This window comes from Colletotrichum graminicola (genome assembly GCF_000149035.1).
Source record: "Colletotrichum graminicola M1.001 genomic scaffold supercont1.32, whole genome shotgun sequence".
Lineage (NCBI taxonomy): Eukaryota > Fungi > Ascomycota > Sordariomycetes > Glomerellales > Glomerellaceae > Colletotrichum > Colletotrichum graminicola.
The window spans coordinates 180,229-304,110 of NW_007361036.1; the positions used below are offsets into that span (position 1 = coordinate 180,229).

At 51.3% G+C, this 123,882-nt stretch overlaps 33 protein-coding genes and 2 non-coding genes across 35 annotated transcripts in view; 21 read left to right on the plus strand and 14 right to left on the minus strand.

The window, feature by feature from the left end:
* Nucleotides 1–203: 203 nt before the first annotated feature.
* Nucleotides 204–4,415, minus strand: GLRG_07716 (carboxylesterase; the record flags this gene model as incomplete). Its single annotated transcript, XM_008098275.1, has 11 exons — nucleotides 204–782; nucleotides 838–1,179; nucleotides 1,234–1,418; nucleotides 1,521–1,568; nucleotides 1,624–1,799; nucleotides 1,874–2,113; nucleotides 2,591–3,180; nucleotides 3,243–3,598; nucleotides 3,664–3,839; nucleotides 3,900–4,181; nucleotides 4,243–4,415. 11 exons carry the CDS (start codon nucleotides 4,413–4,415, stop codon nucleotides 204–206), a joined length of 3,147 nt encoding a protein of 1,048 aa, XP_008096466.1.
* Nucleotides 4,416–7,464: 3,049 nt separating this feature from the next.
* Nucleotides 7,465–9,003, plus strand: GLRG_07717 (homogentisate 1,2-dioxygenase; the record flags this gene model as incomplete). The annotated part of the gene is made up of 2 exons (XM_008098276.1): nucleotides 7,465–7,776; nucleotides 7,858–9,003. The coding sequence occupies 2 exons, from the start codon at nucleotides 7,465–7,467 to the stop codon at nucleotides 9,001–9,003; spliced, it is 1,458 nt and encodes a 485-aa protein (XP_008096467.1).
* A 773-nt stretch (nucleotides 9,004–9,776) lies between these two features.
* GLRG_07718 (uncharacterized protein) lies at nucleotides 9,777–10,219 on the minus strand (the record flags this gene model as incomplete). The annotated part of the gene is made up of 2 exons (XM_008098277.1): nucleotides 9,777–9,938; nucleotides 10,046–10,219. 2 exons carry the CDS (start codon nucleotides 10,217–10,219, stop codon nucleotides 9,777–9,779), a joined length of 336 nt encoding a protein of 111 aa, XP_008096468.1.
* A 1,203-nt stretch (nucleotides 10,220–11,422) lies between these two features.
* Nucleotides 11,423–11,932, minus strand: GLRG_07719 (uncharacterized protein; the record flags this gene model as incomplete). Its single annotated transcript, XM_008098278.1, has 1 exon — nucleotides 11,423–11,932. The coding sequence occupies one exon, from the start codon at nucleotides 11,930–11,932 to the stop codon at nucleotides 11,423–11,425; it is 510 nt and encodes a 169-aa protein (XP_008096469.1).
* Nucleotides 11,933–13,794: 1,862 nt separating this feature from the next.
* Nucleotides 13,795–15,078, minus strand: GLRG_07720 (uncharacterized protein; the record flags this gene model as incomplete). The annotated part of the gene is made up of 1 exon (XM_008098279.1): nucleotides 13,795–15,078. One exon carries the CDS (start codon nucleotides 15,076–15,078, stop codon nucleotides 13,795–13,797), a length of 1,284 nt encoding a protein of 427 aa, XP_008096470.1.
* Nucleotides 15,079–16,945: 1,867 nt separating this feature from the next.
* Nucleotides 16,946–18,477, plus strand: GLRG_07721 (annexin; the record flags this gene model as incomplete). Its single annotated transcript, XM_008098280.1, has 3 exons — nucleotides 16,946–16,979; nucleotides 17,047–18,131; nucleotides 18,190–18,477. The coding sequence occupies 3 exons, from the start codon at nucleotides 16,946–16,948 to the stop codon at nucleotides 18,475–18,477; spliced, it is 1,407 nt and encodes a 468-aa protein (XP_008096471.1).
* A 2,060-nt stretch (nucleotides 18,478–20,537) lies between these two features.
* Nucleotides 20,538–22,669, plus strand: GLRG_07722 (uncharacterized protein; the record flags this gene model as incomplete). Its single annotated transcript, XM_008098281.1, has 3 exons — nucleotides 20,538–20,930; nucleotides 21,035–21,520; nucleotides 21,569–22,669. 3 exons carry the CDS (start codon nucleotides 20,538–20,540, stop codon nucleotides 22,667–22,669), a joined length of 1,980 nt encoding a protein of 659 aa, XP_008096472.1.
* A 4,432-nt stretch (nucleotides 22,670–27,101) lies between these two features.
* On the plus strand, nucleotides 27,102–28,058 carry GLRG_07723 (uncharacterized protein; the record flags this gene model as incomplete). The annotated part of the gene is made up of 1 exon (XM_008098282.1): nucleotides 27,102–28,058. The coding sequence occupies one exon, from the start codon at nucleotides 27,102–27,104 to the stop codon at nucleotides 28,056–28,058; it is 957 nt and encodes a 318-aa protein (XP_008096473.1).
* Nucleotides 28,059–28,564: 506 nt separating this feature from the next.
* GLRG_07724 (uncharacterized protein) lies at nucleotides 28,565–31,113 on the plus strand (the record flags this gene model as incomplete). The annotated part of the gene is made up of 3 exons (XM_008098283.1): nucleotides 28,565–28,585; nucleotides 28,705–29,012; nucleotides 29,193–31,113. The coding sequence occupies 3 exons, from the start codon at nucleotides 28,565–28,567 to the stop codon at nucleotides 31,111–31,113; spliced, it is 2,250 nt and encodes a 749-aa protein (XP_008096474.1).
* A 2,323-nt stretch (nucleotides 31,114–33,436) lies between these two features.
* GLRG_07725 (uncharacterized protein) lies at nucleotides 33,437–34,093 on the minus strand (the record flags this gene model as incomplete). The annotated part of the gene is made up of 2 exons (XM_008098284.1): nucleotides 33,437–33,802; nucleotides 33,983–34,093. 2 exons carry the CDS (start codon nucleotides 34,091–34,093, stop codon nucleotides 33,437–33,439), a joined length of 477 nt encoding a protein of 158 aa, XP_008096475.1.
* Nucleotides 34,094–34,131: 38 nt separating this feature from the next.
* Nucleotides 34,132–34,782, minus strand: GLRG_07726 (uncharacterized protein; the record flags this gene model as incomplete). The annotated part of the gene is made up of 3 exons (XM_008098285.1): nucleotides 34,132–34,207; nucleotides 34,272–34,566; nucleotides 34,671–34,782. The coding sequence occupies 3 exons, from the start codon at nucleotides 34,780–34,782 to the stop codon at nucleotides 34,132–34,134; spliced, it is 483 nt and encodes a 160-aa protein (XP_008096476.1).
* A 263-nt stretch (nucleotides 34,783–35,045) lies between these two features.
* Nucleotides 35,046–35,567, minus strand: GLRG_07727 (tat pathway signal sequence; the record flags this gene model as incomplete). The annotated part of the gene is made up of 2 exons (XM_008098286.1): nucleotides 35,046–35,264; nucleotides 35,343–35,567. 2 exons carry the CDS (start codon nucleotides 35,565–35,567, stop codon nucleotides 35,046–35,048), a joined length of 444 nt encoding a protein of 147 aa, XP_008096477.1.
* Nucleotides 35,568–37,741: 2,174 nt separating this feature from the next.
* On the minus strand, nucleotides 37,742–37,828 carry GLRG_13195. Its single transcript has one exon. It is a non-coding gene; the product is annotated as a tRNA-Glu (tRNA).
* Nucleotides 37,829–38,234: 406 nt separating this feature from the next.
* On the minus strand, nucleotides 38,235–38,606 carry GLRG_07728 (uncharacterized protein; the record flags this gene model as incomplete). Its single annotated transcript, XM_008098287.1, has 2 exons — nucleotides 38,235–38,335; nucleotides 38,408–38,606. The coding sequence occupies 2 exons, from the start codon at nucleotides 38,604–38,606 to the stop codon at nucleotides 38,235–38,237; spliced, it is 300 nt and encodes a 99-aa protein (XP_008096478.1).
* Nucleotides 38,607–39,909: 1,303 nt separating this feature from the next.
* Nucleotides 39,910–41,592, minus strand: GLRG_07729 (uncharacterized protein; the record flags this gene model as incomplete). Its single annotated transcript, XM_008098288.1, has 4 exons — nucleotides 39,910–40,618; nucleotides 40,675–40,799; nucleotides 40,886–41,169; nucleotides 41,271–41,592. The coding sequence occupies 4 exons, from the start codon at nucleotides 41,590–41,592 to the stop codon at nucleotides 39,910–39,912; spliced, it is 1,440 nt and encodes a 479-aa protein (XP_008096479.1).
* Nucleotides 41,593–42,198: 606 nt separating this feature from the next.
* GLRG_07730 (cytochrome P450) lies at nucleotides 42,199–43,977 on the plus strand (the record flags this gene model as incomplete). The annotated part of the gene is made up of 4 exons (XM_008098289.1): nucleotides 42,199–42,364; nucleotides 42,415–42,565; nucleotides 42,625–43,876; nucleotides 43,942–43,977. The coding sequence occupies 4 exons, from the start codon at nucleotides 42,199–42,201 to the stop codon at nucleotides 43,975–43,977; spliced, it is 1,605 nt and encodes a 534-aa protein (XP_008096480.1).
* Nucleotides 43,978–45,241: 1,264 nt separating this feature from the next.
* GLRG_13196 lies at nucleotides 45,242–45,336 on the plus strand. Its single transcript has one exon. It is a non-coding gene; the product is annotated as a tRNA-Ile (tRNA).
* Nucleotides 45,337–47,620: 2,284 nt separating this feature from the next.
* On the plus strand, nucleotides 47,621–48,862 carry GLRG_07731 (zinc-binding dehydrogenase; the record flags this gene model as incomplete). Its single annotated transcript, XM_008098290.1, has 3 exons — nucleotides 47,621–47,807; nucleotides 47,909–48,557; nucleotides 48,610–48,862. 3 exons carry the CDS (start codon nucleotides 47,621–47,623, stop codon nucleotides 48,860–48,862), a joined length of 1,089 nt encoding a protein of 362 aa, XP_008096481.1.
* Nucleotides 48,863–49,245: 383 nt separating this feature from the next.
* Nucleotides 49,246–50,671, minus strand: GLRG_07732 (oxidase; the record flags this gene model as incomplete). The annotated part of the gene is made up of 3 exons (XM_008098291.1): nucleotides 49,246–49,576; nucleotides 49,634–49,808; nucleotides 49,861–50,671. The coding sequence occupies 3 exons, from the start codon at nucleotides 50,669–50,671 to the stop codon at nucleotides 49,246–49,248; spliced, it is 1,317 nt and encodes a 438-aa protein (XP_008096482.1).
* Nucleotides 50,672–52,614: 1,943 nt separating this feature from the next.
* Nucleotides 52,615–54,288, plus strand: GLRG_07733 (CFEM domain-containing protein; the record flags this gene model as incomplete). The annotated part of the gene is made up of 8 exons (XM_008098292.1): nucleotides 52,615–52,656; nucleotides 52,711–52,849; nucleotides 52,916–53,100; nucleotides 53,159–53,195; nucleotides 53,261–53,328; nucleotides 53,383–53,765; nucleotides 53,825–53,892; nucleotides 53,942–54,288. The coding sequence occupies 8 exons, from the start codon at nucleotides 52,615–52,617 to the stop codon at nucleotides 54,286–54,288; spliced, it is 1,269 nt and encodes a 422-aa protein (XP_008096483.1).
* Nucleotides 54,289–63,639: 9,351 nt separating this feature from the next.
* On the plus strand, nucleotides 63,640–66,316 carry GLRG_07734 (glycosyl hydrolase family 3 N terminal domain-containing protein; the record flags this gene model as incomplete). The annotated part of the gene is made up of 5 exons (XM_008098293.1): nucleotides 63,640–63,808; nucleotides 63,864–64,182; nucleotides 64,240–64,668; nucleotides 64,728–64,780; nucleotides 64,839–66,316. 5 exons carry the CDS (start codon nucleotides 63,640–63,642, stop codon nucleotides 66,314–66,316), a joined length of 2,448 nt encoding a protein of 815 aa, XP_008096484.1.
* A 943-nt stretch (nucleotides 66,317–67,259) lies between these two features.
* Nucleotides 67,260–68,153, plus strand: GLRG_07735 (UbiA prenyltransferase; the record flags this gene model as incomplete). Its single annotated transcript, XM_008098294.1, has 1 exon — nucleotides 67,260–68,153. One exon carries the CDS (start codon nucleotides 67,260–67,262, stop codon nucleotides 68,151–68,153), a length of 894 nt encoding a protein of 297 aa, XP_008096485.1.
* Nucleotides 68,154–70,806: 2,653 nt separating this feature from the next.
* GLRG_07736 (uncharacterized protein) lies at nucleotides 70,807–71,115 on the plus strand (the record flags this gene model as incomplete). Its single annotated transcript, XM_008098295.1, has 1 exon — nucleotides 70,807–71,115. The coding sequence occupies one exon, from the start codon at nucleotides 70,807–70,809 to the stop codon at nucleotides 71,113–71,115; it is 309 nt and encodes a 102-aa protein (XP_008096486.1).
* Nucleotides 71,116–74,111: 2,996 nt separating this feature from the next.
* GLRG_07737 (serine carboxypeptidase) lies at nucleotides 74,112–76,353 on the plus strand (the record flags this gene model as incomplete). The annotated part of the gene is made up of 6 exons (XM_008098296.1): nucleotides 74,112–74,243; nucleotides 74,304–74,416; nucleotides 74,468–75,140; nucleotides 75,213–75,597; nucleotides 75,666–75,737; nucleotides 75,827–76,353. 6 exons carry the CDS (start codon nucleotides 74,112–74,114, stop codon nucleotides 76,351–76,353), a joined length of 1,902 nt encoding a protein of 633 aa, XP_008096487.1.
* Nucleotides 76,354–77,506: 1,153 nt separating this feature from the next.
* GLRG_07738 (oxysterol-binding protein) lies at nucleotides 77,507–78,808 on the plus strand (the record flags this gene model as incomplete). Its single annotated transcript, XM_008098297.1, has 2 exons — nucleotides 77,507–77,551; nucleotides 77,669–78,808. The coding sequence occupies 2 exons, from the start codon at nucleotides 77,507–77,509 to the stop codon at nucleotides 78,806–78,808; spliced, it is 1,185 nt and encodes a 394-aa protein (XP_008096488.1).
* Nucleotides 78,809–79,039: 231 nt separating this feature from the next.
* On the minus strand, nucleotides 79,040–80,081 carry GLRG_07739 (alcohol dehydrogenase GroES-like domain-containing protein; the record flags this gene model as incomplete). Its single annotated transcript, XM_008098298.1, has 5 exons — nucleotides 79,040–79,106; nucleotides 79,161–79,335; nucleotides 79,384–79,518; nucleotides 79,575–79,764; nucleotides 79,836–80,081. 5 exons carry the CDS (start codon nucleotides 80,079–80,081, stop codon nucleotides 79,040–79,042), a joined length of 813 nt encoding a protein of 270 aa, XP_008096489.1.
* Nucleotides 80,082–82,251: 2,170 nt separating this feature from the next.
* GLRG_07740 (succinate-semialdehyde dehydrogenase) lies at nucleotides 82,252–83,267 on the plus strand (the record flags this gene model as incomplete). The annotated part of the gene is made up of 4 exons (XM_008098299.1): nucleotides 82,252–82,263; nucleotides 82,333–82,658; nucleotides 82,854–83,055; nucleotides 83,097–83,267. The coding sequence occupies 4 exons, from the start codon at nucleotides 82,252–82,254 to the stop codon at nucleotides 83,265–83,267; spliced, it is 711 nt and encodes a 236-aa protein (XP_008096490.1).
* A 12,917-nt stretch (nucleotides 83,268–96,184) lies between these two features.
* GLRG_07741 (uncharacterized protein) lies at nucleotides 96,185–97,460 on the minus strand (the record flags this gene model as incomplete). Its single annotated transcript, XM_008098300.1, has 2 exons — nucleotides 96,185–96,627; nucleotides 96,689–97,460. 2 exons carry the CDS (start codon nucleotides 97,458–97,460, stop codon nucleotides 96,185–96,187), a joined length of 1,215 nt encoding a protein of 404 aa, XP_008096491.1.
* Nucleotides 97,461–101,988: 4,528 nt separating this feature from the next.
* GLRG_07742 (glycosyl hydrolase family 3 N terminal domain-containing protein) lies at nucleotides 101,989–104,409 on the plus strand (the record flags this gene model as incomplete). The annotated part of the gene is made up of 2 exons (XM_008098301.1): nucleotides 101,989–102,200; nucleotides 102,318–104,409. 2 exons carry the CDS (start codon nucleotides 101,989–101,991, stop codon nucleotides 104,407–104,409), a joined length of 2,304 nt encoding a protein of 767 aa, XP_008096492.1.
* Nucleotides 104,410–105,745: 1,336 nt separating this feature from the next.
* On the plus strand, nucleotides 105,746–107,957 carry GLRG_07743 (ATPase; the record flags this gene model as incomplete). The annotated part of the gene is made up of 2 exons (XM_008098302.1): nucleotides 105,746–107,057; nucleotides 107,122–107,957. 2 exons carry the CDS (start codon nucleotides 105,746–105,748, stop codon nucleotides 107,955–107,957), a joined length of 2,148 nt encoding a protein of 715 aa, XP_008096493.1.
* A 648-nt stretch (nucleotides 107,958–108,605) lies between these two features.
* GLRG_07744 (protein tyrosine phosphatase-like protein) lies at nucleotides 108,606–109,537 on the minus strand (the record flags this gene model as incomplete). Its single annotated transcript, XM_008098303.1, has 4 exons — nucleotides 108,606–108,679; nucleotides 108,737–108,876; nucleotides 108,968–109,181; nucleotides 109,315–109,537. The coding sequence occupies 4 exons, from the start codon at nucleotides 109,535–109,537 to the stop codon at nucleotides 108,606–108,608; spliced, it is 651 nt and encodes a 216-aa protein (XP_008096494.1).
* A 1,638-nt stretch (nucleotides 109,538–111,175) lies between these two features.
* On the plus strand, nucleotides 111,176–112,648 carry GLRG_07745 (2-oxoacid dehydrogenase acyltransferase; the record flags this gene model as incomplete). The annotated part of the gene is made up of 2 exons (XM_008098304.1): nucleotides 111,176–112,258; nucleotides 112,349–112,648. 2 exons carry the CDS (start codon nucleotides 111,176–111,178, stop codon nucleotides 112,646–112,648), a joined length of 1,383 nt encoding a protein of 460 aa, XP_008096495.1.
* A 2,301-nt stretch (nucleotides 112,649–114,949) lies between these two features.
* On the plus strand, nucleotides 114,950–117,433 carry GLRG_07746 (flavin containing amine oxidoreductase; the record flags this gene model as incomplete). The annotated part of the gene is made up of 5 exons (XM_008098305.1): nucleotides 114,950–115,398; nucleotides 115,453–115,692; nucleotides 115,764–115,976; nucleotides 116,035–116,112; nucleotides 116,167–117,433. The coding sequence occupies 5 exons, from the start codon at nucleotides 114,950–114,952 to the stop codon at nucleotides 117,431–117,433; spliced, it is 2,247 nt and encodes a 748-aa protein (XP_008096496.1).
* A 521-nt stretch (nucleotides 117,434–117,954) lies between these two features.
* Nucleotides 117,955–119,968, plus strand: GLRG_07747 (uncharacterized protein; the record flags this gene model as incomplete). The annotated part of the gene is made up of 5 exons (XM_008098306.1): nucleotides 117,955–118,440; nucleotides 118,529–118,751; nucleotides 118,833–119,166; nucleotides 119,294–119,814; nucleotides 119,871–119,968. 5 exons carry the CDS (start codon nucleotides 117,955–117,957, stop codon nucleotides 119,966–119,968), a joined length of 1,662 nt encoding a protein of 553 aa, XP_008096497.1.
* Nucleotides 119,969–122,657: 2,689 nt separating this feature from the next.
* GLRG_07748 (uncharacterized protein) overlaps nucleotides 122,658–123,882 on the plus strand; it is a gene marked incomplete at both ends in the record, with an annotated part of 1,964 nt that continues 739 nt past the window's right edge. The window contains one exon of the mRNA XM_008098307.1: nucleotides 122,658–123,734. Coding sequence (XP_008096498.1) covers nucleotides 122,658–123,734 — 1,077 coding nt within the window. The remainder of the gene's footprint in view (nucleotides 123,735–123,882) is intronic.

Below are 123,882 nucleotides of genomic sequence, written 5' to 3' on the forward strand. Positions count from 1 at the left end.
CCACAGATTGTCTACCTAACAGTCGACAACTATGCAATATACAGAAATCGAACGGTATGCGGATAACCTGACACAACCGCTAGCGGGACGAAACGTATGCCGTTACCGCCATTGATGATGGACACAGAAGATGAGCTACACAACCATGGCTAGACACCATGGCGTTCTTTCGCATTAGTAAACATGTATTTTTGCTAGTCGGATCAGTTTGACAAGCTGATTCGGCCGGCAGCGAGAGCAAAGAATACCTTATCCAGGACTGGTGACGGGACACTTCGCAGGAACTCTGCCGCCTCCATTCGCCTTCGGCACCCAACGCCAGCACTATCGAGCTCCTGAAACGATCCGTATGGCCCAAATCCTGCATAACAACTAGGGTTCCACGGTTCTTGGGAGTGAATAAACGCGATGAACGCTTCACGCATGTGTTCTCCAGTCTTTTTTGCAGAGGGAAAACAGGATAGGTCGAACCCCCCAAAGAGGAAAAGCAAGTCAACAGCATGATGAGCGCCATTTGACGGCTGCCAAGGATTCGATTCATCGACCAGGTAACGATAGGCCGGTTTGCCTGCAGCCTTGAACAGCCGAGCAACGTTCTCGGCTGGAAGGAGAAATTTATAGTCGTTGATGAAATCCAAAGCTCCAATCTTGGAAGAGGAGGGTCTGTCAGGATAAATGTTGTACACCCTTTTCAATGCATCCCGGTCTTCGCCAGCTAAATTAAACGCATCGACAACGGCGGCGTTATCTGTTGCCCACACACCCTCTCGCCAGATTACGGCCTTCAGACTAAAGTCAATGTGTCATTCAGCTCGGAAGGAGAGGGAGGACACAGACCTCGTTTTGGACATCGCCTATCATCAACCTTTCAGCTACTCCTATTTTGGTCTGCCAGTCTGCAAGCGCGGAATCCGTCTGCAAGAACCAAGACTGTATCCCAGACGACTCTAGGGCCTCCACCAATTTATCCACGGGAGCGGTGTCAATCTCAAAATCGCCCGCACCTTGAAGGTGTTTTCGTAAAGTTTGACGCAAAATGAAGGCCTTCTCTTCTGACTGGGGTGGAGATAGGTACAGAGAGCCGGAGCAGAGAATGACGCCTCTGATGGGGGCGCCAGCTACCAGGTGTGCATGGCAATACACCGCTCCGGCGCTTTCCCCTGCAAGAAAAATGTTATCCTATGAAGAAACGTCAGTGAAGTCTTTTGACAGGAGTGATCCATGACGCAGTACCGGATTGCCTCCGAAACCAGCTATATGTTTTTGAACCCAATTCAAAGCCAAGGCTTGATCTTTCAGGGCCAAATTCTTCGAACTAGTCTCGTCCCCAAACGCAAAGATGTTCAGCCTATACTGAACTGTCACAACGATGATCGGTTTCCCTTGACTGATGGAATCCTCCACAACTTGTGTCCCATCTAAGGGAATCTCTAGTCAATCAACGTGCCAATGTGCGCATCATTTCTCCCACGTAGAGTCGAGGAACAAAGCGGAGAGGGGAGTAAGAGTTAAAGTCGTACCACACACGCCAGAAGCGGCGCTTCCAAAGGTCACTGCTTGCGAACCGCCTGAGATGTGTCAGTGTTGATACAAGCGGCACCCTTCGTGGTCAGGTGTACACACCATGAATCCAGACAAGAACCGGCAGCTGTTCGCGCTTTGACGATAAACATGATCTGGGTGTCGTCACGTCCAAGTTGAGACATTTGAACTCATCCTCAGGCTCGGGCGGCAGCTTGTATTGGCTGGGGATTCTCAAGAGATGGCCAACATCAATGGCGACTTGCGGGCACCGAGGTCTACAATATCATAAAAGCAAGTCAGTCACTGACAATGTGACACGGCACACGAAATTAATAACCAAAACTCGTACCCAAAGCTAGTACAATTCACCTCCCGTGGCAAAGCGCTTTTCGGCCGGGGTTCTGCGAACCGTGATGGGATCTCGCCGTATGGAATCCCTCGAAACTGGACAACGCGCTCAAGCCCAACGCCAAGCAGCGTCGAGCTCAGCGACTCACTAGCAAGTACAGGGTCCGCCTTCATCCTGATCTTCTGCAGGCACCGATAAGCTTCCGAATTATGTTCGCGATGGCCGCTCAAGCCTTGAAGTCTGAAAAAGCGTCACACACCGGACAAAAGGCGCAGTTGCAAAGTGGAGAATCCAAATGAGTAATGCATCCTTTGCGCTGGGTTCTGCCATTGACCCCGCACACGTACACTTATTTCCCAGTCAGGCTTATCTCCCATGTTCTCCAAATAGCGAAAATAGATTCAACAACCGTGTAGTATTGAGGAATCGCCTTATTGGGCAAATTCACTCCTGGGTTAGCTTGATGAAATAGGAATGCCACCGTATTCGAGGTTCAACAATTCACTTGACCGTGTGTATTAGGGCGGTCTCAGTGATCAATGCTGAACAAGCAAAGGAGCCAAACAGACAGCCAATGTAGCCCCATTCGTGTGGGTTTCTATTCCATCTAATAAGCTCAAAACCAATCTTCCTCGCCTCACTGGCCTGCACTTGTGACATTGGATCGGTGCTTTGAGACCCATATGTCCGGCTTCAGCACCGAAAGCAACGTCTTACTGAGAGAATAGGAACGTCTCCCAAGCTTTTAGTAGATAATCCAGACCAACTTCTTCGCCCAGGGTAAGAACACAGTCATATTTCCCGGAGCCGGCCACGTCTTCCTTGTAAGTTCTCGTCCCATGTTCATAGATCATGCGCCCGGCGGCATCTCGGAGTCGCCCCCAAGGAGCCTCACCATGAACAAAGTCTATCACATCAGCGGCAAATGCTTCGGCAGTTTGTCTTTGCTTTTCGCTGAGATGCTCATTGTAGTTTTGAAAGAGGAATGCAACATCAAGCACGTGAGTACTGTGACCTTTGAAAGGACCATCCCAAGGGTTGCGCTCTGCAAATTCCAACAAGTAGGAGTTGCCATGGAAGCTTTTCGCATACAACTCTGCCGAGGCGCGAAAAACAAGATCTGAAGCAAATTGCAGGACACGGATGAGAGATTCGTCGTCGCCCGCAGCCTCGCTAATCTCGTAGGCTTGCAGAATCCGCGTGGTCGCATCGGGGTGTTGCGATAGCGACGAGCTGATGGACTGGATGAACTTGGTGGCAATGCCTTCTTTCTTGTGCAGGAGGCCCACGAAGCCGAAGATGCTCGCCTATTTTGTCAAACTTTTAGCCAAAACTATAAGCGACTATCAACGAGGGAGGCAGAGCGTACATCTAACGGCGCGTATCCGATCATCATGGCTCGGCAAGACGTCCCGCTGGGAATCACCTTTTTTGCCCTGGACGTTTCGAATGTTGGCGTAAAGGGCACCGTATCTCCGTCCAAGATTGGTAGAAACGGCCTGACCCCTTCAAGCTTCGCAAGGAGGTCCTCTGGGGACACCTCAGACAATGCCTTGATACGTTGACTCGATGACAGGTCTTCGAGTCTGAAAGCTTTGGTCACGTCATGATAGACTTGCTCAGCAACTGCCGCGTCCAGCGGCGCAAGAAGTGGAGGGCAACCCCCCAAGACGATGATTTGGGTCGCCAGTGTCTCATTCGAGTAGAGTAGCCGGGTCGTTGAGCCTAACTTGGTCAGAGGATGTGACTGCGACCAGCTGGCCTTTCGACTTTTCGATGGAAAGACTCACTGCCACCAGCACTTTCACCGGCCACGGTTATCTGCTGAGGATCGCCACCGAAGCCAGCAATATACTCTTTGATCCATTTAAGAGCAATTCTCTGGTCATGGTGGCCTTGATTACTCTTGAACCCTTCCTTTTGAAGCTCCTCGGAGGTAAGGAACCCAGGCGCACCCACGCGATAGCTGTGAAAGACTCAATTAGCCAACTACTGCTCTGGCTATAGGCTGTGATGTCCGTTGTACCTGATAGCAGCGGCAATCATGGGCTTTCCCCGTTCGCTTGCCAGTTGGACTAAACGCTTCATGTCATACTGTGGCCACCAATTCGAGCCAGTAGCGAATCCTCCGCCATGAATGAAGACCAGTACAGGTAAGGGCTGGGAGTCTTTCACCTCGAGAGGCACTGTGAGGTTCAAGTTGAGACATTCGGTGCTTGATAGCCCAGGGAACTCGGCCACTGGGATCGCTTTCTGGATGATCAGGTGTTCCTGGTTGACCCCCGCAGGATCCGAGATGACTTGCGGGCTGGTGATGGCTTTAGCTTGCCATAAGATGGATGGTGCCAAATGAGAGAGGATTGCCTTACCCGTGGCGTGTTGCATTCAAACCATTACCGTTGTACTGAACAAGCTGAGCATTGTCAAACCAGTGGTCTAGATTCGCGTATTTGACGCCCAAAAATTGAGTAACACCGTTCGACACAATTCCCTTGACTGTTCCGATGACAGGGTGCTCTAACTGCCGCGTCGCTGAGGCCATCGTGAGCTCGAGCAACGATGCTCTAAGGGCAGCAAATGTATATCACACAACACTCCTCTTGAAAGCGAAGAATGCTGCAGTTGCTGTATCACTTTTCAGCAAAAGTTTCAGAGATCAAAAAGCCCTTCTGTTGACAACCGAGATAACTTTGTCTTAGCCAAGGTTCCCACATGGAATAAGGGAATGCCGAGGTTAGCCATTGGTTTGTTACCCCGCATCGGCAGGCCGTAAGAGGACGACATACTTAACCCACAATGGCTGTGATGTGCATCTTGATGCAATATCTATGAGGGGTCAAATGGAAGCGGCATTTTTGCGATTGAAGCTCCTCATAATGATATCGGTATATGCCGGCGGCCGGAACCCACGTTGTCGGAATATCAAGACTACGCAGGAATGAACCAATATTATATTTTCTGAAAATACCCTGGAAATAAGGGTTCTCATGACGCCGTGAGGCGAATTCACGGTGCTTCTCTTGTGTCAATAGCTGTGGGTTAATAGACAAAGGCATGGCCTTATCATCGTCACAGACATTAGAGGGAAATAACAAAACCATGACCCTAACAGCCACCGGAGCTTATTCACTTCAGGTTGATTAGTTAGAGATCGAACTTTTATTTACGGACCCCAGAGTGATATGTACGGCTTACTGAACCTGCATCTTTATCCTACAATCATGTAGATGCGCTCATATGAGAACCAAGATGCCCCATACCACATATATGGGCGATCAATATTTGACCATACCTCATGAACTACTATACGTCGCTACTGTCTTTCCTTCCGCTTTGAAGGGCCATGCTGCATGTTCTTGTCGGCCTGGCGGCGACGGACTTGCTCTGATGCAGACATTGTTTTGCGTGATGAACCTCAAGCTCCCCCCCCCGGAAGACTTCAATGTTCTCTGTGCATAAACCGATTGCTTTCAGGTGTCAAGAAACAAAGATTGTGACTAATCAGTGGCAAAGGATGACCTCAAATATTGGCCTGATAAACCACTTGCTGTTCTATCACTTTCTCAAGACGCTACCACATCCCAAGCGGCGAGCATTTACTCTACACCGTCCAAAGGCAGCGAGTTTCTAATCATTATGTACAGCCATAGTAGCATGGAGCGTCGCATATAAGAACAACGCTGTCCATGACTACATTGGCTACATGGGTTACTATAGATGCCGCCTGGCGGTCTTTTCTACGGTTCGACCTGTAGCCAGTCTGTCGAAGCAGATTCGTATAATTAATTATATGCGGGTCTGGTATCGGAATGTCTTAGACACTGACAATGAGATGCTTTAAGATTCAATATAATATTTTCCAAGAGTTGTGTATAGGCAATGGCTTATCCTTGCGTCAAGATTGGATTCGCTGACAAGTTTAGACAGCTAGGCCTCGATATGTTATCACTGAAAATGGGGAAAGAACTTGACCACTGACCAGAAACGTGTCTTTGCTCTACCAAAAGTATGTCGGCAGGATTCATCTTGTAGCTTGATTTATTATTATCAAAACTTAACGACACTCTAATAGTTCGACTAGTTGGAGGTAAAAACTCCAGAAGCGACATGGCTGTCGACGGACGATGCAATGCTCCTGTACAATGCGATGACCGACTGACCAAAGACCACAATGCTTAAAGACATTCTCATGGTTGCTTAATATCTCACCCTTGGATAAATCGTAACGAGGCACAGAAAAGACGAACCAGGTCGTTGGGACGCCTCACCCTATCGTACTGTCATTAAAGACCATATCTGCCGCGGTAAGACAGGCGCACCACCAGTGATCACTAAGTCATTATCAACTGGACTTTTGCTGCAAGTATTGCAGGGATATTTACGGGGCTCGATGCGTGCGTTCCGGCATTGGTGAACCGGGATCAAGATTGAGCGGTACGAAACAGAAGCCAGTGATTATCATTGGCCTTGAACGTGTGTCTGATCCACGCCAACACATACATGCAGCGTCGTCGGTGTAACGACCCGGACAAAAAAGAAAAAAAGACTCAAAAGAACGAATAAAGAACAGCTTAACCCGTCTCAAGGCCTCAAGTACTATGCAGTCACCATGCCCCCCCCCCCCCGTATGCCGACCTGTCGCATTCAGCACTCAGAAGCTGCGCCGCTCGCTTATGTTTGTGCGGGATGAGCCGAGTGGAAAGGCGAAGCAAGCAAGGTACGGAGTTTATCCCTGGGTCACAAACCTATTCGAGTAAGTCGACAAGCGTCTGCGTGTGCCAAAGTGAGTTTCCAAGATGGCTGTATCTTGAAGGACGTAACACGGTCTGGATCCCTCAGTCTCTTCTCTTCACGATGCATTACAGGGCTTCTTGTCCAGCATCAGCAGTCGCCTTCAAACAATCAAAGGAGTGCATGCATCTTAGTCATTCTTTACTCTGACAGGCCCCAGCCCCAACCATACGTCACGGCCAGAAATATACTGGTAAGAGCCGAAGCTTACAGACTGATGCGTCACGGATGGAAGAGGGCGGGGGCGGGAACGAACTATTCGGAAATAACCCCGGTCCTCTCTCCTCTTAACGCACGGAATATAAGATGTCACTGAGCAGTATTACTTGATGGCCTTTGGCTGCCACTCGAGCTCTTCGCATCTCTGCGGCAAGCTACTCTTAGTGGTCTGACAGCCGGTACCACGACATGCACATGGAAAAAGTACCGTGTCACCACCTCAATTGTAACTCGAATCCTTCTCCGCCTTCTTCACTTTGTCAGTCATGACAGAGAAGGCCGGGCCCCCTGTACGCCAAGTGGGAAATAATGCGGTCTGAACTTCCACGCAACTCGCGTCGGAGCCGCCCAGGCTCGCACGCCCCACAGCCTCGAAGCTAGTTTTCTTATTTTTCCAAGACCGTATGGAGCGGCTCTCCAAGCTCCATGTGGAGTGAAGCTTTCCGCGACGGACGGGGCCACCGGTTTCTACAAAAGCTCCAGTGGCCCGTCGTCATCGTCTCTCTCTTCCCTCCTCGTCGATCCCCTCTCCCCTCTTCTCCCTCTCCCTCCTCCAAGTTAAACTCGACGCTCAACTCACCATGGCGGCTCAAGACCTCACTCCAAAGGACTTCCAAAACGCCTTCCACTGGGCGGCGACGCAGAAGGATGGGACGATTCCGTCCTTCGCAACTCGTCTGAACGACCCGTACACGTACCAGCCCGGCTTCAACAACAGTTTTGAGTCCGAAGCCATCGCCGGGACTATCCCGAGAGGCCAGAACAGCCCGAGAAGCATACGATATGGCCTGTACGCAGAGCAGGTAACGGCTTCGTCATTCGTCGCTCCTCGGCACGCCAACAAGAAGGCCTGGCTCTACCGGTCCCGGCCCGCCGTGGCTCATCAAGGATTTGTAGGCGGGACCCCTCCTCTCTCTTCAATTAACATGGGCCGAAGCCCGCCAGACTTGGCCGCTGACCCCTCTCCCGCGCAGACTGAACTCCCCGACAACAAGGACACGGAGTCCACCTTCATGCCCATCAACCCCCGGGTCCACGTCTCGCCGACCCAGTTGGCCTGGAAGCCCTTCCCAATCCCCGACGGGCAGGACGTCGACTTCGTCCAGGGCCTCAAGACCGTGGCCGGCTCCGGGGACCCGACGCTCCGGGAGGGCGTCGCCACCCACGTCTACCTGTGCAACAAGAGCATGACGAAAAAGGCTTTTGCCAACTCTGACGGCGACTGGCTCATCGTGCCCCAGCAGGGCGCCCTCGACATCCAGACCGAGTTCGGCTTCCTCTACGTGCAGCCGGGCGAGATCTGCGCCATCCAGCGCGGCCTCCGCTTCAAGGTCAACGTCGAGGGGCCGACGCGCGGCTACATCCTCGAGGTCTGGGGTTCCAGCTGGGAGCTCCCCGAGCTGGGTCCCCTCGGCGCCAACGGCCTCGCCAACGCCCGCGACTTCCTGCACCCCGTCGCGTCGTACGAGGTCACCAAGGACGACCCCTGGGACATTGTCTACAAGCTGGGCGGCAAGTTCTTCAACAGCACGCAGCGCCACTGCCCCTTCGACGTCGTCGCCTGGCACGGCAACTACGTCCCGTGGAAGTACGACCTCACAAAGTTCGTCAACGTCGGCTCCATCTCCGTCGACCACATCGACCCGTCCATCTTCTGCGTCGTGACGGCCAAGTCCAGGGACCCCAACGCGCCCCTGGCCGACTTCCTCATCTTCTCGCCGAGGTGGGACGTCGCGTCCCACACCTACCGGCCGCCCTACTACCACCGGAACGCCGCCTCGGAGCTGATGGGCCTGATCTACGGCGACTACGGCGGCCGCTCCGACGAGTTCCAGCCGGGGAGCATCTCGTTCGAGTGCGGCTTCGTCCCCCACGGCGTCGCGTACGAGCAGTTCGCCGCGGCGTCCAAGGAGGACCCCCCCGTCATGCAGATCTCTCTCGGGTCCATCGCCTTCATGTTCGAGACGAGCCGGCCCCTCACCATCACCCACTACGCCTGGCACAGCAAGGAGAAGCACGAGCACGACCCCAAGATGTGGGACGACCTCGTCGACAACTTTTCAAAGTTCGAGATCGATCCGGCGCTGATCAAGAACAGCGGGAAAAAGAGCCAGAAGTGAAGATGCGCCGCGACCAATCTGTACAACAGGCGGGGGGTCTGTGATTCTGTTCTGATGAGTTGACGTTAAATGAATGGAAAGCAACCAAACACTTTTGTTTTATTTTTTGCAAACCTTTGTCTGCCTGAAACACCGGCATTGACGGACTTTTTTTGTCTACATTACCCAAGTCATTTCCCAGCGGTTTGTTGAATGGCATGCGGGACTTTTGAGGTACTGTCTCGTCTTGAACCTGTCTTTACGTTTCTGCCCAAAAGGCATGTGACGCGCAACCAGACGGTTTATCTTGACTGGTATCTGGAGTGGCTTTGCCGTCTTTCGATGCGTAAAGCCCACCGGAAATACCAATCAGACAAACCCCCTACCGAACATCCCCAGCACCTGAAAATGATATCCCAAAGATTGAGCATCTAAGGCCAGTAATAACCTCAATGCACAGCTTCGTATTGCTTCATTATGATAATCTATTTTAACTTGAAACCTCTGAGGATAGATATGTACTAAAAAGTTGTTTCAATCCCAGCGGTACCTGGCGACTTAGGCTCTCAGGTTACAGTCTAATAGAAGTATTACCCCTGATGGACGACTGAACATAGGGGATGCTCACTTGAAATCACGCAGTTAATTTCCTGTGACGTCGTACGAGAGAGACGTCTCATATCATCGCTGCATGTCTAAAGGTGGTATCACACGAATCCTGCCGAACAGTCTGGGAGGAAAAGAAAAAAAACACACGCTAGAGCAACCACCCTGCGTCCCTCTCCGTCCCGAACTCACAACGCCTTGTCCAGAGTCCCCTTCTTCACGAAACCCTTGGTCGCAAACTCCCTCTCGCCGCCTGTGGCGACGTTCTTGTTCTTCGCCTGGCCCTGCGGGTCGCCCGCCGCCGTGTCGACGGCCGAGTTGAACTTGCCGCGGAGCACTTCCCCGACGCCCTGTTCACACATTTGTTTCGTCAGCACGGATGGGGGGAAGGGGGGGGGGGCCTATCTCCTCCGGCCTCTTGTTTGTTTGCGGTACGGGTGAAGAAAGGACTACTCACGTGTCCCTGGGCGAAGGCGCCCTTGATCTGCTGTCCGACGCCGCCGCTGTGCGTCGTCGCCGCGTCGCCGCCGCCGACGGTGCTTTCGGCGGCCCTGGATACGGGCTGCGTCGCCGGAGCCTGGTAGGTGTTGCCGTTCTGGGCGTCGAGCGTGGCGGTGTTGCTGGAAGCCATGGTGAGAGTTGATATGACTGATTTAACCGACTACTAGAGGATCCGTTGGCCGTGTTTCAAGATGGAAAGAGGGGGAAAGTATTGCCAGGTTGATACGATAGCTCTTTGCAATAGCATGAGCATGAATCAAATACTTTGCGCGGCTGATGATGCTCTGGAAAACCACAATTATATGCCCGTCGAGGCCGCTGTAATTGGCATCAAACCTGATCCTCTGATGCGCCAAGGGGGTGACGTCACGATAGCGCAAACCTCGCCTTGTGGAGGGACGATCTGTGGGTGCGGGCCGTCACCAAACTGTTATGGCGTTGATGTCAGCCTCAACCGTTGCCGTTATTCCCGATAAAGCTGACTTTTGTGGGGAAGATGGTATTCGGCGACTGTGTTTCCCATCTTGTAGTTCGACGACTTGCCATCCTCGCATCGGTGGAGGTTCACGGGCCAGAGTAAGGAGCTTCCGATATGCAATGAATGGTGTATCTCTCAGTTGGGACGCCCGACTTTTGTGAATACATCATCCAGTTGTCCGGGCTCTTCGAGATGGCCTGGAGTTCTGTCTAGTCTTCAGCATAGCTCTTCCACAACCGACAAGTAGCCATCATGTATCTACGGCGTCCCATCAGTCGCAACGTTAAATACTTCCGGACGGAACACGAGGCAGCGGTGCTCTCGACACAACAGGGCCTGGACCGTGAAACTATAAGGTAGCCTCTGTTTCTCATGTTTCAGTTTGGCTTTAACCACTCATCGGTTACTTATCGTTAATACTTCCGCCATGCAACAAGAGCAAGCAGCGGATGATGATTATACGTACGTAATGATCCATGCGCCATAACCAACATCAAAGCCGACTCTACCAATGTTACATCAACTCCATTGTGAGCAGACCAAAGACCGTTGTAAGAAACCATGTCCATGGCATATTTCTGCTTCCAGAGGTCGCCCCCGTTACGTTTGGAACGGATGTTAATGATAAGAACGTTTGACATGAAGAGTATACGATATGAAACGCCAACTACCCTCGGTAACAACACGAAGCCAAATGCAGCGCCGGCTGCCTCTAAACAATCCGTGAAGATGAGGTTTCTCAAACAGCATAAATGTCAACGAGGCCCACGTCCAAAATGCGCCGCAAAAGAACCGACGATATATGCCTCTACCAACACCCTTCCCCCTTTCCCTTCCGTCCTCATTAGGCGTGTCTCACCAGAGCCTCACGACCACTGCCCCGACGATAGAGACATACACCCACGGCCCGGCGCCCAACCTCGTCCCGGTGCCGCGGTAGCAGCCGTTCCCGTTACAGCTTACACCCCCTCCACCCCACCCGCCGCCGCCGCCACCGCTGCCTCCCCAGCCCCAGGCCGCGCTGCACTCGCCCTCAAAGTCGACGATGTCCGTCTTCCCCAGCGGGCTGCACAACGAGACAGGGTCGGATCCGGTGTCTACGGCGCTGGCGCTCCCGGCGCCCGAGCACGAGAGGACGGCGCTCCACTGCCCGTCCGCGCAGTGCTGGAACCTGTCGGAGAGGCAGTTCCACTGGCCCTCGTGGCCGGCGCACGGCGCGTCCGGGACGAGGTAGAGGTGGCTCAGGTCCTGGAGGGTCGTGTTCGCCGTCGCCTCGTCGAGGGCGGCGGCGAGGGCGACGAGGAAGAAGACGAGGAGGGCGGAGAGGGCGCCCTTGCGGCGACACGTCCTGACTTGAGGGAACATTGTGAGGGGAGAGACAGCACGCCCTTGCGGCGGTAAAGCCAATGAGGCGAGGGATGTCGTTTGTGATTTGGAAAAGAGGCCTGCAGTTCAGGATGAGGTGGGGTTGGTGAGATCGGTGTAAGAGCTTCGTGTGTGTGTGTATGCGAGAGAGAGAGAGAGACAGAGTGGGAGAGAAGGGCAAAGCGTTGTAGGCGTGAGGTTATAGGCTGACCACGGAATTATTCTCACATGCCAAATGCCCCAGTATCTTCTATATTGCTTACCCGTTCATCAACTTCTCAGCCGACGGGCTACGGTGAACCTGGCCAAAGAGTGCCCGATGCCAGGGCATGCCAAGCGCGAAACCCAGCGGAGGGAATGACGAAGGTGATGGGCGACAGCCTCTATGTCGCGAGATGTCCCCCCCCCCAAACTACCGCTCCCTCCTCCGCCCCCATCCCAACCAGCTCGCGGCGGTTCACGCTTGCCCAAGCTCCGTTTGCTCCCGCTCCATTGTCTTGGATGAGAACATGTATCCGTCGCGCCCGAGGGTGTCAGGTGTGGGTGGCCTGGGTCGTTGAGTTGTCCGCTGGTTCGAGCCGGGCCGGTGAACGTGTGGCTTCGCCATTGGGCGGCGACGCTGTAGTGTCTTCACCGAGCGAACTCTCACTTTAGGCCTTATGTCTCACTGCAGTGGTATAGATGTCTGAAAGGAATGGAGAGAGCGGGTTAGGTAACGGATGCCTGCCGGGACGACGGCTGGATGTCGCGCAGCACTACCGTCCATCTCGCAGGTCCCCCGGTGGATTCCACGATCAACATGTGGCACAGACCGAATAGCACACGGTTAGAGAGGCGTTGCGAGCCCTCCACCCCTTACAGCTTCGAAGTGGTTGCGGGCTCATGGGCCCTTGCAGGAACGCCTGACTTGGGAAGCACGCAAGACACACGAGCCACACATGGGGACACACATGATTCCCGTTCGCTTTTGTGACTTCATCGTCTCCCCTTCTCCTTCTTTTTCTGGATGCTAGAGGAAGAGCACATGCTGGGAATCCCACGAAGCCGTTCGTCAACGTCCGACGTGTCACCGCGTTGGCGACATTGCTAGCGTTTCCTAGCGCGGAGCGCTACCCGCAGCTCCCGTCGACCAATGAGTCGGCTTGCGCCGTCGACATCAGGAAGGCTAGGAGGGACGAGTTTGTTAGTTTGAGCAGCTTTGTATTTTTCAACTTCCAGGATAGAAATCGGTCGGAATTGCACGGGGTCGTTTCCCAGCCATATGTACTGTGGTATCCGGCTACGCGCTGGACATGGATGGCCTCATGCCTGGGAGCGGTTGACAGCCCGAGTTTCGGCGCGAGCTCTTGTTTCTTACCCGCTTCATGCGCTGGTTCCGTGGAGTCGCTTTGGGGAAGCACCAAAGTTTGAAACAGTCTATGGCGTCGGCAATAGACTTGAATGATTTTTTGACACCTCGGCCGACTGCTTGTAGCTTGATGTAGCAGCTCGCTCGAGCGTCTGTCACGGGCGATGCAGCGGACGGATGATAAGCGACTACTCGTTGGACTATCCACACTCTATCTGATTACAGACATTAAAGAAAACCGAGGATAACAGCGCGTTCCAGCTCTTGGTTTTGTGCTGCTGTGAGTCCTTTCCACACACAGTCCGAGGTCGGCGTCTTCCTCTTTTAACGATCCATTATTCCCAGGCGTCATTAGTACAAGTCGTCCATGAGAGCGTGCACTGTTCGTTTAACTCATAACCAGGTTACGCTATGCCATGCTGAGGGGACGCCATGTGGCGATAGAATAAGAAAGAACATATAAGCATACACGTTGTGCAAGCCGTCTCGTCAGGAATCTTGTAGATGGCCTGCTTCACCGGCGGCGGTAGCGAGGCGTCGCACTTGCGGTGCCTGTCCACTCGGGATATTTGCTGGGGTTCCAGTGCCCGTCGTCATAGCTTTGGGAAGTCGGGACGGGGGACGGTGCAGTAACACTGAAGACGCTGGTGACGAACGTCGATGGTAGGATGAGGGAGCTGGGCGCCTGCTCCGACGTGGTTTGGGAAGTGGTCTCATAGACCGGGGTAGGGGTCTGATAGATGCTAGACTCCGTGGTGCTGGCGAGTAGAGTAGATGGCGAGATTGTCGACGACGTCAATGACGAAGTAGTGTTTACAGACAAGGTCGAGGACCACTGCTCAGGCGGAGCAGTGTAAGTAGGTGCAACAGGGGTGGCTGTTGGCGGAGGAGGCGCCACGATAGCGGTGGACGGCTCGACTGGTGTCGATGCCGGCTCGCTCGGGGCGGCCCACGTGCCCGTCGATGGGGGAGGTAGGGCGATGGCAGTGGAGGAGACAACGGGGGCCCACGGTGATGAGCTGGGGACCACGTGAGTCTCGGTCGACGGCGGCGGCGGCGGCGGCTCGACCGTGGGTGTCGAGGAACTCGCGGGTGCTGACGGCGATGCGCTCGGAGCAGCCGATGTCTCAGTTGAAGGAGGAGGCACCGCAACAGGAGGACTCGACGAAGATGCCAAACTCTGGGAGAGATCCGGAGAGCTCGACGGAGTGGGAATGCTGGTGGGCGAGGCGGTAGGTTGAGAGGACCCAGGAGCGTCTGATGTAGGCGCCGAAGACGTCTCTGGAACGGCGGAGCTAGGCGGAGGTGGAGCTGGCGGCAGCGTTGTCGAGGTTGTCGTGGGTGGGGGAGGCGTTGACTCAGGCGTGGGCGTCACAGTCGGGTAGACGGTCACGGTAGATGATGCTTCAACCGTAGTGGCGTCAACATTGACGATGATGAGGGATGTGGATGTTGTCTGGACGGCAGACGAGGCGTCTGGGACGGGATCCGTGATCCTTTGCGTCACTGTGACCTGAGCCGGCGACCGGGTGACGGTGACGACGACAGGAGCGGCGGTGGTGGGACTTCCCTCGACATTGACGACCGAATAGGTCTTTGACGGCTTCGCGTCACGGAAATGCAGCAGACGATCAAGGAGGGGGATGGCGTTGGCGGCCGTAGAGACGGACAACAGCAGGGGGAGGGGGACCGAGGGGCGCATCCCGACGATGAGCGAGCTGATGCTTGCGTCTCGAAAGACTCTTTCGAGGATGATGCTGGACAAACGCTTGACTGGCTGATGCTTGTACTGGTGCATGCAGATGTAGGTAGGTAGGTATGTGTGCAGCTTTGGATAACGGACACGGACAGGACGGAATATGGAGGATATCAAATGTCGATCGAGTATACGAGGAGCCAGGGGGAACAGAGGAAAACTGGAGACGTGAGAAATAAAAGCAAACAGACGTACGGCACGCGGGAGAGAGCCATGATGGTTCAACTGCGCTGCACTAGCAAACGCGGATGGCTGGTGATGGAGCCACACGAGGTGGTGGTGGTGGTGGTGGTGGTGATAATGGGAAATGTTGGTGGTTGGGAGGCTTCAGCTGCGGGATCCGAATACAAGGAGAAGCAGCGGATTCAGGGGTCGTGAACATTGCGGGGGTGCAAGGACGATGACAGGGTACGTACTTGTCTCTTTAGCAGGCTTCCATGCACGCGCTGGGCGGAACTAGACATAGTTTTGGCCAATGAGAGGCTTCACTTCCCTGACTCCTCTCTCCCAGCCACCCGATGCTCCTGTTCCTGTTCCTGTTGGAATGCAGCCAAGGGGGGGAGGAGGGGAAGGGGGCTTTGGAAGACGCCATCTAAACTATACAACATTCCACATTGTCAAGTTACAAATGAAGGAAAAACACAGTGGCAGTTGCTACATTGAAACAAGCACAAAAGGCTCGCGGTGAAGGGGTTCTAGGTATCCGTATCCGTACCTGTGAAAGACTCCATATCGCAAGTCCGAAGGTGATTATGTAAGATTCTGTGGCTGATGCGCCGGGTCTTACCGGGTTGGGCTGAGGCAAGTTGTGTGGCGGGCGGCGGTGCTCATATGTGGCTTGAGCAGAAAAACACCTAGATTGTGGCTTAGCCCTCCCTCATCCTCTTTTGGGGCGTGCGTTTCTGGATTGATTCCATCAGATGCACTCCTCAAAACACGAAAGTGCCAAAGACGTGTCGTGCATGGGCAAGGGGAAGCTTTGGCCCTCTCCATCGTGCAGGTCATCGTCCCCGGTAGGGCAACACAACAGGGCCATTGTCGATCTGCTCCCCTTCCCCTCTTGGATAATACTCGGCGCTAATCATGTGTGCAAAAACAAGAGCAGTTCCTGACATTCCCGCATCTTTACGATAAACGCAACGCAACGCAACGCAACGCAACTAGCACCCAAAGCTTTGCCTTGTGCACTCGCATCGGACTGCGACTCTGGTCAAGAGAGGGGGGAAAGAGAGAGAGAGAGAGAGAGGAGACCCGCGCGGCCTCAACCCCGACCCCCCCCCCCCCCTGCCTCGATTACGCATTACTGTGGCGCAACATGAGCTCGACAGGGTTTGCGGCGCAAACAGAAGGCTCTTTTACCTAGGTCGCCTTTCTGCTCTGCCCCTCCTGTGGACCTTGGTTGCACTGCCCAAGTCGCCCAGAGCTTCTCTTCGCCATGACGTTGGGCGCGTGCTCCTACTAAGCCGCTATGCGTGCTAGTCATCTCTCGGCGGCCATCATCAGCCCAATCGTCTTGCCTCTCGCCGCGTGCAGGTCCGTTGGGGTTTGACCGAAGAGCAGCTGACGGATTGCCTCACTGCCACCGCGACACAGGTAATACTGTACATAATGCCATGTATATGACGGGCCATTCGTCTTGGCCCTGGTTAAATAACCCCAACCTGCCCAGCCCATCCTCCCAAGGCCTCCTTCATCCCACTTTCCGACTCTCTGCATCGTCGCCCTGCCCCGCAGTCAATCTCTACCACCACGCACACGACCCCTACTTACACCTACTTACACCATCGATACCAGTACCAGTACCCCACCCATCTCGTCTCTGACGCAGGACACACACCACCGCCTGCCCCCGATCCTCCCGTCGTCGTACACGCGATTGAACTCTGAGCGTCGCATCCGAGACACTTTAATGTCGTATCCAGGCCATTACGGCTACGGCGCCCGTAAGTTGCATTCCTCCTGGTTTTCTCCATCTCCGGCTATGACGCCGACAATCTGACGCCTTTCAAGAGCCGCATGGCCAAGGCTATGGCCAGCAGTACCCTCCGCCTCCCCAGGCTGGCTACGGCGGTTCGCCATATCCTCCCCAGGGTGGCCAATATCCTCCGCCCGCCGGCCCTCCTCCCGGTCAGTACGGTGCACCTCCGCCACAGCAGGGCGGCTATTACCAGCAGCCCCCGCCCAGCCAGTATCCTCCCCAGGGAGGATACTACCCCCCTCCCGCCGGACCTCCCACCGGCCAATATCCTCCACCCTCCGGCCCTCCTCCCGGCCAATACGGCGCACCTCCTCCGATTCCTCCCTCGCCCTACGGGCACTCGCCTGCGCCCGGAGGCTATGGTGCGCCGCCGCCCGGCCCGCCGCCCGGCCAGCAGTATGGCGCTCCTCCTCCGCAGCACTACGGACCTCCGACGCCCCCGTCAGTGGGCTACGGCCCGCCCCAGATGATCCAGTGGGACGGTTCGCCCGACGCCGCGGCTGCGCGGGCCGCGATGAAGGGCTTCGGCACCGACGAGAAGGCGCTGATCCGATGCCTGGCAACCAAGGATCCCCTGCAGATCGACGCCATCAGGACCGCCTACAACCGAAACTTCAAGCGCGATCTCGAGCAGGACGTCAGGAAGGAGACGAGCAGCTGGTTCCAGAAAGGTTTGGTGTCCATCGTGCGCGGTCCCCTTAGGTCGGACGTTTACAACCTATACGAGGCGATGGACGGGGTCGGCACCAAGGAGAGCGTCCTCAACGACATCCTGCTCGGACGATCCAACGCCGACATGCAGGCCATCAAGAGCGCGTACCAGCAGACCTTCAAGCGACGCCTGGAAGACGACGTCAAGGGCGACCTCAGCATGAAAACGGAGAGGCATTTCCTAATCGTCCTCGGCGCCAACAGGGCGGAGGACTCGGCGCCCGTCGTACCACAACAGGTCGACTCGGACGTCATGGAGTTGTACAAGGCCACCGAGGGCAAGCTCGGCACCGACGAGATGCTCGTCTGCAGCATCCTCAGCACCCGCAACGACAACCAAATCCGCGCCATCAACCAGGCGTACGAGCAAAAGTTCCGCAGGAAACTCGAGGATGTCATCAAAAAAGTGAGTCTGACCCCGCCACTTCCCTCCCCTCCCTCAGAATACTGACGTTGAGTGCAAGGAGTTTTCCGGCCACATGGAGGACGCGCTCCTCTTCCAGCTCCGCCACGCCGTCGACAAGTACATGCACGCCGCGCAGCTCCTCGAGGACTCGATGGCGGGTCTCGGCACCAAGGACCACCTCCTCGTGGCGCGCGTTGTGCGGTTCCACTGGGACCAGAACTTCCTGGCCAACGTCAAGGGCGCGTATCAGGCCAGATACCATCGCAGCCTGTCGGGCAGGATCAAGGGCGAGACGAGCGGGGATTACGAGAGGCTGATGCTCGCGTGCATCGGCGAGAACATTTGAGTGGACGGGGGCGGGTAGCTGAGAATCAAAAAAGGAAGAAAAAAAGACTGAAATGATACCCTGGGTTGGGACGGACTTTTGCCATGATGATGCCTTGGGAACCGATAAGGTGGAGGGGAGGAGACCGGGCTCGGCTAGCTGGCCATAGAGGCCATAAGGAATTGGGAGCATGACATTACTAATTGGGGGGGGGCAAAGCCAGTACGACTAAACTTACATAGTTATATGGTAATTATACGGATGTTGAAAGCCTTATTCAAGCCAGGACGGTATCGCAGCTCGTGTAACGTGGCGGTGCATGTCTGTGTATCATGTCAGGCCTTGGGGCAAGTCAAGTGCGTGTATCGTGGATGTATTGCCTAGACTAGTGTGGATCTACGATGTCCCATGTACCTTCCGGTTACGTGTATGCCTCAGAAGGTAGGCAGGTAGGAGGAGGATAGGCTGACCGCTTTCTATACCAAGCTTAGCGCCATGACTATACGCTGGCTGTTTTAGGATATCCGCTAGCTACCTTTGGCTAGCTCCTTTCTTGGCTTTATCCAGATCTCGCGAGTGTGGACGGTATTCCCCCTGTCTTGCTGATGGCTACGTATAGATAGGGACAAGTCAAGGACAGTGCCATAGTATCCTGAGAAGAAAATGGACATGCATGGTTCAGTGGTGTAGATATGGAAAATCTGAAAGGCTAACAACGCCCCAGCCCGTGGAAAAAGTTATATCTGCAGGTAGGGCGTTGTTGGGCTACAGAGTTGGCGAGACCAGAGGCCATACCCAAGCATTTCTGTTTGTAAAAGGCCCCATTCTGGGAGGTGTTACAAGGCGGGCGTTGTAACAGGTAGTGCGCAGTCTAGACTGAGACATAACGGCTCTCACTGGCAAGATTCATGTTGGACATGCTGTTAAATTGTAGGGATTGTAATGGTTAATTGATTGATTGTGTTATGTGTAACTATGGTGAAATCCTGTGAGAACAGGGAAATTCCCATATTCCTTTGGTTGGGAAATCCAGAGCTAATCCTATCCCTTTGATTGGTGGAATCACTTGGAAAATGGGGCAGATTCACTGCCCATTCCCTGACAAATTACCATGGGGTAACCGTGCATTTGCTGGTTAATTCACGTGTAACTTTGCCACATTTGACACATGCACATTCTTGACAAAGCACGGAACAGCGGGGTTTAAGTTCAGAACACTAATCACATCTGATTAACGTGGAGCTTTTGGAGGAAGGACCAATCAGCAGAAGGTGGGTGAGTCCTGCTGCACTGGCCAATATAATTAATGTATCCCATTGGGGGCGATAAGGCCCCATCTCCACAGTGGGCACTAATTATGACCTCGCAAAGGCCGGGGTATGTACAGTACTTCTATTTACGCCTATTCTTGCGTATGCTAGAGGTACTAGTAGTTTCCCTCTCTTTAAAGAGCCACGCTGTAAGCTAGGTAATCATGGATTGTTATCACGTGAGTGTAGTGCGGAGAAATAAGTGGAGATGGGGCCTTATCGCACCTGATGGGATAGCAGCCGCTAACTAATAATTATAGCAAAAAAAGCAAAGTAAAAAAAAACTCTACCCTTTTCTTTGTTAATTATACTGCCCCGCCACATTAACTTTTCCCTCTTTTCCTCTTTTTTTTCTATTTTATTTCTTTACCCATACCTCTCTATATCTCGTCATCTGAGTCATTCAAGACCACACATTCTCCATTCTCACATTGCCCACCACCTCGACCCCTGCCCCTTTCTATACCCAATCGCAGATCAACAGTGACCGATTGACTCGAAGCGAAAGTCGCGACAACCTCCAAAGGTGACGTGTCAAGCCCATTTTAGACGCGTCATTCCGCGCACAGTGAGTCGCCAAGTTGCCCCGTTGCACTTGACGTGCGCTCAGCTGTCACCGCCCGCCCCTTCCAAGTCGCCGTCGGACCTGCCTTTTTGGATTATTCCTTGGTAGTCACGTGGTTGCCAAACCACCAGAGTCGCGCATCGCCAACTTCATCCATCTGGGGTACCTTCAGAGAGAGGTACTGAGCCCGAGACCTTCCTTCCGCAATGGCCTCTCCGGCGCTGCCGCCTGCCCAGGCAAATCCTTATAGATCCGGGCTTATTGGCACGCATCAGCCCTCGCCCGCGCACTCGGAGTTCACGATGCAGCAACAGCAGCAGCGGCAGAGGTACCCATCGGGGCCGGTGCCGGATCCTCGTAACCCGGGTTCCTACGGCAATGACCCTTTTGCTCCGGTAGTTGCTTCCGATCTTGCTCAGCCGTCGAATCGATCATCTCCTCTCGCCAACAATGATGAGCAGAAGGCCCGCCGCTTCGCCGAGGATTACGCCAAGTTCTCCGCCGTCCTGGCGGAATGCGATCCAGAAGCTGTCAGGCGCGCCATCCGGGACAACCACGAGAAGTGTTTATTAGGATCCCACTACCACACGGCCTTCCTTGTACGTATGCCACTCGGGGACAGCAGCCCGTCACCTTCACGCGAGGGCTCGGATTCCCATCTAGTTCCCATGTCTAAATGTTATCGTCGCTGACTGTTGTCCAGATGAACGTCACCATGCATATCGCAGACCAAGGAATTCTTCACAGAGCTGTCCGAGACTTCGGCTCACGCATCGTCCCGGCGGCAAAGCACGACTTGGTTGACTTGATGAGCCAGTCCGACCTGGACGAGGTCGCCGACGCGATCATCTCCAAGGCCAGCAACACCTTTCTCGACAAGGCCTTGGTGGCGCGCCTGCCCACCATCGAGGCCCGCAGACTTGTCAACGCACTCGCGCGGGCTGAGCGGCTCGGCTACGACGCCAACGACATTATCTCGGACGATCACGTCATCCCATTTGTGCCGAGCAACAAATCCAGCGTCATTGTCCAGCCCGGTCCACACCATGACCTGCCAGGGCCTCATGAGCAGAGTGTCGCGCAAATTCTGCCCCTAATGGCCCCTCACCCACTAGAATCGGTCGATCCATCCGTTCCGAAATGCCAGACCTGTCAGCGCGGCTTCCCGACGCCGAACGCTTACGCCCATGTAAGTTGTGCAGTTGTGCAACGAGAGCGTCAAACTAATGCGTCACAGCACGTCAAGCATCGCATCTGCACCAGACCCGCGCCACGTCCAGGCCCTAACGGAGAGAGGTACATCTGCCCTTTTTGCACCCAGACACTTAGTGTTCTTGGTGGTCTAAAGTATCACCTGATAAACAAGGTCTGCGGTGATAACGGCGAGATCGACAAAGACAGCATCGTGCCCACTATGCCTGGTACTAGTCTGAACCCCCCTGCCAAGCCACCAGCATCGGACACCGCCCCGATTTACCTCTCCTCAGTCAGTAACAGCCCGGCGGCGCAGCACGCCTCAACTCCTCCCGTTGCCAAGCAGACACCCCGCGCAGCGCCGCCCAGCACCCAGCCCGATAGCTCGGAAAGCCTGCCACTCGGCACACCTCGAGCCAAGGACATGGCCCACTTGACGGCGAGCCAGGTCCACGCACTGAAGGAGGAGTTGCGGCTGGCCGAGGAGAGCTTCAGGATCAAGATCAACGACACCCAGAGGGCGGGCGGCGACGCGGACGAGATCCAGAAAAGGATCACGAGCCTGCGGAACTCGTACGCCTGCAAGCAGAGCACCATTCGCAAGAAGTACAACATCAGGCTGCGCCAGCGGCGCGGCCGCGAAGAGATGGAGCACGAGCGCGCGAGGATGGGCATTCCCGAACAACTTGTTCACGCGGTCGAGACGCCGACCAGAGACGTCCATGCGGACAAGCGGGCCCGCATCAACGGCAACGGCGACGCGACGATCACGATGGCGACGCAGGACTCGCGACAGGGCACGCCCATCAAGACCGTCGCCGTGGTGGAGATGGGCAACGGGCTCAACGGGTCGAACGCGACGGTCGCGACGGAGGACCCGACCGCGAGCGCGTCGCAGGGCGAGCGAAGCCGGCCGCCGTCATCGTCCTATCAGCAGAACGGCTACCGCGTCGAGGTCCACGTGCCGAGTCCGTCCAAGAAGCCAAACTCGGCGTCGCCAGTCGGCGGCACGCCCCCGCCGGCGACGTCGGATGGCGCCTTGACGGCCGAGAAACTGCTGCAGCAGATGAGCGGTGCCTCAGCACACGGCGTCGACGACGATGATTCTTCTTCGGACGACTCGAGCGCCGACAGCGAGGACTAGAGAGGCCCTGGCGTGCCGTTGGTTCTTGTGCTCGGGAAACGGTCGTTTACATTGTCATTTTGCGAGGGAAGCAATTGATGGCGTTTGGCATGGCATGGCATGGCAGGTTGTTCCCGCTGCCGCGAGGGGTTTTATTTTCATCGTTGCAAGATCTGTCGCTTTGCTCAGATCGCAGCCGTCTAGATGACCCCCGCCCCCGTCTTCCTTTCTTCACGTCAATAGGTTCCAAATTGGGTGGTAGGCGTTGTTATGCATCATGAGGCACGGGAAGAAATCCGACTCGATATCATTTATGAGAGTCGAGGCACTTTCATTTATTTCATCTTTTTCGGCAAAGTGAGAATACTTTCACATGGATGATTAACAACTTGGGCTTCTGCCGCAGCCTTCGTAGACTTTGGGGGGGGGGGGGGGGGGGAGGGGGGGGAGTGTGGTTTCTCCCGAGGGATCCGAGGTATATTTACCGTGCTGGGTGGAAAGGGGATGAGCCCGGGCCACGCACATACACACATGGCAATATTCATATAGGATCATCGAATGATGAGGTACGGATAGCTAGGTAGAACAATCAATACCGAGATACAATAGCAGCAGACGCGAGGCGATCGTCGGCCCTCGTTAAATTCCATTTTTTCTTCTCCCTTTTCTTCTTTTCTACTTTTCTTTTTTTTTTTGCTGCGCCGTGGTTCGCGGTGGTCTGCGGAGGCGTGTATGATCGACAACAGCTCAGTGCCGGCATGAAGAAAGTTACGTGAGGTTTTCCGGCTGCCGGTGCCGGTGCCTGCTGTGCCAAGGCTCTCTCCCACCCCTGGATCCCTGGCCTTCTTCACCACTCGGGGAAGTAACTTCCGCCAACGCGGGGAGAGGGGCTGGAGTCGTGACACCGGATGTAGATGGGACGAGAGGCGGGTTGGATCGGCTGAAACTTGACCCGAGCCTCTCCTTCACCCGGGAGGGCGTGCATGACTCTCGGGGGGGGGATCAAGGATTCTGCCAGAGCGGAAGAATTCGGACCATAAAGATGAGTCTGGAATTCGAAGCTGCTAACGATGTAGGTAGGTAGTAGAAGGGTAGAGAGAAAGTGATACGCCTTTGGTACTGCGCAGTCAATGCCTGGTTTTATGCACCCATTAATAGCGCTGCTCCTTCCCGCAGGTGGGGGGGATGGGCTTTGACATTGCCAAGCGGACGACAAATTAGAGGGCCCGGGTTGCCCATGTATGGCTGTGGGAAGGAAAAGAGGCCATCGTTTTTTGTCACTCGGAAGACGTTCTACCAAGGGGGGCGGAGGGACCGGGGGGACACGGAAGGGTGATGATGATTATGAATCTTGTGAGGCGTGTAGCCGGAACGACGATGCGGGTTGCACGGGGACGGGGGAGAAACGAAACATCCACTGGGATTATATATCTACCGGGGGGGGGGGGATTATATATTTTGGGGGAGTGTTTGGTGTTTCGAGCCATGTGCATTTGTTCGTTACCTGGCATAAGGGGATTAGGGGGTACGGGATGGCATGATGACATGACGATGCCGCTTTTGGGACGAGGACGAGGACGAACCGGGTCGTGGAAGCTAAGGTGTATGTGAACCGGCTGTTGGATGACGCGAGGACCGTCAGCATAAGTGACGAAGGGAGGGGGGGTATGTGGAAGGACGGACTATTGAGTCCAGAGCTCTGAGGGTTGAAGGAGAAGGGGGTGCGTCCGATGGGGGAGAACAGCGGGCTCTCGAGCCATGCGCACTCTCTTTCTCTCTCTCTCTCTCTCTCTCTCTCTCTCTTTCTCTCTCCTACAGGACCCATTCACAAGCAGATTGCTTGTTTGCTTGCTTGCATGCATGTCCCGGGTTTCAATTTCAAGCAACGGGAATGCAGAGCTGACGAGCGTCGGCCGTTGTGAATGGCAAAGGGGGTAGGGGGGCTCGGCGCGGGGGTAGGAGGTTATGCCTTGAAGAGAGAGCGCGCGCGGGTCAATGCGAAACCACGAGGGAGGGAAGCAAGCAGCCTTGTGGTTCCTATCAAGGCCAGCCGAGGCAGCGTTGGGAGGTCCCTGTACGTGGTAGCCCTTTGTCGGTGTTGACGTCGTTGGCACTGCTTGGGGAGGGCGGACGATGGACGACGAGATGTGCGAGGAGCGAAGAGTTGAATAGTCGTGGTATTCTTCAACCAGCGGTCAAGGGATGCATGTGATGCTAGGAAGGGGTGAGAGAAGAGAAATAGAGAGAGGGAGAGAGAGAGATGGAGGGCTGAATGGAGGACTCCTCCTGGCTTGTCTGTTTGTCCGATGAAACGTTGAAACATGTTGTTCTAGTGTGCCATTGAGCGGTTTCGGGCCGTCCATTTCCAATCGATGTTTCCCTCCCCCCCTTGCGCGCGGGAGACCGGGCATGACGAAAGACCCTACCAGAAGGCAGCTGGTATGGATGAACTGACAGCCGAGAACCAAGGTTGGAAGCTCCAACGAACGACAGCTCCGTCGTCATTGTGTGCGTGTGCGTGTAGTGTTCTAGCCCCAAGTCGAGCCGCTAGCAAGCAAACGGAACAAGCGGCTGTGCGGCGCTTCCTCGTCCTAGTCTTGGCCCGGGCCCCCTCCCCCCCCCTTCTGCAGCGCAGAGGACGGGAGCGCATGGGTTTGTCGTACCTCACCAAGTCGCTGCCTGTGGTCCGATGTGGTCAGACTGGGCAGACGGACCCCTACGGAGAGGGAGCTGTGTGCCTCTGCTGTTTCCCCCCTCTCCCCTCTCCCCTTTCCCTCCAAGGTTCTCAGCTGTGCTGGCGTTGCCTCGATCCCGCCGCAGCCGTCCGCAGCCCCCCTCCCGTCTCGTTCTGCCTGTCCGTCTCCGCGGTACCTGCAGGGGTGGGTGGGTGGTCTGCCCGGCAAGGCCCGTTGAGACTTTATCCCGTCGGCTGGCTGAGTTTTCAGGGACAGGTTTGGGTTGGTGGGCTGCCGTGAGGGAGGCGGAAGTGGTTAGTTATGATGTTTTGATGTTTTGACACGTCTGTTCTTTTTGTTTTTGTTTTTCCCCCTGCCCTCTTGGACGCACGCCCGGCTCTTGTCTTGAGCCATATGATGTCTCTCGTTTTCCCCCGTTTGCTTGCTTCTTCCTCCGGCGTTGTTTCCTTTCCTCCAAGTTTGCTGTTTTATCGGGGTTTTCTTCTTGAGCCCTCGCGTCCCCTGGCGGCCATGTCTCTCGACACCTTGTAAGACGCAAGTCTTTGTTGTTGTCCCCCCCCCTTCTTCCTCCGGCCCCGCGAGTCTTGTCATTCCGCGGGTGTGACGCTGGTCGTTATCTTGTTCAGCCGGCCGGCCATTCTGTGCCCCAGACGGACGTCACTGGTCCCATACGTACCGGACGCTGAAAACGTAAACAGAGTACACCGCTTAACCTCTGCTACGGCCCTCTCTCTCTTTTCCAGGCGCTGCAACATCGAGCGAGGACTCGGCGTCATACCGGGCTGAGATATCGGCCGGTTCGACCCCGCTTTCTGGCCATCCTCGCCGGACCCCCGACATCGCTTGCCAGCCGGAGTCGGACGCGGGCGTGGAGAACGGCCGGAGCCTTGGGAGAGAAAAAAAAAAAAAAGAGAGAGACCCCACCTGTCCCCTCTTGCGCCGTCGAAGAAAGCCGGGACAAGGGTTGTATCTCCCCTCGAGCCAGGACACGGCCAGAGCGTCGAAACGTCCAAAGCAACAGCGACCCGGGGATCCATGAGACGCCGGCACGGCATTTTGGGTTTGGGCCGTCTTGTAAGCGAGGTGCGGCTGCAACAGGCGAAACGATAAGCATAATCACCCGAAACGCGTGCCAGAGAGGGAGCGCCCTTCTCCGGTACCTGGATCCGAACCAAGTGCCAGACCGACGATATAGAGAGAGAGAGAGAGAGAGAGAGAGAGAGAGAGAGAGAGAGAGAGAGAGAGAGAGAGAGAGAGAGAGAGAGAAGGTCGACGAAGACGAAAGGACGGGCGCGCGAGAGCTGTTATTGAGCGACGGGTGTGGTTGGGGTTCGGTTGATTCTTGTGCTGGCTCGGAATTCGAGATCCGGTACGAGCCGGTATCGAACATTTGGCGGAAGGCGGTGCAGCGTTACTATTAGGCAGACCGCGGAAAGAGGACGGGGTGGTGGAGCGACGAGCAACCCCTGGAGGGAAATTGCGGACGCGGTAGTGTGGGTGAGTGAGAGATTGCAGGGTAAGTGAGAGTGGGTGAGAGAGCGGGTGAGAGTGAGTGAGAAAGTGTGAGAGTGAGTGAGAGAGAGTGAGAGTGAGTGAGAGAGAGTGAGAGTGAGAGCGAAATGAGTGGGTGGGACGGCTCGATGGAAGCAACAGAAGCGACAGGGAATACAGGGGCGACAGGGGAGATAGGGGTGGGGCCGATCACTGTATCCGTAACTGGCCTGCAATTACTCCAAGGACAGGGTGGATGCCCCACCATGGGGACTGACGCCAGCGCCAACGACGCCATCAACGCCCCGCCGAGTACGAACAGCTGCGGCTGCGGACAGGGAATTATTACTGGCCAACAGCCTCCAGTCGGCCACCGTCAGACAAGCAACTTCAAGACCACGAGTGGCCCTCAAAAGAAATTGACGCCGCCACTGCAGCTACACGAACGCAAGCTGCTCAGGGTCAGTTCCGTTTCTGTCCGGAGGCCAGTCTACTCGTTGTCGAGCGACCAACAACAAGAACAACAGCAACATCAACACCACCCTCACCCCGACGGCCGACTGCTGCGGCGCTCACGTTCGCTCTCTGTCCTCCATCATCACCATCACCATCATCAAGACCCGTCGCTCAACCAAGACTCGCCGTTCCTCGCGCGACACATCCGAGTCTATCTGCAGCCAGAGACTCAAGACCAAGCTTCATCCGAGCAGAAAACCGACCGAGAACAAGGCCAGACACAGCCACCACCACCACCGCAACCACGACCGTCGTCACCGCCGATACAGCTACGACTGCTACAACAATTACAACTGCCACAACAACTACAACTACCACAACAACCCCAGCCGCGAGAACCTCCCCCTCGACCTCCCCCTCCGCCGCGTCTGTATCCGGTGCCCGGCAGGAGAAACGGCGTAGGAATCGCAGTCCCTTCCCTCGGCTCTGCATCCCGCAGCCGAGCCACCATCGCCAACTTCAACCGGAGGTACCGACAGACCCAGGCGCACCTCTCCGTCGTCTCCAAGACCACCGCCCAACACCGGAGCTACTGGCCCGACGACTTCCGCGACCCGCGTCACGGACTCTCCATCAGGCTCAGCTCCTCGCCCGATACCTCGACGCGGCAGATATCCCCCGTGCCCCCAGTCCCGACCATCCCGAAATTCCTTGTGGGCGACCTTCCGAAGCCGCGTCTCGCCGAGATCGGCCCTCTCGAAGAGTAAGTTCCTTTCGTCTTGTCGTATGTGACCGCGCGATGTGTGTGTGTGAGAGAGAGAGAGTGTGTGTGTGGGTTGCGCTGCGTTGCGAGGAGTGACGGAACGAGAGACGAGACCACCAGACCGGAACCGATTCGACGAATACACGACGATACAACGGGATACATGGCGCATAAGAACTCGAGGAAAGGGCATGGCGCCTCGCAACCAGCAAGTGGCCATGGCATAACAAACTCGAACCCGGCAACAGGCTCCGAACTCGAGAACTGCGTCGTTCTTGCTCATCTGGTTCATGCGAGAACCCTACCAGTCCCTCTTTCCTGACACCTTCTCGTCCAAAACCGTATGCTCCCAGACCACGGCGGTCAAGCCCGAACTCAAAAACGTCAACCGCGCATCATTACCTACACCATACCCACCTGACGCCCCATCCAATATTTGAACTCGTCCTCCCCCTACCACCCCACTCGCACGCCGTTGGCCTCCAACGCCGCAACTGTAATATGGCGACCATGCCTTCCTCGACATCTTCCGTCCATCACCGTTCCCGCCATGGTCTCGACAACCTCTCCTTCGCAAAAGCTCGCTCTCCGCCAACCAGGACTCCCCTTGCAGCTTCTTTGACTGATAGCTAGCCTCGCCTCCTGCGCAGAAACCCTTCGCTAACCTCTTCCACCCCCGCAGCAAGCTCAACGAGCTCAAGTCCCCTCGCCTGCCCTGCCACAGCAGCCGCTTCGCGTCTAGGCGCTGGCGCCCTCCCTCCTCCGTCTACTCCAGGAGCGGCGACTTTGTCTCCCCCCTCTCGCCAGAGTTTGCCAAAAAGGCCACCATCGGGGACCATAACGCCGTCTCCCCTCTTTCTCCAGACTTCGCCAACGTGGCTTCCTCCAACATGTACCGCTCCGCCGCGGCGGAAGTCTCCCCCCCGAGCTCTCCTGACATGGCGGCTCAGGTGAAACGGTAAGTCATGGATGGCCTCCAAGAGCAAACACCGGACACAAACACACGCACGCTCGTACAAAACCTCCCTTGCATTTTGAGTCCCTTGCTGTCTCCCGACTCCACGTGGCATGCCGTTTGTGCTTTTTGCCGACACCCGATCCATGCCAGTCCACCGCTGACCATGTGTCTCTCATTCAGGACAACCGCCCCAACGCAGGGCCGCAATGTCTCTCCCATGGACTCTCCCACTACGTCGCAGCTCGACGTCGCAGCCGAGCACGGCTATTCAGACCAGCAGCAGCAGCAACCGAACCCACAGGTTCGGAAAAAGACCAGCATTCCCATGTTGCGCCGCGAGCGCCGCAAGAACCAAGAGGTCGCCGCCAACACTCTCCGCGAGTCAAAGTCCCAGCAGCGTCTGCGGATCCAACGCGAGACCAGGTGGGATGACATGACGGGCGAACCCACGTCGCAGGACAAGGGCCGTGCGGGCCAGGTCCGACCGCAAGAGTTCGCCCAAGAGTTTTCTGCCAACATGGCCCTCGGCATGTCCCCGGCCGCCCTGAAAGCCATGAAGAACGCACCACAGACGCAGACCTTTGGCGACCGCCTGCGAAGGTTGCGGCCCATCGGCGGAAACAAAAAGCAGCAGCAGCAGCAGCAGCAGCAGCAGCAACAACAACAACAACAGCAACAGCAGCAGCAGCAGCGGCAGCCTTCTCCCGAATCAGCCACAGCCGTCGTTGAGCCCATTGACGAGCGCCCGCCCTGGCGCGGCGCAAGCGGACGGACGCCCATGGTTAAGCCCGTCCGCGACACCAAACCTGCGTCGCCTCTCAGCATCCCTCCCCAGAGCACGAGACGTGCGGCCGTTGGGCCTAGGCTACCCATCGCGGGTGTTACCACCTCCCCGTTGTCCCCTGTTAGCCCCCCAAGATCTGAAACGTCACCGCGCTCAAGGACGCCCACCGCCAGAACTGTGCTCAACGCCCCCCGACAGCTGACTGCTTCTCCTTCTCCTTCGCCCTCGGCCACTCGAACCCCCGCGCCCGCTCAGTCCTCATATCCCAGTCCCCCCAACTCGAGCGCTGATGTCCAGTCGCCCATACATGCGACGCCCGACGCCGCTACTGCTGCCGATGCAGCGACTCTGCAGCCTGCAGCCTTGGCGGTACCCCTGCCTGCACCCCTGTCGGGTCAGCAGCAGGGCGCCCCTATTGCCCAATCAGACCGTGACAAGGCTATACGGAGAAAGCCCCATCGTGCGAACCCGCTAGGTCTGCGCGCGCCTCAGCCGTCGTACACTTCGAGCATCTACTCTGAGCAGACCGTCCGGTCACCAACCTTTGACGAGCACGAAAAGCTTCATCAACCTCGTGCTCCCCCGTCGCCGGTCGACCACAAACCCGCTGCCGTGGTCAACGAAGCTGCGGCTCATGCTACCTCGGGTTACAACCCCGCGGCCGTCTCCACCTCAGTCACACCTCGCGAATCTGCAGAGACGGGTTCTGCCCCGGTTCAGTCCCCCCACCAAGCTGAAGGGGTCATGAACCGCAAGCGCCCAGCTGTTATCAAGTCGACGAGCCCTTCGATCAATCCAGATCAACCCATCGTCATCTCCATGTCGTCCCCGTACATGTCGAGCGCCTTTGCCGAGGCACCCTCGCCGCCTCCCGCCCGAGCACAGCTGCCCAGCCAGAGAGAATCGCTGGCGCGGACCAGTCCCGCCAGTCTGTTCAGCAACTCGAGCCGCCCCGAGTCGGTCTGGTCCACCAGCAAAGCCTTGCCGCCGCCCCCGACCGAGACATGCATGTCCAACGACCGCGTCGGCTACCTCAATGCCCGGCTCGATTCGTTATCCAACCGCCGCATCAACATCAACAAGGCCATCAGGCAGATGACGGAGCTCATGCCGACCGACCACATCCTGGCCAGCCAGGCCGTCCTGCTCAAACGGGAAGCCGAGAAGCGCAAGGTGGAAGCCCTGAAGATCGAGCTGGCGGAAATACAACGCGAGGAATACGAAACCGGCCTCAAGCTGCACCGGGCGTACAAGAGAATGGACCGCAACGCCGACTACGAGCCCACAACGCTCTGGGTGAGGAGAGTTACCAACTAGTCCCGGCCTGCCGCGAGCAGCAGGTCCCGCACGAGGGTGGCTTCATTTCCTGGCCTTGTGCGTAGCGGCCGTCAGGACGGCAGGCGTTGTTGGTACGGTGTGGGTTACGGGCAGCGGTTAAGCGTTTCATAGGGGTTTAGTTTACATTGTCGGAAACGGGCATTCGAAGCGAAGCATGGAGCTTAGCGGTCCCTGGTCTCACAGTTTGTCCATCCATGCTGGATGATGATGGTCTTTGGGAGACCAGATTGAGTGAAGGGAGGGATCAACAACCATGGCAGTGTCTTTGTGGGTTTTGTTTTTTCTTTTTCTTATTCTTTTATCTTGTTTTTTTTGATACCTCCTTCTGCGGAAGAATTCTAGAACAGAGTCGTAGAAAACTAATTGATCCCCCTCCCTCAAGCTATCTGGAAGTGGTGTGTGTGGCTGGTGCATGGCGACCCAATGTATTTGAAACCGTGGATGATGAGATGGGTGGCCTCGATGCCATGTTGCCATGGTTCAAAGGCGGGAAGATGGTTTCTGCCTTCCGAGGGCACCGTCCGCGCGCGGGTTCGCATGCGCATACGGCGTAACGTCACCCAGCGTCGAAGAAGAAGCCAAGGGAAGCTCGAGGCGGAAGCGCGACACCCGAACACACGATGCCTAGTCCCCCCCAACAACAACAACTCCAACCGTCCCTGGGTCCGTTCCCGTGAACAGGGGAGGACCATGGCTTTCTTTCTTTTTTTATTCTTTTTTTTTATTCGCTGCTGATCGTCTCTATCTTTAGGCTTTTTCTTGTCTCGTCATGGGGAGGGGTTGGTGGTGTTCAGCCATCGTTTAGGGCGCGAGTCGCGGCTCCCAAATCCGATTCTCGTGTATTACCTCGTGTACATTTTTTATTTAGAGTTTGGAATCGAACGCGAACTCTTTTTTTTCTTTTGCAAATAAAAAATAGCCGCTGCGTTTGATAAGTTTATCAAAGAAGGGGGGCGGAAGAGCCACCTGACGGCGGCGCCGTACTACGGATAGACCTTCCTTCTGTCCGTGTGTGGTGTTTTGTTTTTGTTTTGTTTTTGTCTTGTTGGGTGTGCGTCTTGGTCCCTGAAGCGTTCGGAATGGAAGGGGAAAAGGAAAGTCGGAGCGCGGTTGACGACGGCGTCGATGTTCCCCCCACCCCTGGTCTAGCGCAGGCGCGCGCGCGGACGCACGCGGCTCTGCGCCTGGATGGTTTTCGAGGGTGAAGATTGTTGCTATTTGGGGAATGGGAGGAGGAGGAGGGGATTCGCGCTGGAGAGAGCTGGCAGAGGTCTCGGTCGAGGAGGAGCGCGGAGCGCGAAGAAGAGGGGAGAGAGGCTTCATTTACCGTATACGATGGATGGTAGGGAACCAGTGTCGTCGTCGTCGTCGTCGTCGTCGTCGTCGCTAGGAACAGGACGGAGAGGGTGTGCGTGAAGCGGCTGCGGGTCTTTTTGCGAGGAGAATTGAGACAACCGCATGGCATAGCAAGGGCGGAAGGGCGTTCAGGTGCCGACTCACCACGGCCGTTGGTGTAGGTAGGTACCGCTCGTCTGGCTAGGGAGGCCTTGGTCCAGGTTCTAGTCTGGTTCTGGTCTGGTTCTGGTGTGCTTTCTATAATTATCGGCGCTTGGACTTCGGCTTCTGTTCTTGATAAGAGCCTGCGGCCAGCTGCAGTACAGTGTCTTCGCCGCTTGAACGGCATGTGCTGTGGTGATATGAGGAGGGGGTGTAGGACGGCTGGGGTTCAAGGACATGGCAATATGAGGGCATGACGGCGAGATTAAGTAGATCTATGGCCTGAGTAAAGATCAGTTCGTGGCATCTTGTTGGGTTTATAGTTTCCATTTCAGGCGCCCTTCTATGACATGTTGCAGAATTCCTCGGTTTCTGCGTCAACAGGATTAAACGTTTGAACGTGTGAAGCATAACTAATCAGGTAGTTACTAAACTCTATGCCTACGTGTACCCGAAAACGCATAGTAGTAGTAGTGGTAGTAGATAAAGTGTTTTATAGGGCAAAAGTGGCCCTCTTTACACCTAAACATATATAACAGGGTGTCTGGGCTAGTGGGTATACAATGCTGTTGTTTTACCCTAAAACAAGCTTTTGATATCTGTAGAGCTAGCTGGTGCGTCGTCTGTTGTTTGTCACTTTGTGTTATCCACTGTCACTTGCAATGTCTCTGTCGTAGGTTACTCTCATCCGGTACCGACTTATGGCCCACAATCCGCATCGGGCCGCACTGCACCCTGCCGTTCCACTCACCTTGAACCAAGTACTCGCCGGCTTTTACAGATGTCCTTTGGCAAACACCGGTTGCTATCCGCCTCTACCGTTACGAATCCTGGCCTCCCCGAAGACGGCACGACTTCTCCTCCACGACCGGTACCCGAACTGGAACTGCCACAGCCAGAAGCCGGATCCAACTAACGCCAACCCAACAAAGACCACCGCAACCACTACGATAACCGTGACCGCGAACCACGCGCTCAACTCCGCAGAAGCCCGCCACCCCCCGTCGTCATCCTGCTTGGCGGCCAACACCACCTGCATCGCCGAGAGGATCAGAGACAGCGCGGCGAACACGAAAAGGCGCGGGGCGGCGGACTCCTTGAGGAATTGCCGGATCTGCCAAAACTCATCCTCGTAGACTGAGGCCAGTTGATATGAACAAGACTGTTTCTTCTAATATCAGATTAAAGCTCAAGGCAACCAAGGGAAACCAAACAACAAATTTGTCGATTCAGTTGTTTGTCTAGAAAGAGCTGGCTATGAGTTGTTTATAAGTCACCATCATACAGATACGAAGCAGCTTATGTGACTGCGAAATTCCAGCCCCAAAGCATTGTCCAATGGCCCTAGTACAGCCTCCTTCTTCCCTAGCAGACGGACCTTCATCTTCATGTCATGTCTCGGGCTGGCCACCGTACCGGCCATCTGGAAAGTCAGATCTCTCACGTTGCGGTCGAGGCCCATATAGTCCACGCTCTGCGTTGTGCCGTTCACCACCGTCACTATGGTGAGAGGAGCATGGTCGTGCGGGCGAAGGTGTCCTTGGTGGTGCCGTCGCCGCCGAGGAGGACCTTGAGGCTGTGGTGGTGTTAGTGATCGGATTCAGTTTCACAAAACGGTTCAGAATCCTAGTGTCACCTACTTGGTGACGGCAGCGTCGATGAACTCATCGTTCGGCGTCGCGCCAGGACTGCTCTGGATCCTGTCAAGGACGATGCGGTAGAGGATGCTCTTGGTCTGTCGCCTGGAGGGCAACTCCTTCTCGTCCTGGAAGATGAGCAACCTCTCCGTCATCTCGCCCACAAGAGCACCCATCACATGGTCCTTGAGCGCCCGCTCTGCCGGGCCTTGCGCTTGTTCCATGGGTTCCACGTGTTGATGAATGTCGTGGCGGTGTTGATCGACGCGCGCAGGTCCTCCAGTAGCGGCGACCTGAGCTAGACGTCAAAGACGTCAAAGACAGCCCTGTCCGCCTCCTCTTCCATGCTGAAGGCGGCCCCCATCTCAGCGGCGCGCCCAGCCGCTCCCGGAAGACGAGGACCTGCTCGGCGATCATGCCGGGCTACGTCCGGGTCGGTGATGACGACCTGCGACTTGACAAAGGGCCGCATGTCGACGTGGAAGATGCCGCCGAGGGCGTACCTTTGCGCCATGATGGTATAGATGTGCTGCGGGTGGGTCGCCGCCAGCTCCTCTGGTGTGCTCCCAGATTCACGAGTGTTTGGGCTTATGCGACTGTCCCCCCGACGAACAATGGGTACTAGCACAAATAGAGTAGTACACACATGATAATCAGATAGTGTATTTACTATGTGTAAACATTAAAGATCCGAAACGGATATACGCTACCAAGTAGCATGAAAATAATCTAATATACGCACAAAATCATTGTATGCGCGCGTAAGCAAACCAGCATTTAGTTAGGAGTCTGCTGGTGCGACACAATGCATCCGTTCTCCCAAACGAAGTCATCGCCAGCGTGTCCGGTCCTGTTCACGCCCAGGTCATAGCCAACGTGGCCGTTGTTGTCGCTGAAAGAGGCATCGGTCGGGTAGCTTGAAACCGTCGCCCAACCCTGAACGGTATCCTGAGCCCAGTACTCCTCTCGGCTCATGGTGCCCCTACGCCATGTGCTCTGTGGAGAAGCAATCGTCAGCATTCGGCCGTTTGTGGCCTAGGCTAGGTAGTCTAGGGGGGAGGAGTCGATATATACCGTGAAGTTTGAAGCAAAGAAACCGAACGTCGCTTCGACGTTTTTGTCAAACAGATACGCCTTCTGGAAAGCAAACCAGCGATCGTATGTGGCTACCAGGTCGGGTTCGGGGACGATGGGTTCGCAGGGAGCAGGGGTTGGTGCTAATGGCGCTCCAGACTGCTGAGGCAGAGCCGCAGCGGCAGCCACGAGCAGTGCAAGAGGTTGGAGGAATGAGGTGCGCATCTTTGTGGTTTGAAGGTGTTGGCTGTTTCACGGGTAGTAGAAACGAGAAGAGATGGGATGAACAACACTACTGTTTCTCACGAACCCGAGTAAACGAGGACAGGTTGAAGTAGAAGTACTTAACCTACGGATACTCCGTATGCACTTCTCCATCTTACGAATACACTTACAAAGTTGGCGACAGGGCTGTCCGTTCCAAGGACCCCATTCCCGCTCTGGGGATTTTAGTTAGATAATAGGGGTGGATCGTGATTGGAGCCAAATATACTTAGAATAGAACCCGTGTTCATGCCAAACTTAAAATACGACGTATTAAGCGGTGTATCCGTACTATAGCTATACGACCACGGTTATATCGGAATTAAATTACCCATGTGTCACGTTTTCTGCTTGTGTAGTCGCCCGCCCCCTCGAGGCTATACCAATCAGAAGCCAGGATTCATTACGGAATCTTCGCGAAGGCCCTGCCCGTGTGATTAAGTGTTGCTATTTAAAACGGGTTGGGCAGATGACGCACATCAGGCTTCCGTCATCATATCCATCAAGCCAAGCTAGATGCCCTCTGTTGCATCTGGGGTGCCCTTCTCGCCCTTGATCGGCGGTCTTGCTCTGTATCCCAGAAGCAGTTCTCCCACGACTGTGAATGAGTACTGCGGTGGACGTGACATACTATGGTTTCCGGCCAAAGTCAATTACCCCTGCCTGGTAACTGATGTTCACCCCCTACTACGGGACTTCTCTTTTGTGGAATATTCCCCCTCTATTATGATGTCAGCTATGGGGTAACATCATAGGGGTCGTTGACTTACCCCTACCAACCAGTACGTTAGTCCCATGAAACAGGTCCCGGAAGACATGAGGGCCTGTGGCCTCGAGATGGGGGTTTCTAAAGAAACGATTGGAATGGTAACCATTCAGAACCTAGGACCCCGACCGCAGAGAGCATCAAAGTTCCAACACATTAGGTAGCGAAGAGCAGACGTTTCGAGACTCCTGCGGGAGAAGAGACAACGCAGTTTGACTTTTCCAGTCAGCCATCTGAATCGTAAGACGGGTTGCGGCCGCATGGTGGGACGGCGGGTCCCGAAGGATCGAATCGGATAATCTGATAAGATGATGACAGAGATAAATGGGCCCCAATCGGACGAAACTAGCACGGATGAGGATCCTCGGTCGTCCGGGAGTGAGTAGCACCAACGCCGTGCAGAAGGTTACCGGGAGCCTTCCCGGGAGCCTTCCCGGGAGCCTTATGATGGAAGGGTGGTGCAGCAATGCCGATGAACCCCCCCCGCTCTGCGTCGATCTAGTGTTCCTGGCGAGTCTTAGATCAACCATTGGACGTCCGAGGAATCCTGGCGGCGACTTCACGTTCGGATTCCGTCAGCGGCGCTCATTAATAGACGACTGCTCTCTCCCTCATCACATTATGGGACGCTAACCCAAGAGCTGCCGATAGAGGGGTTCGGTATGGCTCCTTTCCTTGCAAGCCTGCCACCGGTCTTCTCCGAGGTAGCTCATCACGATTGCCATGCGGAGAGGAGCTAGGCGTGATGTGGTTGTGAGTCTGCCGGCGTGTGACGGAGGGAACGTGTGAGTTTAAAAGAATCTGCAAAGACTGGCTGGCGAGGGATCGTCTCGTAAACGCAAATCACCGCCTGCTGCGACAAAAACAAAACCCGCCCGGTACGTTCGGGTTCCCTCGTGCTAGAGCAGAGGCCCTGACGGGAACAGCACAGCGACTGAAACAAGCGTTGGGATCGGCAAAAATGAGTGCGAGAGAGGCGTGTCATGGCTCTCGAATTGGTAGTATAAGCGGACACATGGCGGCGGGCGAAGATGGCTACAGCCGACCGTACGCCGATCCTATCCCGAGCTGTGTTTTTGCGGCTCGAAACCCTGCTCTGCCTAGAGACAAGTTGTCCCTCTCGAACATTGATCAGTGGTGTTTATTGGCCATCATAGCTATATTAGGCGTGGTAGGCCAACAAAATGCGTTTCGCGCCGGCCTTGATGGGATGAATTTAGGCTACACAAGCTAGACAAAAGTTCCTACCGTTTTTTAGTTGTAAATAAATGTTTCGAGTAGCCTAGGTAGTGAAAGGAAAATAAATGAACAGCAAAAAGGTAGGGACGAGCATGGCTTGTTACAAAACGTCAGGGAAAACAGCAAAAGTTTCCGAAACCGAGAATCGAACTCGGGGCTATGCCTAACCTCTCATCGAGGTGAGAGGGCATCATGTTGGCCACTACACCATATCGGATGTTGTTGTTGAGAGAAATAAGTTTGCCAATTATCAAGCATTGTGCGCCGGAAGTGGAGCGGCGACGCCGGGTTGGCCCTTGGTGCGCTCCACTAAGTGGCTTACATCGTGGAGGTGAACTGATTACCAAAAGAACAAGGCATCGCTCGTCACAGGAATGCGATGGGAGTGGTGCGCAACTTAAAGCGGCATTGAATCTCAAGAACAATTACGAAAGCTAGCAGTAGCGTGGTATCATCCTAGTAAAACTCAACGTCGTGACGTCAGCCCACCCCTAGCTCCTCCATTCGGTGCGCATATCTCAGCGCTGCCGAAGGCTATACATCCAGCCCATTCACGCAACAGCCACTCCTGACAATATATCCGTATCCTTGAATGACCATATGCGATTGCGGTATCGGTTTGTTTAAGCCGTCTTCTTGCCAGCGGCGACCTGTCTGCCCTGCGACGTGTAGTGGACGTACGCGTAGCCGGCGGCGGCAATGACGCCGATGATGACAAAGTTGCCTATGAGAATTCCTGTTAGCACACACACTCTTCTTCTAGCTTTAGTAAAGAGCCGTGGGGGCGGGGACTTACTCAGGACGAACTTTCCCAGTCCGCCAACGACGTCGATGGCGCCCGAGAAGATGTCCGAGATGAGGTTGACGATGCCGGTGAAGAAGCCGATGATGGTGTTGAAGAAGGTCTGGAGGACGTGGTAGAAGGCGTTGAAGATGGACGAGAGGAGCTCGTAGATGCTGCTGAAGAGGTCCTGGACGGCGTTGGTTACGGCCATTGCTGCGGTTGTTGTGTTGTTGCGTTGATTGCGCGGGCAAAGGTGATGATAGTATGCGGGTATAGGGTTGATTGAAGTGACGTGATGGGATTGTGGTGGGAATTTTCGATGCTTTTTAGAGCTTCATGAGTGAGCTCGAGAGTCTTGATGGTGCACGCGGACCAAACGACGTCCAGGTGACGCGATGCGATGCGCCCCCCCAAGACAAGCGAACGCAGGCGAGCAGGAAGGAGGCGCTGACAGCTGAACGGTCTCGAACCACAAAGTCGCCCGTGACGTCTTCATCGTGACGTCACCAGCCACACCCACACCCACGCGCCTTCCAGCCACAGGGCGAGCGAAACCACAGGATGCGGGAGGAAGGTACATGTACGTACTTCTCACTTCATACCTCCGGGAAGGAACGCGCCAGTCTGCGAATAAGGGGAGGAAGGTCCGGTCCGCTTACTGTGTTGGTGTGGCACATCCGTCATTCTCTCTCATCCTCACTCTCACACCCTCACACACACCCACTTCCTCATTCAAGCCACGTTCCTCATTTGCCTCCCCCGTCTCAGACTCTTGCCCCTCCTTAACAGGAATGCGTGGATAACTACACGAGCCTGGGGTCATGGCTTTCTGGTGAGACAACGATGAAAGATGGCAACCGGGTGGAATGTTGCCAAACCTGGGCTACGTAGCTGTCAGTTCTCCGACACCAGTCCAAGGGGCTGTCTATTTACTAACCTCGTTTCTGTCATCTTTGAGATGACTTCATGCTGGATGAGGAAAGGGCTTCATTGGCCTTTGTTGGTCTACCCCAACGAACTGTCCGTTGTCTTGCCAGCCCGACCATGATCTCCAAATCCGCCATCATTGTTTTCTCAACTTGTCTTCCGGTATTTCATTCAGAAGTCGATGTTTAGACCTGATGAGTTGAACATGCCTAATTGATAATTGCCTGCCAAGTATTACTATCAGTAAGTTTAGCTTCAACTGCGGGGCTGATTGTTCCAAAGATGAGAAGCGAAGGGGGAAGAGTTAACTCTTCTCCCTAATGGCTTACCCGCCTGCACCAAGTGTCAATGGATAGGGTAGGCTCATCTCACCAGCCTCGGCCGTCGCACGTGGTCGCCCCCCGCAAGAATTTACAACAGAGTATCCGATGCGGCCCCCCACGTCTTGGCGTGATAGTCAGTCCCTCTTGGGGATACGGCTCAAGGCAAGGGATGCCATGAGTGTGAACTACCAGTGTGGCTGGTGTTTTGAAAGTAATCAGGGTTATTACTCGGAGGTAAAGTAAGTGGCCACGGCCGTCTATACCCTATACCACGGGCGATAGACTATATCTAAACGGCGGCTGGTTTGCAACACCAGAGAAGGCATCCCAGTGATGCCTGAAGGCTTCGTCGCTGTGGCGTGTTTCCAACCATACAAGGCGTCGAGCATAGATAAGAGTGTCGTCCCAGCAGGTCAATTTGGTTGCATGAACAACATCTCTTACCCTCCTTGTAATACATTCATAATGCTCGGTTCCGTATGAGGCTGCCATGCCTATGGTCAACAGCCAAACATCTAGGGAGCCGTATTCATGCGGTATTGTATGCAGTTGCTCGAGGTGGTTCATGAACCGACCCAAAATGACGTTGAACATCACCGTATGCGAGTAATACGTCGGCCCTTGGATGATGAACATGTAAAGTATAATGGCGTTGCGTACGCACTCGGAAGCCGGAGACTGGGTGTCCATTCCACTCGGTATCGACAGTAGTAACCGATGAATGACAAAGCATGTGAGGTCGTGAAGGCGTGTAGGTGCGAGAGGCATTTTCTGCGCCCGTCGAAAGATATTGCGCAGGCGCACCGCCACGTCTCTGACAGTGTAGTCAATCTCGATGCCATCTAGCTCCGATATATCTTCGTGGAAGGCGGCCGAGTCGAGTTGCCATTCTGGGGGAGGAGGAACCCCATCGCCTGTCCCGGTGTCGTCTTGCGTCTCGAACTGGGGCTGGCCCGTGACGATCATTGACACCCTTTGGGGGCTGTGAACACAACGCCTTGGGCCCGGGAGTGGGACGCTTCGACTCACCAGCTGACCATTCTCGCAGTGAGCGGGCTGGTTTGCCTCACTGCGTTGATGCCGCCTCTCATATCGACCAGCTTCTTCACCCCCGCAACGTGCATCGTGCTGACCCGGGCGTTGCCCTTGCCGAACTGACATGGGTGCGTCCTTGTTAGTGAACGGTCACGGCGGGCATAGAAGAACGAGACTCGTGGTTCTCTACAGTCTCGATTCTCACCTCAATTGCCGCCAGGGTGATGACAGAGTTCATCGTTCCGTCCTGTATCGCCAGTGACGTGTCTTCGACTTTGCGTCGCAGTAAGGCCACCGAGTCGGCCATCAGGATCTCGGAGGACTGGAAACCCTTCCGGGCGAGCAACTCCTCGTCGAGGCACGCCGTTTGCAGAGAGACGTGGAACAGCGCCGGGTCGCCGAGGGCCAGCGGCCACCACGAGACGAGGAAAGGGTTCGAGGTTGCGCTCAGGTCCAGGGGGTAGTATTCGAACGCGATCTTGTGGAGAACTGCAAGGGGTTTTAGTGAGCCAATCTTCTGCCACCGCAGAACCTTAAAATCCCCCCGCCTCCCCCTCCCGAATAAAAATCAACCGGACGGGCTTGCGTACAGCTATGTATCAAACGTTGGACTTGCTCCCGGGGAAGCCTGGTCTGCGGATAGGAGTCGAAGGGATCGAGGGACCCGAAGCGGTAGTTGATCAAAGCACCCAATCCGTCCAGACCAGCCCCGGACGATGACGATGACGACGACGCTGATGCTCCGTCCCCCGGCGCCGGCCCGAAGCCAGCCGGCCCGGCCGTCAGGGGTTCGTTAGCATACACGCACAGGACCTTCCGCTTGATGCAGCGAGAGCACTGCGGTGTCCGGAGATCGCAGCTGTGTTTGGATCTTGCACAGGCGGCACACGACCGGCGGAGAGTTTGACGCATGGCGCGCGTGAGTGCGTGTGTGTGTGAGTGGTTAAAGTTGACTCTTGTCCCTCCTCGCGTGGACGTGATACTGCGAGACTGCGAAACCAGCGAAAAGAGAAGGGAAGATGAGGGTGGTCTGATGGGGGCGGGAATGGACACTCCTATGGCCCCGAGTTTGTGCGAGCGTGCCGAAGGGCCGTTGATGAGGCATCGTGCTATGCTTACTATGTAACCCGCATTGCGGCGTCCTGACCGAAACAGGACTAGTCGCCGCATTCCCCATCGCGCGAGGGTCTGGTCCCCTTCAGGCTTCCCCTGTCAGCTCTGGTTTTGCTTGAGAATGAATGTGTTTGCCGAACCGGGTTTAGTCTCCGCAAGTCATGGACATGCCAAGGCCTGGCAGGGCTGGCTCATACCATGTGTGGAACGGAAACGAGCCGGTCATTGCAGGTGTCGCAACGAGAGACCATCGAAACGAGCCGCTCGGGTATAGTGCTAATGGAATCGGTGTTTGGAGGGCAATTCGGAGCCCATAATCTAGTCTTTATATAAGAAAGCCGCAGACGGCCGGTCTCTGCCATTTGAATCAAGGTCAACTTCTTGTACTCACCCCAGAGCTTCGAGATGGCTTCAGTGGTCATCGACACGCCCGTCGCGCAGGCCGAGCTGCAGCAAACATGGTCCAACAGTACATCACACTTCCCGGGTAGCCTCCCGGGCTTCTTCGCCGGCTGGCCTACTTGGCAGTATGCTGTGACATTTCTGCTCGGTGTTGTAGTCTACGATCAAAGTACTATTCACCTCCAGCCTGTGCAGTGTGTCTCAAGCTGACTCCATTAGTTATGTACCTCAAACGCAAAGGTTCAATCGCAGGTCCCGCGTTCAAGATTCCACTCATGGGACCCTTCCTTCAAGCCCTGCATCCAAAATTCGAGGAATACCTAGCACAATGGGCGAGCGGTCCCCTAAGCTGTGTATCCGTCTTCCACAAGTAGCCAACGCTCTCCAGAGGCCCCTCCCCTACATCCCCGACTAACTAGATTATCCCAGGTTCGTTGTGCTTGCGTCCGACCGAGACATCGCCCACAAGGTCTTCAAATCACCCGCCTACGCCGAGCCGTGCATCGTGCCCATCGCCAAGGACATCCTCGGTCATAAGTCCTGGGTCTTCCTCCAGGGCAAAGCCCACGCCGAGTACCGCCGGGGCCTGATGCCCCTGTTCACCAACAAGGCCATGGCTACCTACCTCCCTGTCCACGAGAAGGTGCTGGGCGACTACTTTGCCAAGTTCGTCGCCGCGAGCGAGGCGGAGCAGGGAGGACCGACGGCCTTCATGGCGCTCTTCCGCGAGATCAACTGCGCCCTCTCGTGCCGCACCTTTTTTGGCGACTACATCTCCCAGGACGCTGTGGAGAAGATCGCCAACGACTTCTACCTCGTCACCGCCGCCCTCGAGCTCGTCAACGTCCCGCTGTCCATGTACGTCCCTTTCACCAAGGTCTGGCGGGGCAAGCGCGTGGCCGACGCCGTGCACGCCGAGTTTGCCGCCTGCGCCGCCGCCTGCAAGGCCAGGATGGCCGCGGGCGCCGCACCGACCTGCATCGTCGACCACTGGGTGCTCCACATGATGGAGTCGGAGCGGTACCGCGCGCGGGTCGCCGCGGGGGACGACGCGGGCGCCGCACGGCCGGCCAACGTGATCCGGGAGTTCACCAATGAAGAGATCTCCGAGACCCTCTTCACCTTCCTCTTCGCGTCCCAGGACGCGTCCAGCAGCGCCACGACCTGGCTGTTCCAGATCCTCGCCCAGCGGCCCGACGTCGTCGAGCGCGTGCGCGCCGAGAACCTGGCCGCGCGGGGCGGCGACGCGACCAGGCCCTTTGACCTGCCGATGCTCGAGTCCCTCACGTACACCAACGCCGTGGTCAAGGAGGTCCTGCGCCTCCGACCGCCCGTCATCTTCGTGCCCTACCTCGCGACCAAGAAGTTCCCCGTTACGCCCAGCTACACGGTCCCCAAGGGGTCCATGATTATCCCGTCGTGCTACCCGGCCCTGCACGACCCGGAGGTCTACCCCAACCCGGACCTCTTCGACCCGGACCGCTGGATCACCGGGGACGCCGAGTCCAAGACCAGGAACTGGCTCGTCTTCGGCGCGGGGCCGCACGACTGCCTCGCCAGGCGGTACGTGCCGTTGACGATGGCGGCGATGATCGGCAAGGCGACCTTGGAGGTTGACTGGAAGCATCACGCGACGGCAAAGTCGGAAGAGATCAGAGTCTTTGCGACGCTGTTTCCTATGGTTAGTTTTCCTCCGCTAGATACACGCCAATATTAAGTGGTATCACTGGCTAATTGAGAACCCAGGATGATTGCCAGTTGAGTTTCACCCGGCGGTCTTAGACCTGCATCTTGGGCTTGAGTGTTGATGGACAGGAGAATAATTGTAAATGAGCGATGGACTTGTAAAGTTACATAATGAAGGGTGGTTTGACGGGGGGAGGGGGAATGCCGTATGAGAGGTTTCTAGAGACAAAATTTCACACCGGATGTTTCTACGTTCGTCCACACGGACTTTTCTCTTTGATGCAAGCTTCTCCTGTGAATTTCTATTTGATAAGATTCATTTTGGTATCGTGTTCTTTGTTCGCCTTGGTTACTTTGTTCCAACAACAAACTGATCCGCCAGCTCTTCGAGAACTTCTTGCTCCTCTGCAGTCGAACGCCAAACCTTCCCAGCCTCTCCAGTTCTTGTGAGTGGGCAAGAAACCGGCAATGAGGGGAGGGGTCGAATATAGTATTCAGAGCTGCCCACTACAGCATCCTCCCTCATCAGATTGTTTCGTTTCTGGTTGCTGTTCATAACCGTCAAGCCTCGCTTGCGCCTAAGTGTACGGGGACGCGGATGCGGGTTCACAGGGTTCTGCAACTGCATCGAAGGGCTTCGCGATACGTCTTCACTGTGGCCAGCGACCTCCTGCGCATTTGACAAGTCCTTGGATGATGCGGAGTCTTTGTGGCACGCCGTTGGGCCCGGAGACGCAGGGTCTGATACCTTTGGCTGCATTTCTGGTCCCATAGTGCTGGCTGTTGTTATGGGGGATACGGGCATCAAGACAAATCCGGTGTGACGGTGTTTTCTGGTTGAGTGATGACTTTCTGCAAAGATGTAGAGCCAGGTACTGGCAAATTGGATGGCGCTGACGATTCTAATATGCAGCAGTCAGATTGTTGCGGCGCTCTGACTGAACAGGTTGATAAATCCTGGAGATGAGCAAAGAGTTGAAGACAACACTTTGTGTGCATTCTACATGCTAGTGTGAGATCAACTGCTTATATCCCTTTTTTTCTTCTTCCTTTTTGGACAAAGCTGTATGACCTCGATCTTTGTACATACTTGTAGAGGCTTCCAGCAATACGTTGTTGTGAATGAGCACAACCTTAGGGAAAGGCAACAGTGAATCTTTGATAACAATAACAAGGCTGTCTATATAACAATCGCCTACTTATTGTAACCAAACAAACTACTGAGCTGCAGCCAAAGACTTCTTGTCCACGGGGATCGCAATCAACTCAATTCCTTGCACCCCGTTGGAGTTGGTGGGGCCAAGCGCGTTGTCGCCGTCTTTGGTGCATTTGCGAGTCATCATCTTCAACTTGAAAAGCGGGTCGGTTAGCTCAGTTGGTTAGAGCGTGGTACTAATATTTAACCAGAAATGTTGAGCAATGCCAAGGCCGGGAGTTCAAGCCTCCCACTGATCACATATCTTTTGCATGTAGGAGCAATTGACCGTCATGGCACTGGTCGTCCCCGACTTTTCTTTTCTGCCCTCGGGCCTAGTAAGGCACGAATGACTCTGATGTGTTGGAGTTTAGCTAGAGTCGCTTCTTTTATCATTGGGCACTGCTTTGTTAAGTAAGAAAGCCTGAAACCAAGGTATAAAGTTGTGAATCGAAACCTCGAAACCTCGACATGGGTCCATTTCTATTCAGCCAGGCTACATTTCTGGTAGTATAAGGCCAGCTAACTGAGGTGCTATGGCGGGATAAGAAGTCCACAATCTCCGGCGCGACCAACGAGAGGCCAGTACTTTCCTCACGATGCACTCCTCTTCAGAGTCCGGTAACGTAAGCCTATGGACAACATTGTACAGCCGCACATTAAACATGCCGTTGTGAGCCTCGCACCAACATCACAGACGCGGCGTTGCCCTCGAGCTCTCTATGCAACCACGGGCTGAAATGCATATAGTACCGGTTTTTATTGTAGTCATATGTCTATATGTCTAGGAACTAGCTCCCACAGATCTCTTGATTCACATCTTCTACGAGGGTCATCAACTCTGCATCTTCAGCTCAAATCACACATCCTTCGTTATGTCGCTGTGATGCAAGAGCCATGCCCTGACGGATCAACCAGGAGCGGCGGAGTATGCTTCGGAAGAAATACCAGCACTTACTGGCTAGTAAGTGGTTATTGCGAATCTAGACACATTTTATAATGTGCCAACGTTGACCAAATGGATTGTTTACAATCCGAGCCAGAGTTGTTCCATGCATGTCGGAACGTCAGGGTGATCATTGCCAATGTTGTCTACCTAGCATAGCGGCTAAACATCTAAGACAAAAAAAAAATTGTAATGGGTGCACCGGCGCTAAAGTGTATTACGGTAGACGGCGAAACCCATAAGGTCACAGGTTGAAGTTTTACCTGGTCAATGTGATGGCGAACGGTATGAAATGAGAATAAGACGATGTGTATATGGAGATAAGTTGAGAGCTGCGGTTTAATGCTCTCCACAATCGCCGGATCTTTCGTTTAGACAGCCAGCTATAACGAAAGAAGATGGACAAAGAAAAGCGCTCTGCAAGTTGCTGCGGTGACACTGGGCCGACTAGCTAATGATTATTTAAATTCCTGATCCATTGTGCCTCGGCTTCCTTGGCGATCGGGGATTTACCCCGCCGAGGAAGGCCATCGAACAGCCCAAAGTCCGAATGCGCCGAGTTTGGATAAGCAATACCAACCCGAGATGAGGTAGGTATGTAGGTAGCGTCAAGCCTTGAGACAAGCAGAATCGCTAATGCAAGGTGCTGACAACGGTAAAGGCCGATGTCAGCCATCCACTTCCATTGCCTATCGCCGATGAATTATTAATACCCAGAGGGTTATCATTCTACCATCAGAATCAGCCGCCACGCGACGCCGGTACCACCGGTGGAGGATCGGCCCATAAGCACCCTAATTGCAGATTCGTGCATTGCATGGCAGCCGCTAGCGCAGAGGCAAAAGGAAAATCGGCATAGGATATGGCCCGTGCCTGTCAGCAGGTTGCAGCAAATACCCAATTAGCTGCAGGTATCTGTCGTCTTGAGTTGGTTAGAGATGATGTGTGGCAAGGACTGCGAGGTTTTCTTTGTTTCCCCCAAGTAGGTATCCGTACTGGACTTTATCTGACTCGCAACGGACCTCGGCTGGGGATGTAGGTAGCCCACGTACGTAGCATCGAGCAAGCGAGCAGCAAGCTGGACCCATCGGAAGACCCGGGGTTTTTGTCGGAGATCTCTCCAATGACATGCCTGTATTGCTGAACATTAACCCACACTATATTCGCAAAGCGCGTCATAGAGTTCTGGTAGCCACGAAGCTGGTTTGCACTAGCAGTCGCGGGAGCAAAGCCCAGTGTGGCCTGGCACAAAGCCTGCCGCCGGCACGACGGCTGTTCCTGGTGTCCGTGGGAGGGCTCCGCATCAGTACGGAACACAAGAAAGCATAATGCCGTCTTAACTCCAGCTAGCTCCGGCATAGATGCTTCTCGATGACATGATGACCGAACCTATAGTTGGACCCCGGTTCCTGAGCTCAGGGATGCCGTCATGGACTTAGCCCTTGGGGGAGCTCAACTCTCTATGCGTATATAACAGCATTACACCCGCGCGCTACCTGTGCAGATTTCCCGGCCATCGAATGTGCTTCAGTAGCAGAATTCGCAAACGAAAACACACCCAAATCATCTCAATCCCTCACGACTGACTCGCCACAACAATGACTGACTACAAGTTCGAAGGATGGCTTGGCCACAACCCCGAGAGCGCCAATGGAAACATGGAATGGGGCTCCTTTGAGCCCAAGAAGTGGACGGAGGACGATGTTGACATTGAGATTTCCCACTGCGGTATCTGCGGTTCCGACCTTCACATGCTTCGCTCAGGCTGGGCCCCAACCCCTTACCGTGAGTTTCCGACGTGTCCAGTTTCCTACCCCGCCTCGCTGCAAACGCGGGGCATTGCGTCAAGTCCCATCCCTCGCTAACATTTGCGCGCTTGCGAACAGCCTGTTGCGTCGGCCACGAGATTGTCGGCAAGGCCGTCCGCGTCGGTAAGAACGTGAAGCACGTCTCCGTCGGCGACCGCGTCGGTGTTGGTGCCCAGGCTCGTTCCTGCTTGCAGCCCGACTGCCCCGAGTGCTCCATTGGTCGCGAGAACTATTGCGCACGCGGCAACGTCGGCACCTATGGCAGCGTATACCCCAACGGCGAGGGCAAGTCCTACGGTGGTTACGCCGACTACAACAGGACCAACGGCCACTTTGTCATCAAGATTCCCGACGGTATCCCGTCAGAAGATGCTGCGCCGATGCTCTGCGGAGGCATCACGGTCTACGCTCCGTTGAAGGACAATGGCTGCGGGCCTGGCAAGACCGTTGGTATCGTCGGCGTCGGCGGCCTCGGGCACTTTGGAGTACTTTTCGCCAAGGCCCTGGGCGCCGACAAGGTTATTGGTATCTCGCGTAAGGCCTCGAAGAAGGATGAGGTCCTGAAGCTGGGTGCCGATCAATACATCGCGACGGACGACGACGAGGACTGGTCCAAAAATCATGCTCGCAGCATCGACCTGATCATCTCCACTGTTTCCAGCGACAAGATGCCTCTTCAGCAGTACCTGAAGCTTCTCAAGGTCAACGGTACCTACATCCAAGTTGGGTAAGTCGTCCACCCCATGCACCATATTTCGCGTATGACTAATAGCTTGCAGTGCCCCCGATGGTGGTAATCTTCCTCCTATCAACGCCTTCACCCTCCTAATGACCGGCATCAAGGTCGGAGGTAGTGGCATCGGTTCGCCCTCTGAAATCAGGGAGATGCTGGAGCTTGCGGTCGAGAAGAAGGTCAAGCCCTGGGTCCAGAAACGGCCAATGAAGGATGCTAACAAGGCGATTGTTGATATGGAAGCCGGCCATGCCCGTTACAGATACGTCCTGGTTAACGAAAAGCATGCCAAGTTGTAAAAAGCGGAGCACGGAAGCGATTTCTTTTGTTTTTTGGGTAAAGGTAGACATGATGAGATGACGAGATGAACAATTGAAAATTTATCTGGATTGACGGTTTTTTTCTTTTCCAAAATGCTCGTGCTAATCTTGCTACACATGTTATACGCTAGACATACCACATCTTGTTTAATTATCTTGTCAAACCTCAAGAAATAGAAGCCATCGCGAACGGCATGTTTTCCTACACGGAAAATCTCACTCCATGATCGCGGGCGGACCAGCTTATTACCGACTGAAGCTCAGTTGGCAACCTATGGAATATGCCGTCCTCCAACCTTTGGTTGTGTCTGATCCCGTCTACACTTACAACGGGTGAGAGCTAGTAGTCAAGGATGCCCATCTCAAAGAACATTGTCAGACATGCGAGCACCAGGGTACTGAGCCTTGAGACCTTCGTCAAGACTGTGGCCTCCCACCTGCATGTCTTTGAAAGCGGGGCAAGAAAGGTTCAGCAAGGCCGTTCCAAGAGCGTCGGTGACCATGCTGAGAGGCTTTTCGATGATTGTAAAAATGGTAGACAGGGAGTTTGGCGAGACTGTCTTGAGAATTTCGAAGACGAAGCACAGCAGGTTGTTGCCTTCCAGGAGCTTGGAGAGGCTCAGGACGCCACCCGTGAGGTCGCCAAGGTTGACTCCAGCGAAGCTGTTGATCTCCCCCATATTGCCTCCGATGCTGTGGATGGAGTCTGTCAGTTGATGCCTTCTGCACAGGATGGAGAAAATAGCTAACCTCCCCAACTCGGGGTGCTTCAAAATCAAAGCAACGAGGTCCAAGTTCAAATGGACCAAGGTGTAGTCGACTGGCATACGATACCAGTTCTCCGGGATCCTTTCCCAGCCGCGGTTGTACGTGAGATTCCCCTCTTCGCCCTGCACGGCGAAGAAACTCTTGAGGGTTTCCTTATCTACAGCGCGGTCAATATCCAGCGCCCCCATGCCAAGATGCGGAACACTTACTGAGGACACCGTCAGGGTTCTCGGAAGAGTAGTTTGAAAACATGCGGCAGGCGAAAAAGTAGGCTGCGTTGCGAGCGATCATGCCGGTGAAAGGGCCGTAGTAGAAGTTGGGGTTGGTTTCAATGGATTCTCTGAAGCGGATGGAAGACCGCTCGCCGAAGAGGTCCATGTTGTAGTCACCTTCGCCGGGCGACATGTCGTAAAGCGCCTGAAACTGATCCATGACCATTGTCGAGGCGTCTCCCGTCATGTACAGGTCGGCCCGCGTGAGGGATGCGTCGCCCTCGATGATGTTGTGAGAGCCATTGAGGCCCCGGGGCGCGCCGAGAAGCCCAAAGACGTTGTCGAGGATGTTGTTCGACGAACGGGAGACGTCGCCGATGGAGAAGCCGGGGTTGACCGACAGAGGGTTTCCCACAAAGACGGTGCCCAAGATACCCAAAATCGCCGCAATGTCGATGCCCATCCCGAAGACCCGGTTGATGGCTCCCGTGACCTCTGCGATGCCGGTCACTCCGTCCCGGCTGATGTAGCCATGGTTCGCGAGGGCATTCAGACCCGGGCAGGGGCCACGCTGGTCGCCCTTTTCAAAATTTGGCGGAATGAACCTGTGCTCGCCGGCCACATCGATCGGGGTGGTCATCGGGTCGAAGAGGAGCCTCTTCTCGTGGGTCTCATGGAAGACGCCGGCCAGCTGCTCTGAGAGCTCCGAGTCAGCACCGTTTTTGAGAGCCTCATTAAGGTAGGCGGGGAATGCGACCACTCCGCTGCCAAGGTAGGGCAGAAGTGAAAGAAGGTAATGTGACTTCATCACGAAGTTGGTGAAGAGAGCGTGGGCAGCAAATCGCTGGTGTCTAAACGAACGACTAGTGAGTGAGTGAACTATAGGAAAGAGATTAATGGTCTAAATGGGAAGGATTGCAAATCAAGACGACGTTCTTGGTCTCTTCTTTTACCACCTAAAGCTGACAAGGCTAGTACTGCGGGTTCCAAATGTGCCAGATTGAGATCGACCTGACTCCGGCTTGCCCTGGGCCTCAGAAGAGTGTCCGCCGTCAACCACATAGGTATGAGTGTTCACGACGTCCCGATTCCGGCCCGCAAGCAAGGCCGCCGGACCGTTTCCTCTCGAGTTGCGAGTCTTCCTCAATCGGCCAAGCCCCCACACTGGACCAAGATTTGATTTACACCGTAATGGCCCGAACGGGCAATGTCGACGCCGCGACCGACTATTAGGAGAACTTGAGCAGACAGGTTTACAGACCCCCCCTGTTGCATAGGGGCAAGCGAAGTCACGCTGCTTGAAATGAGGAGCTGCATGTTTAATGTACCGCGAAACCATTCAGTGTTAACAACTCGAGTGATCTGCCTTCACATTGCCCAATAACCCAAAAATTCAAGCCTTGAAGCATTTACTGCTTAACAGATACACGGGGAGTTAAGGAAGCCTCCGCGGGTCTCTTCTAAGTAGCAGTAGCAATGGCCGACATCTCCACTGACCAACCGCATAGGCTGGCTGGCAGGAGTACGGCCATTTGGCCGTATCTAACCGCTCTTAGGAAGAGATACTCATAAAAAAAAAAGAGTCAGCTTTTACCCCATAAAGTGCACTAACAGTTCCCCTATCAAAGCGCCAAGTACACTATCTTAATCCCTCCACAAACTAGCATGGCCCGAGAAAGAAAAAAGCAACCAACATGTAGAAGCAAAAATCAAATAAAAATAGAGAGATAGAGGTTAGGTGGGAGTTAGGAGTAAGGGGTGTGTTTTTAAGGCTTTGAGAGATAGTTGGGTAAAGTGAGAAACTGTTGGTGATACAGCAAAATAGTGTACTCGGCTGACAGCTAGACAGCGTTGCACCGAGACGCCTATCGTACGGAGTAGCGTGCGCTCAGATTCTGGACGATAGAGATACCGCTACAGCCCCTGAACGGTGCAACAATCCCGACTCCGTGGATCAAGCGATGAGATGTTCGGCGTATTAGGGCACAATATCCGTATATGTATGGTATCGTGGATCCCAAGACAGTGTCTGATGAAACTGGGTCATCGCTTGCCATTATTGAATTTCTAATCCAGCGCAGAGGATCATTAACAATCCCGTATCAAGATGATGGGAGACAATTTTGATGAAAGCACCCACCACACTAGGCCGGCATTGTTGACCGTTTTCATCAACGTAACCCACTCTCCATGGAAGCTCCTGTGGGCTCGAAGTCGTAATCATATACTCCGTGTTCTACTAAGGCTAGCACGGGTCGCAGCGGCAGGGTATGAAACGCAACCCTGTCTGTCAAAATCCACGATGCTCCTCTACCCACCATGGAACCCCCCCCCCCCCCCCCCCCCCCAGGGTCCGGTGCCCCATCTCTAAACGCTTTGGGAGGTGAAGACGGCATGCAACGCTGTCGTATTTCTACGGGCGTCCGAGGTGGCATACACTTCAATAACGGATGCATGTTAATTGTCCGAGTCCAGAACGGGTTAAAGTGTTTTTAAAAAGCACAAACTTATATAGTGAAGGCCAGACGTTAGCACTTGTCTGATGCAGTAAGTCCATGCTACCTCGTCGATGAGCGCCCCCAAATTGGACGAACCGTATTTCCAGCCAAGTCCTTGGGGCCTAATCTGTCTTCGACAGAGTAGGAGCTGCCTCCCTCTATAGTACGGATACCGTCGTGCGAAATGAAGCACCTTTCAGCCGTCTTGCTCACACTGCTTTGGTGTCAAGGCGTGTGGAGTCTTACCGAAACCATGGACACCCCGGCGCCGTTAGATACTCCTCCATTGTGCGGCGTAAGTCTTGCACTATCGACAGTCATTGAAAGATCTCTAACTGGTAGTGTCTAGTTGAAATGCATTCAGCAGGTGACGATGGCGACAGGCCTGTGCCCACTTACCAACACGACTTGCCTCTGCACCGATGTTCAACTGAACAAGCAAATCTCGCTTTGCGTGCATTCCAACTGCACCGTTCGAGAGGTGTTGCGTATGTTAAAGTCTCTCGAGCTCGTCCCGATCCTTTGGTGTACTACGTACTGACGGTTTCTTGAAGAGGTCCAGCGCTACACGAAACACGAGTGCGGCGCGCCATCCCGTGACCGAACCGCTTTGGTATGGATCGTCGGCACTGTATTTTTGGCCCTCGGGCTTCTTGCGTTCGTTCTGAGAGTAGTCTCCAAGATTTTTCTGGGTAGCCAGACTTGGGGTCTCGAAGATTGGGCGATACTATTAGCTGTGGTATGTTGACTACAGTCCCTCTCGCTTTGTGGAAGAGAATACTAAACATATCTGCCAGGCCATCATGATACCCCTTAATGGTCTTTCATATCCTAGTGGGTCCTTCCATGCAACAAACCCTTGCCCGAGCCTAAGTTAGTACTTACTGGTTGATACAAAGTTTCCCGAGTTGCCTTGGGCAAAGACGTTTGGAACGTTCAGCCTAACGACATTACGCAATTCTTATACGTACGATCTGATCTCGATGCTTTCATAATGACTGAAAACTGATCGCAGTTATAGATTTTCTATTGGCAAGAAGTTCTCTACTTGGGTGCTTTGCCTGTAACCAAGATTTCTATTCTTCTCTTTTATCTCAAGATCTTCTCCAAGAAGGAGATAAGACTCGGCTGTTGGGTTCTTCTTGGCCTCAACATAGCATACCTTATCGTCTTCGAGCTCACCTGCGTTTTCCAGTGCAGGCCCGTCGAAGGCGCCTGGAAAGGATGGGACGGGGAGTTTCCGGCAAAGTGCAACAACATCAATGCCCAGGGCTGGGCAGCCGCCATTGCCAACATTGCGTTGGATTTGGCGACCCTGCTTCTTCCCCTCAGAGAGCTTTACAGCCTTTCTCTTTCCCTTAAGAAGAAACTCATGGTCATGATGATGTTCTGCGTGGGATTCTTGTGCGCCCCCCCCCCACGGCTCCGAAGATGTCGTATGTGGTGGCTGACATTGTTTATAGCGTGACCATCGTCAGCATTGTCCGGCTGGACTCTTTGGCGACTTATGCCACAACCAGCAACGTGACTCGTAAGCAGTCCTTTTCGTTCGAGCAGAAACTGGCATTAACAAACCATAGAGGACTACGTTGAAGTCGGATACTGGAGCACAATCGAAGTGCCGGTCGGTATCATTTGCGCTAGCATGCCTGCCATCTACTCCCTGTTCAGCGTCGTGTTCCCCAAGGTATTCGGCAGTACGCAGAGGGGCGGCCTGTCCGACTACGCCAATCTTTCAGAGCCGACAGACCCGACCTCTGGCGCCTTGAAACTACCAGCAATTCGAGTTCAGAAAGAGTTTTTCCTCAAGTCAGGGCGTCGAGGCGATGTTTCCTATACGGACCACGAACTGTCCCAACTACCTTTCCGCGATCCAAATTCACGCTCGTCACAAAAGAAGCTAGCAACCACCCTCGAGTCTGTCTGAATATTAATAGTATTGTAGGCTTATTGGCGTTCTGGTTATCCTCTATTGCTAATATCTAAATAAAAAGGGTTCACCCCCGCCATTCCCTCTGGTACATGGTATTAGCCTGTGGAAACAGGCCATGAGAGACCATCAGCCTACCATACACCGTATATTATAACTCGTGCTTATCGAAGTACAACTGAACTACATGGAATGTTCTTGTCTTTTTTTCTTTTTGCTGATAAACCTGCACATCATCAATTCACTGAAACAGTGCACCCTGTTTAACCCAATCATATGTCTCCTCTACGAAACTTTGTTCGGGTAGAATCTGACACTAACAAGTGGAATCTCACACTAGTCAATGGAATTTGAAACTAGCTGATAGAACATCAGCATCTCCAAAGATGCGAAAGATGGGGGAAGTTGTCATTGGCCACCTTGGGTTGAAGTCCCAAACACGAGCTGTGGAGACAGTCTGACCGTTGATTACTTTTTGTACTGTAGGTCTTGTCAAGCACGACACGACTCTCCGTTCAATCCAACTCAGATGTCTCTGCCGGTCCTCTGAGGGTGCAATCTTCATTCTCGTCCCCGGGCTCTAATCTTTTGTGAAAGTATCAGTGGCACCAAGTGGGGCCTCACCGTCTTTCTAGAGTAACCATGCAGGAGGTTGGCCCCCACTCGGGCGAAGAAAAACAGGATAATTACCTTTTACCTACCTACCACCACCGTCGCGATGGATCACTCAGCTCTTGATACACAAACAAGGCACGATTACGAGGCGCTGACGGGTTTCTCGAGCCAAAACTCTCAAGCACAAGAGAAAGATGGCCTTTTTGCCCACATTGGACGTGGTATTGAATTGCTGGAAGTTGTGGTGTTTTGGTGGTGGTGGACAAAGGTATCCTGTTTTTTCCCCCACCCGAGTGGCCCCCCCTATATTATGGTACCTACCGTAGCCACTCGATAGTTAGACATTCCACTCTTTCTCAGGCTAACGGTATGGGGTATTGCGGCCGCTGGAAAGGGGTTGGCGTGCTGGCAGAAAGCAGGGATCTAGAGGTGGCAAAAGCAGGGGTTAGTCATGTACGTCAGCAGCAAGTTGGGTAGCAAGGGCCAGCAAAGATAGGAAGATACCTAGGCTAGATAGGTGGGTTGACCGCTTTCTATTATAGACCTAGCTTGGACAGGTACGCTATACTCTATCTATACGGATACCGTTAGCCCGAACAAGAGTGGAATGTCTAACTATCGAGTGTCTACGGTAGTATCAATGTCATTGTGATCATCTCCCTTGCAACATTAGTCCAGCCGGGGGTCCTCGGAAGCGTTCCGCCGTGGTACCAAGTGCAAATCAACCTTGATGCACGGCCAACTGCTCATCAGCCGCCAGGTAACAAGAGGTAACAAAAGGTAACAAGAGGGAGGTAACAACTGAGAGTAAACTTGGCATTCAGGGTCTGTGCGCTTTACTACTGCGCGGGCCATTCCTAAGAGGAACGGTAGATGCGTTGTGCAATGCGAACAGTATCTTAAAAAGTCTTATTAGAAGTTGCGGTGCCTGCTGTGCAAATTCCTTCCATACGCCCTGGTCTTTTGGGGTGGACGTACATGTGTAAGAGGGGTAACTGGCCTCAACAGGACTAAGCAATCGTTGTTGCTCCCATTTCTTGAATATTTCTACACTCGGCACGGCGAGTAGGAAACCAGCTTTAGCGACTGAGCATGGGGTACGGATACATACACGACTATCCACATGGACACGCCATGGTCGTGGATGCCTGAGTTGAGTGCCTTTAATTCAAGAGGGACCGGCAAGGCTAAGGTACAAAGTCGCAGTGATGTAACGGCAGCTTTCAAGACTCCCTTTCTTCAAATAAGATGCCTCCTGAGACTTGAACCCTTCAATTGTTCGACTTCCAGAGACTGGGCTGGGGAGTCGGGTCGTATTTGACCCCTGCTGAGCTAGCATCTGCCTTCCCTGGTCTTCATATTCCCTTAATTGGTTCGTGGTCTCGGCGTCGTTGAAGGTTTTTATTCTATGGTCATATTCAAATTCGTTATCTACATCCCAGGCTCTGTGTTTTGAGGCTCTTATAGACTCCTTCATGCATTTGTCACTCTTTTGTTGGACGGAGATAGTGCTTCACAGCACTAAACATGCACTTTTTCGCTCGGTATCGCGCTTTTTGTTGTCGTAGCTAACTCAAACTCCACTGCATAAGCCGGAGCGGCATCAGACACCAAGACATCGGTATTGCTGACTCTCGAATCAATGCTGGTTCTTGGAGATCTTCTGAAAAGTGGTCTTGTCATGAACGTCATATTGTCAGATACGCTACCAAACAAAATTCCAATGACTATGGCTATATTGTTGTCGATCCTTGTCCGGCAGGAGAGCTCGTCTTTGCTAACCTTCCCATTTCTGGCTATAAGGTCCTGATGATCGATACCGGTAGGAACTCAGGAGATCCCTGACATTTTAAGTTTCAGAACTTCATCTCATGTTGACTAGGTTCGAGAACGTAGGGTTAGCTTTTCTAAGCGTTTTAGGGTTAAGGCTACTGCCTGGATAATCTGACATAGGTAAGCAGTCGAATAGAGACTCCAAAGTAACGCACCAAATGACCAAGGGAAGCTTGTATGTTAGCATGGATCAACCAGTTGAGATGAAGCCACTTCATTTTTGGACGTACCTAGTCAGTCGAGTGATTGAAGGCTCTCTTTACTACTAGTACTGTTTACTGCCCACGACTATGCGCGGGCGCCTTGTACCACAAGATGGACCTGACGGGCGTTAAATAATAATATCACCATCATCATCATCACTGCCCACGACTAACTTGATTTGTGGTGTTCCTCAAAGACTTGATTTTGAACACTACCAGCGGGTCTCACAAGTACCACCTCGACGTCAAAATTGACACTATCGGACGTGAATGGTCTTGATTAACTCCTTATAACATCATTCTGATGTTTGAAGGTCAACAAAACTTGCTTTAGCGAGAGCAGCGACAAGCTTTTAGCTATCGGTGGTGGAATTTCTTGAAGATTTCAACCATAACCATGTCGATTCCCGTTCCGGAGTGGCTTCCTCCACAGGATCTCGTAGCGCTGATTAGATCAAGAAGAGCATCTATGCAACCAACACATCGACATTTCCATCTGCTCCACACTTCCGTGACCGAAGGTAAACTCAATCCATATCTGTGGCGCACCGGTCGTGTTGTTGTAGTAATTACCCTGCTACTACGCCTCTGGATCGCTGGTCACTGAGCATATCACCCACGAGGACCAAAGCGGCAACAACGCTGGAACTATCACTCTTCAATGGGGAGATATTCAGCTCATTTTCTTTGTAACAATGATGATAGTGTCAGGAGCGGTGAAAATGCCGATAAGGAACTCCAGAACACCTTTGAAGACTTCGATTCCATCTTTCAAGTCTCTGAGAGTTTCGTCCCCCTAAACAGCAGCTTTCCGGAGGTGTGGCCTGGCAAAAGTCATCAGCAAGGACGGCGTCCAGCAGGACCTGAAGGACAGGACGTAGGGACGCGACGCGTCATGCATGTGCCCCGTCGGATCTTCAGATGATCCTCTGGCAGATCTAGACTCCAACTTCAAGGTCCGTGGCTCAAGAGCCTGAGGGTTGTTTCCGATGATATTGGAATAGGGCGGGGTAATCAGGACCATAGATAGCAAGGATTACCACCGATTGGGACTTGGATACGCCAATTAGACGCAAAGGATATAAGTTGAACGGCAGACAGATAGAGGAAGAATTAACAAACCTTCACACTATCTTTTTAAGACCTACCTTTCCTTAAACTAATCAACCTTAAGCCTTCTAGATGACCGACCTTCGAACGTGATAATAACACAAGACTGATTAGGATTGTTACTCTTCTGATTAGTGTCAGTATTGACTTAATTAGCCGTCTAACTCCCCTAATCGAGAGTAATTATAGCTCCGATTAGGAAACCCCGTACGCCGATTGGTGAGGAATCTTGTGTTGCTTGTGTAGGTTATGGTGTTCTCTCTTGATCACCGCATCGCATGACTCCCAAACTGCCCTACACACTTACAATATCTTTCTCAAGTTCAACGGCTTCAAAATTGTGCTGTGGCTTTATACTATTTCAGAAAATCCTGCATGTCATACCAATGTCATTATTGAGTTGGCTGGCTGGAATATACCCATTTCGCTGATGCAGAATGCCCACCCGCGTAACATATCGCGAGAAAATATCATAATTACCACACAAAGATATCTCATAGCTGACACTGGAACTGCCAGTATGACAAACTGCTTTGCAATACGTGTCTACAATGAGTTGCAATCATTATGTGAAGACTTAGCAAGGCCGTAACCCTTTTGTTAGCAGATTTCAAGATAGCTAATGCAATCAATGCGACAAAGGGCGGTCTTCGAAGTTGAGCGTCAATATTAACAATCAGTTCTCAAGGGGGGTTTCAATACACCTAAATTGTACGCTCTCATTATCGCTAAAAGTCTACCGCTACCTTTAACAGTATGTGTGGAGGAGCAACGATATCGCCATGGATAGTGGTGGTATTGGTGATATGTAACTAGGAGAAAAGACTGCTGGCTGGCAAGGTGAAGAAGCTGGTGAATCCGGTGGTCACGTGAGTAGACCTCACCACCAACACCTCCCCTCAGCTCTACCTGGCCAGACTGCTATCGTACATGATGTGAAGCCTCCCCTAAAAACTGTATTTGTATAGCCTTAAGCTAGGATAGAAGATCCTCTAAGAGCGCTAGAGGCACCTCTGATGAAGACAGAGGTAGGACGCTGCTTACAGCAGGCGTTAGTGCAGTAGTAGCAATAGGCCTTCTTGTAAAGCTCCTTATAGTAAGGGTGGTTAGTAGGAATAAGCTCTAGATAAGTAAAGTAACACTTATTATCTTAATAGTTAGCACTATAATAAGTACATATAACGCTATCCTTAGCCTTAGTAGCCTTAACTTTAATAAATACAGACTTACTAATAAAGTTAATAGAGTTAGCCTTATAATAGAGGTCGTTAAGCAGATCTTAGAGCTTAGCCTCCTAAGGCTTAATAGCAGCGTACTTATTAAAGACCCTAGATAAGGCGCTGTTATTATAAATTAAGTTTAGGAGAAAGTAGAAGTGTATAGCCTTCTAGTTAGTAATAAGATTATTAATACTATAGGTTATAGTGTAGAAAGTCTTAAGATGCTTAAAGAGATCCTTAGAGTTATTAACATTAAGGCGTCTATAGTTATAGATAAGGTTAGTAATAGCGTTACCTAACACCTAAGGGATAATAGCCTTAAGCTTGCTTATAAGCTTGTAGGGGCAGCAGCTGTTAGGGGTCTAACTAGACCCCTTAAGGCAAGGAAGGATAAGGCCAACGCTGTTAATAATAAGGCCATAGGCTAAAGCTTAGCCTTTTTACTACTATTTATAGGCAGTTAGGTTGTTAGTAAGAGCAGGAGCAGCTACATTAGATTTAGCATACTTAAGAAGGTTATCTTTATTAAGAAGGGCCTTAATAGCAAGGAGCTAATAGCAATAGTTCTTTTCGCTATAAAGGACAAGAATACTACCAAGACAAAAGATAGCAGGCACTATAGTAATAATAGTTACTTAGCAAGGGCAGGGGGCCCTTATTATTAATAGGTATAGGTTATTATTAGCAGGGATAAATTTACCCTATTATAAAAAGTAAAGTTAATAGTAGCAGGGGTGAAATCTTTACCCTGTTATTAGCCTAATAAGGCAGGAAGGTAGGCAAAGTCAAGGCAACTCGTTATAGGCAAAATCAATAGATTCGTTATTATAAAAAGAAGAGGTCTAAATAGCTTTAAATAGCGTTAGAAAAAGGAAGAAGGTAGAGGCCTAGGCTTATAACCTGTAGAGGAGCAACAATATCGCTATAGATAGTGGTAGTATTAGTAATATGTAACTAGGAGAAAAGACTACTAGCTGGCAAGGTGAAGAAGCTGGTGAATCCGGTGGTCACGTGAGTAGACCTCACCACCAACAGTATGGGTATTGATACATGGGACCGGAGGCGCCGCGACTCAGTGTCACGTGACACACCCCGTTCCACCAGCTATGTGGCCCTTCTTTTTACGATTTGTAGCCCACCCCATGTTTTAACTATTTTTACATATATACGTATATGATTATATTTCACCATCACGCCGTTCAAAGAGCTTCTTAACATCTACGAATCATGACGTTTGCATCGTCTGAAAACCCCGGCAAAGCTGCTGCCGTTGACTTATTGTCTATGCTTCTAGTCTTTTCACAATCTTTATTCATTAGCATTGGTCTGTGGAATGTATAAGAACATGTCCCCTCATATGTGTCACTCTTTATGCACCACTTGTGAGCAGGAATGGGGATTGGGCATGCTAGTTTCAGATCGTAGTGAAGCATGCTAGCATGACTCCGATTATGTATATAGCGACTAACACCCCAAATTCTCCTCATCTCAGTATCCGACTGACGTCGGTCACGTTGTAATGACCCACTGAGGCTCAAATGCTCATGGGTATCTGTGCTAAGTGATGGAATATCTGCGATGACGGAGGCATTGCATTGGATCCTACACCCAGAGACCCCTATGCAGTGATCGGCGTCGATCGGTTGAGGCTCTTGTACAGTCACTGTGCATTGTTACACAGCTGCTCAACGACCGTCTTCGGACTGGTCAACTCGTAACCAATGTCTTGCAAATTCAGGTCCGATTCCAGCATTATCCGGGTTAACATATTCCGTACGTAAATCTATCTTATTGATTTCCTTGGAACTAGAGAGTGAGCACAGCATGGCTATGCTCGAGTTGCAGAGCGTTTTGCGACAGTGCATGAATTAATAGTGAGACAGCTTCATAGGGCTAGCCAGCAAGGTACGTATAAACATAAAGCGATCTCCCGCCATCGAATTTCTTTCTTGAGAAATGAGCGTACGGATGATTCTTATGCTACGAAATACCTAGAGAAGAGCCGCTTAATGAATGGATGCATAGTTTCACAGCTACGTGATCTGGAAACAGAAGCTTAGTGCATGAGCTGGGTCGTGCTAACACCCCAGAGGTATTTGGATAGTCATGAATGACTTTTTTTGATGGGACTAGTAATTAAATATGGCATTGAGTTCATCTAGTGAACGTGAATATTGTGTAAATATGTGTCATTTGGATCTTGAGGAACGCTGTGCCAGGTTTACCCATGCCAAAATACAGCAAGCTGCGGGATGAACGCGATCCCCGACTCGTAATAAGACGTACGATATCGGCAAGCATGGGACACGGAAGCGCATGGAAGAAAAGCGGCTATTAGTCGAGAATCCACGCTGCGGAACTCGTGAACGGATAGTTCGAAATTGGCTTTGGAGCGGCAAAGGCCATGATCAATCACCAGTCCAGAGTCATCTTTGGTGTACCTGTGATCATCAGAAGAGCTCACTCGACCAGGGATCGACTCGAGGTCATTGCAAAAAACAGAAAAAAGCTGCATATCCGTATAGTTCCCGGCTTTGACTAAGCCGGCAATAGAATGGACCAAACTGTGCGATGCTCGTGCATCAAGGCTGCGTACAGCCCATCGCGATCGAATTGTTTGATCCACAACCCCCATCACGAGATCAATATTGAAGAGCGCCAAGAATAGCTTTTACTGCTACCAACACAAGAACAGAGATTCAGAAACCGCCTGACCGTATTAACAAGCAAAAATTTTCCGCGCAAGGGGTTGGTTCTCCGATACTTGCATGGGTCAACTCCACAAAGCTCGTTTTTTCCCCACGGGTGGTGTGGTCAGCTGTGCGCGGGCTGCAATGGAGATTCCATAATCCTGCTGTGATCGAAATCCGAACGCGGCATTCATCCCGGGGGTGGGTGCTGTGGGATTATAATGACGCATAATCCTCTCACGAGACCTCGGCGTCCTGGGACATGGGGATCGGCTAGACAGAGTTGGGCTCCAACAGCATCGTCAGTGGCTTTTAAAGTCTTGGCTGAGAGCCACCCTACGCTCGAATAGGACGACGAACTCGTGCCAACAGCCGTGGTTTTACCGGAGGCAGGCTTTCCAATGATACTTCATGGAAGCTTCTCCACCAAAAGCTCCCTTTCGAGCACAAGCACCCGACCTCCAGGGGGTCCCCAGACGAAGAACAGGGCCGATTAGGAGTGCGGGGAAGCCGGGGGGTAACACATGTTTCTCTCCGGTTTATGACGACCGGTTCCGTGGTGTCGGCCCCCGATCCAGGGGGGTATGAACAGGTTCCCGTAAAGAGATACTCGAGCCGCCATGGAAAAGTGATTCCAGATCAAAACCTGCGTGTCCGGTGCCTCTAGTGTCGGCGTAATGTCGGGCCTCCACGATGGCCTCGATCCACAGTCCACTCATCTTGACAGCGGGGAGCGGGGGAACTGGGGTCAGGATGGGGATAGGAGCTCAATGGGACCTCTTTGCTTGAAGGTTGACTGAGTTTTTCAAGTTGGGACGGGGGTTCGCGCGGAACAAGCTTGAACAAGCATGGAGTCTCCAGGTGTCCCAGCCGTCACCCGATTCGCATCCCCCACAAAACGCAAATTACTCGTTTGAAGCGTTTGTTTTCCTCCGAGAAGCGGGCTTAATGCTACACGACGACCAAGGGCCACCGACACTGCGCTCTTCACAATTACTGAGTCTGGACTGTACAGTGTAAGTCTCCCCACCACGACCGTGATCTGAATCGGAAAAACACGGAGATGCGGTAGGCATCTAACCAGACTAACCAGACAATTTTGTCGGTGAATCTGGAACTCCTCAATGACTCGGTATTCTTGGTCAGGACTTGACTCCTACGAGTATGACTAGTCATGGAAGCTACGACTGAAAATCGCCCCCCGGCGCCCGGACATCTTCAAGCCATAATCGTCATGGAGACGTGGAGATTGGGTAATGTTCAGTAACCCCACGTGTGGTGAAGATTTCTTCTGCCCCGGACTTCTCCGTAGCGATCCAGATATGCACTGGCAAATCTACGGCTAACATCCGTGACGAATAACCCGCCTCTCTCTGCCTTGGCCCTGGCGAGGTCCTTCGAGCATCCAGCGGTGTGGGGCCGACTTGGAGTGAATGACGATGCGGCTAACCAGTGCAAACACAATCATGTTCAGGTTACCCGGACTTGCGAGGTCCCGCGCGGAGTTGATGGAGGGTCAGTCGAGTTCTTCGCACCGTAGGAGACGGGGATATGGTGGACTGATGCTGGTGTGCCATGGATGAGGATACGACATATAAAGTCCGGCATGTAACGCCCGATCTCGAAAATTCAGATCCCTCAGCACAAGCACCAGGCCTCAGTTCAAAGGATATCACAATGTCCGCCGCCCTGTCTCTCTTCCTTTCCGGCCTTCTGTTGGCGCCTTCGGTCAGCGCACAAGCGTATGATGCTGGAGAACGAGCCGACGATGCCTTCAGCTATATCCAGCCGCTGAACACCACCATCCTCGGCCCCTATGGCCATTCCCCGGCCGTCTACCCTTCCCGTAAGTGCTTTGAAACTGACATTGTACGGAGGAACTGAGCTGACCGTTAATGAAGCGAACACCACGGGCAGCGGTTGGGAGGATGCCTTGGCCAAGGCTCGGGCTTTTGTCGCTCAGTTGACGATTGAGGAGAAGGCCAACGTGGTCACTGGTCAGCCCGGTCCTTGCGTTGGAAATATTATCCCCATTCCTCGCCTCGGTTTCCAAGGTCTCTGCCTTCAAGACGGCCCTCTCTCCATTCGTGTGGCCGACTATGCTAGCGTCTTCTCCGCGGGTGTGTCTGCTGCCTCTACCTGGGACAAGGACATTCTCTACGAGAGAGGCCTCGCTTTGGGCAAGGAGTTCCGGGCCAAGGGCGCCCATATTGCTCTGAGGTCGGTTTTACAATCCTACATGTTCTCTAGCATCGAATGTCACTAACCGTCAAACAGCCCCGTTGCTGGCCCCCTTGGAAGAAGCGCTTACTCTGGACGCAATTGGGAAGGCTTCTCCCCGGACCCGTACCTGACCGGTGTTGCCATGTACCAGACCATCACTGGCCATCAGGATGCCGGAGTCCAGGCCACCGCTAAGCACTGGATCCTGAACGAGCAGGAGACGATGCGCAACCCAACTTTCGACCCCAACGGCACCTCCACCGACATTGTCGAACAGGCTATATCTTCCAACGTCGACGACCGCACGATTCATGAACTATACATGTGGCCCTTTGCTGATGCCGTCAAGGCACGTGCTGCCGCTTTCATGTGCTCGTACCAGCGTATCAACGGCTCGTACGGCTGCCAAAACTCCAAGTCTCTCAACGGCCTGTTGAAGACTGAGCTTGGTTTTGATGGCTACGTCATGTCTGACTGGGGAGCGTGAGTTTTTAACCTACAATGCCATACAGTCAACCGAATGATACTAATATGTCGAACAGTACGCACACTGGTGTCGCTGCCATTGAGGCGGGTCTTGACATGGACATGCCTGGTAAGAAACACCGAAAACGTGTTCGTTCCTGAAAAGATAACCACTAACATGTTCGCAGGTGGTCTTGGAACCTACGGAATGAACTGGGCAAGCGGCTCTTTCTTTGGTGGCAATGTCACCACTGCCGTCAACAACGGCACCCTCGATGTCAGCCGCGTCGATGACATGATCCTCCGCATCATGACCCCCTACTACTGGCTCGGTCAAGACAAGGACTACCCCACCATCGACGCCTCGTCTGGCGACCTTAACACATTCTCCCCCAAGTCCACGTGGACCTATAATTACACCTTCACTGGCGAGCGCAGCCGTGACGTCCGTGGCAACCACGGCGAGCTGATCCGCAAGCACGGCGCCGCCGCCACCATCCTGCTCAAGAATGAGAACAAGGCCCTCCCTCTCAAGGCGCCAAAGTCCATTGCTGTCTTTGGCAACGACGCCAGCGAGGACACTCAGGGCCTCCTCAACCAGAATGACTTCGAGTACGGCACCCTCTCCTCCGGTGGTGGTTCCGGTACCGGTCGTCTCACCTACCTCGTCACCCCGCTCGAGGCCATCAAGGCCCGTGCCGCCAAGGATGGTGCTCTCGTCCAGCAGTGGCTTAACAACACCCAGCTCGCAACAACCGACATCACCACCCTCTGGATTCCCAAGCTTCCCGAGGTCTGCCTCGTTTTTCTGAAGACCTGGGCCGAGGAGGCCGCCGACCGCCAGCACCTCGATGTCGACTGGAACGGCAACGACGTTGTTGAGAGTGTTGCAAAGAGCTGCAACAACACCATCGTCGTCACCCACTCCTCCGGCATCAACACCCTCCCCTGGGCCGATCACCCTAACGTCACAGCCATCCTTGCCGCGCACTACCCCGGGCAGGAGTCCGGCAACTCCCTCGTTGACGTCTTGTACGGCGATGTTAACCCCTCCGCCAGACTTCCCTACACCATCGCCCTGAACGGCAGCGACTACAACGCCCCTCCCACCACTGCTATCAACACCACCGGCTCTTACGACTGGCAGAGCTGGTTCGATGAGAAGCTCGAGATCGACTACCGCTACTTTGACGCCCGCAACATGTCCGTCCGCTACGAGTTTGGCTTCGGTCTCAGCTACACCACCTTCGAGCTTGCAAACTTCGAGGCCAGCCCCGTCGAGGACAACATCACTAGCGTCCCCGAGCAGCGCCCCATTGAGCCCGGTGGCAACCCTGCCCTCTGGGACACCATCTACAACGCCACCGCCTCCATCACCAACACTGGCGAAGTCGAGGGCGCTGCTGTTCCCCAGCTCTACGTCACCTTCCCTGCCGACACCACCCCTGCCGGCACTCCTCCCAAGCAGCTCCGTGGCTTCGAAAAGGTGCCCCTCGCCGCCAGCGAGACCAAGAACGTCGGCTTCCCTCTGATGCGCCGCGACCTCAGCTACTGGGACGTCGTGTCGCAGCAATGGCTTATCCCTGCCGGCGAGTTCACGCTCAGCGTGGGCTGGAGCAGCAGAGACTTGAAGGCTTTCGCCAAGATTACTCCGGTGCAGGCGTAAAGGTCTCGTTTGCCAATGTTTCTATGGGGAGAGGGAAAACATACGATGCATGAGTTATGACCTTTGTAAATATTAGTAATATGTGAATAACAGAAGAATAAAACATTTTCCTGTTAAAATTTTTCATGTGTGGTAACTCAGAATAGCAAGTGCTTAGGGATAAGATTTGATCACACTAGGTTCCTTCGAATTAGGTTGAAAGAGGTTTATGGCGTTGGCCGTCAAACGCGTGATGGATTTGAAATGAACAAAATGCCTACAGACCAGTCCTGTGCCTTTTCCCCTCCGGATTGGAAACGCCACCAGAGTCTAATAGATAGTATACAGAAACGAGCCATGGCTTTCCCGATATGATGCCATTTGGGCCGGATCGAGTCAAGACGATAACGTCAAATGGCAAGCGGTTTGAAAAGTCCATGTCGCCATTTTTCTGATAAGCAATATCAAGGAAAACGCGTGATTTCACTGGTCGTGCTCTAGTCGATGGACTCATTTCATCCAATGTAAATATTACTCTCTTCTTTTCCGCATGGGGGCCAAGGCTTCCGAGCAGTCCGGCTTCGCAAAAGTCATTGAAGCACCCTTGGCCAACCTCTAGTTTCAAGCCTCATAGTTCAGACGATGCCGCCACAGCAAGGTTCCGGTACCCTCTAGCCGAGGGCAACTGCGTTTAGAACGCGGACTTCCCCAAGTCCATGGTAGACAATGTCGGCATATAATAACCTTCTTTGCCCTACTGGCGGGTATTTGAGTGTGCAGTTGCAACCGTTCTTTGTTTGATCTCCTTACGTTTGACGACATGTAAGATGATGGTTCCCGAAGAGGACGACATTCTTGAAAAGGCTTCCGGCGTGGGCTTGTCTTATTCGACCACAGTTGCAACCGAGCACATGGACTTGGTAAGAGCATACTCTCTGCCGCGATATCCAGCGAGGGTACCGCAATGGTCGCTAACAAATTGCAGGTGCAGCGGGTGTTGTTCCATCTGAAGACTCTCTATCTGTTTACGAAGAGCGATGTCAAAATCGTGCTCGTGCCCCAGGTCATCTTCATCACCTCGGCGATGCTCAGCCGCGAGCGTCTCACGACGGTTCCCAGCCAGACGGTGGGCGAGGCTCTACAGCGACTGCCCTTGGCCATCTTGTGGATATGGGTCAACCTCATCGTGTGCGGCATCTCGAACCAGCGTCTGGAAAAGTCCGTGATCGAAGACGAACACAACAAACCGTGGCGCCCGATCGCCGCGAGACGACTCACCGCCGAACAAGTGCGCAAGCTGCTCCTGGGCATGATTCCGTTGGCGGTCGGAATGAGTGCTGCCCTGGGCGGGTTCAAGTCGACCGTGTCGATGATGGCGCTACTCTGGATGTACGACGACCTCGACGGCAACACCTACATCTGGGGGCGCAACGCCCTCAACACGTGTGGCATCATGTGCTTCGGCTCTGGGTCGCTGGAGGTCCTCTCGCGGGGAGAGCTGCTCCCCACCGCGTGGGGGTGGATTGGTTTGACGGGGGCCGCGATCGCGACGACGGTCCAGGCGTTGGACTTCCCGGATATGGAGGGGGACAGAGCGCGAGGTCGGAAGACCGTCCCGTTGCTGTACGGCGAGGACGTTGCTCGCGGCGGTCTCGCGGCGATGGTCCTGTTCTGGTCGGTCGTGTGCTCAATCTTCTGGGACCTCCAGCCCGTCTTCTGGGGCGCGCCTGTCGGCGTGGGAGCCATGATGGCTGTATTGACTATGCTGCGGCGGAACGAGAAATCCGATGGTGTTGTGGCGAAGTTGTGGTGTTTGTGGATGTCCGTTTTATACATGCTACCACTCCTTTCTCCATAAGGATACACGGAGAATGGACTGTGAGTAGGCTTGTCAGAGGCGCTCGACCCGAAAGGTGATGCGAAAGGCCTGCATTGCAAGGCGTTATGTGTCTTGTAAAACTATTTACGAAGGCGCGCCACATTTAACAGCCTTCGAAGCTAAGATGTTGGGGATACATGTAACCTGCTGTAGTAGCTTGAACAACTTCTACATTATAAAACAGAACTGTCATATACTATATGAAGTAGCGTCTTACTCCTTACTTATATATCTTACTGATATTCACTAGTCTATTAATTAACCAGGTAGATATCCCACTTAAAAGCTTCATACGTTAAGAAGAGGCAAAATCCATTCATTATTCCTCCTATGTAGGGAGAGGAATCTATCTTAGAAAAAATACTCATATTGAACTGCTCATCTTAACCGTTTTCATCTTTGAACTTGAGGGCGTATTTCAACTAAGTAGCTGTGGTTATCTGCTGTTGCATATGCTCGAACGTTTTTTTGACTACCTAGTCGAATTACATAACCGTCCAGAACGGCATATTACGAAGCGTACGAGTACTACAAGAACGTTAACTACTCAAGAAAGGTGCGACGACTAACTGAACTACAAGCTTGTTAGGCTGTGAACCTCGCAAAATTCGCTAACAACGAGTAAGATTAGCCCACAAGGGAATTTCGTCTCGTGATCTACCGAGGTCGCGTATGAGAGCTCCCACAGTACTACATGTAACACTAATCCCGCAAGCATTCATCATTGGGTGACGTTCGCGTGAGAAAAAACCCGGTCGCTAAAGCTCTGTCGTGTTGTCATGAGTCGTTACAGTCCACTTGGTACTGCAAGCCCTGTTGTTTGAACCAGGGTTCCTTCGAGAAGGCTGGGGGCGGATTGAGAGCTGCCACGGCGTATCCGCACACTCCTTCTCTGAATCCAAAAAAACTCCATATATGGGTAGGAAAATTTTGTTGTCTGAGAATATGGGAAGTCTTGTGGTTCTTTTGCGTTGGTGGCCTCTTTGCGCGCTCGGAACCACGTTTCGAACGCGGGTAGGCATATGGATCTCGCGAGATTCTCGATTACTGCTGCGTAGAAATCACACCACGTACCAGCCACGATAGGAACGAACTGGCCCTCATCCACGAACCCTTCACTTTTAAGCGCTGGACTGTTCAGAATGTTCTCTTTCTTAGGCAATTATAGGATGGGCGCTCTCTCTTTCCGAAAACGTCGTCTCCCAGAGGCTCCTCTTTTCCCGAGTCGTTTACTCTCTACGAGAACATTTTGGACACCCCAGGAATGTCTTACGGGGCCTTGATAGCTTCTATGTTTGCTTCTGGTCGCTTTGCCGGTAAAAGGAAACGTATTCTGATAGCATCGCTCTCCTTAGCACAAGGCAGGCGGAGCTTCTTTACCCCGTCGTAGTACCTATCTCGCTCCCCGTGGGCCCGAAACTCCCCTGTGAGTCTAATGAGGCTTGTGGAGGTGTATGTGGCTTCCTTCTAAGGGGTTCTTTTCTTCTTTATCAAGGCGCTAATGCCGGTCACCACTTAGATCGCCGGACGGCTGTGATCCTTCGCAAGGCCAACACTTGTGGGGCGACCCCGAGTGGGAACTGTTGTGGGAGGGCTCCCTGGGTTTGGTGTTGTTTACCCACTGTATCCAACCGAGCTTCGAGTGTTATCGATCTAGAACTGGAACCAGAACGAGGAGAACTATTACTTCCATCTCTGATTCATTCCCTGAGCTTCTGGGCGTTGTTTTGCGTGACTGCTCCGGTGTACTTGTCCGCGAGCCATTACTCGAGCATGCCGTCGGGGCCGTACGTTTCGTCGGTACCACCCAGAATGAAGAAGAACCGAAGACCCTGTAAGGAATCTCTCCTTACTTTCGGTACTAGAAAGTCTCGCCCATGGTAAGTAGCGGAACTGGCCAAACTGCATGACTCGAAAAGAGTGACAAGCACTTGACATTTTGCGTCCATTCAGATAAACTACCAATGACGTGGACAAACTCCTAACATGGCTTTCCTAATCCAGCAAGGGATTATGCGTCGGCCTGTGCGACGCCCACAGTATGCCATGTGGGCTCAAATGCATGCTGACATGCGTACGTCTTTTCCTGAGTCCGCCGTGTACTTGTAGGCTTCTGCCAGTTTGGCGATGACACATGAATCCATGGTCTGTGTCCAAGATGCTCCAGAAGAGGTGGCTTCTTGCCTGTGGGGGGGAGGGGGCTTTTTTCTTTTGTTTTCTTTTTCTTTTTTGATTTGTCGAAGCAAGTAGTCTTGTTGTTACCGACTTTTGGTTCGAGCCGAAGAACAGTAGATGTGCGTTAACCGTCGTCCGTCTGATTGCCTCAACATGTCCATTGGGCGACTTGGGCTGGTTCATCGGTACCAGCCAACTGCGGGATGTTTGAGCAAAGCTTAGTTGTTCGAATCCATGGTACTAGAGCAACCGGTTTCAGAACTTTCTTACTAAGGTGTTGAGGTAAGAGTGTTCCAGAGACTTCACTTCGCTTGTTCGGCGCAATTATATAAAGGACTATTCACACCATTCAAGACAAAAAGCTAACCATCATCCAATATCAACATTACAACAACTATTCTCCCTCTGACTACAAGTACCTCTTTGTACAATCTTCACCAGTTACCTCATTTCAATTATGAAATTCATCCAACTTCTGCTCCAGGCAGCATGCCTTACTCCTGCCCTAGTGGTTGCTTTGCCTTTGAAGCCAGCGGGTGGTGAAGATTTCCAGACGTATGGCAACCTCATTCCCAACGAGCGAAGGGAAGCTTTGCCTTTGGAGCCAGCGGGTGGCGAAGATTTCCAGACGTATGGCAACCTCATTCCCAAGGAGCGAAGGGAAGCTTTGCCTTTGGAGCCAGCGGGTGGTGAAGATTTCCAGACGTATGGCAACCTTATTCCCCGCGAGGCCAAACATGCGCGACCTAATGAGCACAGCTTCTAGACTGGTGGCAGCTGCGCTCTTGTTGGTTGGAAAAACTGAGCGGTGTCATTTTGTAAGTCGTCTAATGCGTGCAAGGCTGAACCTGTAGTACTAATCAAGGATGTCACAGAAACCCTCACTGTTCTAAAAACAACAACTTGATAGTTGGAAGTGAGCTAGGAAACTGGAATCGAAATTCCACTGATTTGTACGCATGGGCCAGCAGCCTAGAAGTCTATAGAAGCAGCTACCTCAGACCAGCTTAGACATGGAGAATCCATGGCTTTTACAACCCCGTTTTGCTGATGCATCAACCCATATAAAGTTATCACAGGAGGCTCATGTATGTGTGGCGGATGCCGTTAGCCACACCACGTGCCATGTCACATGAACGAGCTCAAGGGCCCCCTTTATATAGGCCCTCCACCCGTGAGATTCGTCTTCACACAATTCAAGCCTTTTTCACTCATTCGTATCTCCCTATCTGCTGTGTGCTCTAGCTCGCGAGAAAAGTCTTTCCAACAGAAACAATCATAACTTCGTTAGTTGTCAGCTGTTAGTTCTTGCAAGTTTCCCTAGTCTCACAATCTCCAGTGTAGTTAAAGCCTTACTGAGGAGAATAATCAACCATGGCTCTCTCTTTCGCTGAGAGGTCAATGGTACTATTGTGCTAGAAATTAAGTGTGGGGAATAATTTTGCCTCCCTTGTCTACATCTAAGCCTTGTGCTAGGTCCTTTACGTTTTCAAAACAGTTAAGCGTCCTTGTAGGAGTCTTTTAGGAACTATTTTCTATCTCACCTTTAAATCGAATCCCAGACTGATGCTAGCATAGCACTCACTGTGGCTTTTCAAGCAAGATTCCACTTTCTCTGATTTGGTTGTTGACATTACCAATCAAGTTCTTATGGATTCATTGTCACTACTCTAAGTTTTGGAGGGCTTGTAACAACTAATTATCAAGCTCTATAACGCAAGATTTAGCGTCCTTGGATATCTCTAGTAAAGCAAATAATTTACAGATCTTTGAACTTTGAACGTGTTATCAATTACTATAAAATCGAAACGTCCTGATATAACTAGGGAGTATAGCTTTCCATTAGTTATACCCTATTGAAACGGGTACCCCTGTTGTCTGTCAACGCTACATGTTCCACTCGTGAGCTTCCATTTCCTCAGAGCGGGGAAGCAGGAAGGAGCGAGGCTAGAGTGATGCACAATGGTACATAACAATCGCATAACATCGATCAAAGCCCCGAGCTTTCCGTGGGTTGAATATCTCCCACTATTCGGAGTATTTAGTAAAGCATTTATGTGCCTTGTAAGCTTGGCAAGTTGATTCTCAAAAAAGTAACTTTGATATTGATAGCCTCTACCATCGTTCTTGCGGCTCCGGTGACAAGTTTTATTCCTTTCAGTTGAAAGAGCACAGGGTATGTGTAAGTAGCCCCCATTAGCCTTCAGTGCAGTATACTTTGCGAGGAGATCATTTATGACATGCGTAGGCTCACTTTTGTCGACTCGTTCACATTTATTCAAGAGACTGAAGGCCGTTAGGCTGACAGCTTCGTCGGATCTCAGCTGAACATCTCGTTAGCCCGAGAATAGCTTCTTGGCGACCGCATCGTCCCAGGCCAGAAGATGTCTTCAGTGGGTGGTTCCAATTGCGCTCAACAACTTATTTAATGCAAGAAGGGACACCCTAGAGACTGTGAGAAGCAGCTGTGGGACTTTGCCTATGCGGGGGCTGACGTCTCAACAACATTGTGAGTGGAAGGATTTAGATTCAGTGACCAGTTTAGTAATATTGCACCAGTGTTCCGCTCCATTGAAAGCACACCATATTGTGTGAGACTCAGGTCTACCAATGGGAGACCTACGGAAAGCCGGTTATTGAGGCCGACAGCACCAAGACGCTGGTGGCATCGTGGAATGGGATCAACGACATCAACGATATAGCCAATTCAAAGCTTTCTTATTATGGCTGGAGCACTGAGCAAGAATTTTATACCGCTGTTATCGAAGAGCAGGTTGCTGCTCTTGAAGTTGTATACAATGCTGGTCACCGCCACTTTCTCTTCCTGAACCTGCCACCACTTAACAAATATGTACGAAAGCCTTGATTAGTCGGATCATTTTTGGTCTACGTGTTAATTAGCAACCAGCCTGCTTTCCAGTCCGACCCAACGAGCCTTCCAAGTACGTAGATGATCAAGATATACAACGAGGTCGTCAACTAGACAGCCAAGATCTTCTCGGGGAAGCACACCGACTCTACGGCCTTAGAGTTCGATGCGTACACAGTACAAATGGCTTACCCAGGTCTTCAGCGACGCCGCGTATTTCAACATCACCAACACCACATCCTTCTGCGCCACTTACAAGGATTGGGAAATTAACACGAACTATATTACTTACGGCTGCTAGTCCATTAGCCGGTACCTTTGGTAGAACTCTGGCCACATTGCACTAGCGTGCACAAGGTTTTGGCCGACAGCGTTGAGGAGTTTCTGCTTCGCAAGAGCGTCGGGCGCTGCGGCGGGACGAATTCAACAGAGTTCGCATGAGGAACTCAGTGGATCAACGGGAAAGTCACTTGATACAAGACTACCTAGGTCCTACCGACATGAGCGCACAAGAAACCATCATTTCCCGGGTTGGCCCTGACAACTTCATCGGAGTCTGTTGGGCAGTATTCTAGACATGCTGCAGAGAACCCGATCAACTATACAAACACGCTCATGAAAGGTTCCTATTGCCGGGCTGCCGCCGGTGAGCTTCGGAGCTACTTGTACCAGGATAGGAAGGTCAACGTCTTCATCGAATCAGCACCCCGAAGCCGGAAACGCCCCCACCCCCTCTCTCTCGTTTGTGATCCTTCGGGTCGAGATATGACCAACGCGTCACGTCTTACGCACAGAGACATCGTAATCGTCCCCGTTAAAAACTCGGAAAGCCCCGTTGAATTCTGAGGTTAATTCTTCCTGCTCCAAACTGGCATTCGGCGTTCGAGGCTAAGATGTTGTCCTCCGCTTCGTTGTTGCTCGGTGGGCTTATCGGGCTTGCGACCGCGCAATTCCCGCCCACCCCGGAAGGGATCAAAGTGCTGAAGTCCAAATTACACGAAAATGTGACGATTTCTTACAAAGAGGTAAGCATTGCATCACTTGTGAACGCCGATTCCTCCGTCCCATTGACCTCTCTCTGTTAGCCTGGGATCTGCGAGACGACGCCGGGGGTCAAGTCGTACGCGGGCTACGTGCGGCTGCCGCCTGGTACTCTGGACGACGTCGATGGGGAAGCGCAGGACTACCCCGTCAACACGTGAGAGATACTTCGACGCGCTGATCTGGCCAGAGCTCACAAGTGCAACAGTTTCTTCTGGTTCTTTGAGGCCCGCAAGGCACCGGAGAATGCCCCGTTGGCGATTTGGCTCAACGGCGGTCCTGGCGCGTCTTCCATAATGGGACTCCTCGAGGAAAATGGTCCCTGCTTCGTCAACGAAGACTCCAAGACCACTCGACTGAACCCGTGGAGCTGGAACAACGAGGTCAACCTCTTATACATTGACCAGCCTACTCAGATGGGGTTCTCTTACGACACCCCAACGAACGTTTCTATCCATGAAAGCGAAGATCCTGGACTAGGTATTGGTATGCACATGTTTCCCGCCGATTTCAGTGACGGGGTCCCCGAGGCCAACTTCACGTATCGGTACGGCACGGCCTCTAGCCAGAAGGTCTCGCAGACTTCCAACACGACGGCCCATGCTGCTCATGCTTTGTGGCACTTTGCCCAGACCTGGTTCTTCGAGTTCCCCGGCTACAAGCCTATCGATGACCGCATCAGCCTCTGGACGGAGTCTTACGGAGGACACTACGGGCCGGGCATATTCCGGCACTTCCAGACCCAGAACGAGCTCATCCGGAACGGATCCTCACCGGAGAAGAATGCCCAGTTCATCCATCTCGATACGCTGGGGATCGTCAACGGCCTCATTGAGTTCACGATCCAAGCCGAGAGCTGGATCAGTTTCGACTACAACAACGTAAGTGAAAGAACACTTGGCGACGTTGCATTTCTCGGAGGCTGCCGGAATCGCTGACGATGAAACGCAAAGACGTATGGAATCCAGGCGTTCAACCAATCTATCCATGATGAGATGATGTACAATTGGACACGCCCGAATGGGGTCAGAGATGGAATTCTTGACTGCCGAGAGGCCCTTAAGGAGCATGGCCCGTTCCTCGCGAGCCGTGACAAGAAGAACGTCACAGAAATCTGCGGGTTTTTCCTCGACCAGTGGGTCGAAGCTGTGGCGCTATATCAAACGATGCCCGATGGAAAGGGCTGGTACGACATTGCGCACGACAAACACGATCCCTTCCCGGCTCCGCATCTGTACGGCTATCTCACCGAGGGCGACGTCCTATCATCACTCGGCGTGCCTGTCAATTACACGGAGGCGGCGGGTGCGGTAAGCAAGAGCTTCAGCCAGACATTTGGTAAGAAAGGCCCCATCTCCTCGGGCGGGAGGCTACTTTGGACGAACAGCATGCTTAGAGGATTCCAGATATAATCCTAGGCGGGTTCAGCGAGTCAATTGGGCACCTTCTCGACAATGGGGTTAATGTTCACATGATGTGTGAGTTGCCCCGCCATGTTCTGTCCAAGGCCATCCTGCAGTTGCTGTCAACTCCCTTTGATTCTAACCGTGCCATCTCGGCTGTGTAGACGGTGACCGCGACTATGCCTGCAACTGGGTGGGGGGCGAAAAAGCTAGCCTGGCGATCCCATACAACCGGTCGGTTGACTTTGCCAACGCCGGATACGCTCCCCTCGTCACGCCGGATGGGGTGACGGGGATGACGCGACAGTTCGGCAACTACAGCTTCTCGCGGGTTTACCAGGCCGGCCACGAGGTGCCGGCGTACCAGCCCGTGACGGCGTACGAGGTCTTCATGCGCGCGACCTTCAACCGGGACATCGCAACGGGGCTGACCCCCGTGACGGACGAGCTGTCGACCGTCGGCGTCAGGGACACATGGCACATCAAGAACGTCCCGCCGCCGCAGCCGGACCCGATCTGCTACGTGCTGAAGCCAGAGACGTGCCATCCCGAGATTTGGGAGAAGGTCATCAACGGCACCGCGCTGGTGAATAATTGGTACGTTGTCGGGGACGCGGCTGATGACGTGATGGTCGCACAGCCCGGTGATTATGGTGGTGTTGCAGGTCAACAGACTTTTGGAAAGTTGTGAAAGGCCACTCCCACGCGCCGCATTGCGTTGCGTTGGCGCAAACGACGGTTCGGCGGCGCGCGTCGCAAGTTCGACAATATACGAGGCAGCGGACTGAGAGATCGTCGGACAAGTGTGTTTCGGTGATTGGACGCACGATGGGGGAAAAGCCAGGAAACATGCAGCTCGAGTCGCGGTCCTACGCCCTAGCGTCGGCGTCTGGTGGGTTATAGTTACAGACCGGCTGCTCTAGCTCAAGGCTTCTCCATTCGAGGCCCAATAAACCAGATAAACCAAGGTTAAGATTCTCCCGTGTTTGCACACAACCCATGCCCAGCGTGTGGGTGTGTGACGTTAGCCTGTGATCCTGGTCCGTCCAAAAGCTTCCCACCAACCGATCGGGGGAAAGCCTTCATCGGCAAGACAGACGACCCGCCTAACAGGCGGCATTTCGTCCGATCCGAGAGCTTGGGAAAGCGATGACGGGAGGATGTTGCGCCGGCGGCAGAACAGCACAGGCCTCCCCGGGAGGCGCATCACCGAGTGTGAGTGAGCTGGACAGGGGTAGCTGGCTGAGACTGTGCCTGTCAGACTGGAAAGGGAACAGAGGGTTATTGGACATACTTGGGAGGGGGGGGGGCTGGGGGGCCAACGCGCGTGTAGCATCGAGGATCCAGACGCTTGGGAAACGATCAATGCAGTGCACAACTTTCACATGCTAGTTTCGTCCGACTGACGAGAGGCGGGGGGAGGTTCGAGATCATGTCAAAAGACGCTGCATCCCCAACCATTTCCTAGACAATAAGGGTCTCGAGTGGGCTCTGTTCCTTAACATATAACTGTGCCGTGCTTGTTTCTCTTTGTTTGGTACCCAAAACTCGGCTGATCGACTGTATCATTCTGGACGTGCTTAAAGTATTGGCTGAAACAGAGCTGAAACCCCCGTCCCCTGGAAGAGACGAGACATTCGACCCTTTTTGAAGGCCTGCTGCCACGGAATAACACAAGTTTCCATCAGGTCCAGAAACGACAAAAGACCTGTGTCAACTATTGGAAAACCGTCCCAAGAAACACTCAAAAAGGGGGCGACCACCGGATACGAATACCGACACGAATATCAGATACCCACGGCATCAGAAGGGAACACAGGACAAAAAGAGAAGAAGAAAGAAACATGGATGGAAAATCGTTCTCATCACGCATTAGCGACCTGGTCAAAGTAAGCAAGCAGCAATGCCTCCCAACTGTGCAACTGAGCGACCTTTTCAAGAGGGGCGACTTGTTAGCGCGCATGATTCACGGAAACACACCGCTGACGAAAAGTGACGGCTTTTAGTTTCTATCATCAGTACAAGGCGACCTGTCCAATGTCACCGCCCCTCCCTCGTTTCTGGCGCCGTCATCCGTCGTCGAGGTCGGCCACTGCTGGTGCCAGCGGCCCGGGGTCTTTGTCGCCCCGGCGCTGGAGCCCGATCCGGAGAAGCGCAGCCTAAAGGTGCTGCGCATGATCCTAATCGCCATGCGCAGCCAGTTCTACGTCGCCGGCGCGCCCAGCGTCAGCATCAAGAAGCCCCTCAACGCCTTCCTGGGCGAGCTGTTCCTCGCCTCATGGACGGACCAGGACCGCAAGGCCAGGACGGAGCTCGTCGCCGAGCAGGTCAGCCACCACCCGCCCATCACGGCGATGCACATGGGCAGCAAGGAGCACGGTATCCGCGCCGACGGCTACGCCCGCGTCGAGATGACCTTTTCTAGCAGCGTCAACATCCGCCAGGTCGGTCACGCCATCATTCACATCGACCGCTACGACGAGGACTACCTCATCCCCTTGCCCGAGGTCAAGGTCCGCGGCTTCCTGAATGCTTGCTTGTACCCCGAGGTCCTGGGGACGTACTACATCGTCTCCAACACGGGGTACGTCTCCGAGATGAAGTTCTCTGGGAGCGGCGTCTTCCGGGGAAAGAAGAACTCGTTCGAGGCGCGCATGTACCACAAGAACGACAAGAAGAACACAATCTACGAGCTGCAAGGGTGCTGGAGCGAGGGCTGGACGATCAAGGACGGCAGGACGGGCGAGATCATCGAGAAATACGAGGTCGACGCGCTCGAGAACCTCCCCGCGCCCATGGAGATCGAACCGGTCCAGAACCAGGACCCGTGGGAGTCGAGGCGGGCGTGGAACGGGGTGATCGAGGGGCTGAGCAGGAACGACTTCCGGCAGACGGTGAACGCCAAGAGCCAGGTGGAAGAGGCGCAACGGCGCATGAGAGCCGAGGAAAAGAAGAAGGGCGAGAGCTGGGAACCGTTGTTTTTCAAGAGCATCCCGGGAGAGGAGCACGACGTCTTCCACCGGTTGGCTAAATCCGTTGATTGGCAGTTGCACGACAAGCATACTAAGGGCGTTTGGAAGATCGACGAAGCGAAGAGGGATTCGGTCCAGAGGCCGTTCAGGGGAGATTTAACTCCATTGGGCTAGACCTCCTGCATTTGTTATATTCAATATCATGTGTTAATGCGTTATGACCAACAAGCGGCGTTCAGTTCAGCCATGAAGATGCGCCCCAGGTATCATCATGTACATAACCAGATGACTATTTATAAGCGCAGAACCAATTTTCCAACCGGCCTGCCTTCTCAGAGGTAGCTGATTGCCTTTTTCCGATGGTTCAAACTCAAAGACGGAATCGATTATGTCGTCGAACCCGAGTCAGACCGTGGCGGATATAGCGGCACAGAGATCCTCCAGATCAAGGCTTGATCCCGTATTGATGCCCCTGGAACAAACTAAGCTTCATGTCGGCAAGGATTAGACATCACCGCGACCTTACCTGACGTTAACTCTTCTGTCAAGAATCGTCGACACAAAGTCCTTCAAATGAGCCGGGTTCCGCTCGCCTAGGTACCCGACTTGGCTCACGACGCCACCACGGCGTGTGCATTTCACGCTCTGCACGAGCGATGGAGTCCCTCCGTTCCCAACCACCAGGTTGACGCACACGCCACCTGTCAGCTCGAGCACATCGGTGTGCTAGTTAGGATTCGCGCTATTACTAACGCCGTATACAGGCGCGGAGGGAGAGGCTTTCTGGGTCGCCTCGATCTTTGCGTCGCTCGGAGAACTGAGGATGATCTTGAACCCGGAAGCTTGCGCAAGTTTGAGTGCAAACATGGCGACGCCTCCCGTGTCTGTCTTCGTCTTCAGCTCTTCTGAGCTGGTGAGTGAAGCGGCTTGCAGTCAGTACCCTGACTCAGGACGCTTTGGCCGATCGACAAGCCCTTGCGCGCAGACCAGGCGGTCGCGCCGGCGCACGGGATGATACTCCAGTTGACCCAGTCAACATGCGGAGGGAGCTTCGCCAGCAGCTTCTCGTCGAACACGAGGTGGTCCGCAAGCACGGCGTCCTGGTCCGCGGCACGCCACGACCGCCCGGGCTCGCGGCCGGTCACAAACTCCGTGTCGATAACGGGCGCCACGCGGTCACCCACTACCAAGGACCCCCCACCTTGTCGCCCGCCGCGTCGTTGCCCAGTATGCCGCGGGGCAGCACGGGCCAGGGGTTGCCGCCGTTGGCGATGTTGGCGTCGCGGTAGTTGAGGGCGACGGCGCGGACTTTGATGAGAACTTGCGTGGGCGATAGGGGCAAGCGGAGCGGCTTGACGACGAGCTTCACTTTGGGCGCGCCAGGGGTCAAGTCATCGGTGCGGCGCCATGCACGACGATGGGTTGGGAGGTTCGCGGTTTCAAGCATGGCTGACAAACTGCTGATAGAATACCGAGCAACAAGGCGGATAAAAAGATGTGCTGATAGGGCTGGCGAGAAAACATACGGTTATGTATATTATTCCATGATTGGCAATGGCCTCGAAGGACCTTGGTAAAGACAGCAAAAGCAGGACTGCTGTCCCAGAGGATTACAAATAGATTCAATGTTGATAATCGTGGTCTAGAAACTGTCAGTAGGGCTCTTGTAAAGACGCTAATACTTGCAGATCATCTACAAAAACATCACTCGAGACTCGTACGAGTTATACAGGTCCCAGAAATCTCGAAGACAATCCAGGGAATTGGGGGAGGCGACATAGGCTACTCCCACAAGGACTTGGATTATCAGATTGAAAGCCACCATCATATCGCCCGGCGAAACTTGGAGATCGTTGTGAGCTCACGCAGCTAATACCAGGTGGCGTGCTGCGGCAATCATTACTACGTTGAGCCGATACTTGAAGTTTGGCCTTGGCCGCCGAAGTCAGAGCAGTGGTGGCAATACTCCGCTCACGATTTCGATGCTGGCGGGATGCTCCGAGGATTGATTCTCTCCGTGTTGTCCCATTTTCCGGAGAGTAACGAGCCCATATTCAAGGGTTCTGGTTTATCTTGGGAGGAGATGCTCCCTTCGAGTCCTTGTAATGTGCTATCGAATCCTCGGCGAGGCAGTAATGCGAAGGTAAGCGGCTTGGCCTACTTCGCTCGAATATCTGATCATCCCTTGACTAGTTTCGCTGGTATTGGCCCTGTCTACACAATGCAAAGTACCGCCCACTAATACGATAGCCTGTCTTCGGAGAAATTCTCATGTTTGTCCTCTTTTCCTTGACTGAAGGAAGCAGAAACTGCATCCTTGGGCAAGACATCAGAGACGTTTAAGATCTCTATCGTATACCTTCTGGAACGTGTGGTCAACGCGCCCCACTCCAGCAGTTCGCGGATCAGCAGGTTATTCGCATTCCTGGCCATCCAAAGGCTTTGGTACAAGTAATCAACAAGCCGCTTATCCAGGAGAGCTACAAAATCACGCTGGAGGATCTCCGTGTTGTCGTGGCAGACCGCCTCCAGAATCAACCAACAAACTTAGATCCGGGCTGCAATGTTCCGTGATGGGTCCCAAGATGAGACGTCAGCCACGACGACGCCTCCGATGCCTTCTGGGAAACCTGGGATGCTAGTCTCCGCGTTGCAGAAACGACCCGCTATCTTTCAGCTCAAGACTATTTGAGCCCAGGCTTCATCTGTCTTTTCTGCTGTTTGACACAGTTGCCGTTTACACCGACACGATGATGAAAGCAGATTTTGAGCGATCATCATCGGGGCCAGGCAAATTGGTCGCAGACTGCTGGGACCTTACCGAGAAAGCCGCAAAGATACCCGTACATTTATGGAAATGATGAGCTGCTTTTATTTGCTCTTGAACTCGTCTGTCACTACAGAAGGAAACACACGAACAGGGAAGAGTATAGGGACTTGCTCGCCTTGTTCGTTCGATTCTGCCCTCTCGATAGTGGTACATTGTGGAAGGAGTTGGAAAGATTTGTCATCTCTTTCATGAATGTGCATCGCAATGGATATGTGGTAAACCAGTTCCAATATAGCAGAACGAAGACGAGATTCCTTTTAAGCAAGCGAGGATGCTGTGGCCTTCGACCCTCCATCATGCGACGAAGGGATGTATGCGCGATTCTGTTCGGGACTGAAATTCCTATTGTCATCAGACCCTGTGGTAGAAGAGGACAGTACAGGTTGGTTGGTCAGGCTTGCATGAACGGCGCCTTGATGACAAGATTGTTGGAAAATGGGAGGAGGGTGACCCAACTTCTAGAAATGGGGATATCTGCTTGATATTAGCTTCATTTACATGAACACCGGTATTTTTCCATGAAGTATTAGGGAATATTCGGTATGAAAGGGGCCGACTGGGACAGCAATGTTAATTTAGGTATCGCAGACAACCGTGTTCCTGTACTATTGTCCACATGTGATCTGCAGGTATCCGATGGCTAGTTCATCAGGCCATCATTTTGTTGAGGATGGAATGCATCATACATCAAACCACACACGGTCGCCATTATTAGTGTTGGTCTCGTCTGAACTGTTGCCGTCAGCTTCGGCGGCTGCTCTGAATGAGCCGCAGTGAACTCGCTCGGATGCCAGAAAGGGTGAGCCCTCGATCTTATCAGGGTACATGCACGACTGACACCCGGCTGTCTATGGCTTTGATTATATAGCTCGAGAACGGCAAGGCATCTGTTGAGATGAAGGGCGAGGTGGTTCGCGCCCTGTCTATTCATCTCATAGTTTGCAGAAGAGGCGGCGCGCTCGTACAGCGACACTATCCCGTCATCGTACGCAACACCACGGCCTTGGCATTCAAAGAGCCGGTGAGCGTCTGCGGTATTACCACCCCGTGCAAATTCTCAGTCGCTTTGGTCATGCGCAAAATCGAGCCTGTGTTTGCAACAGGGTGCTCAGTCATTATCAAGGCATCCAAACGGAACACTCCCTTCAACACCCCAGCGCTCGCCACGTTCGCTCTGGCCGCCGACGTTCCCCAGTAAATCATCCATATAGTGCCAGCCAAGGATAGGGAGGCTTCAATAGAGCTTGTAAATAACTCCATTGTGAAGAAGCTCAGCTTCACTAGCTCCACGGGCGTCGGGAAGGTGCTTCGAGACCTGCGCGATAAGCATACGGGCTCTTCCGTATCCCCCGGTACCCAACCAACACACAGATAAAAGTGTTTCGACAGGTTTCTTGTTCACGAGAAATTCCAATACGAGCTTATCAAGAAGATAGCCCAGCGCGTGGAGGGGTACAGGCTCGTCCAAGACATCGACGAGGGCACCACACATGGCCCTCTCGTCAACGCCGCCGCCTTCCAGAAGCTTGACGCCCACGTGAAGGGCGCGCCTGCGAAAGGCGCCGTTCTACACACAGCTGAGAAGTTCCCAGTAGATTTAAAAGGATAATCCTACGAGCCCACATTTATCAGGGGGTCACGATCGAGATGGGGGTTGCGCACGACGAGATCTTTGGCCCGCTGGCAGCCATTGTCCCCTTCGGGACCGAGACCAAGGCGGTCGAGCTGGTCAACGCGATGGAGTGCGGTCTTGCCGGAAATTGCTCCAGCTGGAACATCTCCCGGGACGTGCGTGTGGCATGACGCCTGGATTGCGACATGCTGAGAGTCAACACCAGGCCTCATCATCGCGGCCGGATCGCCGCTTGGTAGTGTGAATGGAAGTGGACTCGGGCGCGAGGGCAAGCGAGTATGGTCTGGCAGAGTATCAGAACACCAAGTCCGTGGCTATTGGAAACCTTGAATCCAAATGGGGGTGACGACTCCAGAGTTTGAGATGGCGGGAAAGGGTAAAACAACTGGCACTCTTATGTGGGTGTTGGTTTCACCAGGTTGGTGATACGGTTAACCGTACGTATTAATAGGCAGTGACAAATAATAGGGGTAAATACTAGTTCTGAATTATGCGTAAAGGAAAAGAAACTATTATAGGATTACGTAGCGAATCCACTGCGTAATATCCCTATAAATCCAGTGGATCTACAGCAAATTAGCCGTAGTTATTCTGGCTGTTTAGTGTTAATCTATACTACTAATATCTAGGTAATAGTCAATATTATAACACTAGTAACCTTCTAAAGTGCTATAAATTATCTTATTTTCTAGTTATTTATAAAAGGCCTAAAAACGTAATAAAAACAAAAAGCTAAAAAGTATTTAATACTTTTTATATATAACTTATTATATATATAAAACCTATTTATTTATTTATATCTTTAATTAACTACTATTAATTAACTACTCTAGCGCTTTATTAGGTAATACCTTTATAAATCTATCTACTAGGTTATTTTCCTCTTATATCTATTAGATCTTATAGATCTTATGTTACTTATATAACTAGTAAAGCGCTATAATATTAATTATAAGTTACTTTTTTTTAGTAGTGCTAAGCTTTATAAGGCACTTATAGAGGGAGTATAAGTTAGTATAAAGAATTATTAGGATTTATAGTAACTTAAGGCAGTTAGTAATTATTATAATTATAGTACTAATTATATAGGTAATATTAGTACTAGTAACTATACTATAGACTTTAGAGGCTAGTACGCTATATATAACTTTTTTATATTTTATTAAGCTAAAGTAGATAATATTACTAGTAAGTATAAATTTCTTATTATTAGTAGTAAGTTATATAGTACTACTTTTATTAGTAAGTATAATAATAAAACTAAGTTATAATATAAAATTATAGTTATTTATAAATAAGCTATTAATAAATATAAAAAGCTTTATAGTTATAAGGTTAATTAGCTAAAAAAGCAGGCTGTAGTTAAGGTAACTTATTTACTACTTAATCTAGTAGTTAAGAGCCTTAATCTCCTCCTCTATAGGCTCTTAGTGTTATATAGTAACTAAATAGTTAAAGTAAGCCTTAGGTTAGTAGATTAACGTAATATACGCCCTATAGGCCCTTTACTAAGTAAAATCTTACTTAGTAGTAAGTAAATTTATATTAACAGGCTAGAGCTTCTTACCTTAATCTTTTTAGTAAAATTTTATTTTACTATTATAGCTAAGGGAAAGTATACTACTATTAAAGGTAATAAAATTATTAATAGTTAATAGTTACTTAGGCTTTATAGTAAAAGTTACCTTCTTAAGCTCTTTCTCCTTATAAGTAGAGAATCTATTATTTATAAGGCTAATTATATTATCTATTTATATACTAATAAGGCTAAAATCCTTATTATTAGCTAATAAAATAAGTAGGTAGAGGTTAAAGGTTAATAAATCTATCTAGAGATTCTCTCTATAGTAATAGTTATATATAGCCTACTAGTAGGTGCCTGCTTTAGTAATACTATAAAGCAGCTTTATTACCTTTATAATAAAGTTACTAAGGTAAAGATAGTAAATTTATATAAGAAGTCTTAAAAGAATAATATAATTAAGTAGTGTTATAAATTAGGTATACACCTAGGTAATATTATATAACTAGAGGTAAAATCTATATTATAAAAGTAATAAGGTAAAAGTAAAAATTAGTTACTAGGCTATCTATTAGATTATAAGTAACTATATAAGAATTATTTTCTTACTATTATTAGTATAACCTTAGATAACTAACTATAATTTCTTATATAGTTACTTATTTTTTTTAACCTTATATACTATATATAACTTAAAGATCTATACGTTACTATACGTTTTCTTATTATAAGTAATAATATAAAATACACTATAGTTAATAAGGGCTTTTACCTCTACCTTATTAAATTCTTTAAAGGGCCTACTAGGCGTAGTAATAATACCTTTTTCTTATAGTTTAATAGTAAGTATATAGTTAGCTTTCTCCTTTATAGTAAGGTATATATTAAAGACGTTAACAGTAAGGTATATCTTATAAAAAAAGGTAGTAATTAGGTTTTTCTATAGGTAGCTATAGCCTTATTATAGGGGTAGCCTATTATTAATAATAATAGTATTATATACTTCTTTTATAGATTTACTAGCTGTTATAGGCTCTTCTTTTTATGCTTATATAGGATTATTACCTTCTTTAGCTGTTATAAGTAGTAGTGCTAATTAGCCTTCTTCTTACGCTATATAGTATAGCTTTACTATAGTAATATAAAAATTATATAAGCTATAAGGTAATTTAATAGTATAAGTAGTACTATTATTAGTAAGTAGGTAAAATAGGCCTTACTAGCTATCTCTCTTATACTATATATAAATAAGTAATTAAAGGGGTAGTGCTATAGTATTTATTATATCTAGGCTATTATATATTACTAGTATATTATATACTTATCTCTTTATATAGATTTACTATACTACGTTTATAGCCTTTTTTACTACTTTAGTGCGCTATATAGTAGAAGGGGTAGGTAGTAAATTATCTATAATATAGGGGTATACCTTAAAAATAAGTAGAGTTAGTATAAGGCTATTAGGGCTAGTAGTATTATTAATAGCTTTAACAGCTAATTAAAAGGTAACTTTAGGCTTATAATTACTATTTATATAGATAATCTTATATATATAGTAAAAGGTAGTATAGTATTACTTAACCTTACTAATAGATTAATAGGTCTTAATAGGCACTTTATTAACCTGAATAGATAACGTATAGGCAGTATGTTTAAATTTAGCTATATAAAAATTTAGGCTAGCATTAGTAGTAATCTAATTAGGTAGGCTAAAGTATATATTAATCTAATATATCTATAGTGCCTCCTAAGTATGTTCTATAGTAATTAAATATAAGAATCTTACTATATTAAACGCTATAGCTAAGTTAACTATATAAAGTATAGGCTTATTACCCTTTAAATATATTATATTAATAATAATTTTATAGTTAAACTTATAGTTATTATATAGTATAAACTTAAAGTAACTAGGCGCCTTTACGTTAAGTTAGTAGTAATAGTAGTATTTATTAATCTCTTTAAGTGTAGTAAGGGAGGTTAATTTACCTACTTATTTAAGTAGCTTATAAAGGTAATTTACTAATAGGTAACTAAATTAGTAGTAAATTTAGTGTAATTTACTATCTATAAGGTGCTGCTCTATAATAGTACTTTTAGGTAGTTCTAAAAGTATCTATATATAGCCTTATTTTTAGGTAATAGGTATAATAATCTTGTCCTTAATAAGCTAGTTAGTAAGGTTATTAAATTTTATACTATAGTAATCTATATCCTATAGGTAAAAGAGAAATAGTGTATTACTTATTATTATATGTTAGCACAACAGGTAAGCTAGTCTCTTAGATAGAGAATTCTAGCTTAGGAGAATATAAGAGAGTATATCTCTTATATAAAGATATATCCTATAGAAGCAAGAGTATAGGATAAAAGGGAGATATAAATACTTATACCTAGGGTAGATAAATAGAAGATATAAGGATATATAGTTAAAAGAGAGTATAGTAGTTAGATTATTAACTATTTACTTACTTAGAGAGAGAAGGAAAGGAAACTAGAAACAGGAAGAATTCCAGCCCTTATATAAACCTATACAGCTTACTAGAATATTCCATACTTACGTAAGCTGCTTATAAATTAACCCTTAGTTACGTAACATAATAACCTTAAGTAAATAACCCTAACTTAAAACAATAACCTTATAGGAACAACAGAGGTAGAAGGTAGGATCTAGAGAGATCTTAGACATTCTAGTACCTTCTCTAATCTTTAGTTAATTACGTAATCAGGCATGCTTACGTAATTAATATATATATTAATCTACTAAGTAAGTAGATTATAAATATATATATCTTATATATATATAACCTCTATAATAGAGGAAATATAAGATAAAGAAGTATAAGAATACTTAGAGATATTCTTACTTCTAATACTCCCTCTTTTGCTCTATTATAGAGTAAAAGTGGTTAAGTGAAAAAAGTTACCCTAGAGTTACGCAGTAGCGTGTAGGGTAAATATTAATAAGTATAATAACTTATTAATAAAAAATCCTAATAATAGTAGGAAAAAATATACTATATATATAGGTATATTATATAGGCTTATTATTGTTAAATAGGCCTATAAGCTTAACAAATTCTTAAAATTTAACCTTAGGAAGGGGTTTTGTTAAGCTATCTGTAGGTATAGAAGAAGTAGGAATATATTCTACTTCTATATTACTATTTTTAACTTCTTAATAAGTATAGTAGTAGTATAAGGCAGTATGCTTAGTCCTCTAATAATATTTAGGGTTATAGGCTAAGCTTAAGGCTGCATTATTATCTGTTTTAATATTTATAGGGGTTATATTATACCCTATTTTAGATAATAAGCCTTTTAGCTAGACTGCCTCCCTAATAGCTTCCTATAGGCTATTAAATTTAGCCTTAGTAGTAGATAGGGATATAGTTAACTGTTTTTTAGATTTCTAACTAATAGGGCCCCCTAATAAGGTAAAGATATAACTAGAAGTAGATTTTCTAGTTTTTTTATAACTTACCTAGTTAAAATTAGTATATCCTACTAAATTAAGGGTATTATTAGAGTTATTAATATCTATATTACCTTAATAGGTAATATTATAATTAATAGTCTCTTTTAAATATTTTAAAATACCTTTTCCTTACTTAAGTAGGAATTCTATTAGGTTATAGAGGTAACAAGAGGTAAAGGATACGCTATAGACTATATTAGGCCTAGTCATAAACATAGCGTATATAAGTAAACCTATAAGGCGTTAATATTTCTTTAATAGGTCCTTAGAAGGAGTATAACCTTCTAATTTGTTACCTAGAGGGGCTACTTAATATACCCTAGAGATATAAGTATATTATTTTCCTTTTGCTTCTAGTAGATTAAATCTTTCTAGAAGTTATTAGATATAATAGGCTTAAGAGATAGTTATAGATCTTCTAGATCTATCTCTTGTTATATAAAGCCCTAGAAATTTAGAAACTTTACCTAGGTCTTAAATCTCTATATATTTAGAGATTTTACCTTTTATATTTTCTATATACTTAACATCTTTATTAAGTATAAGAAAATTATTAATATAGGTAATAATATAACAAGGATTATTTTTATCCTAGTTATAATAGGTAGCTTCGTTAGATTTTAAAGATATAAAACCTATATCTTTTAATATAGATTTAATCTTTAACTGCTACTGCCTAGGAGCTTATTTAAGGCTATATAAAGCCTTTAAAAGTAATAATATCTAATTCTTATTATTTTCCTAATTTATAGTATTTAAATTAGGGTATTTATTAAAGAAATTAGATAAAGGGATATTAAAAGGGTCTATATATACCTCTTCTTCTAAATCCCTATATAGAAAGGCTCTAATAATATTAATTTGTTAGATTTCCTAATCTAAGGCTGCTACTATAGCTAATAGTACCCTATAAGTAGTAGGGTTACTACCTATAGTAAAGGTTTAAAAGTAATCTAGCCTATATTTTTACTAGAAACCTCTAACACATAATCAGGCCTTATATTTATTAATATTACTATTAATATTAAATTTTTTCTTAAAGACCTATTTAGTAGTTAAAGGTACCCTAGAAGACTTATATGCTTTATTAGGTTCTACTGCTTTTAAAGTGCCTCTTTAGATAATAGTAGCTAATTCTTTATATATAGCTTCTAACTAGAGGTCTTTTTTAGGTCCTTCTAGAGCTTATTTTAAAGTAGTAGGCTCTAGAGGTTTAATACTATAGTTATATTCTATAGTATTATTATAGGCCTTATATTTATCTTTTTCTTCTTTAGATATAGAAGGTAATCTAACCTCTATATTAAAAAAAGGAATAATTTCCTTATTTATAGAAGTACTAGAAGGAATAGTAGTTTTTTCTCCCTCTCTTATAGTACTTTCTATAAATTTAATATATAAGGTCCTTACTATAAAGGACCTATAAGGCCTAAAAGGAATATATATATTATATATATTATTTCCTTCTATAGATAAATAAATACCTTTTTCTATATAGGTATTTAATTTATCTAACTAGATACGCCTTTTTTTAGGTCTATAAACTAAGACCTTAGAGCCTATTTTCTTTAATTTAGATAAATCTAGTTTATTATCCTTATTAGGATAAAAATAATCTAGAAAAGCCTCTATAGAGGTCTTTTCTAGTCTTCTTATAGCAGTATAATTTAATAACTTAGTAGTTTCTTTAAGAATAATATCCTATAGAAACTTAGGTAAGTTATTTACTGCTATAATAGTCTTAGATTTATCTAGAATAGCTCTATTTATTCTTTCTGCTATTCTGTTTTGCTCTAGCGTATAAGGAGTAGAGGGTTCTAAAATGATCCCTTTTTCTTTAATATAAGGTAATAATTCCCCTATATTAAATTTAGTGCTGTTATCTAGGCGTAGGCGTTTAGGATAATTATACCCCTAATTTTTATAATATTCTAGCTTATTTTTTAAGATATTAATTATATCTTCTTTAGTTTTAGAGAATTTAATATCTTTAAGGCTAAAATAATTATCTATAAATAGAATAGCGTAGTTATTTTTATTAATAGATATAGAGGTAATTTTAAGAGTATCTATATATACTTTTTCTAAGGGAAAAGTAGCTTTATTATAGTTAATTTTAGGCTGTTACCTAGTTAACTTAGAGCTTATACAGTAAGGATAGTATAAATCCTCTTCCTTTAATTTTTCTAAAGGAATTCCCTTAGTTAACTTAGCTATTTTAACTAAGTAAGAATAAGAAAGATAGCCTAATTTTTAATACTATTCTTCTATTATAGTAAATACCTCTTCTTTAGAGGTATTATCTTCTATATTAAAAGATATATTTTCTTTAGTATTTTCTAGAGATAAAGAAGGGCCTTTTTCTTTTTCTATATCTATATTATATAGAAGATTATTTTTAAGAGGATAAGTAATATTTAAATAAAAACCTCTTCTTACTATATTAATATTAGTAAAAGGTTCTCTATTACTATTATAAAGATTCTAGTTAATAAGGAATCTACCTCCTTTATAGTATAAAAGGCCTAAAAATATAGATATAGGAAATTCTAGTATATATAAGGTATTCTTTAACCTTATATAGTTAATTTCCCCTTTAAAGTAAATAAGAAGTAAAATAGTTCTTATTCCTTTAGGTTTAATAGGTCCTGCTCTTATATTAACTATAGGAATATTTTCCTTAGTTAATAGGTCTAAGTAAAAGTCCTTATTATTTAATATATAGACTATTAAACCTATATTATATAACTATTTATTTCTTTAATTTAAATAGTTATAATAGGCCTTATAAGTGTAATATTTGCCTTCTTAGTTATCCTCTTCTAGAGGCTAGTTAGCTTAATAGTTTATAGTAAAAGTTACCTTTTCTTTGCCTTTAAAAGGCTATAGGTTTAAATCTAGGTTGTTAACCTTTTCTTTAGGTCTTTTATACCCTTTATTTCCCTACTTATAAGGTTTCTTATCCTTATTAAAAGGATTCTTATAATCTTTAGTAGAGTTACCTTTATTAAAAGAGTTATTATTTTTACTATAATTATTAGATATAGGCGTATTATTTTTACGCTAGTTTTTGTCTAATATATTATTAATAAAGGCTTCTAGAGAAAGAGGCTCTTTAGTTCTTAAAGCACTTCTCTATCTTTCTGCCTAGACAGGAAAATAGCCACTTAAAGCAGCTATAAAGACCGTTTTTTAGTCTATATCTTCTATTTTAGCCCCTATATTATTTAACTTAGAGATATAACCTTTAAAAGAGCTAATAAACTTATTTAAAGTATTATAATTCTCTAGTTTAATAGCATAAAATTCTAAGTATAATTATTACCTTAGAACAAGGCCTGTTCCCTTATAGGATAATTTTAGTATATTTAAAGTATCCTTAGGATTTTTTAAATTAAATACTAAAGATAAGGGATCTTTTTAAAGATTCTGCCTTATAATTAATAAGGCTTATGTTTTTTATTTTTTAGAAATATCCTTATATCTTATCTCTTCTTTAAAATAAGTATTAAGCTTTAATAGCTTAAAAAAGAGATAAATAGAAGTAATCTAGGAATTCTAATTCTTTATACCCTAGAGACGTTATTCTAGAGGTAATAAACAGCCTGTAGTAGCCTTAATAATATCTACTATTTTTCTAGTATTTTACTAGATTTAAATAGGTATTCTTATAACCTATAGAGGTCTTACTTTTTTTACCTCTTTATAAATATATATCTTTATATATATAAGATATATAGGCAGCTAGAGGATTTTATAGCTGCTATTAAGACTTATACTACCTCTTAGATAAAGGACCTTATGCTACCTATAGTAGGACTTATACTGCCTTTATTTATAGTAGATATTTAATACTTCTCTTAGTTATAAGAGATACTAAGGACTTACTTTTTCTACCTTAATATTCTTATAAAGAATAGATAGTATAAAGAATCTACTTTACAAATAGATAAATAAATAGGCTACTTAAGAGTATATATAACTCTTATAGTAATAAAGATACCCTAGGTATATTACCTAGGCTTATAACCTGTTAGTATAATAGGTAAGCTAGTCTCTTAGATAGAGAATTCTAGCTTAGGAGAATATAAGAGAGTATATCTCTTATATAAAGATATATCCTATAGAAGTAAGAATATAGGATAAAAAGGAGATATAAATGCTTATACCTAGGGTAGATAAATAGAGGATATAAGGATATATAGTTAAAAGAGAGTATAGTAGTTAGATTATTAACTATTTGCTTGCTTAGAGAGAGAAGGAAAGGAAACTAGAAACAGAAAGAATTCCAGCCCTTATATAGACCTATACAGCTTACTAGAATATTCCATACTTACGTAAGCTGCTTATAAATTAACCCTTAGTTACGTAACATAATAACCTTAAGTAAATAACCCTAACTTAAAACAATAACCTTATAGGAATAACAGAGGTAGAAGGTAGGATCTAGAGAGATCTTAGACATTCTAGTACCTTCTCCAATCTTCAGTTGATTACGTAATCAGGCATGCTTACGTAATCAGTATATATATTAATCTACTAAGTAAGTAGATTATAAATATATATATCTTATATATATATAACCTCTATAATAGAGGAAATATAAGATAAAGAAGTATAAGAATACTTAGAGATATTCTTACTTCTAATATTATATAAAAAATAAGATTACTAATTAGTATAGGTATATAGATTACACTAAGGGATTTATAGTAATCCTTACTACTAAAGTAAATTATTACTTTACTAGTATAAGTAGTATCTAATAAGATTCTCTTACTAAGGTGTTTCTTAAGTGTAAGGTACTATTATTAGCTAGCTATAGATACTTTAGCTATACTAGTGTTAGGTATAATACCTTAAAATATTAATATAAAGTAGTAGTTATTAAATATAAAAATATTACTACTTTTTATAGTTAGATTAGGTAGTGCCTCTTTATATAGATTTTTATAGGTAATAGCATAAAAAGTTACCTAGTTACGTAACTTTTTATAGGCAAATAGGCTGTTAATTAACTACTTACTAAAGTATATAGTAAATATAAAAAACGTAGTAGATTTATAGTTTTTACTATCTAATAAGTAAGTTTTACTATCTTTACTTACTTTTTTAAGATAAATTAGCTTATTACCTTTATAGTTAATAAGAAAGTAACTAAAGGTAGCCTATAAAGCCTATATAAAGTAGGTGCTTTTATACTATATAAAGGAGGCTTATTATTCCTCCTTAGTGTACTTAGTTAACTAATAGCCTAATTTACTATAGACAAAGCACTTCTTAGATAAATTACTATTAGGTGGTGCTTTACTACTAGCTAACTATAAAGGGCCTTATAAATAGCCTTACTGTCTCTAGGGGTCTACCTTATAGTTACACTAGCTATTATACTTATAGTTAACTTAGTATTAGTTATTACTATAGTTATTATTAGTAAAGTATTATAACTATAGCTTATAGTAAAAAAGTAAACTTACTATACTACTATATAATTATATATAAAGGCTACTAAAGGTAGTAAGTAGATTAAGGATAGTAATAAAGTATTTAGGTATACTACAGTAGTAAGTAAGTAATTACTTATAATAATCTTTATTATATAAGGTGCTATTATAGGTAGTTACTTATACTAACTAGGTAATTTATATAATAAGTGCCTTAAGTACTTTAAGCTTACTTTTACTAGCGTTTTCTTTAGTAATTAAATTAAAGGAGGTATAGTAAAGCTTAGCTAGGTATAAAAGGTGTACTTTATTACCTTTAAAGCGTTATTTAAGCTTTACTATTATTATATTAAAATTATTAAAATAACTAAGTAATAAGGTAGTATAATACTTATATAGCTCCCCTTTAAGTATTACTATTACTACTACACTATAGTAGTTTTATAGTATGCTTATATAAATATAAAGTTTATAGAAAAATAGTAACTTTAAGTTAATAGTTTTATATAAGCTATTACTATATATTAAACCTAGGTTATTTATATAAAACTTTATTAAGTTTATTAATTACCTTAGCGTTAGGCTACTTTACTTACTTATTATAGTAGTAGTTATAATAGGTGTTACTATAGTTAAAAAACATAGCTAGACTTAGGCTTTATATATTATTACTATTATTTAGGGTTTTTATAGTAATAAGGCTAAAGGAGGTATAAATAATAGATTATTATATAAGGTTACCTTAGTAATTACTAGTAATTTATAAGTAACTACTTACTTAGTTACTTTAGCTATAAGTATAACCTTAATAAGTAATATTACTATATTAGTAATATTTTTATAAAAATTAGTATTTATTAGCTACTTCTTAAACCCTTTAGTTTTATAGGTAATAGTAGCTATTATCTCCTTATTTTATATAACCTACTTATTATTATAAGTAGCCTTATAAAGTTATAACATAACTATTAAATTCTTTAATTAGTTAATTTATACTTCTTAACTAGTAAGGTAGTTATATAACTCCTTAGTTACTTTATATAGTAACACTATAAAGTCCTTAGTTAACTAATCTTTAAAGTTAAATTATACCTTCTCTTAAAAGATACTATATAAGTAGTTATAGTATTTATACTTAGAGATATAAAACGTAGTAATAGTAGTAAGCGTGTTTTTTCTCTTAGTAGCTATAAGATCTTATAGTAACTTAGTAATATAGTCTTTTTACTATTAGTTAGTAAGGATAAACTTTTTTAGCCTTTCTAGCACTTAGTATTTACTTATAATTACCTTTACTTACTTAGCTATATTAGGTAGTAGTACGTACTTAAGGTAAATTTCCTTAGGCTACCTAGTAGTGTTATTACCTTATATATTACTTATGCCTTTTTTACCTTAGTAGCTTATTTTAGTTACTTACTTATAATTACCCTCTATTAGCCTAACTACCTTTTAGTTATAGGCGTTTTCCTTAACTACTATTAAAAGGTGTATACGTCTGTTAGGGAATTTACTACTAGTAGTATAAGTAATTATAAAGACTTATAGTTAAATAAAAACTTAAAAAGGGAAGGCTTATAATAGGCTTATAGATAATAAAGGCTATTATATTAGTAATATAAAATAACTTAGAGAAAAAAAAAATAAGAAAAGATATTTAAAAAAAAAAAGTTAGTAAGCTTTATAGGCTTATAATAAAAAAAAGTAAAAAGTAAATAATTTCTAATTAATAATAGGTTAGTATATAAAGTAAGGTATTTTTTATAGTTAAGAGTGCTTTTTATAAAGTAATAAGGCTTATATATATAGATATAAATTACTAGGCCTTTACTAACTACAGGAGGTTAGGTATTATTATCTTAGTAATTAACTTATAAGGGCGTATAGCATAACAGCGTTATAAGGGTATTTATAGTAACGTTTTTTAGTAAGGCCTACTCTAGGCCTCTATAAGCAGTTAATAACGTTATTACTTTTTCTTATAATACCTTACTAATCTATAGTATTTTTAGTAGTAGTTATAGTAAAGTTAACTACTAATTAGTGTTAGTTTTACTAAGTTAGTAATATAGTTAACTATATGTATTAATAGGCAGTAATAAATAATAGGGGTAAATACTAGTTCTAAATTATACGTAAAGGAAAAAAAACTATTATAGGATTACGCAGCAAATCCACTACGTAATATCCCTATGAATCTAGTGGATCCACGGCAAATCGGCTGTAGTTATTCCGGCCGTTTGGCGTTAATCCATACCGCCGATATCCAGGCGATGGTCAACATCGCAACAGTGGGCATGGGCAGATTGAAGCCACACAAAAGTCGAGCCTGTAAGTCAAGGTTGTCCCATATAATAGACATTCCGAGAAAACCTGCGCGATGACGTCCTTGTCGGCTATATCTATGCAAAGACGAAGCTAGAGTCTGTTTCCCTGTTGCCGATGCCACGTGAAAGACTTCAAGTGTTCCGATATTCCGATTATGCTCCCGGGAATCCAAATCCCCCGCAAAGTGCATTCATACAATGTCCCCGTAACTCTACCCGAAACTCCAGATGTCCCGATCTTAACCATGCCTCCCCCCTCCCCTCCAAAAGAAAGAAAACCCTGTAAATCAAAACCCCGATCCCAGTCCCTAGTCTATCGTGCAGTGACAAAGCCGGTCTTTTGAGATTGTTGTTCAAGGTACCCCCGATGCTCCGGTTGAAGGACGACCAAGCTCTTTTTTGTTTCTGCTGCTGCCAACGCGCCCTTGGCCAGCTCGTCTTCTATGCGTTTCAAGCACTGGTTCGTGGGTGATGGGCGGTGGACTGTCAATAGCTTGACGGCGCTTATCGCCTTTTCCAGCGACAAGATGTTGCCTCTGTAGGACTCGCACGGGTTGGGCAGGGTGACGTCCACCTTTCCTTTTGCGAGGCACCTTACCAGGGACCCAAGAAGCATGCTGTTGCATTCCTCGGCGTCCGGGGAGCTGTGGTAGTATCCCTGCATGTACCGGCATCCCTCCTTGAGACACCTGTACAAGAGGATGAAATGATCCAGGTTCGCGGAGATGAGCGTCTGTCTGTGCTTGGCGATGGTTTCTGTTGAGCACATCGTTAGCCTCGTGCCTCTCGGTAAGTGCAATGAGTTTGCAGAACTCACCGAATACTTCTGGAGGCCGCAGGTAGACAATCTTGTCAATGGGAAAGTTGTACCCCTCTGGGCCTGGCTTCCAGATCCGTGCCGAGTGTCCGAACACCAACCGCCCTTGTAAGTCGATCATCGACTCGCATATCATCTTCTTGAACATGGTCTGGAAAACGTCGGCGTTGCCCAGCTCCCATGCGACGCAGAGCAGGTGCGCATTGTCGGTGTGGTGCTTGACGGCCTGCATCCACGAGCGGGACCACGGCCGGGTGATGACCGTCATGTCGTACTTCTCCGTGATGGTGAGGACCTCGTATAGCCGCATCAGAGGAAGCTCCTCGGGAACGAGGTGGAAATGGCCGTGGACGATGTTGAGCACGATTTCCATTGCATGTGCCGAGTCCTCGGGCAGGTCGACGCTCCATTCGCCGCTGGCCTGTTCCGGACGCGACTCGGCGAACCCACCGAATAACATGGCCTTCAGGACCGGCGAGCTTCGTCCGAGTGCTCGCGAGCAGACGACAAAGTCTTGCGGGTACTCATCGACATCGGCACCGACGCAGAGCCTCAGGTCGCCGTTGTCGTCGAGGTAGATGGTTGGTGACGAAATGAGTTCCGTCACCTCCGTCACCTCTGTCACCTCGGTCACTTCCTCCGTCACCACCGTCGTACAGCTGGGCATCTTGCCGCCGAGGACCGTCTTCTGGTCGACGGGCCGGTGCGGCAAAGACTCGAAAGAGAAGGTCGGGCCGCCAAAGAGGCTCTGCTGGGCGGTAGTCGAACACATCGTGGCATGTATCTCCAGGCATGTCAAACCTTCTATCCACAAGATACCACGAAAGTCGGGCGCGCGCGGCTGGTAAATAGGTCAGAGTGTCAGCGAGAGCGCCGTCGACAAACGGACCGGGATGTTGTCTCCCTTTGTGAGCATAAAGGGGACTTCAAATTGCAACCTAGTGTTCCGATGGCATGACTAGCCTCTGTCGGGAATCGGTCCCTCTTTCTAACTTTGGGCGAAAATGAGGGACCTCAAAATTGGGACGGAATGATAGTATCTTGGACTATGCGGTATAGCTAGCCTGTTGGTCCCAACAACAACAACATCTAACCCGTTTGCTACCCAATTGACATGAACCGGCGGAGTGACCTGCCGAAGGGGCAAGCAGCCGCCCGTAACGGGGTGCTCCAAAACCCGTACCACCCTGGGCCTTGGAAACACCATGCATTCTTTGAGAAATCCGGGTTCAGTGTGGGTGCAAACAAGGAAGACGGTGGAACGGGGGCCGGGAGGGGGGCAAGGCAATCAGGGCAGAAGACAACAACAAAACCGACGATCGGGACCCTTGCTGGCCCGGGATGGCCGCACTTGTGCTCTGTTACGCAGGGCTGCTGGCAGTGTTAGGTATGTTGTTTGATGGTAACACCAGCGCAAACAGACCATGCGATGAAACCAAAAGACGGTGGTGGTACCTGACTCATAACTCTATCGCGAACCAGACTTGCAATAAAGCAGAGCTGGGAATCGCGACTGTGAGCCGGTTGTGCGTTGTGAGACTTATTAAGCTCTCATTTGCGGGATGCAAAACACTGCTGTCGTCATGTCACGTCTCCCTCGTAAACCCTAACGGTCGAATACTATTCTGAGCTTCTCGGCACAATGAATCGCTGATGAATACACAGAATTTGAACCGGCTTGGAGACCACTCTCTATGCCACAAAATCCAACTTGGGGTCAGGAGTGCCTTTGATCAGTCGTCGAGGAGGTCGGCCCGGGGGTCGAGCAGGTTAGCCCCCGCAAACCCTCCGCCTTCAGGGTCCTACAACGGGATCGCACACACCATTACGGTCATCGTGACCTTTCCTATTCCGGGCTGCAGGACCGATGGTATGCTTTTCTTTTTCCCGGTTCGGAGGCTCGTCCTTGCGCAAGTGCCGTCCATCTTCAAGGCACGCGGAACCGTTTTACTGTGGGTAATGGTTTTCTCGAAACCTGTTATACACGATGTGTGACCTTTGACGCAGGGTCTGGTGCCAAGGTTTTTCTGCATCTTCTCTGCTGGCTTCGATGATATCGGGCAGCCGGCTGAGCTGAACAACAACATCACTATTCCCTGTTTGTTATGTTGGGCCAGCATGACAGAGCTTTTGTGATCCCCACAGACACGCATGACATGTTGCGTTTCCACACGATTAAGACTCTGGTTTCTTCTGCATGGTGTGTGTGGTATGGCCAGGGTTGTCGTACGATATCCCGTGAGACTTGTAGGGAAAAATACGAAAAGGGGGCTGTGATACCAAAGTGGTAAGAGTTACCACTTACTGTGCACAGACAGCGGTACTTTTCCCCCTCTTCGGCATGGCGGAGGAGAGAGTACCTAGAGCGGCTTCTCTTCAGATGATCACGGCAACCTCTCCTTTTCTTTCGTCCACAGTAAGATCGGACGTTTCCTGGGCCGCACAGTCACACACACTGTCTAGTGTGCGCTGTGAATACCTACTGCTTGCTGTTAACCGAGGTCTTCGTACATTGTGAAGGAAAGAAACGTGGGCAAGTTGTCCGATTTCAATGATCCGATGCGCGGTCGTGTCGCACCCCCGCCGAACTAACAAGCTGCAAAGCGGCTTTACCCAACGAAGTTCAGGGCGGCAACCAAAACGTATCTGGTAATATTGGCTGCCGGAATGGACACCGATCCAATGGTTGCAGGAGGCGCCACGTCTACCACGAACGCTATTGCGTATTAGCTACGAGCTTGAGATGTGTTTCTGTCATGTCCAAAACCAATTGTGCAAGCTTTCGGACCCTAAAAACCATCTCCCCGTTAAGGTTAAACCCTGTAGAGTTGTTGCGATAACTGAGTCGTCTGCGAAAGGGACGGTGAAAATAACGGCCCAATTGTGGTTAGTAACGTCCCAATCTCCAGCTCTGCTTGGAAAAAAAAACCGACTGTTTATTTCTATTTTTCCACTTGGGACATACTGGAAAACGGTTTCCCAATCAGTGGCTTGACCAGGACTAGATGTTCCCTCCTAGCTGGACCGCTATGAAAGAAGACCCCCTTCCTGAACGGCAGCTTCGCGAGTTCAGGGGTACGGAGTACCAAGCAGACGTTCGGTTGCCCAACAGTCATGCCATCCTGATTAAGGTTGACGACCTTATCAATGCTGGACAATAGCGTCTTGACAACCTCGAAAAGGAGCGCCGTCATGTGGCTCGATACTGCTGCCGCTTCAGAAGTGGATGATTGATGATACGTGCCTTTCGGGACAGATACCCGATGATGGAGCTCGATGAATCTGTGTGTGCAGCACGGGTGATCGACAGCCGGGAATCGAGTTATGGATAGGAAGCGGTCTGGGGAAGCCAGGGGTCAAGAAACATATTGAGTCTTTTACGGTAACGGTAACATCTTACGGGCCTCCCAGGCCGGCGGGGGTCTCATCCGTGTTCCGTGTCCCGTGTCCCTTGTTCTTTTCTCTGCATCATATGACAAGGAAGCCATTTTGGATTTGTGAGTGGAGTGTATGTGCAGTAACAATGGCGTATTAACAAGAACCATAGCTGTAAAACTGAAGACGGGTTTGTGATAAGAGCATAGCGGACAACCTTACTAGGGTAGCTTGTTTCTATAATCACTCACTTTGTTTGTGCATATCAAGTTTGTATGCTGAAAATCAGGCTGTCTCCGGTAACATAAGATAATGGTCGAAGATGACAACCAAGCGTTACTGTTGGATTGATAGCTTACTAGTATTTATTGGCTGGGCAGAAGCTGATAGCGGTCTACCATAATTTGAACCGAGGTATGCTGCTTGAAGCGGGTAATCATGCTAAGCTTTTTGCGGACAGAATCCCTCGTCCGACTTCGCGGCTAGATATGGCAATGACCTCGTCGCAATGATTGTTCGTGTGCTCCAGCGTTCACCGAAATTCTATATCATTTGGAAGTGAAACGACTCTCTAGGCCATAGCTTCATAGCCCCACTCTATCGACAAACGGTGATGAAGGCATACCGTATGATCACTCAGTTATGTATTCCGAGCGTCATGAGTTCTGCAGCATTACTGGTCACGTTGAGTCAATCAAACGGTCCTGCACCTGTTGCACATGAGTCGACGCACTCGTGTCCAAGGTTTCGAGTTGTGTTGTCTACCCGTAATTTGCACGTGGGATCCGAGTCTATTCAAAGTTTACAAGAATATCCCCGCCCAGTAGCCAGGATATCCTGAGACTTTGGATCGGGCCAACGCTATCGGATTGTTCTACCTAGATCAGACACATTAGAGGGAGCAGAGGGCGGGAAGGTGAGGTGGAAAAAAACAAAAATAAAATGTGACATGTCAGTGGCAATTAGACCAAACTCTACGGCAGAGTTATCTAAACATTGCATCGTCCAAGGCTGTCGACGATGGACGAATCGGAAACCCCAGACCTACCGATTTGGTTTCAATCAAAGATCAGATTTCGAGCAAAGCCTAAGTCGTACGGCACATGGATGGAATGAACGTGCTTGGCGATTTCCGCACACGTCGGTGAACGTCGGAGAGACACCATCTCACACAAGTCTGGCTCATCGAATCAGGCGTAGCGGAAGATGATGTCAGGATATGAGATGAATCCGGACTAGCCAGGATACATTGGCCGAAGAAAGGTGCATGGTCGGGGTTAGTAAAAGCGGTGACGGGCGTAAATCATTGGCGTCTTTTGTTATAGTCACGTCGGACGCGCCGCGGTTCTGACGCCAAGTCATCAGTGCCAATGATGCTGTTATTAAGCAACCGAGCTGCTTAGTCGCGCCGACAGGCACATTGGACGGCTTATTGCAGTCGACGCCCTCCCCTGAAGATGTATGAATCGGTGACGATCGTGGCCAGCGGTTGACGGGTTGCGCATCCGGTGACTGTACCCCACTGGATAAAGTCGGCTGCCCGGGAAGTGGTGCTCGAGATTGATGGGAGAAGATTGCAGGTTGGATGGTGAATACTTCCGCCATGCTACTACGTTCCTGCATGTGCAATTTATCCAGAATCGAATATTCTCCTCATCTGCATCCCGGGCTCGACCCGCCCCAATGATGTTGTCTCGTTTCGACGATCTAGTCTATCTCCCCGCATAGCAAATTGCGGAGGAAGGCAATTAGCCAGGTCATTCAGAACAGGGCAATGACATGGCATGACTCCATCTAGATCGTGCTGCCTATATATCCCGCGAGGGATTCACAGGTCTCCTTGCTGTATGAGAAGCCGGTGATCTGGGGTGACTTTTGCCCGTATTCGGTATTTACACACTGCAATACATACTGCGCGATTCAAGATGAAGTCTACTTGGCTCATTGTCCTCGGTGCTGTCGTGTCCGTCGTGACGCAGGAGGAAGACCCCGAATCTCGACGACAGAGTTACCCCAACTGTGTCAATGGGACCCTGTCCGTGAACAAGGTTTGTGACCGCACGCTGTCTCCGCCGGAGCGTGCGGCGGCTCTTGTGAAGGCCTTGACCGTCGAGGAGAAGCTGCAGAACCTAGTCAGGTACGTCACAGAAACAAACAAACAAACAGATGTCGTCGTCTGTTTCTTCTTCTTTTTTCTTTCTTTTTCTTTTCCTTTTTCTACGTGAGTTTGGCGAAGAACTGACGCCTCGTGAAGCAAGGCGCAGGGAGCTCCCCGCATCGGCTTGCCCGCGTACAACTGGTGGAGCGAAGCGCTTCATGGCGTGGCCTACGCTCCGGGGACGTATTTCCCCGAAGGCGACGTGGAGTTCAACTCGTCCACGTCGTACCCGATGCCGCTTCTGATGGCGGCGGCGTTCGACGACGAGCTGATTGAGCAGATCGGCGCCGCCATCGGCATCGAGGCCCGGGCCTGGGGAAACGCCGGCTGGGCCGGGCTAGACTACTGGACGCCCAACGTCAACCCGTTCAAGGACCCGCGATGGGGCCGCGGGTCCGAGACGCCCGGGGAGGATGTGCTACGGGTCAAGCGTTACGCCGAGTACATCACGCGTGGTCTCGACGGGCCCGTCCCCGGGGAGCAGCGCCGCGTCATCTCGACGTGCAAGCACTACGCCGGCAACGACTTTGAGGACTGGAACGGCACCAGCAGGCACGACTTCGACGCCAAGATCACGGCGCAGGACCTTGCCGAGTACTACCTGATGCCCTTCCAGCAGTGCGCCCGGGACTCCAAGGTCGGTTCCATCATGTGCGCTTACAACGCCGTCAACGGCGTGCCGTCGTGCGCCAACGAGTATCTTCTGCAGAACATCCTGCGGGAGCACTGGAACTGGACGGAACACAACAACTACGTCACAAGCGACTGCGAGGCCGTGCTCGATGTCTCGGCAAATCACAAGTACGCGCCCACCAACGCCGCCGGCACTGCCATCTGCTTCGAGGCCGGCATGGACACAAGCTGCGAGTATACCGGCTCGTCGGACATCCCCGGAGCCTGGTCCCAGGGCCTGCTCAAGGAAGAGACCGTCGACAGGGCGCTTCTCCGGCTCTACGAGGGTCTCGTCCGGGCGGGCTACTTTGACGGGCACGAGGCCATCTACGCCAAGCTGGGTTGGAAGGATGTCAACTCGGCCGAGGCCCAGAGCCTCGCGCTCCAGGCCGCCGTGGAGGGGATTGTCCTGCTGAAAAACAACGGCACTCTGCCTCTGGATCTGAAGCCCTCCCACAAGGTGGCCATGATTGGCTTCTGGGCCGACGCCCCGGACAAGCTGCAGGGAGGCTACAGCGGGAGAGCCGCGCACCTCCACACCCCGGCGTACGCCGCCCGGCAGCTCGGCCTGGACATCACCTTGGCGTCGGGGCCCGTTCTGCAGAGGAACAACGCGAGCGACAACTGGACGGCCGCCGCCTTGGAGGCAGCCGAGGGGGCGGACTACATCCTCTACTTTGGCGGCTTGGACACCTCGGCGGCGGGCGAGACGCTGGACCGGACGGACCTCGAGTGGCCGGAGGCGCAGCTGATGCTGATCAAGAAGCTGAGCGCGCTGGGGAAGCCGCTCGTGGTCAACCTGCTCGGCGACCAGCTGGATGACACGCCCCTATTGCAGCTTGACGAGGTCAGCTCGATCCTGTGGGCCAACTGGCCGGGCCAGGACGGCGGCGTCGCCATCATGAAGCTCATCACGGGCGAAAAGAGCCCGGCGGGCCGCCTGCCCGTCACGCAGTACCCGTCGAACTACACGGACCTGATCCCGATGACGAGCATGGACCTCCGGCCGACGTCCCAGTACCCTGGACGCACGTACCGGTGGTACGACAAGCCCATCAAGCGCTTCGGGTTCGGCCTCCACTACACGACATTCAAGGCGGAGGTCGGGGGCGCATTCCCCAAGACGCTGAGGATCGCGGACCTCGTCGGGTGCGGGAACGAGCACCCGGACACGTGCCCGGCCCCGCCGCTGCCGGTCAGCATCACCAACACGGGCAACCGCACCTCCGACTACGTGGCTCTCGCGTACCTGTCGGGCGAGTACGGGCCTCGGCCGTACCCCATCAAGACGCTCTCGGCCTACAAGCGGCTGCGCGACGTGGCGCCCGGGGAGACGGCGACAGTGGACCTCGCGTGGACGCTTGGCGATATTGCGCGCCACGACGAGCAGGGGAACACGGTGCTCTACCCCGGCGAATACACCATCACGATCGACGAGCCGACGTTGGCAACCGCCGCGTTCACTCTCGAGGGCGAGGAAGCGGTGCTCGACAAGTGGCCGGCCCCGCCCAGCTAAGGGATCGGGTGCCACATGAATGGTATACCTATGCGTGGCGAATTGGGACATGTAAATGCAATCCTCGATGACCAAGAAAACTCCCAAGATGGTGTCAATGCTAGGCCTGTTTGTCGACTCAAGATAACATAAAGATCAAAAGATGATACGCCCGTCTCTGGACCGTGACATATCGAAAGCCACCCACAACAAGGTGCATCGAACATCGCATGGATAGCCTGGTATTAGAGTTGACCCGTCCTTGCATTCATTCATCCATTGCAACTTGATCCGATATGGCGCTGGAGGGAAACTGGGTTTGCTGGATGCGGCGGGCGCTCCCGGACAAGTCAACCCGCTCGATCAGCCATCTACTGCGTAGGCCGATGGCCGCAAAGGCAGTTGACCAGCTCGGCCCAGTCAAACTTGTTCATGGCCACCACATTGAGGCCAAAAAGTACCTTGGCTGGTGCGTTTGCGACGCTCAAGGCGGACACATTGTCCGAGAGTCTGTCTATACACACCACCAGAGATGTGAGTGAGTGGGTGAGTGAGTGAGTGGGTGAGTGAGTGAGTGAGTGAGTGAGTGCCTGGACGAGGCAACCGTCGGACTGGGGGCGGCGACGCGGGGCTAGCGCATGGACCCACATATTTAGTTAGCTCCGAATGGCTCAATCCGTTAAGCGAGGCCGCGACCCGGACCCACCATGGATGGCCCGTGCATTAGTCCGTGCTACCTGCCGGCAGGAACGTTGGGGCTTGTGTCACGTTGTCACTTTGTCACTCTTCCATCGTACTCGCGATATCCATCCCTCGCTGCCTAAACCATCACCCTCCCATGGGACTCGATAACCAAATGCGCAATGGAATGAAGAAAATGATACTGAACCATCACCGAAACCGAGTCTTGGTCTCTCTGGCCGCGTATCTCAACCCCATGGTCCTCGGCCAGCTGTCATTGTGCAACCTGACTGCCCGGCCACGCTGCCCCGGCCGCCATGGCGTGTGTGGCTTGCTCTTTGGTCGCTTTTCACTCACCGGCATCCGGGGCTGAGTCCTGCGTTTACGATGAACTTGGGAAAGCCACTAGGACATCCCGCCTTGGTTGCCTCACGGGTCGCAAACCAACGCGTCCTGCCCCAAGTCCTGCAAGCTGGCGCAGCCGCCGTAGCTTCGACATTGCATGAACAAGGCTGCTGCCTCCGGGCTTATTCAACAGGCATCTACATATGAGCATCTCTTCATCTCTTGTTTGATTCCGTGCTCGGTCCAATCCCACTCCATTTCATCTTCTCGTCCTCATATCAAGCCTCCCAGTAAACAGTTCGGAGTCGTCTCAAAATATTGAGCTGCCACGATGGGTATCACCGACGTCTTTGACAAGGAGGTTCTCTCCGAAAAGGCCTGGAAGATGCGCTGCAGGCTACTGCCCCACAAGGAAGACGTCGGCCGGCCCATCCAGGACATCGAGGGCAGCCTCTCGGACGAGGACCTCAAGAAGCAGCCCGCCAAGAACCCGACGTTCGGCGTCGATGCCACCGTCAAGACCCTCTACGAGGGAAAGAACAGCTGCGGAGGCGTCTACGACTGGGTCGACTTCCCCCCCAAACAAATGAGCAAGAAGGCCGCCGAGAGCCAGGACCGTCCTGCCATCAAGGTCTACAAGATCAAGGACATGGACAAACCCATCATCGGCGGCCGCTTCTCCTTGGCCTACCACCAAATCAGCATCCAGAACCCGACTCTTGTCGCCGCCCTGGAGCCGATACTCAAGAAAGAGGATTTCCACATAGACCCCAACGACACTGCAACCTTCGAGGCCCCCTTCCGTCCTTTGTTCTTCTGCTACGACGACATCCTGGACTTGTATAGGACAACCGACGACAGCTCGCTCAAGGGCTATCTGCAGCTCCTCGTCCGCACTCTGGATGACGTGCTCGGCGAGACGCGCGAGAAGAAGCGGAAGCTGCAGTCGAGCTGTCTCATCCACTTCAAGATGGCCTGGACATACTTCCCGAGAGGCTCCGTCGTCTACAGCAGCGCCTGCAACACGGAGATGCTGTGCAAGGTGGAGGGCACGGCCTACGAGAGGGCCGAGGGAACCGTGGTGCTGAATGTCAACTGCAAGATCCTCACCTTCAACGGCGAGACCTTCGTCTGGAGCGACCACAAGCTGCAGATCCCAAAGTTCGCCGGCAACAGGCCGATCCGCGACCTCGACCACTACCCCCTGCAGTTCCACGAGGACAAGGAAGGCATGATGCGGCGGACGCTCGCCCGGGGAACCAGGGTCCTCGACCTCCAGGGGCTGACGTACTGCACCTACACCGGCGTCGCGGTGGGCGAGAAGAGCAGGTATAACGTGGAGGGCAGGATCCTCGTCGACGTTGTGGGGTTCAACAAGTACGAGCGCGCCCGGGGCAAGAGGGAGCAGGACGACGCGAACACGCGGCGGAACCGCGTTGTCTCTCATGAAGAAATCTTCTTCTCCAACGAGGGCGCTGACGCGACGAAAGACGCCGACCCCATCAAGACAGAGACTGGCGGCGGCAGGCATCTCGCCGCCAAGAAGCAGCAGAGGAACAAGGAGGAGATGCTCGCGCGGGAGGATGACTTGGTCTTCATGTCTCCGCTGATTGAAGGTTTCGCTTTGAAGAACAAGGTCTGGCGTACGTGGTTGGGCCCTCCCTTCTCTCGTTCAATCAGCACGGGTGTTGTTACTGACATGAACAGTGGCCTTTTACGTGGAAGACATTGCGCCGATTACGTGGAACGACACGGCCTACGACCACCTGGTCTACGACGAGCAGCAAAAGGACCTCGTCCTGTCGTTCGTGGAGAACCACGGCCGCGGCGGCAGGAGCGCGATGGAGGACGTCATCGTGGGCAAGGGGCAGGGGCTCATCATCCTCCTCAGCGGCCCGCCGGGGACGGGCAAGACGCTCACGGCGGAGGCGGTGGCGGACCGGACGCACCGGCCGCTGTTCTACCTGCAGGCCGAGGACCTGGGCATCAACCCGTCGACGCTGGGGGAGAAGGTGAAGCGGGTGTTCGAGATGGCGACCGAGTGGGACGCCGTCGTGCTGCTGGACGAGGCCGACGTCTTCATGGCCGAGCGCAACCCCAACGACATTGCGCGCAACGAGCTCGTGTCCATCTTCCTGCGCGAGCTCGAGTACTTCCGCGGCATCATCTTCTTGACGACGAACCTGTACAACACCATCGACACGGCGTTCCGCAGCCGCGTGAGCCTGCACCTGCTGTTCAAGGCGCTGAGCCCGGACTCGCGCGGGCTCATCTGGCGCAAGTTCCTGGGCAGGCTGCCGCCGGCGGGGGGTGACGAGAAGGCGGACGGTCTGGTGCCGCTCTCGGACGAGGACATCAAGGAGCTGGGACAGTGGCAGCTGAACGGGCGCGAGATCAAGACGGCGGTCAAGATGGTGTCCAAGTGGTGCGACCACAAGGGCTACGAGATGAGCCTGGCGAGGCTGGAGAACGGCATCAGGGTGACGAGCCCCCACGCGTCCAAACAGAAGCACGCGGAGGACGACGACGATTTGTACAACTAATAACCACACCTCCATGGGAGTATGTCTGTTGGCCGAGGGGGGGGGGGGGGGGGGGGGGGGGTATAGAGAAACCTTCCTGTTAACGATCAGACGAAGGCAGCCTGAGTCCCCACCCACACGTCTCCTTAATGGAGACAAGGCTGTCATGAAATCTAGTTGTTCCTTGATGTCTGAGTACGACGAGGACCATATAGGTATTGGACAAAAACGCTACCGCGTCGAAGGTGGGCAACCAGCAGTGTGTATCGGCTACAGTTACCCCCTGCCAGTTATCTTACCGGCGTCCGTCTTTCTTTTTGCTTCCCCCGGAGAACGGGGAGCCTGGATGCCTAGAGTTGGCGAACCACCGACAAAGCGTAAGTCGACCTGGCTAGCTAATACAGCGCCTCGGTCGGGGCTGGCTCTGATGCAGTGTGGACCCTGAAAGGTCGTCGCTCGGAACTATCGAGCGGCAGCGGCATCTGATGGGAAAGTCTCTCCTGTCCGGGCTAGACGGACCGCCGACGACCAGCTACGAGGAAGTTGTTCCCCCCCCCAGCGCGGCAATCCCCTTCTAATAAAGGGGGGAAAGTCCCACGGCGCTGACGTTCGGTCTCAGGCGGCAGGGCTTGTGGCCCGTTGTCCCATCCGGACAGACCAAGCCCGCCGCTACTGAGACTTGCCCAGCTTCGACAGCGTCTTCCTGCGTTGCTTGATCATGTAAGTGTACATGACGTACGATCCTACGGGGGGCGGTCAGCTTCTGCCGGAGGGCGGAAAGGGCGTGGGCGCGCGCATACCTGGGACGTAGAGACAGAGGCAGAAGTAGAAGACGGGAGGCAGGGCGGCGCTAACGCGCCGGGCGGGCTCGACGGCGAGGTACAGCAGCCAGAACTCGGAGGCGATGCCGACGGGGTAGAGGGGGTAGAACATGGTGTAGCTGAGGCAAGGATTTTGTTAGCTTTTGTTTTGCCCTCTTCGCCGCCCCCTCCCCGGGACATGGGAGTAGATGGATTTTGAGGGGGACTCACCGCAGCCAGACGAGGGCGGCGGGGGCCTTGCCGTGGAGGTTCAGGGCCAGGTAGGCGTAGCGGACGGTGTCGGCGGCGGCCCACGACAGCAGCAGGGAGACATAGGCGGCGGAGGAGGCGGTAGTAGCGGGGAAGCTATAGCAGACCATCCAAACGATGATGGTGCGGGCGACGACCTGGAGGGCGGTGGTGCCGACGGGGGACCTGACGAGGCCTGGGGTGGGCGGTTCCGGGGTGTTAGCGGGTTTGTGTCTCGGATGGTGTCTCTCTCTCGCTCTCTCTCATATGTCAAGTCCGGGTCCGAGTCCGGCTCCGGACGGGTGTCACGCGCAATGGGACGGTCTCACCGAGGGCGGAGTGCACGACTTCGATGAGGGTGAGGGTCTGCACCCATCGCGAGCGGGCCTCGGCGGCTTCATAGACGGCGGGTGCGCCGCCGCCGCCGCCGGCCGACATGGTGGCGGCGACAGTGAAGAGGACGGAGGCCCAGAGGGAGGCGAAGATGGCGTTATAGAGCGTCAGGTACGCGACGCGCACGCCGCTCTCTGCGCGTTGGCCCTTAGCGGCCATTGCTTGTTTTGAAGTTGGGATTAGGGAGCGGGGGATTAAAGACCTGTTGATTCACACTCTTGAAAAGCTCTCAATGCCTTCAACTTCTTTGCAGTGTCGCATTCGAAGAAAGAAAAGAAAAAAAAAAGAAAAAAAAAGGAGCTCGGGCCACACTATCTATCACTTTTCTTTTCATCTTCTTTTTGGTAGCGAAATTCGAGAGGTTCAGGGTGCCCACGTTTTACGCGCACTTTGGCTGCTTAGCTCAGCATGTCTTCGCTGCCGAGGCATATGCTGACTAACGCTTTGAGAACCTCGGAAAAAAAAAAAAAGAGAAAAAAAGACCAAAACAAGATTTCAAACTCCACCCGCGGTACGGATACAATGTATTGACTGACTGACACACGGTCAAAATCACTTATACATTGATTGGGCCCCCCCGGCCGTCAAAGGACGGACACGAACTGGGATCCGTTCTGGGATAGCTAAGCTACACGACGTGTACTCCGCACAGGTGCACTACCTAACATACCTAGTAGAGTACGGACGGAGGGAGCGACGGGACGGTGACTGGTTACAGAAGCCGAAAACCCCTGCCGCGAGACGGTACGTACCGGAGCTGCCACGGGCGGGTCTGCTCCAATTGGCCAATGGCGGCGTGGCCTTTGGCAAAAGCTGTGGAAACCTCCAAACCCGGGAGGCCAGAGAAGCAGCAGCTCTCGTTCCCGCGGGACGGAAGAAGGCGAAGAAGACCCCCTTCCGGTTTCTTCCCAGGCGTTTTACCGGGCCTGATGCCGCTTTAAGACGTGTCTGCCGGGGGAGGTTGTCACGATAGTAGCTGCCATCTTGGCGACGGGATCCGTGTGTCTGATGACAGTTTGAGCGTGTTTGGTGAGCATGTATGAATGGAACGCTGGAGATAAAGAGGGTTTATTTATGTTTATACGGAGTAGTGTCAGAGAGTCGGTTGCTCCTTTGCTTGAGCTTCGGTACCAGCTCTTGAGCTTCTCCCCTGGCCATTTACATATTGCGAATGCGGACGAATATCACGATATCTTCAGCCCGGAGCTGCTCCTCAACTGGAGACCAACGTAGTCTTCCGTGGGAAATTCGTGGAAAAAGACTGACTTCTGAATGCAATTCCAATGCTTTCTTTGTTACACCCAGCTTTGACATCTGCAGTATATCCACGCATATCTTGGAACAAAGCTGAAGTCGGTGACCGGGTAATTCCACCGAAACATGTTTGGCTTACCAGATTCCCATTGTTTGTAACCGTCAAAACCGTCAATAATTCGGCGACTGGGCACACAAGTCAAATCCCCTTGGGAAAGCCCCTTGGGAAAGAAAAAAAGGCCGTCCACCGCTGCAATGGGAATGACGAGAAAGGTAGCCAAGGCCCAAAGCGCAAGATAAAGGGGTCCTCGGTGGGTTAAAGCGGCGGCCGGTTTTTGTGTTGCGCGCGCCCAAAAGAAGCTTCGACGTCAATTTTCCCTCGGGCATATTTCCCGACTCTCTTTCCGGTCTCTCGTCCTCACAACAAACATACGACGTCTCACGACGCTTTGCTTGACACCACTGCCCTTCCCCCGATCGATAGCTCCGACCGCCTCTTCGACATCTTTCTTCCCCCCTCCCTCATACTACATACCCGCGACCATGATGCGCCCCCAGATCCAGACCGTCGGCCGCATGGCCAGGCCCTCGACGAGACTCGCCTCCGCCGCCCGATCCCACATCGCCAACGCCGCCCCGAAAGCGTCGACCCGGTCCCTCGTCACTGCCACGCGGTCCGTCCCCAGCGCATACGCCGTCTTCTTCGGCGTGTCCTCCTCCTCCCGGTACCGCTCCTTCAGCACCACGCGCATCCAGCACGGCGAGGTCATCATCACCGTGCCCCAGATGGCCGAGTCCATCACCGAGGGCACCGTCGCCTCCCTCGGCAAGCAGGTCGGCGACCGCGTCGAGGCCGACGAGGAGGTCGCCAGCATCGAGACGGACAAGATCGACGTCGCCGTCAACGCCCCCCAGGAGGGTACCATCCTCGAGCTCTTCGTCGCCGAGGGCGACACTGTCGAGGTCGGCCAGAAGCTCGCCCGCATGGAGACCGGCGCCGCGCCCGCCGACGCCGCCGACAAGCCCAAGAAGGCCGACGACGCCAAGCCCGAGCCCAAGTCCGAGCCCGCCGCCGCCGCCGCCGCCGCTCCCGCCCCGGCGCAAGAGCAGAAGAAGGAGCCCGCCCCCGCCCCCAAGCAGGAGACCAAGCCCGCGCCGGCCCCCAAGCCCGCCCCCGCCGCCTCTGAGCAGCAGCAGCCCCAGGCGGCCTCCGGCGCCTTCTCCCGCGGCGAGCGCGTCGAGAAGCTCTCGCGCATGCGCAAGACCATCGCCACCAAGCTCAAGCAGTCGCAGAACGCGACGGCCTCGCTGACCACCATCAACGAGGTCGACATGTCGGCCCTCATGGCCTGGCGCGCCCAGAACAAGGAGGCCGTCATGAAGCGCCACGGCGTGCGCCTCGGCTACATGGGCGCCTTCACAAAGGCCACCTGCCTCGCCGCCCAGCAGGTGCCCCAGCTCAACGCCGCCATCGACACGGAGAAGGAGATCATCACCTACCGCGACTACGTCGACATCAGCATCGCCGTCAGCGCCCCCAAGGGCCTCGTCACCCCCGTCCTGCGCAACGTCGACGCCCTCGACATCATCGGCATCGAGCGCGGCGTCGCCGAGCTGGCTGCCAAGGTGAGTTTCTGCCCCCTGTCCTCCCCCACCCTCTCTCTCTCTCTCACTGAACCCCCGAGAGCGAGCAAATGCTAACACGAACACCATCAGGCCCGCGACGGCAAGCTCGCCATGGCCGACCTCGAGGGCGGCAACTTCTCCATCAGCAACCCCGGCGTCTTCGGCTCCATGTTCGGCACCCCCGTCATCAACTACCCCCAGGCCGCCGTCTTCAACATGAACGGCATCAAGGACCGCCCAGTCGTCGTCGACGGCAAGCTCGAGATCCGCCCCATGATGTACATCACCGTCACCTACGACCACCGCCTCATCGACGGCCGCGAGGCCGTCACCTTCCTCAACCTCGTCAAGAGGTATATCGAGGACCCCGCCAGCCTCCTGCTGGCTTAATTTTCCGTACAGTCCGCCAGAGAGAGGGAGAGGGAGAGAGAGCACATACACTATGCACACTCTTGCAACGCATACACACACACACACACACACACACACACACACACACACATACACATAGAGAGGTAGAGGGGATACAGCGGGGAGAAGAGCGCCATGGGACTGCTCGCAGACGAGGGGCCAACAACCTAGAGCATCTGTATTTTTACTTTGTAAATGGGCGGGACCGGGCTGATAGCATGGCCTTGCGGGCATTGGAGGGGGCGCAAACTGCAGCATATTGGGTGAATTTCGGTCGTGGATAATAGATACACACACAGAGAGAGAGAGAGAGAGAGAGAGATAGAAGGTCCAACATACGCCGTCGTCCTCTTTTCCCGTTGACAATACCTGACCCTAACCCTAACCCCGACAATCTTCATTCGTCGCGTTTGCACCGCATTCGGACCGACAGGACTCGGGCTAGACAGGCACCCCCGTCCAAGCTCCCCCCGTGTGGCATCATCCAGGCGGCCCGTCGCGAAGGTGGCGTTATCCTCCCGCACCGATCGCGGCGCCTCTTTGTTTTTGGAAGGGGAGCTAGAATACGCGCTACACTAAACGTATTGTATTTTCCGGAGGCGGAGGTCCCAGAGGGGAGCCGACCATTCTTTCGGCTTCGACATCCGATTGGCCATCAGCCGGATTGCTTGGTTCTGGACAGTGTGATTGATGGCCATCATCAGCTTAACACCAAAAATCAAAGACTGAATGTACTCATGTTCATGCGGGCCGTCATATCCAATCCTGATGGCCATAGTGATGACCGTAACAGCTTGCCGATACGTTTCCTCGCAGATGCGAGACCGTGTGGTGACTTTCTTTCAGACTTGCCCCGATTTTCTGTCATGGGCGTATACCATCCGACAAGTGAGGAATGATCAGTGGCTGTTTAGTCCAAAGATCTGTCGTAAGCGATGGACAAGATTCGGCATAGTCCTGATGCCGGGTCATGTAATATTGACGTGTGGCTTGTGTGATTCGAAGCGGCTGACGAAGCACTTGTTCTTCATGGCAGATTTCTACAAGGTCAATAATAAGCGGATGAACCGTTAGAGACGATGGCGGCCATCTACGTTACTCGAGCGTGGCCCTCTTCACTTACCTGCTCTCACCCGGCTGATGCATGTTCACGTACCTATCTGGGAGGGGTGTTTGACGATGCCCTATCATAATGTATCTAAAGTAATCTTTAGGCTCAGTATTATCCGCCCGACATGGTTGGTGCTATATTCATCCAAACATGTTACTGTCTCATTTCTCTAACTAAGCTCTTCGCTTATGCCTTGCTATGTCTATGCCTGGTCATAATGATCATTCTGACACAACTTTACATTGTCGGGCAATTTTAACAGCCTTGGAGAAGAAATACAATTTAGAGACAAAAAAGGACAGGAAATCACAGGAATCGCTGTAGATACAGCGCGTTTGATGTTGATTCGGTGTACCGTATGTATCCAGCTGTTCATAATAATAGGACACTGTCAACCCTGCCCACCCCATGTAGGTAGTCGATGAGAGTCGGCACGTACCATGTCTCAGCCATGAATCCAGTACTAAGGGCTAAGCGGGAGGCTGTTCCGGCGTCTTGGGCACATGCAAACTCGGCGGCGTGTCTGCGGCCGTTTGAAGCATGGCGCGGGAGGTCTAGACTGGCGAGATCCAAGACATTGCGTGCCCGCGCGCCCAATCAGAACGTGCAGGATTCCGAATAGTGTCCAATGAATCAACCGCTCAGTGCCCCGTTATGGACAGGATGTCTGAGTTTAGTTAGTAACATCGAATGTTCAGCTACGGTTCTTGCGCCTCCATCTAAACTTGCTTTGGCTAGCGCACCCAATACTGAATCTGTCTTGGGGGGGGGGGGGGGGGGGCTCTAAAGTGTTCAGCCAGCCGCAGACTGCCTGCTGTACTCTCATTCTTATTCGGAATTTTGATCAACAGCCATAGGTCAGGATTACGGAGGCGAAGACGGCATAGATGAAAACGCTCTTGTAATGCGCAGCCTGTACCGCGCGCGGCGGAACTAATGGGAGCTGAAGTTAGATATCGAGACTTGGCTGGCGGTAAGTCCGCCTGCCGGATTCGGGTTGTATTATTGTTTTGATAACGAGAGCCTCGGAACAGGATTCGAGTCTGGTTGTTATAAATATCAAGGAGGTCCTCTCATTTTCCAGCTTGGACTCCACCTTGATTACCAGCAGCTGTCATTCACCAATTCACATTACTTTTGCATCAACTTAATCCTCCAAAGCCTTCACCATGTCTACCGAAGTATCTGAACCCGTTGACTCATACAAGTCACAGTGGGCTCGTTATGTGTCGCGCACAACGTTTGAGAGGGACGTCCAATTGGTGTCATCGAGGTTGCGTGACATGAAATCGGGCACGCCGATCCCCAACAACGTTGCTGGCCTCGCCGAGCTCACCGAACCCGTCACCACCGGAGGCCTCACCCCGGAGAAGCCCGGCGAGTTCAGGGTGGGCATCGTGGGAGCCGGCGTCGCCGGCCTCTTCACCGCCCTGTTGCTCGACTGGGTGTGCGAGAACGTCAAAGGTCTCAAGATCGACTACGACATCCTCGAGGCCTCTGACAAGACGCGGTTCGGCGGACGGCTGTTCACGCACTACTTCGATGACCCACCCAAGCGGGTGCACGACTATTACGATGTCGGCGCCATGCGCTTCCCCGATAACACCGTCATGGACAGGTATGTACACGGGACAAGGCCGGGACGGCACTCAATGCTGACTGATGGGCGCAGAACTTTCCGTCTCTTTGAATTCTTGGGCATCAAGAAGATAGAAAAGGGACAGCCGAACCCCCGCAAGCGGCCCGAGGACCCTCCCGTTCTTGTGCAGTACTTCATGGAGGACACCAAAGATGTTTGCCCCTCGCTGTTCAACGACCGCCGCACTGTCGGCCGCGTCTACAAAATGGAAGGGGTCGTAGACCCATACGATCTCAACAAGGGCCTCCTAGAAGATCAAAGGATACCCGAGAAGTAAGCTACGGCTGGTGTTGTGCTTCAGTCGTCTGAGAGGTTCAGGCTAATCTCTTCTCGCGCCATCCTAGGTTCCTCAAAGTAGACCCCAACACACTTTTCGAGGAAGCCATTCGTCCATACATCGATGCCGTGAAGGACGGCCTGGACAAGCGCAAGACCGACCCTTCGCTCGATGCTAGTTCGGTCAAGACTAGCGAAGCCAAGGCGCCAGGCGACGAGGAGTTGTTCTGGAAAATGCTACGGCAGTCGGACCGGATGAGCGTTCGCCAATTCCTCCTCTCGTAAGGATGCCAAAGACCAGTTCGGCGTCATGCAACGAAGCTGATAGTGATACCTTAGCAAAGAAAACCCGTCCTTGGGGATCACAGGGCCCGGATATAGCTACAATACCGTTGAATGGATGGAAACGGCAACCTAGTAAGTCATATATACCGCGTCAGCGCGTGTCCTCGCTTACTCTCCATTTCGCAGTGGAACCGGATGGTATGACCAGTCCCTCACGGAAGCCGTCCTGGAACACTTGGATTTCGCCACCGAAAAGCCTATCAACGATTACTGGTGGTGCGTGGACGGCGGCGCGCAAAAGATGGCGGAGGAGATGCGCAAGAAGCTCAAGAACCCGGACTGCATCCAGTTCAACAGCCAGGTCGTTGCAATGGACGCCCACGCCAGCCCCAACCGGGACAAGGCGGAGCAGCTCTCCCTCAAGATCCGCAATACCAAGGCGAAGCCCGACAGCGGCGGCGCGGAAAGGGACGAGAGATATTTTACCGTTTTCAACTCTACGACTCTTGGGTCGATGGGTCGCATGGACCTGTCGAAGGCCGGTCTGCTATGGGATACCAAGCAAGCCATCCGCTGCTTGGGCTACGGCGCTTCGTGCAAGGTTGGCATGAGGTTCAAGGAGGCCTGGTGGAGAAAGAAGCCCTTTAACATCACGCAAGGCGGTCTCGCGCGGACCGATCTCCCGCTCCAGGTCTGCGTCTATCCGTCGTACAACATCCATGACGACGTCGACGAGCCTGCCGTGCTGCTGGTGTCCTACACGTGGGGCCAAGAGGCCCAGCGGATCGCGAGCCTGATATCGTCCAACTCGCCGGCCGGGGAAGAAGAGCTCAAGAAGGTGCTCCTCCACGACCTGGCGATGCTGCACTCCGGCGTGGCGAGCCCCTACGAGGACACTCTCGCCCTCATCTCCGGCCTCTACGACACCCATCACGCGTACGACTGGTACCGCGACCCCCACATGGCGGGCGCGTTCGCGTACTTTGGGCCGTGCCAGTTCTGGGACCTCTACCCGGCCATCACGAAGCCCAACGCCTTCGGTCAGCTGTACTTCGTGGGCGAGGCGGCCTCGGCGCACCACGCCTGGGTCGTCGGCGCCCTCGAGAGCGTCGTCCGCGCGGCCTGGAGCATGTTCAACCTCCTCCACCAGGGCAGCCTGAAAGAGCTCGGCGGGGAGGGCTACAAGCCGTACCTCGACGCGATGGACCTGCTGGAGAAGGACGCAAAGGAGGAGGGCGGAGAGCGGCTCCCGTTTTACCCGCTGCCTACGGAGCTGCCCATGCGCCGCAAGGGACAAAAGGCCGGCGAACTGATAGACCACCCTGACTATCATGACGGAAAGGAGACGCCGATGAAGTTCGGCGCCGCCCTGAGCATCCTCAGCGTCATTGAGTGCTTCATCGAGGAGTTTGATAAGATGGAAGGGGTGCAGTCGTTGATGGAGGTTCTATGACTCGATGCGTCCAGCAAAACAACGCCACAGAAATATGCTTAACTCTTAATATTGATCAAGGAGCAAATTCTTACCTGAGAATGACGGTGTGGTTTCACGACCGGATTTGTGTAAAACTCGGGATGGTCAGCAATCGGCTGAAACTGCATCCATATATACCAATCCTCCTCGAGGCAAGCTCTGACTGCGACCCATGCCGCTGTCAGACAGTGGCATCACAACCATTGGCTAGATCTTTGAGCTTATATCACACCGCATTGGGTAAAACGACATAGATTCGAGCGGACGACTAAGAACGTTCGGAACCGAGCTACTGAGATGACCGCAGACGATCCTTGCAACGCCTGCGATACGACCATATGCTTATACCACTTTCCTCTTGCGCCTTGGTGCGTGCTTGAACGATTCACGGAAAAACCCTCAGGGGTGACTGGAGTCTTGATCATTCAAATAGTTGCTGCGCCCTTTGATGCTGTGAAAAAGACTCCCTGAAACTCTCTCCTCTCATCGAACCGCCAGAGATGGTATTATCAACAGCGGCCTCCGGCCAAGGTGATTACAAGGCGCAGCCCAAGATAAGCGCACATGATGGAGGCGACGATGAAAAATGCACGCAGCCAGATCCCTCGAGAAGGGGGAAAAAACAAAAAGGGGTTTCCCTGCTGAACAATTCGGAAACAGTTGTCTCTACCGATACTACGAGCGACGAGGACGCAGAGCTCAATCGCCTCGGTCTCGAGTCACCAGCAAAGCGAGATATCGGGCTTCTGGGGATCGTCGGTTTGGGATGGAACATCACCAACAGCTGGTCGGCGATCTCTGCAACGCTCGTCATATCCATCACCTCGGGCGGGCCGGTCACTCTGCTCTACGGCATCATACTCATCTTCGTGCTCGGGAGTGCCTGCGCTCTGAGCATGGCCGAGATCGCTTCCGTCTACCCAACTGCCGGGGGCCAGTACCACTGGACGAGTATTTTGGCACCAAGACATGTCAGCCGCGGTCTCGTAAGTCGTGCGCGCCTAGAATCCCTCGTGATGTGATGCGCTTCGGGGTATGATAAATGAAAGCACGATGATGACGACGGCCTTTTAGAGCTACTGCTGCGGATCCATCAACTTCCTCGGCTGGATCGCGAACGGCGCCGGCTTCATCATCCAGATGCCCGTCATCATTCTCTCCCTCGCGGCCTACCTCGACCCGACGTATGTGCCCGAGACCTGGCACATCTTTCTGGTCTTTCAGGCCTTCAACGTCGCCTTCACCGCGTACAACGTTTTCCTCATGAATCGTACCGCTTGGATCCACGATATTGGATGTAGGCTGCATTGACGGATCCCCCCCCCCCCCCCCCCCCGCGCAAACCCGCGCGCCGGGCTGACCAAAAGAAAACCTGTAGTATTCCTCTCACTCGCTGGCTTCGTCGTCATCACCGTTACGTGCCTGGCGCGGTCGAAGCACAAGCAGGATGACGCCTTCGTCTGGGCCGCTTTCATCAACGAGAGCGGGTGGTCGTCGCGCGGAATAGTCTTCTTGACGGGGCTGCTCAACCCCAACTTCATCTACTCGGGTCTCGACGGTGCTATTCATCTGGCAGACGAGTGCACGAACGCGTCCTCCGCGATACCAAGCGCCTTGATCTCAACAGTCACCATCGGCTTCGTGTCGGCCTTTACCTTTAGCGTGGCCATGTTGTATGGCTTCGCTGATCTTGAGCCTGTGTTGTCGTCTCCGTAAGATAGTTCCATCTTTCCTCTCCCCCCCCATGCTGGTTTCTGTGGATACGACGATGCCATCATGCAAAGGATCTTGGATCCCACATCCCCCGGGAGCCGTACTAATAACCTCGTTGCTTTACAGGCTTCCTATCCTTGAGATATGGTCTCAAGCGACCGGGTCAAGCGCGGCAGCAACCGCCTTTGTGGTCATTCTCTCGGTTTGCGGCTGCTTTGCATGCACAGGCGCCTTGCAGACGGCCAGTCGACTGACATGGTCATTCGCTCGCGACGATGCAATCGTCTTCTCTTCCTTCCTGCGAAAAGTGCATCCCACTCTCGGGGTGCCCGTCAACGCGCTTCTCGTCAACTTCTTTCCCGTCTTCGCTCTCGGCTGCGTCTTCCTCGGGTCTTCGACGGCCTTCAACGCCCTTGTCGCCACCGGCCTCATCCTCCAGCAGGTCAGCTTCGCGTTCCCTGCTGCATTGGCCCTCTACCACCGCGCCAGGGGACCGGCGGCGTTCGAGAAGGTGCTGCCGCGGAGGAAATTCAGACTGCCGGGCGTTGCGGGGCTCCTTGCCAATTCTCTGACGATTGTTCACGGTCTTCTGGCCCTGGTGTTTTACGTCTTTCCTGTGGTTATGCCGGTCTCTGCATCCAACATGAGTATGCATCCCCCCCGCCCCTATACAGTTGATCATTCTGGCTGATTCAGTAAAAAGACTATGCAATTGTTGTACTGGGTGTAATGGGACTCTTTTCTGTGGCAAACTGGTTTGTTTACGCGAACAAGAAATACAAGGGGCCCCGACTTGATTAGCCGCAAAGAAGCGAGACGGAATCGAGACGAACTCGTCTACTTAAAGCGAACCAAAACATTTTGAAAGTCTTCAAACCCATTTCAAACCCACCATGGTCTCGCACCAGATTCGAGTACCAATGGCAAAAAGAGTTCTCTACTCAAGAAGGCTAGCGGCGGCAAGACTGCGTTTGTACAGCAGAGTACGGCGTACACGCAGCAAAATGGAAACAAGGACAAGGGCTCCGTGAAGAGAGCTTGCTACTCTGTTCCGTACCGCGGCAGCAAACCCTGTTACAGATTCCGCTCCACCCATGTATTGAATGCAAGCCCTGGTCTAGGTAGAGCAAAACATTGGGCGATACTCAGAACCACGCCTCAGAAGCTTGTAAGCGAGAGGTTGGGTCCGAACACAGCCAAACTTTGGGTGTCCCCGTGATAATAGGAGCAGGGAGGTGTCGGCTATACGGCATGGATTCAGCATAAGCTACCCCCCTCGAGACTGCCAAATGCCAGAGCCAAACATGCTTGCCATAGAGCAGCTGAAACGATATAACACTCTCTCCTTCTTGTCAAATTTCGTTTAACCAAAATCATCCGGATGCCGAAATAGGCACTTGTTGATGGGTCATATTTAGCTCTCCCGCGCTGGAGAAATGCCAAGCATGGCGTACTGTTCTAAGCATCGTCCCCTGGCGGTGAACGGTACCCAATAATAAATTAAGACTATTGCTTGACGGAACTGAATCCATGTGGCGGAACAGACGCCAAGGCTCGCAAATTGAGCGTGGGGGCATATAGGTATGGTAGGTTAGCTGCGTGGGAAACGACATTAGGGATGCTCTCCCGAGAGGTTGTCAGTCTAATTGGCTACTAACTTGATTTAGGTTACATTCCGGCGAAGGGCGGCAGAGACCTGAATTTATTACGAAAAGTGCCCATTCCGGATCCGCCTTCAGTATCTGAATCACCCCGTCATGTCAAAACTGTCAATTTTGTCTGCGCTCGTGCACACGAGACGGACCTCGAGTCACCCAGTTGGGATTCTCAACCAATCTCGTCTAAGCCGGTATCCAAGATGAGAGATAGATCGTGTCACTTGAGGGCGGATGATGTGGGCGACATGCCTACCATTGAATTGACTTGCCTGCCCGTCCACCGCATCCCGCACCTGTCAATGCAACCAAGGGATGGCATGCAAGGGTAGCTCAGACCGCGTGGTGATGGAGTCAGAAATCCCACGGGGGGGGGGCACTGGTGCGTCTGAAGGCTCTGATCTTCTGAAACAGTAAATCTTAAGACAAGCATCAGGTGTACATCCACTCTCAGTGCGCGCATGAGTCTGACGAAATCACCATCTCTGCGCCTCGATAACAACGGCCACCTTGCCTCAGTTCTACGTAGTAGAGGATGCCAGGAGGAACTGACTGACTTTCAGCAGCCCATGGGTCTTTCGGCTCTCCCCTACCATGATAAACAATCAGGTAGGAACATCACATCGAGTGTGTTCACGTGCAAAAGATAGAATGCCGCTGACAGACCAGGGGGGGTGAGTGGCACCAAAGATATGATTCGGCGCGAGATGCCCAAAAGGGTGAGCTTGTTGTCCCCCCCGGACACCGTTTCTGGGGTAGCGAAACTCTTTTGAGGTGCAGTCTGTCTGTCAGAGGCGCACGTATTCGGCCGTTCTAGAAATCCGCGGCATAGAGAGTCTGTATAAACCCCCTGCGCTAAGCCTTGGAGAAATGAAAAATGACCCCTTACCCACCGCGACCAAACGGCATCACCGTGATCCGGAGACCGCAAGAGGGTTCCCATTGGTCTCTTGGGCAACTAAGCATTTCTGCAGTGGGGCGTCTACCAATATGTCGGTCAGGATAAGATCTCCCCCCCCCTGACCCAAAACATAACCGCCTTCATCCCTGGCGAAACTTAACGCAGGACAACCTGCGGCTGGGTGTGTCTGATCATCGTGCTCACCCTTCCCTTCCCACCGTCTCATCAGGCCGGCGTGCCGAAGCCGGCCCATGATTGGTCGTAACGCAGTCGAGTCCGCGGATTACGCGAGCTATACTGCCATGATTGACGCAGGGCTCTCTCCTAGCCGGGATTCGAGTCAGTCTTGCCTCGTCGAGTGATTGGCTAGGTCATCAAGTGGAAACTCGTTGCGGCAATACCTCAACCCCGGCCCATGCCGGACCACTCATTCGGGTTCACCAAGTTCCTGGACCTGGCAACATCCTCAAGCCGGTTCAACCGACTCAACTCGTCTCAAGTTGCCTTCCGCGCCTCGAGGCCCCCGGCCTCTCACCCCGGAGACGGGGTCAATGGTCTGGACTCCTCGAGCCACCCCTCGGCCGACGGGTAGTGAATGCTGGCTGATCAACAGGCTATGCTCTGTACCGTCCGATGTTCAGTGACGTGCCAGGGGTTGCTCTGATCATGTTTTTATCGTCTGGTCTTTTCCATATAAACCGGAGTGATCGCCCTGCCATCAACGCATCTTTCGTTCTTGCCCATAGCATCACAACTTCGAGCTACACTCTCTTCGTTTCATTCATTCTTTTCTACTACGGGTTCTGTGAACTCTTCCATTCTTTGCATTGCTTGCAATCGACCTTTTTCGACCTACGTTTCTTCTATCCACTCTTCTCCTAGCATACCTTTGCTCTCCGACCCTTTTGTGTTATCAAAATCACTTTCGGACAAGATGAAGTACCAAACTGTTGCTTTCGCCTCTTCGGCTCTCCTCGGCCTCGTGTCCGGTGCTCCTCAGCACCTCCGCCGCGTCTCCAAGCGCGAGGTCCCCCAGGAACACTCGCATGAGATCTTCCTCGACATCACGCGCGAGAACTTGGCCAAGAACAACCCCAAGCAGATCTCCGACCCCGTCTTCGGCCTCCTCGGCGATGCCGCGGCCGCAAAGGGCGCCGGCCAGGTCACCAACCTCGCCTGCCTGCAGCAGGAGACGGCCGACCAGGCCTTCACCAACGCCAAGGCCGCCAACGACATCCGCGGCATGTCCGCCGCTCTGGTCTACCAGGCCATCGAGCGCAACACCGCGGGCGTCGGCAAGACCAGCGCCGCTTGCACTGACAAGGCCGTCAACCCCGAGATCGCGGCCCTGGTCAACAAGCACCAGGACCCCGCCTCTGACGGTGCGGCCGCCAACAACAAGGCCGTCACCCTCGAGCTTGCGAAGCAGCTTGCCTCGGTCGGCGGTGACCCCATGCTCGCTCTCATGAGCGGCACCTTCGCCCCCGGCGACAAGGCCGACACCACCGGAAAGGGCAACTCTTGCGACGACGCTAATGACCCTACCGGCTGCATCTTCACCCAGAAGAAGCTCGTCCTCGACGCCACCCCCGATGAGATCACCCAGGCCGTCAAGGGCATCACCCCGACCATCACCGGAGGCACGGGCGAGCTGAAGGCTGCCGACGTCGCCAATGTAGCCGACTTCAAGGTTGCTGGAGGTGCCGCCGCCGCTGCTCCCGCCGCCGCTGCTCCCGCCGCCACTGCTCCCGCCACTGTTGCCACCGCTGTTACCATCACTGTTCCCACCGCTACTCCCTCCGCTACTCCCGCAGCTGGTAACGACAACGACGCTGGCAACCAGAAGAACGGCGCCTCTTGCAAGGCCAAGGACAACAGCGCCGCCGCTGACGCCAACAACGCCACCGCCGGCGCTGATGCTGCTGCCGGTGCCGCCGCCCCCGCCGGCACCAACGTTACTCTAGGGTTGCGCGCGCCTGGCATATACCAGACCATTTTGCACTGGCATAGGGTCGGGTAGCAATCTGAGCCTGACAGCAGAGATTGCCCCATGAGTTATGCACTCGATAACAGGTCAATGGTCATTTGTGACGCATAAGAAAAGGTAGTTACGCCCAATAGACCCCACGTCGTCCCACTAAACGCTTGTGGGGTTAATC